The 144,179-nt window shown below is 36.5% G+C and overlaps 6 protein-coding genes and 1 non-coding gene across 12 annotated transcripts; 5 read left to right on the top strand and 2 right to left on the bottom strand.

Moving 5' to 3' along the window:
* Window positions 1-4,528: 4,528 nt before the first annotated feature.
* Window positions 4,529-4,635, bottom strand: LOC127088757 (small nucleolar RNA R71). The gene has a single exon (XR_007790576.1). It is a non-coding gene; the product is annotated as a small nucleolar RNA R71 (small nucleolar RNA).
* A 27,060-nt stretch (window positions 4,636-31,695) lies between these two features.
* LOC127079535 (O-fucosyltransferase 38) lies at window positions 31,696-38,478 on the top strand. Its single transcript, XM_051019923.1, has 11 exons — window positions 31,696-32,095; window positions 32,556-32,655; window positions 32,861-32,928; window positions 34,099-34,187; window positions 34,285-34,462; window positions 35,351-35,479; window positions 36,222-36,358; window positions 36,470-36,683; window positions 36,824-37,008; window positions 37,505-37,600; window positions 37,903-38,478. Exons 1-11 carry the CDS (start codon window positions 31,775-31,777, stop codon window positions 38,039-38,041), a joined length of 1,656 nt encoding a protein of 551 aa, XP_050875880.1. The 5' UTR covers window positions 31,696-31,774; the 3' UTR covers window positions 38,042-38,478.
* A 10,765-nt stretch (window positions 38,479-49,243) lies between these two features.
* On the top strand, window positions 49,244-72,846 carry LOC127079527 (probable inactive ATP-dependent zinc metalloprotease FTSHI 4, chloroplastic). Of its 4 annotated transcripts, none has more exons than XM_051019914.1 (17): window positions 49,244-49,636; window positions 49,732-49,987; window positions 50,560-50,938; window positions 51,993-52,251; window positions 52,918-53,049; window positions 55,499-55,573; window positions 55,638-55,763; window positions 55,867-55,976; window positions 56,054-56,132; window positions 56,227-56,364; window positions 56,458-56,569; window positions 57,586-57,749; window positions 57,866-57,971; window positions 58,316-58,392; window positions 71,803-71,946; window positions 72,050-72,218; window positions 72,333-72,846. In XM_051019914.1, exons 1-16 carry the CDS (start codon window positions 49,409-49,411, stop codon window positions 72,191-72,193), a joined length of 2,529 nt encoding a protein of 842 aa, XP_050875871.1. In that variant the 5' UTR covers window positions 49,244-49,408; the 3' UTR covers window positions 72,194-72,218; window positions 72,333-72,846. The 4 variants fall into 4 exon arrangements, with proteins under 4 accessions (XP_050875871.1, XP_050875869.1, XP_050875870.1 ...); XM_051019912.1 differs by lacking the exon at window positions 71,803-71,946 and adding an exon at window positions 58,723-58,866; XM_051019913.1 differs by lacking the exons at window positions 71,803-71,946; window positions 72,050-72,218 and adding exons at window positions 58,723-58,866; window positions 58,970-59,138 and having other exon boundaries at window positions 49,245-49,636.
* Window positions 61,660-88,347, top strand: LOC127079532 (cell wall / vacuolar inhibitor of fructosidase 2). Its single transcript, XM_051019920.1, has 2 exons — window positions 61,660-62,373; window positions 88,333-88,347. The coding sequence occupies exon 1, from the start codon at window positions 61,831-61,833 to the stop codon at window positions 62,371-62,373; it is 543 nt and encodes a 180-aa protein (XP_050875877.1). The 5' UTR covers window positions 61,660-61,830; the 3' UTR covers window positions 88,333-88,347.
* On the bottom strand, window positions 62,575-65,095 carry LOC127079529 (lysine histidine transporter-like 5). Its single transcript, XM_051019916.1, has 7 exons — window positions 64,771-65,095; window positions 64,269-64,661; window positions 63,780-64,176; window positions 63,590-63,695; window positions 63,394-63,485; window positions 63,233-63,301; window positions 62,575-63,132 (listed from the first exon to the last, which is right to left on the bottom strand). Exons 1-7 carry the CDS (start codon window positions 64,980-64,982, stop codon window positions 63,034-63,036), a joined length of 1,368 nt encoding a protein of 455 aa, XP_050875873.1. The 5' UTR covers window positions 64,983-65,095; the 3' UTR covers window positions 62,575-63,033.
* Window positions 68,990-71,253, top strand: LOC127079528 (lysine histidine transporter-like 5). The gene is made up of 7 exons (XM_051019915.1): window positions 68,990-69,238; window positions 69,348-69,740; window positions 69,833-70,229; window positions 70,314-70,419; window positions 70,524-70,615; window positions 70,708-70,776; window positions 70,877-71,253. The coding sequence occupies exons 1-7, from the start codon at window positions 69,027-69,029 to the stop codon at window positions 70,973-70,975; spliced, it is 1,368 nt and encodes a 455-aa protein (XP_050875872.1). The 5' UTR covers window positions 68,990-69,026; the 3' UTR covers window positions 70,976-71,253.
* Window positions 74,212-85,205, top strand: LOC127079530 (cell wall / vacuolar inhibitor of fructosidase 2). Of its 3 annotated transcripts, none has more exons than XM_051019919.1 (2): window positions 74,212-74,868; window positions 85,189-85,205. In XM_051019919.1, exon 1 carries the CDS (start codon window positions 74,326-74,328, stop codon window positions 74,866-74,868), a length of 543 nt encoding a protein of 180 aa, XP_050875876.1. In that variant the 5' UTR covers window positions 74,212-74,325; the 3' UTR covers window positions 85,189-85,205. The 3 variants fall into 3 exon arrangements, with proteins under 3 accessions (XP_050875876.1, XP_050875875.1, XP_050875874.1); XM_051019918.1 differs by lacking the exon at window positions 85,189-85,205 and adding an exon at window positions 76,437-76,822; XM_051019917.1 differs by lacking the exon at window positions 85,189-85,205 and adding an exon at window positions 76,354-76,822.
* Window positions 88,348-144,179: the final 55,832 nt, after the last annotated feature.

Raw genomic sequence — 144,179 nt, 5'->3', positions numbered from 1 at the left:
CGCAATAATCAATAACACATTATCAAAAGTCGAAGAAGAAAAGTCGTTACGAGTGCTAAGAGAAAATAAAGAAGCGTTGGGATGGAAAGTATCATACCTGAAAGGGATTAGTTAAGTATACTACATAATCAAGCTCGAGGAGGAATTCAAATCGGTTGTACAACCTTAACAGACATTAAATTCAACAATGAAATAAATGGTAAGCAAAGAAGTCCTTAAATTGCTTGAAGCGGGTATGATTTATCCTATTTCTAATATTTATTGGGTAAGCCCAGTACACGTGTTTCCAAAAAAGGGAGGCATCAATGTTATATGTGATGAAAAAATGAATTAATAATAACCCGTATTGTTACGGGATGGATAATGTGTATTGATTATCGCAGGTTAAACCTTGCCACCCATAAGGATTATTTTCCCTTTTCATTTATGGATCAAATGCTTGAAATACTAGTAGGATAAGGCTACTATTGTTTTCTGGATGGATACTCGGGGTACAACCAAACTGTCGTAGACCCCCCTGATCTGGAGAAAGTAGAATTTACGTGCCTATTTGGAGTTTTTACGTATCGAAGGATGCCTTGCAAATTATGCAATGCACCGACAACGTTCCAAAGGTACATGCTTTCTATTTTCTCCGACATGATTGAAAAATGAATAGAGGTATTTATGAATTATTTTTCTGTATTCGGTACATTGTTTGATTGTTGTCTTGATCGATTAAATAATGTCCTAAAGATATGTATCGAGACAAACTTAGTGTTGAATTGGGAAGAATGTCATTTTATGGTAACTAGAGGCATTGTTCTCGGTCACAAAATCTCTGCTAAAGAAATAGAAGTCGATCAAGCCAAAATTGAAGTGATAGAAAAACTTCCCCCTATCGAAAATGTTAAAGGAGTTACGATTTTTCTAGGTCATGCAGGTTTTTACGGGATATTTACTAAGGATTTTTCAAAAATTGCAAAACCCCTATGTAACCTGTTAATCAAAGAAAACAAATTCAACGTTGATAAAGATTGCAACACTCTTTTTCTGTCATAAAAATAAATTGATAACTGCTCTGGTCATTGTGTCAAAAAATTGGGAGCTACCTTTTCAAATTATATGTGATGTCAGTGATTATGCTATCGGTGCAGTACTTAGCCAACAAAACGCAAAATGTTTCCATGCAATTTACTATGCAAGCAAAGTCTTAAATGAAAACCAGGTTAACTACCCCACTACTGAAAAAGAATTATTAGCAGTAGTATTTCCTTTGGAGATTTTGTTCCCGTATATAATAGGTTCAAAGGTTATTATTTATACAAATCAAGCATATTTGAAGTGTCTATTTAATAAAAATAACTCAAAACCAAGATTAATATAATGGGTGCTTTTGCTGCAAGAATTTGATTTGGAAATTAAAGATAAGAAAGGGGTATAAAATGTTGTGGTAGATCACCTTTCCAGGTTAGAGATTGTTGAAGTGACCAGAAATAAGCAAAGTATTACATGATGATCCATACTTGTTTAAAAGAAGTCCTTATGGTTTACTTCACAGGTGTGTTGCATGTAAAGAAACAGACATCATTATGTGGCATTGCCATATCTCGCCATATGGAGGACACCATAGTGGCGAGAGAACTGCAACAAAAATACTAAAAATTGGGTTTTGGTGGCCTACTCTATTAATGAATAGAAGTTATGTATCTCTACATGCCCCGAATATAACTGAACTGGTAACACCTCAAAACGAGATGAGATGCCTTTGAACATTATGCTTGAGGTAAAACCTTTTGATTGTTGGGGAATTTATTTCATGGGTCCATTTCCCCAATCAAATTCGTATCTTTATATTCTTGTCTATTTTGATTATATTACCAAATGGGTTGAGGCAATTTCTTGCATTGCTAATGACATTTGAGTTGTTACTGACTTTTTGAAAAAGAATATTTTTGTCAGGTTCTATGTACCCAGGGTAATAATTAGTGATGGAAGGACACATTTTTGCAACAGGTATTTGGAAGGATTGCTTGAAAAATATAATTTTAAATATAAAGTATCAACACCATATCACCCTCAAAGATTTGGCCAAGTCGAAGTATCAAATAGAGAACTGAAATAAATTTTGGTGAAAATAGTGGCAGCATCACGAAAAGATTGGTCCGAAATATTGGATGGCGCTTTGTGGGTATATAGTTTAGCCTTGAAAACACATTTGGACTTATCTATGTATCAACTAGTTTATGGTAAAGCATGTCATATCCCTGTACAATGGAGCATAAAGCTTATTGAACAATAAAATTCATGAATTTTGATGAAAAGCTAGTTGGGAGGAAGAGATTACTGAAATTTGATGAATTGGAGGAAATATGATTATCTGCATATGAGAATGCATTAATTTACAATGAAAGGACCAAAATATATCATGACAAAAATGTTGGTATGGAGAAATTTTCAAGTCGAACAATAAGTCTTATTGTTTAATTCAAGATTGCGACTGTTTCCAAGAAAACTAAAATCCAAGTGGTCAGGATCGTTTGTTGTCACGGAAGTTTGCGAAAGCGGTGCCATTGAAATTCAAGATCCTGGTGATATGAGGAGATTTAAAGTAAATGGACAAATGTTAAAGAATTATTATGGAGGGGAAGTTCCAAATGAAAAAGTTTCCCTAATACTTCTAGACCCTTGAATCCAGTCGTCAAGCTAATGACACAAAATGAGCGCTTCATGGGAGGCAACCCGTATGTTATAACCAGTTTCTTTGTTTTTGCAGAATTTACTATATGTTAGTTGTGAATTTCGATAAGAGGAATTAGCCACTCGTGCACACCTATCAAACAATATTTAGGTTTGTCTTTAATGAATGAGTTTGCAGCTGTTGTTTCTTTCAAATTTACAAAAATTGCACTTGTAGCATTGAACAAATGAAACAAAAGTATCATTCGAGGAAACTTGATCATCAGGAAAGTGACTTACAAATTGAAGGAAAATGATGAAAAGGGAATCAAGAGACCTCTACTCAACCTTCAGATACCTCAAATAGTAAGGTTTGAGCCAAATAAAATCCATTGTTTACTATTCCTTTCATTGAGTGTATCCATGCATTATTATTTTATCAGGTTTGAACTATTTATGATTAAATTTGTATGGTTTGGTTTACACACACTAAGGTAGTTGTTTGCATTTTAAATCTGAGCCTTTGTATGCACCCTGTAGTAATAGGATACGTCCATTGCTAACCACTTTGAGCTTGACCCTTCTTTAGGTGACATAGCCTTATTTATTAGCAATATGACTTGAAAGATTTCATCCTTCCACCCTCTCTTTGAAGTTAGTTAGAAATGTTTCGTTCTTAAGTTGTATGAAAAAGAATAAGTTTGGGTTGCTCTTGGAAGTGAGCAAAGTTTAAGTTTGGGGTTGGAGTAGGAGTACTAGAGAACAAAATGATCAAAATTTCAAAATTTTGAGAAAATAAGGAGTTAAAAATAACACCTTAAAAAAAAGAAATAGAATGCAGAATGAATGTTAAGGACCATAATAATAGGATATCCAGTACCATTAATAAGGAAATAGTGGTATGATAACAAGGAGAACTAGGTACCTAACTCCAAAGGTTTAAACCTATTTTCCTAAATATATCCTACCCGGACATAGTCTAAGATACAACCGAAAAAGCCTTCCAATGTGTTTGTTTTGATTTCTTTGACAAATTCTAGTAGAACATGATCAAATGCAATATGAACAATTTTGCATGTTTATTGAGAGACTACCCTATAAAATGAGTAATTTGTGGTGATATGAGAGGCAGGTTGAGTACTTGTCAAAGATTGAGGATGTTTTCTGAATTTTCCAGATTTAATAGAGAATATTGAAGTTTGTTGAGGAGAGTTTAGCACCTCAGAGAAAATCACAAAGAAGAGTATTGTCTAAAAGAGTTGAGAGAAACAAGAGCTTCTTCTTCTCAACTATTCTAGTACTAATTGTCGAAGCCTGGCGTGATTAAACTCATCACTTGCTGGTTATCCACCACAAGGAAGCTTCACGTTACTCTTATGTTGATATTTCCTTTTCATCTTTTGCTTTAGAATGTTTCCTTTCATAACCAAGTTTGTAAGTTGTACTTAGCTCATCATGAGCTAAACCTGTTATTTGTTGAGCAATGAGAAGTTAATATGAAATTGTTTTTATGTTGAAATAGTATGTTGTTTAATGCCTTGTTTTATCATGTGGTAACATGTTTAAATCTGTTTCTTTGAATGATCAACTTAGAAAAAGATAAAAGCTTGTTGTTGTGAGAGATCCAATAACAAGTGGATTTCATAATATAAATAGTTGCACAAGTAGGATAGAGATATTCACATATTTATTTTGCTTAGAGATTAGAAACTACAACTATAAAGTAATTTCAGTAGACAAACAGACGTATCCTAGGGTTATAAGTGAGACTTAGAGATTTGTTCCCCTGCCCTTGTATGCATGCTTTTAATGTTGTAGAAATGAGGAATGAAATTTCATTCTTCATTGGTTTTCCCTATGCCAAGATTCCAAAATGAGGAATGAAATTACTTCTTTTAGGCAAGGGGAAGATGAATCTTTATTTGATGCTTGGTAAAGATTTAAAGATCTGTTGAGGCAGTGTCTCCATCATGGAATCCCAATATGCATTCAACTTGAGACTTTTTATAATGGATTATCCTTCATTAAGGAATATGCTTGATACTTCAAATGGTGGCACATTTTTGTCAAAATCTAATGAAGAAGATTATAAGTTGATTAAAATTATTACTTCCAACACTTATCAATGTCCGGTTTCAAGAGTTATCCCTACTCCTAGTCAGAAGAAACCAGTTGGAGTGCATGAAGTTACTGAAACTACTCCTCTTGCTTCTCAAAGAGCCCAACTTAATCAAATGATGAAAAATATGATTACTAGTATTGTCATGCCAGCTACTGAACTTGTCAAGGTAGTGACTGACACATCAGTTGTTGCATGTGTTTACTGTGAAGGTGCTCACCTATTTGAGGATTGTTCTGCTAATCCAGTTTCAGTTAACTATGTTGGTAAAAACAAGTATAACAACCCTTACAACAATAATTATAACCTTGGTTGGTACAACCATCCCAATTTTTCATGGAACAACAATCAAAATCAACCCAAACCTCAAGCATCTCAAACTCCACAAGTCCCACATGGTTTTTCCACACCAACTATGTTGTGGCTAATCAGGGGAATAACCAGTTGGAGAACATACTTAAATCCTTCATTCAGGATACCAAAAATAAGTTTCAAGCTCAAGGAGTTAACATCAAGAACCTAGAGAATCAAGTAGGGAAAATTGATATTACCCATATCTCAAGAAATATGGGTGCTCTCCCAAGCTATACTGAAACTCTAACCATAACATTTATAGTCAAGAATATTGAAATATGTAAGGTCATTATGCTTAGAAGTGGAAAATAATATGAAGGATCAACCTCTACAAGACATGAGGTTACAATTGAATAACTGTCAGCTCAGGATAGTTCATAAAAGAAGACAACTGAGTTCAGTGAGGGACTGGGTTCAGAAGAAGAAAATGAAGAAACACTAGTACCAAAAAGAGCTACATTGAAGACCACTGGCACTGCCTCGAATCCTGAAGAGCAACCTGCAGTCATGCCAAAGGTCGGCAAAGTGCCCAGATTCATTCAAGAAACACCACCACCTCCCTTTCCTCAAAGAATAAAAAAAAGCCAAGGAAGAACAAAGGTTTAGCAAGTTCACGGAGATTCTTAAACAACTTCACATCAACATTTCATTGCTTGATGTTATTCAACAAATGCCCAATTACTCCAAGTTCATGAAAGATGTTCTCAAAAAAGAAAGAAAGAGGGTAGGAGAATTTTCAATTGTTGCCTTAACTCAAGAGTGCAACCATCTTGTGCTAGGAACACTTCCTCCCAAGTTGAAGGATCCTGGCAGTTTCACTATTCCATGTAACATTGCAGAAATATTTTGTGGCAGGTCACTATGTGACCTTGGAGCATGTATTAATCTCATGCCATTATCCATATTTAATAAACTAGGAATTGGAGCTTCCAGACCTACAACAATTACACTTTAACTTGTAGATAGGATTATATTTTATCCTCAAGGAAAGATTGAAGATGTGCTAGTCAGGGTGGACAAGTTTGTGTTCCCTGCTTATTTTTTATCATGGATTTCAATGCTAATCAAGAAACTCCCTACTCCCATTATGTTGGGAAGACATTTCCTTGCCACGGGGAGAACTTTGTATGATGTGGAAAAAGGAGAACTCACAATGAGGGTGAATGGACAACAAGTTATCTTCAATGTCCTACATGCTTTACAATATCCATATGAAGAGGTAGTTGATTAATCAATGATCATAAGTTGGGAAAGTTCATCCACAAGAACCTACTAAAAAGCAATAATGTCTTATAGCAAGAATTTGGGAAGTTAGATAAAAACAAAAACCAGCATGATGGCATTATGAGTGGATCGCTGTGTGAACCAAGTGGAAAGGCAGAACCTGTGGATGTCTGGAATTATCTCCAAAAGAGAAGAAGCGCAACTTGCCTTTAGTAGACAATCCTCTTGATTTGGAACTTAAGCAGTTTCCTGCTCACCTGCATTATGCTTACCTAGAGGTAGGATAGAAGTTGCCAGTAGTGGTTGCTACAGATTTGTATGATGAGTAGAAGGGTCAATTATTTACACTTCTAAAGAAACACAAGAAGTAAATTGCTTGGAAAATATCTGACATTAAGGGAATGAGTCCCACAATTTTCATTCACATAATTCTATTGGAGGACAATTCCAAGAACATCATTGAAAGTTAAATCCAATCATGAAGGAAGTGGTGAATAAGGAAATTATCAAATGGTTGGACGCTGGAATCATCTGCCTTATCTCTGATAGTGTGTGAGTCTTATACAATGTGTATCGAGGGAAGGAGGCATGACAGTCATAAATAATGAGAAAGAGGAGCTAATCCCCATAAGAATTGTAACTGGCTGGAGGATTCACATGGATTACAGGAACTTGAACAAGGGAACAAGAAAAAACCATTTCCTCTGCCTTTCATTGACCAAATGTTGGATATGTTGGCTGGTAAGGAATTCTATTGCTTCCTTGATGGGTGTTTTGGGTATAATCAAATAGCTATTGCACTTGAAGACCAAGAGAAGACCATATTCACATGTCCTTATGGTACTTTGGATTTTAAAAGGATGCCTTTTGGATTGTGAAATTCTCCATGGCCATTTTTTCCAAATATTATTGAAAGTTCCTTAGAATCTTTCATGGATGATTTCTCTATTTTTGGAGAATCATTCAAGAAATGCATGGACAATTTAGAGTTGATGCTGACTAGATGTGAAGAAAACAATCTTGTTCTGAATTGGGGAAAATGTCACTTTATGGTGAAAGAAGGGATTGTGATATGCCATAAGATCTCAAAGAAAGGGTTGGAAGTGGATCAAGCTAAAGTGGAAGTGATAGAAAAATTGCCACCACCTATGAATATCAAGGGAATTGGGAGCTTTCTAAGTCGTGTTGGGTTCTACAGAAGGTTTATCAAGAATTTTTCCAAGATAACTAAACCACTATGTTAGTTGTTACAACATTACGTGCCTTATGTCTTCAATCAGGTATGCATGCATGCTTTCAATCTACTCAAGAAAGCATTGATCTCTACACCTATAGTAAAATCTCTTGAATGGACGAAATCCTTTGGACTCATGTGTGATGTTAGTGATTTTTATATTGGAGTTGTGTTGGGTCAAAGACACAACAAAGTGTTCCACACCATCTACTATGCTAGTAGAACTTTGATTGAAGCGCAAATAAACTATACCACCAGTGAGAAAGAACTACTGGCAGTTGTATTTGCTTTTGATAAGTTCAGATCCTATCTGGTAGGAACTAAGATGTTTGTTTATACTAATCATGTTGCAAATAAGTATCTCATTTCCAAAAAGGATGGTAAGCCTATGTTGATAAGATGGGTGTTGTTATCGCAAGAACTTGACTTGGATATTAGAGATAAAAAAGGTTATGGAGAACTTAGTTGTTGAGCATCTCTAAAGCTTGCAATAAGAGGTTCATAATCAAAGCAATGAGTTAATTTAAGAAGGTTTCCCTAATGAGCAACTGCTGCTAATTACTTATAACGTGACACCATGGTACGCTAACATTGTGAACTACCTGGTCAGCAGATACATCCCACCTGAATTTAATTCTCAATAAAGGAAGAGATTTTTCCATATGACCAAGAGTTACTTTTCGGATGAACCATTTTCTCTAAAAATGATGTGTTGACCAACTGCTTAGGAGGTGTGTTGATCAACCAAAGGAACGACATATCTTGTCTGCCTATCATGAAGCTCCTATGGAGGATATTTTGGAGGAACCAAAACTGCTACAAAGGTTCTTCAATCAGGTTATTTCAGGCGCTCTCTTTTTAAAGATGATTGTGATTTAGTTCAGAGTTATGATATATGCCAAAGAATGGAGAGTATCTCCATGCGGCAGGAAATTCCTCTCACCATCCTCCTTGGAATAAAATTATTTGATATATGGGGAATACACTTCATGGGACCATTTCTTCAATATTTTAGAAATTTATACATATTAGTTGCAGCTGATTGTGTCTCTATATGGATAGAGACAATAGTAACTCCCACTAATGATGCCAAGGTTGTGACCAAATTCTTGGTGAAAACATTTTTTCCAAACATGGCACGCCTAGAGTCATCTTTAGTGACACGGGAACCCATTTTTGCAATAAATTGTTTGAAAAGTTGATGGCAAAATATGGAGTCAAACATAAGGTTGTTACAACCTACCATCCACAAAGTAATGGACAAGTTGAGGTGTCAAATAGAGAGATAAAGAGGATATTATAGAAATTAGTAAATCCATATAGGAAGGATTGGTCAAGGAACATAAATAATTCCTTGTGGGCTTACATAACAACTTACGAAACCCTATAGGCATGTCTCCCTAAAGACTTGTCTATAGAAAGCATGCCACTTGCCAATTTAGTTGGAACATAATGAATTTTGGGCCATGAAAAACTTGAAATTCAATTTAATTATTGTTGGTCAAGCCAGAATGCTCTAACTCAATGAGCTTGAGGAACATAGGTTGTTCTCTTATGAAAACGTTGAGTTGTACAAGGAAAAGACAAAGAGGTGGCACACGATGAAATGCCAGAAAAGAGAGTTAGTTTAAGGATAAAAAGTTCTTTTGTTCAACTCTAGACTTAAGATATTTCTAGGAAAACTCAAGTCTAAATGGTCTGGTCCCTTTAAGTTAGTCAAGATTTACCCTCATATGGCAGTAGATTTGTTAAATGAAAGAACATGGGAAGAATTCAAGATAAATGGCCAAAGAGTGAAGTCTTATTTGGGTGAACCTATTCATAACACTAGGGTCACTTTGGATTTAAATGAATCATCTTAATGGTGTTGAAGTCTGGCTACAAGACTATAAAATAGCGCTACTGGGAGGTGTCATACCCTAAAATTTACCCTACCTCTTATACAACTTTCATTTGATCCATGTCTCTGTTACACATACATGCATTCATTGTTCCATCACCGTAATCGCATTAACATTCATAATCAAATGCATATTGCGTGGACTCAGGGCATGTTGTTCACACCTGAAAAGAAACTAGGATTTTCTAGTTAAATCCCCAAAGAAAATACCAAAAAAAGAAGGGAAAAGTCGCTTTTTAGTCTGTGTAACCGGTTACCAGAATCAGGGTAACCGGTTACACCCCCTTTTAAAAGCAGATTCCACAGACGGTACACAGACTCCATTTTTGGCTTGTGTAATCGGTTGGCCAAATTGTGCTAATCAATTACACCTACGCAAACAACAGTAGTAATTTTTATTTTTTTTACATAAAGTGAGTCCTTTTTCACACACTTCAACCTCTTTGCTTCCTTTATAAATAGAGCATCACCCCCCTTATTTTTTCAAGCTTTCAGCCACTAAACCTCTGCCAAAATCCCATTCAAGCTCTCTCTTTTTAACCTAAAACTCAAACTCACTCAACCCCTCTTTTCTTCTTTGAACCATCTAACCACCATAAAAAAATCCACCCTCTTCATATAACAACATCAGTAGAAAACTTGTAACATTCACTTACATAATCATTCACCACCACCATTAAAGCACACAACTTCCTTCTCTTCTATTTTCCTACCACAACAACCATAGCGACCCTCTTCCAAGATTTTTGCTTCATTTTCAAACCCCAAAACCATAACAACCTAGTTTTGACAACACAAATTTGTAATAGTTGCAACTCAAACTCATTGACATTTTGGTTCTGTTTTGTGTTTGAAAATGGGGTTTTATTCATGGGTTATTTTTTTAGAGAGATTTGAGTCAAGTTTGAGACAATTGGGTTTCGTTTGGTTTACACTCTCTTTAGGATTTTTGTTCTTATTCCCTTTCATTTATCATTTTCAATCATACTTTATTATTATTTCCATTTATTGTTTATTGTTTACCTATTATTATGATTATATTTTGGTTGATAAAATCTATTAGATCATGACCATGGTTGTTTAGAGTTGATAAAACCTTCAATGTTTCAAACCTATTAATGAATGACCAATGTGTCATTCATGATACTTTGAGGCATTGATAGGTTGCCACTATTTCAACCATACTTGAGTCATTTGATGCATAGATGAAACCATATTTGTGCATACTAATTTGCTAATCCATTTGCTTATTGTGATTCCATTAACTAATAACTTCTAACATTTATATTGTTGCACTTTATTTCTTTTATATTTATTTTCTCGCAATTTAATTTATTGTTCATTTTATTTTAAGTACTTTATGTTTACGTCCATTATTATCTATTCATATATCATTTATTTGTTCTCTTACTATCTTGTTTAATAAAAAAGGAGTAAAATAAGAAAGAAAACAAAATATAATTATTTGAGTGATATAATCTTCTATTTTGTCAAAATATTGATAGATGGACTTCGGGTTGTATAACTTTCTTTGTTACAAATCTATTGTTAGATGATTATTAATCATCTTCAATACTTTGCATCAATGATAAGTTATCCCTTGATGCGCCATATTTTGAATCTTTTTACCTATAGATAGATAATCCTCAAATGTTCACTCTGTACATATTACTAACCACTAACTATATTTCACTAACTTTGTTTACTAATAACCTTTATTATTGTGATTTTATTATCGTTGACTTGTGGTTTATTTTATGTCATTCATACTCACTAACCATTGTTATTCTGATATTATTATTATGTCTACCTTGTAATTTACTTTTATGTCATTACCTTGTAATTTACATTCAAGTACTCACCATCATCATCATCATCATTGTATTTACTCAACATGCATATTTGTTATTGTTATTTAACTTATTATCATCATACATTAAAAACAACAAAAACATGATAAAATGATAAGACCAAAAACAAATCATTCAACTTAATCAATTTGGACTTAGAGGATCTCATCCTAGGACCTTTTCTTGGAGGCTTTTTCCATTACATTGTGATACTTGGTTCAACTTCGGATTTCATGAAACTTACATTTATGTTGTAAGAATGGCATCATGACACCACCTTAGGGGAGCATGTTTGTAAGACCATTATCCTTTGTTTAGCTTAGGTCATTTTTGCACACACAAGGTTTTCTCTTGGGCTACCTTACAATGAGACCCTATATTTTCTTTTTGGTTACTTTGCATGCATGTTGTATTACCCAAATTTCATAATCAAATAAACAAACTTTTGATTCAACACCAAGTGGAATTTTCATAATCAAATTCAAAAATATAATAAAATTACAATTATTATTGTGCGTCACGAGCCTTAAGTGGTGTAGAATGAGAAAGAATGGAGCATTCCTACCCTTACTCATATTATTTTGGATGTAAGACACTTGTCTTGTTGTCTAGAATAATCACCTCCTCCCATAGACTTTAGTATAATATAATCACAAACATTATTTTCATAAAGCTCTTATTCAAGGTCAAAATAATACAACTCATCAAACTCATTTTTACGCCTTAGGGCATCATCCCGAAAACCCTTTTCTCAAAGATAAAATCCACCAACACACAAATACTTTCTACTTTAAAAAATCCAAAACCCTAATAAAAAATCCTTGGTGAACACCCTAATAAAAAATCCAAAAACCCCTCTCTTTCACACACATCTTTTTTTCTTGAAAATAAAACAATAATGAGATAAATCCCTACATATGTAATTAATCCAAATGGTTCATATGGAGTATCATGGACGTGAGGGATGCTAATACATTCCCCTTGCATAAATGACTTATGAACCCAAATCTCGGTAGCGAGACCGATTTCTTATTCCCTTTTAGCGCTTCCCGTGCACGTATCTTTTTTAGGGTTTTATCGACTATTTCCTCTCACCTTTCCAATAGAGGCACACAAATAAAATTCGGTGACAACTCTTTTGATTTTGCCTCTCTTTGGCATTTCTTTAGTCTCTGTTTCGTTATCGTGAAATCCCGGTAGCGACAGAAGGCAACCCAAACTAACTTTTTATTTCTTTTTAGATTATTTTGTTTTCAAATGATGATTAATGAATTGAGAAAGTTTGGTAACATTACTGTCAAAAGATGACATGCTTGTGTGTGGGAATCTTACATGTGGAATAAAATGTTGGGTACCTCACAAAAGAGTGGAGAAATTGGCATCATACTGGAAAAAAGAAATTTTGCAAATAAAGAGAAATAGAAAAAACCAGGAGAGAGAGTCTGCCACACGTGTAGACAGTGCTTGGAGCCTTATGTGTGACGTCAGCATGGACATGGAAATTAATGATTTGTCTGCTACTATTTATCTCCATTGATCCGCTATAGTACACGAGTCAAAAATGACTTTAAGAATGTAGTAAAACATAAGCGACACTCGAGTCATATCACAAAGACTCTTGAATGTTTTAACCAAACGATTGTAACAATGGGGATGTTTTTCAATTTAGAACTTAAATCGAAGATGATTAAGGTAAAAACAAAATTGATAAATAAGCTAATCTAATATATCGATTTCCGACTTATCATCGATTCTTATAATTTCAATTCCCTAAGTGAATTCGATCCTATTCGATTACACTACTCACTGCAACCGCAATTGGTATTATATTATGTGTGTTCCTAATTTTCGAATTAAGTAAACGGATTTAAGCAGACATGAATTAAGCAAACGCAACTTAATCAAACACAATAACGAAAAGGCTACGCTAACATGATTATTATTAAAGATCATACAAACAATCAAATTTAATCAACTATATCCTGTAAGGAACAATTGAATTAAGGAAACGAAAGTAATCGAATTAAGCAAACGAGTTTATAGGAAGTATTAAAAAGAAATCAAAATTAAACTGAAATTTATAAAAACCTCAGAGTGGATTTTAAATTCGGGCCTAATAGCAACCGAGAAAAAAAATACAAAATCGGCCAAAAAACTAAGTATTTTAGTAAGTCTGAACAGAAAATGAATTATACGAGTCTTATGAACTCTGAATTTTCTTATGAGTTCAACATAAAACTTGTATCTTGTCCTCTCAGATTTCCAATGCATATTAGAACACATCAATCTGATTCTTGTAGATCAAGTTATGATTTGTACAACGAGAAGGTGTAAAAAACAGTTTATTAAGAAAATAAGCATTTATTCAGAAAATAAGCAAAACTCAACTTAACTTCCAAAAACCTATTAAAAGTCATTAAAATAATTTTAAAGTCATATAAAAGTATTGTCACAATGTAAAAGATAGTGTATTAAAATACACTGATCAAATTCTATCATACTTAAACTTTTGCACTCCGAGCAAAATTTCAAATTCAAAATGCATAACAGAAAAACAAGAAGAAAACAATACATGCAATTTCGAAGGTTTTCAGGAAGACAAATGACAAGAAAAATCTTAATTCCAATTTTAAATAATATGGTGTTAGTTAATAACTTTTCGTGACAGTCAAAGCAAATAAGCAGACAACCTACTAAAGAGCACATCATAAGCAACAAGATCCTCGCAGGATAAAATTCTCTCTATTTTCAAGTGTTTAGGTTGTCTGTTTACACTCAAAGAACATCATTAAAATTAGCACTACCATAAGCTTGAAAATACTCTAACATCCACAATTGAAATACATACACACAAAGATCAAAATGACTTTTATTCAGATTGTAACTTGGACAAGGTAAGGGTGAGATAAATCTTAAGGGGTACTAGGCTAAAATTCAAAGGGTCAGAAGAAAATTGAAAGAAACTGTGGGAGCTGAACTCAATAAACCTTCATTCACTTTCAAACAACAACCTTGAAGTTATTTCTCTTCTCTTTTCTCTTTTTTATTCTTTTTTTTCAAAAGGAATATGTATTGTCGTCATTTTTTTCTTTTTCCATTTTTTTCTTTTTCTATTTTCTACTAACTTTTGAATTAAATATTACAACTATAATTATCCAACCCCACACAACTCCAAATAAGACTCTTTCAACCCTATGAATAAGGTGATAACATTGTTTTTCACTTTTAGGCTTGTAATAAGTTATAAACAAAAAATGGGATAAATAGGCTCAATGAGGTTTTCAAACAAGGGATGATATTTTTTAGGGTTTGTTTTTTGGCTAACTGACTAAAAAATAAAACAGAAACAATTTTTCTCTATCATATCAGTATGCACAAGTAACCAGATAGTTTCAAACAGAGTCAAATCAATTCCTATAGACTAATAAACATGAGTGAATTCACATAAGAAAGAAAGAGATGGATTTTTGAATGTTATCCATAAATTATGCACAACTCATAATTTAGAATTTAGTTCTAGAGACTACCACAAATGATGCACAATTCAAAACTCAAAATTTAGTCATACTTCTCATACTAAGACTGCATATCAAATCACTTAGGTCACACCATGAATATTTAGTCAAGAGAAGGGAGAAATTACTTACACTTACAACCCCCAAAACCAACGAAAAAACATGTATAATTTTTTTAGGAAAACAAAACAACAAAATTAAATGAAGAAAACAAAACAAGAAAAGTAAAGGACATCCATCCTCCATACTTAAAACACACATTGCCATCAATGAAAGAAACAAACATAAAATAAGAGAGAGAAGATAGAGGAAAGAACACAAGCGATGAGTCAAGGCGGATATATGACTGAATAAACAGTCTTTCTCAATGAGATCTCTTTTATAATGTATGCTTCCAATATGGGGATCTCATGGAATAGCTTGAGACAGTGCCCATTGAATTTGAAATATTTATCAGTGTCTTCAACTTTTATTCCAGGATCAAAGAACATTCTTCTTCTATAGGTAAAAGTGTTGAATGGACAAGTGAAAATGGTATTCTCTTTGTACTTTGGTGCAATATATATCTCGTTTTTTATAACATCCAAAACAAAGGGCCTTTGGGGCTGCCTCACTACTTTTGCTCCATCTTCAACTAAGATTTTATGCCTACACATGGGCGATCTAATATCAGTAATGTCAGTCACGGTGCATCCAATTCCCTTTTTGCGTTCCTGCAATAACTGTAGAAACTTTTGTTCCTATTCAGATTCAAGCTTAGATAAAATTATTACAAGTAAAATTTCATTAAATTCTAAAAACATAGGGAGTGACTTTAGTTGTAAAGCAGGTGGTTGCTCAATGGATGGCAAAGTTTTGGCAGCAAGAGCTACATTTACATCTTCAACATGAACTTTGTCAGTAGAAATCTCATAAGAAATATTAGAAGAAATATCACCCTATAAAGCAGCTTTAATTTCAGTACAAACCAAACATAAGTGAGTATCAGTAGAAACATCACAAGTATAAATGTCATCGAAATCAGATAAAGAAGGGAAATTAACAAAAAGTGTATCATATGCATCAAGTTCTCTTAAGGTTCTTTGTTCATCCGTATTATAATAATCAAACTCAAAATCAGAATCAAACAAGTTACGGGAGAACACAAAATCAGAATCACTAATAGTCATGCATCACGAGTCAACAATGCAATAATTATGAAAATACCAACAATGTCCCTAATGAGAAAAACAGTTGAAAAAATGAAAGACGATTAAAATAAAATAAACTAAAATTTGGAAATATCACTAAAATTCTAATAAAATCAAAATAAGACTCTAGAATTTTTTTCGTATTTTTTTGAATATATAAAAAATATAAATAAATCAAATAAAATAGAAAAACTAGGAATTTACAATTTTAAGGGTCAAATTCACTTAAAGGACTCTTTTAAGTGAGTATTGTTTGTTGAATTATTTATGAATTTATGGAAACAATTCGTAGTATTTCAAAACAGTAGCTTACAGAGTGTCACCTGGTAGTCTGAAATACTTATCTTTATGCAACCATGAAAATCACCAAACAAAAACAAAGAAAAAAAAAATTAAACTTTAAACCTGGATTCCAAATTTGGCTTAAATAAACAGAGATCACCCTAATTTTACAATGGAACCCTCATATCCTGGCGGAAGATACAAGATGTGTGCTCGCAAGAATGCCACGCATGTGGTAGCCTTTTCTTATGAGGAAGACTCTGATATGGAGGTTATCATCAATGGTGACGCACATCAAAGGTTCTCTGACTATTTTTCTAGAATGAGTGTGCACTCAGAAAGAGGTTTCTTATTTGACCTACAGGATGAGCATTTGGGATTACCAGGAGACTTAGGATATTTGATTAAGACAATAAAGTAGACGGAATTCAGTAAAGAGCCATATACCTATAACATCCAACTCGTGAAGGAATTTTGCGCCAACCTAATTAACATAACCAGCAAGAAAGTAGAAGTAGGGGTGCGTGGAGTGAAGGTGTCTTACTCTGAAGCGAAACTAAATTTGGTGTTTGGGTTAAATATTATTGAAGAAACTATCAGAACCTAATGGAAAAGTATGATGACCAAGATTTTAATGTTTACATGGAATATATGTGTAACCCTGGAACTAAGTGGGTTGAAATTGATGGAAAGAAGACGGTTAGGAGAATGGATCTGCGTTCTGAATGCAAGGTGTGGTATCAGTTTGTCAAACACTCCCTGCACCCTACTACGCATACTGAAATTGTAAGCAAGGCTAGGTTGGTACTACTACACTTCATCACTTCATTCAGTGAATATGGCCAAGATAATTGTCTAAGAAATACAAGCTTGTTCCAAGAAGAAATATGGGATTTTATCTTTTCCATGACTAATCACTACTCTCTACAAGAGGCATGTCATGCCTCAAAAGGCTGCTTGTGAGGTATGCTATTGTAGTGGGGTTTTCGTTACCTTTAGGTTTATTGACTAAACCAAAAGTAAACATACAATTCGAGTCGCCACCGCACTTTTATTTGTCCAAAGGAAAGGCTAAAAAGTGAACAAAAGCCAAGTAAGAAGTTTTATCAAATCAAAAACTTATAAAAATGTCAGAGATCTGGGTAAGGGGGTTGGTTATGAAATGGGAAGGTTTTACGAACCCAAAACATCCTTAGTACTCTAAGGGAACCCTTTTTGCAAATATGTGTTGTAGGTTGATATTTATGAAAATATGTGTAAAAGATTGGAGGGATGAGAATAGAATAAATTATATTTACAAATTTTGTTGTTTGAATGGATGAACCCATTGCCTACGTACCATCACAAAGGTAGGATCAAAACCTCGCAGTTCGGGGTAAAAATCTCAAAGATTGGTGAATTAATTTGATCAAAAACCTTAAGGTCTTTTGTTATCAAAGGGAGAAAACTCAACCTAAACCAACAATCCACCATGTGAGGAAAGCTTCAACATACTAGTGAGGGGTTAACCCTATAATAAGTATGGAAGACTCATAATCCAATCACTAAGGATAAGGTGAGATTCACATCAACCACTAGGATAACTCAAACCTATGACTAATATTTATGAAAAGATTTAACAAGGGTGTCCATTGGAACCACAAAAACAACTTGAAGTGAGTTGTATTTACAAGTTAGATTTATTTACAAAATGAAGTCAAAGTTTAGATTAAGGTTTATTCACAATGAGTATTTATGCAAAGATTTTGAAAAGTCAAAGGCATAAGGCCTAGGTTTCTAATTTGAAACAATGTCAAAGTTTGAAAGAAAAGATTTTGGCTTGGGTTAGAGTGGGGAGAAGAAGAGAAGGGCTAGTCCTAAAGCATACAAAGATAAGAGAGAAGATAAAACCCTTGGAGTTCCTTTTCTTGAAATCATAGAGATGATTCAAGATGCTCCTTTCTTTTGAACTTAGCACACAATCAAGCAATCAAACAAATTAGATTCAAGCTCCTAGGATCTCCATTTGGCTTGCCTCTCTTAACTTGGCTACTCATGACAATGGTCCTCTTTACGATCTCAAGATGGGATCCCTATCACACAAGAGCAAACATCAAAAAGTTCACAACATAATAAGAGGAATGGACAAAGAATGAGTTTTGGAAAGGAAGTCCTTTAAAGTCAACTTTGACATTTAGCACTCTAAAGGCATGAGGCCTAGTTGCTCTTCAACAAATTTAACATTCTAAAGGCATGAAGCCTAGTTGCTCTTGAACTCTTTTAAGCATAGGTAAGTCCTAATTCTAAGTCCTTTCTCCTTTTGCATTTGGTCCACACAAAACAAAGCAAAACCAACACAAGACAACAATATATTTATATACAATAATGAGCTCAAATGAGCAAAAGAAAAATGACATAAACATAAAATATGTGCTCAAGTGAGTAAAATGAAAAACAATATGAATAAATGAGCAAGAAATAAATTGCATTAAAGTAAAGGGCAAGAAATTAAATTGCTCAAATTAAAGTTAGTAATTAGTATGGTTATGTTAGTTTGTCATAAGACGCGCTATGTTAAGCAATTATAAGTGGACTAATGTAGTAGTCACACCTATCTGAGGCCGGTCAATAAAACTATAGGCAAATAAGCACAAGTTAGAGATCATGACTAGTAAGCCAAGCTCCACAAACTTGTCATGCCAAAACAAAAGGGGAAGGGCCTTGTATGGAATTTAGGTTTTTTGCTTCACCAAGAAGCAACCTATCTTGGACACAAAACAACTCACTTGATCTTGGATCAAGTTGAGTTTGGTTTGGATCAAAGAAGGTTAAACCTCTCATTTGTCGAGACCAACCATAAGACATTAACTCATTGGCCAAATTATGAAAAGAAAAGGATGAAGATGAAATGGATGGAAAGAGAATTCAAGTATCAAATTCAAATGATCAAGTGTGAATCAAATCATCATCAATCAATGCTAAATAGAAAAGAAATGAAGATTACAAGTCAACAAGTCAACCATAATTTTTTTGGTATTTTTTGAATTAAGAATAAATGCAAAATAAAATAAACAAAATATGGTCAAACCTCAAATTTAATTCAAATCAACTTCAACAAGTCCATTTAAATTCTCATAGGTCTAAGTCAAACAAATTTTGACAAATTTTCTCAACAATTTTTGAAATCAGAAACTATTTAAAAACAATGAAAAACAATGAAAAATAACACAATATGAATTAAAATCTCAAATAAATCTCAGATCAAATAAGAAATTGATGAGACTATTTTTCATTGACTTATCATGATCCATAGGTGTTAGGGAAATATTTTTGGATTTTTCAAATATCAGAAAGTAATTAAAAATGAATTAAAATTAATCAAATAATTCACAAAAAATATTAAATGAAGTCACAAAAATAATTAAAAATCAGAATATGAAACTAGATTTTTCAAGAAATTTTTTGGCATTGGTCTCATATTTTTGTGACTTCAAATAAAATATTTATGATTTTTTTAAAATAAAAGGAATTAACTGAAATTAAAAGAAAATAAGAAAAATAGAAAAATCCAGCGCCATCAGATCAATTCATTAATTGGCGTGGCATAGATCACATGGCTCAGAGGTGCGGATGCATTGTACACTTAAGTCAAGCGTGCAGCACATGGCATTAAAACAAGTAATCACATTGGATGGCCAAGATTATAACGTTTAGGCACGATCCAATGGCTGGGACTCAAACATGTGGGGATGGTGGTGGAAACCACCATCTTCTCCGGTGATCCAATAGTTTCCGGCCACCACACGCAGGAAAATAAATTGCCATGAAAATGAAATGTAAGGACATCAAATAAATTGGCATGACCGGTAGCTTCAGTGCAACACAACACACACATGCTCTAGATTAGTAGCTAGGTTGAGTTGTGCCAATTTTTTAAAATAGTCCTCTGAGTTGAATTTTGAGTTAATTATGAGTTAAGACTGACAGTAAGGGTGGTTATTGGTTGATATAGCTTCTATGTCGTTATTTGTTGCATCACCTAAGGACAAGGAATGATTCAGGTTTGGGGTGTGATAACCCACAATTTGTAAGTTATTATGCAGCTTAATCTCTTGTTTAATACTAGTAGAGTTATCATTTTATTTATGTTTTAATGCATTTTAGATATTTCTATAGTATTTAGCTTATAGCACAATAGGTGTTCTCTTTGGTGGGTTTGATGTGTTTGTTGCTTATTTTTAAGTAATGTTCTAATGAGCTAAGGCAAGGCAGTTAAGGACACGACCTGGGAGTTTAAGCTAGAACAATAGAACGAATTCAGCTAAGGAATAAAATGAAGAACCGGTTGAATCCCTAGGGCATACATGGATAAGGAGTTGCATAGAGAGGAATATTTGTTTGTGTGCTGGTAAAGGTCCCTTAAGCTGAGTGGATAAGACTCAAGATGCTAGAACATAAAATATGGTACAAAAATACATCCTTAGTGGAACACGCCATGCAGAAAGAACCATACTAGATGCGCCCCCTGCTACAGCAAACTGTTACGCTACACTTTATCCCCCACTATTATCTCTGTACCTGATTTCTTGTAGACAAAGTTGAAGGTAGTAAAGGAATATTTTGATTTGATACTTGGACTTGATGTGATCCTACAAAGGCCCGTGATCTAAGATATGAGAAAAAGAAACCCTAGATAAATGGTTATAAATAGAGAATATTGAAGTTTTCTGAGGAGAGTTCGTCACCTAAGAAAAATGGAGAGAAACAAGAGCTTATTCTTCTCATCAATTCTAGTGCTAATTGCCGAAGCCTTGCATGACTGAAGTCATCACTTGCTGGTTATCCACCAAAAGGAAGCTTCACGTTACTCTTAGGTTGCTATTTCTTTTTCATCCTTTATTTAAGAATGTTTCCTTTCAGAATCAACTTTGTAAGTTCAACTCATCTCATCCTGAGCTAAACCTTTTGTTTTTAGAGCAATGAAAAGTTATTACGAAGCTTTTTTATGTTTAAATGGTGTGTTATTTAATGCCTTATTTTATTATATGGAAACATGTTTAAATTTGTTTCTTTGAATGGTCAACTTAGAAAAAGATAAAAGCTTGTTGTTGTGAGAGATCCAACAACAAGTGGATTTCATAATAAAAGTAGTTGCACGAGTAGGATAAATTTATTGACTCATTTAGTTTTCTTAGAGATAAGAAACTACAACTATAAAGGAATTCAGGAAACAAATAGACGTACCTTAGAGTTATAAGTGAGACTTAGAGATTTGTTCCCTTGCCATTGTATGCATGCTTTTGATGTTATAGAAATACACTCTGAGATCACTCACTGACCTTTTCTAGTATGAACCTTCACATCATCTACATATAATTACTTCATTCATATTAATGGATGACAGCTCAACATACACTCTCTTGATATATTCAAATACTTTCTCTACAACATTAAGTTACTAATTTAAGAACATTGAACTGGTGACGATCTACCATTCTTTTTACTCTTACTCATGCTTAATTTCTTAAGATAATTGCTTATAAAATCAACCTAAGTTACTTCCACTCCCTGTGGGTATGATATTCTTACTTTCTATCAATTGCTACTTATAACGAACATGTATACTTGCATGTAACATGTGTCGCAACGGGAAAAATCACAGAGTTGCCGTCATTCTTTATTCGTTCCTAAGGAACATGGTAACTAGTGATATAACCCTAAAGGAAAGGATAAGACGGTCATTGCAACCGAAAATGGCTTCGAGAGTTAGTTAAGTGAGGGGAAGGTGTTAGGCAACCCCTCACTTCCTTTGTACTCAACGGGAACCTCCTCTAGTTCTAAGGGTTAATTGTTCACCTAAAGGGATGTTTGCATATATTATGTCTACTTGCTTTTTATTTATTCACAAAGTTCAAATGGGAAAAATTAGTTCCAAATTAGGGGACTCGCCTTGGTTTCGCAACCTTGTGCCTACGTATTTCTCATCGAGTGATGAGAAAAATCAGAGTCTACGTAGTTTGGTTTTAAAAAAAGTTGTGTGTTGGTTGTTTTTAGATTGTGAAAAGTTCTCGACGCTCAGAGGCGGAGAAAAGTTGATTTGAAAAAAGGTCTCAATGCACAAGGATGGAGAAAATAATAATTGATGTATTTGAATTGAGTTTTTAAGTTTTGAGTTTGAATTATTGATCGATAAGGCGTGACGTCACGCAAATAATTATTCCAGGATAAGGTTTTGTAAAAGACATTTTTAGTTTAATTTAGAAAATATTTTGATATATACATACATAATTATTTTTGTTATTTTTAATACTTAAAGCAACATTTGGATTTTTTTTTATTAAATGGAGAAATAAGTTTAGATTAGAGAAAGATACATTTTTGTCATTTTAAATGTTTGACCTAAACATAAAAGAAATATTTTTAGATTTTTGAACTTTGAATCAATTGGTGATTTATATATATATATATATATATATATATATATATATATATATATATATATGATGAATTATTTACAAAAAAAAATTCTACGTTTTTATATTTTTAAAATAAAAACAAGAAAATATCTTTAGCATTTTTAACATATTTGATTTTTTTTGTATTTTTATTGATTAATAAGCAAGAATTAAACAACCTAACAACTAAAACAATTTAATCAAAATTGATTATAATCCTAATAAAACTTAATAAATTAATTTTTGTGTTTTGTTGGTTTTTTTAATTAACTAATTAATTTAATAGACTAAATAGCATATCTTTCTATTTATTTTAATACCTAAAACAAATAAACTAAAACAATTAAAATCCAAATCGAAAATTACATAACTAAAGTCAAGGGTGCAAAGTAGTTATAGGGGTGTTAATAAGAGAGGAGGCCCAAGACCCAAATGATATATCTGAAACCCTAATTGTACTTTTAAAAAAATAAAATGTAAAAGAAAAGGAAATTTAAAAGAAAAACACAAAAGTAACAATGATAGGCGGCCCATACATTCAGAATTTTTCAAAATAATGCTCTCCACTTATCACACACTGACATGAGGCATGTTATTATTTAGAAATTAAAATAAATAAATAATCATATAACAAAATCAGAAAAAGAAGAAAAGCCAAACCTCATATCCATTTTCCCTCTCTCAACTGACTTCCACTGTTTCTTGCTTCTTCTACTTGAATACCCGTCACCGTAAATTCAAGCAAAACAACATGAAACAACCAAATATAACCACTACAAATTGATTCAAAAATAAGTGGAAAAAGGAAAACTAGCATAAACAACTACGAAATAAGTATTTGTTGAAATATTAATCTTGATTTGGGTATAATTTTATTATTTGATTTTTGGGCTTTGTTATTTGAGCTTGGTTTATTTTGGATAATGTTTCTAGAAAAGTGTTGTATTTGGAGTGTCTAGATATTTCTTAAGATTGTAATATTTTCTAGAATACTCTTTGAGTGTAGGTACTATAGTACCCGTCCCCATACCCGCAGTTGGAAAAAACCCCGTACCCGAGCCCATACCCGATTGGGTACCAATATTGACACCCGTGCCCGTATCCTATGGGTATGTAAGTGCCCGTACCCGTACCCGTTACCCGTATTTCTAATAAAAATAAATATGTCAAGTATAAAATATAATATTATTTTAAGTTTTTAACAACATTAAAAAGTTTTTAAAAAAATATACTGTTGAATTATGAAATAAATGATAACTTATATTAAATATGTAGTACTTTAAAATTGATGTATTTTTAAAAATTGACACACATTTATTTTTATATAATAATATAAATTAAAATATATAAATATATATTGTGCGGGTATGTGGCGGGTTGGGTACTAAGGTGTCCATTCCCGCACTCATCCCCGCTTATTTAAGTGGGTAATTACCTAAGCCCATACCTGTACCCATGTATGCGGGTTTTTACCCTACCCGTTATGGGTATTTTTATGGGTACCCATTGGGGATGAGTCAAATTGTCATCCCTATCCTTAGAGCACTATAAATAGAGATAATCCTACACTCTTGTATCAAGCAAAAATACAAAGTTCTCTCTTCCATAAATAATTCTCATACCTACCAAGTTTCTATTCAAGCCTCTAATATTCCCACACACTTTTCCTAAACACAAAAAAGGTTTATTTCCAACAAAGTGGCATCAGAGCTTCAAGGTCCTAAAAAAATGGTGAATGGAGGTTTCCCTTTTCAAATGCCGATGCTTACAAAGAACAACTATGACAATTGGAGTATCAAGATGAAGGCGTTACTAGGAGCTCAAGATGTGTAGGATATCATTGAGAAAGACTTCAATGAGCAAGATGAAGCCTCGTTAAGCCAAGGTGTAAAGGAAACATTGAGGGAGTCAAGAAAGAGAGACAAGAAAGCTTTCTTCCTCATTTATCAATCGGTGGATGAAGATACATTTGAGAAGATCTCCAACGTAACGACGGCCAAAGAAGCATGGGACAAAATTCAAACTTGCAACAAAGGAGTGGAACAGGTGAAAAAGATTCGTCTTCAAACTCTTAGAGGTGATTTTGAATGTTTATTTATGGAAGAGTCCGAGTCAATTTCTGATTATTTTTCTCGAGTATTGGCCGTAGTCAATCAACTTAAAAGAAATGGCGAAGATGTAGATGAGGTGAAAGTCGTGGAGAAAATACTTCGCACTTTAAATCCAAGTTTTGACTTCATTGTTACCAACATTGAAGAAAACAAGGATTTAAAGACCATGATTATTGAGCAACTCATGGGTTCCTTACAAGCATACGAAGAAAAACAAAAGAGAAAAATTAAACAAAAGGAGGCTATGGAGTATCTACTACAACTCAACATAAAGGAAGCAAATTATGCGAATTACAAGAATCAAAGAGGACGAGGTCGTGGCCAAGATTGTGGGCGTGGATGAGGACGTGGAGGAGAAGGAAGAGGCAATTACAACAACTACTCTAACAATGGAGAAAGAAGTTGGAATCCAGAAGCAACAAGAGGTTGTGGAAGAGGAAATTCATGGTCAAAGTGTGACAAATCACAAATCAAGTGCTTCAACTACAACAAGATCGGTCATTATGCATCTAGTTGTGGAGAAAGTTAACTTTGTAGAAGAAAAAGGCGGAGAAGAAGAAACTTTTTTGCTCGCGTGCCAAAACCAAGTTGAAGAGAAAATAAACAAATGGTACCTCGACACCGGCGTAAGCAATCACATGTACAGCGATCGAAGCATGTTCGTAGAGATTAATGAAGCGACAACTGGCAATGTCTCATTTGGAGATGACTCAAAGATACCGGTCAAAGGCAAAGGTAAAATTCTTATACGCTTAAAGAATGGGAGTCATCAATTCATATCCAATGTTTATTATGTTCCTAACATGAAGAATAATATTTTGAGCTTGGGACAATTATTAGAGAAAGGCTATGACATCCACTTGAAAGAACATAGTCTATTCTTAAGATATTGTAGACATAACTTGATTGCTAAGGTGCCTATGTCAAAGAATAGGATGTTCCTCTTGAACATTCAAAATGATGTTGCAAAGTGTCTCAAGCCTTGCTATATCGACTCTTTGTGATTATGGCATCTACGATTCGAACATCTCAACTTCGACAGTCTAAAATGTTTGTCAAAGAAGGAGATGGTGAGAGGCTTGCCTAGTATAAACCACCCATACCAACTATGTGAAGGATGTCTAGTTGGGAAGAAATTCCGGAAAAGCTTTCCAAAGGAATCAACTTCAAGAGCGACAAAACCACTATAACTCATACACACCGATGTTTGTGGACCAATCAATCCAAACTCTTTTGGTAAGAGTAAATACTTTCTCCTATTTATTGATGATTATTCTAGAAAAACATGGGTTTATTTCTTAAAGGAGAAGTCATAAGTGTTTGAAAACTTTAAGAAGTTCAAAGCCCTTGTGGAGAAAGAAAGTGGTCTTTCCATTAAGGCCATGAGATCTGACTGAGGAGGAGAGTTCATTTCAAATTAGTTCCACAAATATTGTGAGGATCATGGAATCTGCCGCCCACTAACAGTGCCAAGATCACCACAACAAAATGGAGTAGCAGAGAGAAAGAATGGGACCATAATTAACATGGTACGAAGCATGCTTAAGAGCAAGAAGATGCCGAGAGAGTTTTGGGCCGAAGCAGTGGCATGTGCAGCTTATCTGACAAACTGTTCCCCAATAAGAAGCGTGCATGAGAAGACACCACAAGAAACATGAAGTGGAAGGAAGCTTGGGATCTCTCACCTAAAAGTGTTTGGAAGCATTTCCTATACTCGTGTTCTTGATGAAAGGAGAACAAAACTCGATGATAAAAGTGAGAAGTATGTATTCGTCGGTTATGACTCAAGCTCCAAAGGGTACAAGCTTTATAATCCAAATAGTGGAAAAATCGTCATAAGTCGTGACATGGAGTTCGAAGAAGAAGATTGTTGGGATTGGAGTGTTCAAGAAGACAGTTACAATTTTCTTCCTTACTTTAAAAAAGACGAAATGGAACAACCAATAATAGAGGAAAATATTACACCATTGGCCTCACCGACACCAGGGTTGGATGAAACAAGCTCAAGTGAGAGGACACCACAAATAAGGAGTATTAAAGAGCTTTATGAGGTAACCGAAAACATAAACGACATTAACCTCTTTTGTCTTTTGGGTGATTGCGAGCCTCTAAGCTATCAAAAAGCAGTTGAAAACGTAAAGTGGAGAGACGCCATGGAAGAAGAAATCAAGTCAATTATGAAGAATGATATATGGGAACTTATTACACTTCCACGAGGACATAATGAAATCAGAATAAGATGGGTGTACAAGGTAAAGTTGAAGTTTATGATGTCTAGAGATCAAGCTACCGACATTTTCACCAAGTCACTCAAGTTGGAAATTTTCGTGAAGCTAAGGAATATGCTTGGAGTCACAAATCAAGTTTAAGGGGGGATGTTGAAATACTAAACTTGATTTAGGCCTAATCTTATTATTTGATTTTTGGGCTTTGTTATTTGGGCTTAGTTTATTTTGGATAATATTTCTAGAAAAGTCTTGTATTTGGAGTGTCTAGATATTTCTTAAGATTGTAATATTTTCTAGAATACTCTTTGAGTGTATAGAGTTGAGAACTCTCTATAATTAGTGTGTCTAGAGTTCTCCTTAGAGTACTATAAATAGAGATGTAATCATACACTCTCGTATCAAGCAAAAATATAAAGTTCTCTCTTCCATAAATAATTCTCCTACCTACCAAGTTTCTATTCAAGCCTCTAATATTCCCACACACTTTTCCTAAACATAAAAAAGGGTTTATTTCCAACAGTATTCGTGTGGAGATGCAGTGGATCCGCGAACAACGGAGGAGTGACGTTCATGAAGTTGCGTCCCTGTGCAGTTTCACGATGTCAGTTGTTATTGTTCAATTGGTGGAGCATGTGGTGGAGTGGCGATTACGCGCAGTGACGATTAAATCTGATTGCAACCGTGTGTCCAAGGAAAGATATGAAGGTGGGCATTTTTCGGTTGAGAGATTGCTTCCATTTTCCTTCTTCTTTTGCTTTGATTTGTGACTTTTTGTTTATGACTATTTTGCTTGTTGTTTTGAAACTGATTGTTGATGCTTTGTGATGCTTGGTTATGTGGTGGTTTATATGTAGAAGAAAATGATCATTTCATGAAGATCAAGTTTTATTTTTGTCAATATAACTTGCTTCGTTCTTTTTCTCTTTTCTATGGCTTTGTTGTTAATGGATCAAGGTTATGGTCTTGCTGTTAAAGTGAGGGAATATGAGGATGGAATTTCGTGATGTTTGAATTAAAGGTTAGTGATGAGTATGATGAGGAAGAAAAAGGTTTGATAAGTTGTGAATGTGAATGGCTATGGTTTATGGTGTGAGGGAAAGAGTTTGAGTCAAACACACGTGAGCTAGAGAAAGACTTTTTGGATTGATTTTTCTGAACTCATTTTCTTGTCAGTGTAATTGTGTTGACTCAAGGGTAAAATAAGGGTTTGCCCTAAATTTTGTGTAGCTTTTTTTCTTAAAAAATTTGTGAAAATTGTGTAATGATTAGTTGAGAGTGAGTATTAGAGGTGTTGTATGTATAATCATTTAAAAAATATATATAATTGGGTCTCTATTTATATTAAGAAATTAGGTTAATAAAAGAGGCAACCGAATTAATTGGGATTAAAAGAAATCAAATTGTGTATTATTTGCACATTAAATATTGTGCAAAAATGTGATCGAGTTCGTTTCTTTATCAAGATAAAATTAAATTTATATAATAAAAAAATATTTTTGGGTTTTAGATATTAAGTAACAATCAAATAAAATCATATTAACTAAAAACTAAATTAAAGTAGAATTAAATAGAATTAACCTAATTAAGTCTAAATAAAAATGCATTTATAACAAGATAATATTTTTATACTTTTTTTTGGACATTTTTTGAATAAAAAGTGAAAAAACTGAAAATTAATTATTTTTAAAAAATACATATTAAATGAAATGAAAATTATTTATAAGAAAATTAAAAAAGCATTTTTTTTAATTTTTTGCAAATAAGAATAGAAATAAAAGTAAAAACAAATAAAAGAGAAAAAAAAGAGGGAAAGTTGGGACTTGAACCCAAGACCTCACACTTATACTTCCTTACACTCATTTCACTATCAATTGGGCTATCTCATTTATTCAATATAAATTGCAACTACATCCCCTATAATAGTAAAGAGGTGAACAAAATTTAGGATACTACAATTGTCCCTATTTAATTATATTTAATCGGAGAAGATAATGATGGTTGATCTTCATCTTCTCGCAATGGAAGATAATTAAATATAGATTTTTTTACCCCTAGGGGACGCGACCTATATCAAGCCCTGGAGACTTGGTGTCAAGTCTTTCTAGATGACTCGATTGAAGTCCCACCTGAAAGGCTAAACACTCCGCTTGAGGGACTCAGCGTCGCGCCATCCGGGGTACCCGATATAACTTTTTAGGAACTTAGGTTCTTCAAAAATTGACTAAGAGCGCCTCATCTAAAAGACTTAGTGCCCCATCGACCAAGTTTCATATTAGTAAGTCTGTAAAGACATGGATTTCTAAAGGTTAACTAGAACCTCATAAAGGAAAACGTCAGTCCTTGAGATACTCCCATTAGCCATATGTAAAAAAAACGCTTCGCACCCTGTCGAAGAGCTCATGCATGAGGGACTGTGTAGTGTTATAATTTCAAATAATCTGGCATAGGGCGACAACTTGGGACCGTCCTAGGAAAAGACAACGATGTGAGGTTGCCTAAAGGGAGGTGTCGCCTCGCCCTTAAATTTTCCTCACCCCTAAAGAGGAAAAACGTGAGATAAGACGTGTCTTAGATAAAGAGAAAGTCATAGTCGTTACTAATTCACATTTCTCTTGGGAATAAGGATTCAACTGTCCACCTTTTGACTAGGAGGCGATGATATTTCCTAAGAAAACCCTAGGTATCGGTAACCCCTATAAATACAATATCCCTCAAGGTAATATAGGGGACTCTTACGTCATACGCATTTACCATTACTTAGAGAACACTTCGCTCCTAGTAGCCCTAACACCGTCAATCTAATCGCCCGCCTGCAACCCATCAGCGCCGACCACCAACAAAGTCTCCCACCTCACATGAGTTGGTTCCTCAAACATCCTAAAAAACCATCGTATAGGGCTATTCGCAGTCGTGAGTTAGCCCTCACCCTAAACTTGTAATATACCTACTATAGCCTATGAGTCTCCATGTCCTTGTAGGGGGAACACACACACCTTGTATATTTTAATGAGTACAAAATATTCTCAACAAATGTATATAACATCTGAAACTAATCTTTGCAAGATCTTCACTCGATCTTGACTTTTAGCTTCCATATTCAAAAATTCTACTTTAAGCGTCTGTTATGCAACAACTTCTTCTAAGTCATAATGCTTCCTTGTCTGAACCTTGATATGTATGAAGACAATAAAATCTCCACCATCGTATGTAATAACTTCCACATAGTTCTACCAAATCAATCTTAGAGAAAAGAAACTCATTCTTTTTCCATTGTTATATTGTCAATCTCAGCCACAACCACACAAGAACGACCAACCTGAAATCTTTAAACCTTCACAAAATGTTAAAACCAAACGAACTTCCTCACATATATCTCACACCCTATGTTGAGAACTTGAACCAAACGACAATGATAGAAGCTAGAGTTTGAAGATGAAGTGAAATTTCATATGCAATCTCAAAACAAAAACTCAAAATGAGGGATTTAGAAAAAATGATTTATATATGTGTTGGAGATAATGCACAAAAATGAGAAAAAATATCCATTTGATTTGATTAAGAGGAAATCGTATGGTTAGAGTCGAGTGAGTGAATGATTTGAGTCAACACTTAAAAACTCAGAAAATTGCACATGTGATTCTAATAATATTATTTCATGATTTGAGCCATATAAATCCATGATTTGAGTCAGTCTTTTCTATGATTCAAATGAGAAGTAAAAAGGCAAAATCATATTTTTCAGATTCAATTTTTGATTTGGGTCAGACATTTTTATGGTTAGATTAAAAAATACAAAATCAATTTCTGATTTTCACACTAAATTTTTTATTCGAGTCAACCAATTCTCTTATTCGAATCACACTTCAAAAAGTTCAAATTTTAAGAAAAATGAAGTGTTTATTTAATCGAGACTTGATATTATTTGAATCATGCTTTCATGTGTTTCTTGATCCAAACCTCTGACTAATTAACTAGATCTGTATTGGGTCGACTTTAACCAAATAGTTTTATTTATCCATGCGTAAAAACAATTTATCACATAACTCTAGAATGTTCAAATATGTGAGGAGACTCAAATACCACAAACAAACTAAAAAACTAAATTCACAAGCAACAAAATATAAATCAGGGTAAATCTTAGTAGGCATAACAACTTCAAGTCAGTCTCCTTTCCAATGAATCGAAATTGCAAATCCACAACAACAAAGCATTTCTTCATAATTTCACCAATCATTTATACTCCCTTAGTTTTTTTTTATTATAAGTCATTCTGAAAAGAAAATTTGTACCATAATATAAATCATTCTACATTATCAATAAATAATTAATGTTATTTTTCATTATACCCTTAAAAATTTATTATTATCTCTTCTTTCAATTATATAATCTCCATGTCATTAATGAAATACAATTTTATAAAAATATTTATAATTTCTCATTTTATATAGCAATCATTATCTTTCTTAATAAATATGAAAAGTAACGAAGACGGTAGTTCTCAAAGCACCACATTCTTTTCTTATTTAGATAGGGTTTACATTTTTTGAAATAATTTTTCTTTTTGCTTAATTTACCCACATTCAATATTCAACATGTTTCTATTTCGTGTATATACACACGATAGGAATACTATTAAAAAAAGGTTTCGATGTAAATTCCTCACTAGAGATAAATCATGGGAAGAAGATTAGTGACGCATAATAATATGGTTAAAAGATGTGCTCATTTAGTGCATAGCAAACGTATGCATAAACGGGTTTATCATCAGTATCGCAGTGTGAATAACAAAGAATCGAAGCATAATAGAGTAGAGATGGTAAACAGAGGCATGATGGCTAGATTCCATACCAGAAAACTATCTCTCAGGATCATCACTTTCTACACCATTTTCACATTCGCGTTCTCCGTCTCCATCTTCTTCATCTATGTAAGGACCTTCATAGCCGATGAAGATCAATCGCATGATCCATTTTCTCATCAATCTCGATCTCACAAGGTACGCACACCGCCGCAATTCATCCTTTATTCTTCTTCCAGTTGTTCTTGTCGAATCGAATATTAGGGATCCGGAACGAATTCACGTGTTTCTTTATCGATCTTTTGATGCGATTCATTATACGGTTAGAGATCCAAATCTGATGCTTATTTTGTGTAGTTAGACGTGATTATTGAAATTCTATTAACTGATTTAATTTCTCTGTGTAATGTAATGAGCGAGGGAATTTCTGCGCACATAAGCGTTTAACAGTTTTGATTATTGAAAAAGTATCACAGGCGAAAAATGGATGTGATAGTTTGTGGAGAGTGGAGACTCCGTTGTTTGAACTGTATCAGTAACAAAAATAACTTGTTGGTTTTAGCTATATTAGTTAGCTTAGCACTCTACAAATCTATGTTTCACATGGCGTTTTGGTTTTTCCTTTGTTTACTCTCAATAACCGCAGCATTTGCTACAGGTGCCGGATTCGCCTCGGTACAAGTACAACGAACAGCTCTGGGATTCTCCTTATAGTCATGGCTTTCACCCCTGCGTCAAGCCAACTGCTAAGTATAAAGGTTCCTAGTTCCTTCATACAATAACTTCTTGTTGAATTTTCTTATATCACCTACTTTTACTCCTTGTATTCAATGTTTTTGTGTTTCAGCCATTAAAACAACGTCTGTAAATATTTGTTTGTCAATCATAGCATAGTTTTGTTATCATTTTCTAGTGATCTTTGTCCCTCGCCCTACTCTTCTTAATGAATTTTTATTACATCAGGTGTCCAACAATTTGATCGCTACATGTCTGTTAGAAGTAATGGTGGACTAAATCAAATGCGAACTGGTGTAAGTAGTTTCTTTCTCCCTATGAAGCTCCGACACACCATTCACATAGTGTGTCGGACACGTGTCGGATACCGACACGCGTACGACACGTATCAGACACGTTTTTGAAGTGTCCAACGAAAAAATAAATTTAATTGTTGCGGACACGGATACGACACCTTATTTCAAATAAAGGACACGGCCCAATTCAAAAAATTACAGAATTTTTTGTTAAAAAAAGAAGTCCTACTCAAAAATTTTCAAAATAAATAAGTTTTTAGCTTTCATATTCCACTTCTTTATTATAAAAACAATACAATTAGGATTCCTTCTTTTTTTATATTTCACTGCTTTTGTCTCCACAAAACTCTTTTATCTTCTCTGGTTATTTTTATCTTTGCACACCATTGTTTCGGTTTTCATAAGGTATCTATGAATATCAATTATCATGTTTGAAATTTGTTTGAAAGTGTTGAATTTTTTATTTATTATTTTATCTTAAATAAACATAAATTTTACTTCCCATTTTAAACTCTTTACAAATTTTGCTCATAGATAACATTATTATATTACTATATAAAATACATATAGCTTTGTCCGTGTCCTATGATTTTTACATTAGCGGGGTCCTCGTGTCCGTGTCGTGTTCGTGTCCGAGTCCGGGCTTCATAGCTTTCTCCCTTTCTCGCAATGTCTTATTAGCTCTAACTCTTATTCAAAATTTAATTTCATGCTCTTGTGTCTGTAATTGTATGCACAGCACAGTCATATACTCTGATTCAATTACATGATAATATATATTGTTAAGTGTTACTATTTCAACTTTCTTGCATCCAAATAGGTCTTTGGTTTATTCGTTGGGCATCAAATTATAGGAATTCAATATTCATTTTCTTGCCATTTCCCCCATTGTCTTGCTTCTGGCAGCTATGAACATGATAACCTTTTCTCTCCATCTATGCAAAACTTCAGTAGTTTACTGCATATGTTAACCATAATACATTGTATATGCTGAAATGCGGATTGAGTATTGTTTCATCCCTACAGATTTTGGTTTGCATTGATGTCATCTTCCTTAGGATTGTGAGTGAGAGAGCGACTATGTGTGAAGCTAACTTCTGTTCTACTTAAACTTTTTATATATATATTTTTTTCCTTTTGTACCTGAGTGATCAATCCTTTTTGCTATAGATAGCAGACATGGTAGCTGTGGCACATATAATGAATGCAACTTTAGTCATCCCTCAATTGGATAAACGTTCATTCTGGCAAGACTCGAGGTATTTCTAGCCATACTCTAATTCATCATCACTTGCCTCCTTAGATGCATATCTTTTCCTTTTCCAATGTTATCTTCTTTATTGGGCATGTGTACAGTGTATTCTCAGACATATTCGATGAGTTTCATTTCATTGAATCCCTGAAAGGAGATATCAGGATTGTTCAGGAACTTCCCAAGAATTTGGAAGCAGCCCCCCGGGCTAGGAAACACTTCACTTCCTGGGCTGGAGTTGGTTACTATGAAGAGATGACAAAGTTATGGAATGAGTATCAGGTACTCAAGTTTTTCCTCTATGATGAGCAACTTTTGTTGGTTCTTATTTTCTGCAGAAGGCTTAATTTTAAAACTGGCTAATCATTAAACATACTTTTGCTTGCTTTATCTTAAATAGCTCCCTGTGAAATTAATACTTCAATTTTCTTGAATATTTCTATTTGTGAAAGTAGCAGTATGACTGCTCACGAGAGACACCTTTCTGCTCCAATCCACCCCTTTAATTAGCCAATACAAAGACTTAGAGAACAGGAAATGGGTAATAGGCTGGCAGGCAGCTCAATGTAAAACGTAAATATATTTTCACATGAGTACGAATATGGGCATTGCAGGTTTATTACAATAGTTCATGCAGTTGGACCTTAGTTGAGATAGTTTTACTCCATCAAGAAAATTTAGCGATGTATTTTGCAAAATTTGTCAAATAATATGGGGAAGTTTAATCATATTAGAAGGGTATAAAATGCTCATCCTTTCCTGTGATAATGTTGTCATTGCCACAATGGCAATAAAAGGTAGATGAATAGCTGTATAGTGTATACCAGCATTGTCGCTTGCTAGTATTTAAATTGCTTTGTTTTCTAATGCAATGCAATGTCAATCATGTTTCTAAAGATACCCATTTTAGCTACTGAGGACCACGTTAGATTTTTTCGCTGACATTTGTGTTGCTACTACGACCCCACTTAGTGGGATAAGACTTGGTGGTGGTTGTTTTTGTTGTATTTGTGTTGCTACTACATGCTTTTGGGCACGTGCAAACTTAATATCCATTCTCAGTGGAGGGGCTTTTTAAGTTGTTGCTCAGCAAGTGATTTTCATATTTGTCTTTCTGCTCCATATTTAGTAGTCCAAATGTCTTAAGCGAATAATGATTTGGTTTTTCAGGTGATACATGTTGCGAAATCAGATTCTCGACTTGCAAACAATGATCTTCCTCTAGACATCCAGAGGTTGAGATGCCGTGCGATGTATCATGCTCTTCGATTTTCTCCTCCTATTGAGAATCTCGGAAAGGTTAGACGTTTTTTTCGGATGCTATCTATAGGCTCCTTTATACGCCATATTTATTATCTGTGCATCATATTGGGATTTAGTATTGGATAAAATGCTGGGATGGAGATTAAAGAGGAAATGGCCAATTCAATTCTTGTGTATTTTTTCTTTATTGAATTATTTTGAAGCATTTTAAAGATGCAATTTAGGGAGAATAAAAAAGGTAACATGTAAATATACATATTGAAATGAACTGCTTTCCATTTTGTGCCTAAATAATAACCGGAAAACCTCAAGAAAAATGGCCGTTCTTTTAAAGAGAATGAATCAGATTCAGACTATTGTTGTTAGCATCTTTCAAAATGAAGTTTTTATGGTTCTTATGGGAAACACTGCACAAATAAGAAAGTATTGATTTAAGAGAACTTTCTTTAGAACACCTGGGATGCATGACAAATTAAATATCCATAATCTAAGATTTTGTGGGGGCAACCATATGCTAGTCTCATTTGGATCTCTTTCATTATAATTATACAGTATAAGAGTTATTAATTAACAAATTTGAATTATTTAAATACTTTGAATGCTGCAATGTTAGATTCAAACCATGCCAGTTATAGTCCAATATTTTAGTAAATCATGCTAGAAAATGATGCATGTGATCCCAAGATCACAATGTCCTTCACTTTTGATGCATTTAAGATGTCTACATGGGGCTTCCTGGTAAAATAGGTTCTGAGCATACATGACGGTTAAAAAACAGAGGTTGGTGGATCGGCTGAGATCACGCGGGGAAAGATATATTGCTCTCCATCTGAGATATGAGAAAGATATGTTGTCTTTTACTGGTTGTGCTTATGGTCTGACAGATGCAGAATCTGAAGAGCTGAGAATTTTAAGGTTAGATTAGTTATTGTATGCATGCTTAATCATTCTATCATGCATTTGAAGTATGTATGCTTAGTCATTCTGCTGATTTTTTAAAAGAAAAATTTGTTTCAAATATTTTAGGGAGACTACTAATTATTGGAAAGTAAAAAAGATAAACTCAACAGAGCAGAGAATTGGAGGATTTTGTCCACTGACTCCAAAGGAGGTTGGCATTTTCCTTCAAGCTCTTGGGTTTCCCCCATCAACACCAATATACATTGCTGCAGGGGAGATCTATGGTGGCAATACTCATCTATCAGAGCTCTCTTCCCGCTTCCCTAATCTAATCTTTAAGGTGCGCAAACTATTCTGTTGTCTAACTGTGTCAGCAAGTAGTTCAATAGCTCTTTGTTAAAAAAAAAGTAGTTCAGTAGCTCATACTATTTGGGTGAGGTGCAGTGTTCGCCTGATTAAGTGATTGATAAATGTTTACAGGAATCCCTTGCAACTCCTGAAGAGCTGAAAGCTTTCAACAATCATGCATCTCAAAATGCTGCAGTTGATTACATAATCTCTGTAGAGAGTGATGTATTTGTTCCATCATATTCAGGAAATATGGCACGAGCTGTTGAGGGGCACCGCAGGTTCTTAGGTCACCGCAAGACAATTGACCCAGACAGGTACTAAATACAAGAAATTGTGATTGTAGATTTTCTTTGGGAAGTTGATACATTCAAATTTTGAACAACCTCTAGGGATATAGGTTTGTTTTTCTTTCTTTTGACCCCGTGGCTCCCGAAATGATCATTCAAGTTTTTCTCAAGCTTGCCTGAGGATCGCATTCCGCTTTTCTCAAGCTTTAATTGTCTACTTCAGTTGCATTACAATTTGATGGTATTCTCCATCTCTTCCCTTTCCAACCGTATTGATTGCGCATAGTATCTAAATCCTTATTTGTTTGGTTCCACTGGTCTGTCTCTCTCAGACATGATGAATTCTATATGCTATGGAAGTTGAAATAGTCTACTGTCTCATTCTGTATTTCATTTGCTTGTGTCGAGAAATACTTCTTGAGTTTCTTATAGTTCAGAAACTGGACCACCAAGAGGAAATGCCTTTTTCCATTTTTGATTAGTCAATTTATCTCTTTTATTTTCTTATTCTTTTTATTTCCAGGAAAGGGCTTGTTGGAATCTTTGATAAGCTGGAAACTGGAAGGCTAGTAGAAGGAATGGCACTGTCACAAATGGTGCAGCGGATGCACAAGAACAGGTGAGTTTCTTGCATAATGTTACATAATGTTTTAGAATTGACCATAAAAATGCACAGTTTTGTGCTCAATAGATTCCCTGTTCTTTTAGTCCCTCATTTGTGACCATATTATGTAATGACTTGATGGTTGGAAGTTAGAATCGATACATTTTTCTGTAATATAGCAGTTTTTTATTTTTGCCTTTGAGTCTGTATTTTTTTCCTTTAGTTTCATCTGTCATTTCCCTTTCACCTCTTGTTGACTTCAGTTTGCAAATTATTCAAGTCAAAATAACTTTCTTATTTTTCTTAATCATGTGTAGGCAAGGAGCTCCAAGGAAAAGACAAGGTCCATTGCCGGGAGTTAAAGGCCGGGCACGTTTCAGGACTGAAGAGTCCTTTTATGAAAATCCATACCCAGAGTGTATATGTGGTTCGAGAAGCAAACTAGAAAGAACGTGAAGAGAAACCAAACTGCAGTTCCAGTTCCAGTTCCAGTTCCAATCTAAAACCTTTGTAGGGTCTTGTTTACCTGTCAAGTTGTTTTAGATAGACTAATTGTAACTAGTCATTTCCGACACACATGGTTCCTCAGGCCTGTCTGTGCTTTGAAGCAATGTGGTCGCAGGGTTTTTGGAAATCCATACGATCAAATCCAATGTTGACAGCCTAACTCCTTAGCTGTACTCGAGCCATTCACGTCAAGTAGCATCGAGCCATTGACCTTTATATCTTAATTCATAGAGAGAATAGACCCCACTCCCTTACAAAAAAGAACTCTAGTCTCCAGGTGAAGCCATTGGAAAGGCAAGCTGTAAGTTACACATTGTAAAGTTTAATAACTTCAGATGTTTGGTTATGTTTGACAAGCTAATCTCAGTTTGAATTTTAATGGTGAATTTTACTGCTGTCTGCTTGGTAGATTATCTTATTCTTATCCTATTAGTTTATAACTTTTTTCCTCCACATGATAAGAGCGCCTAAAAGAATGTTCAATTCACCGGGAGGAAGATTTTGAAGGACGATTGATTCTGTATTGTTTAGATCAAAAGATTTCTTTTACACCAAATATGATTGAATTGGACGTTTGAATTCTTAATCATTTTTCCTTGTTCTTTCGAATAAAGTAGGCATAGTTATTATCCATAGTGTCAGCTAGAATTTCAGACGGCTTGTTTTGGTGGAAAAAGATTGAGAGTTATTTTTGGTAAAAGCAGGAGAATTTTTTTTTACTCAACTAACCCATTTTTTTAAAAACATTCCCAAAATAATTCACTTTTTTTCAGATTAATTTCCAAACTACCCCATTTTAAAGAGGTGGCGCCATAAGTCGTCTGCTCTCTAAGTTAAAGAGGTGACGCAAATTGGATTGACTAGTGCACCTGGTGTTGCCAATCCAATTGGCGTCCATGTGTAAAAAATGAGAGGGAGCGCCAATTGGTCTGGCTCCTCTGTGTATATCGTAATTTTTTTTGAAAAACAATGTATCTTTTAGATAAAAATTGAAATCGGACTAATTGATATTAATATTAATATGTGTTTACATACGAATATCAGAAAGACTAATGTCGTTGACCGGGATGACCTAACCGATCTCCGGTATCACATCCCCTAGCTACCCAAACGCGTGGTCTTAACCCACGTTGATGCGAGTTCGTTGGTTAGACGGAAACATATCTAAAGACAAAAATTAGAAGTATTGAGAGACTCGATGCCTTACAGATGTTATGGAAGTGATGTTTGGACCAAATGATATTAGTTTGATTGTTGTAATCAGTTAGAAATATTGCTTTTAAATATTATTTGATTGTTGTAATCAGTTATAAATTGTCAAATTTGTAGTCTTTGTACATGTATGAACTTTGAATGTGATTGTATGAAAGAATATTTGATATTTGAATGCATTGACAGTTTGAAATGAATTGTATGGATATGAAAGATATTGAAATGAATGAATATGATAACATGAATCAACATGAAATAAACTAAGTGATAAACTTGATGAATACTTAATCATGAATCAATGGACATGACCATAACTTGGATGAACAATGTCAAACATGAAACAAAAACTCTAGCAAGACCCAAGATGTATAATGAACTAGGTCATAATCAAAGATTCATGGACCAAACAACAATGACAATGCAAATGGCATGAATGACATTGGCCAAATGAAATAGGTTAGGCATGGACTAAGCATGAGGATATGATCAGATGCAATGCTAGGAAATGGAAATGGGCTTGAAACAATGAACATAAACAGGTGGAAGTTGTGATGCCATAGAAATGGGCTTGAACCAATGAACATAGACAATCAAACGATGAACATGTAAGGCCAAGAAGTGAATGTTAAACAGATCAAAGAAACCTCTATAATATACCATGAACAAGTGGGTCTTGAATGGATCTTGACCAGGCAAGTGAAGCATACACAATGGATGATGCAACAACCATATGACTACCAAACACCACAACAATCATTTCAACATTTCCTCTACGCACCATTCACACCAATGTCTCCCTTCAATCGTCTTGGTCGTCCTCCAATAACTCAAACACATCCCAGCTACTCTGGCATGGGTCACAAACTCAGCTATGGCGGTAGCGCTTCATTGTAGGTGGTGGTGATGTTTTTGGACCCTCAAATCCTCAAACACCTGGAGTGAATCATCAACGTGGGTTAGGATCACGCGTCCGGGTAGCTAGGGGATGTGGTACCGAATGTCGGTTAGGTCATCCCGGTCAACGACATTAGTCTTTATGGTATTCGTATGTAAACGCATATTAATATTAATATCAATTGGTTCGATTTCGACTTTTATCTAAAAGATACATTGTTTTTAAAAAAAATTACGCAATACACAAAGGCGTCAGACCAATTGGAGACTCCTCTCCTTTTTTACATATGGACGCCAATTGGATTGACAACACCAAGTGCACTAGCCAATCCAATTGGCGCCACCTCTTTAACTTAGAGAGTAGACGTCAATTCATTTGGCGCCACCTCTTCAAAGGGGGGTAGTTTGAGAATTAATCTGAAAAGTGGATTATTTTGTGATTTTTTTTTTGAAAAAGTGGGTTAGTTGAGTAAAAGTTTCGGAGAAAAGGAAAGAAATGAAAATGATTCTCAGCTCGAAGAAGAGGATTTTTCTTTTTCTTTTTCATATTGCAAATTTTTTCAAGAAAGGAAACTTAAAAATGATATTGTGCGGAAATTTGGAAGGATTTAAATAAATTCTTTAAATTTAATATATTGTTGTTCATAGTAAGACTATAGTTGTTCCCGGGAAGAGGTGAGTATTTAAACAGAAGTAAGGGTTAAAATCTATTTTTACCTTATTAACTTCATCAAGAAATTTTTGATTTGGATCGAAGGAAGCTGAATTTTTTTGATTATATTTATTTGCACAAAAGTAGCTTTGTACTTATATATTTGCAAATAATACATAGTAGGTGATGCAATATTTGTCAAGAGCAACCCAAAGCATGTCTCATAGCCACTTTGTTTCCAATGTTCGCCTATTTAAAATAACGAACACCCGTCATCTAAAATGATCATCATTTGATTGGGTTACTCGCCCACCTAAGAAAGTGTCGTCATCTAGAATGACCATCCTTTTATTGGATTACTCGCCCACCTAAGAAAATGTGGGGTGATGTGTTTACACTCAATAATGACATGAAAGGTAGTCGAAGATGAAAGACATGTTCTCCAGAAGAATAAGGGAATAATCATTAATTCCCCACGCTCCTAAGATCTAGATACAATAGATTCTTATAAATACTTTAACTCTAAAGTTGAGAAGGACATTCAATTCTATATGAAAACACCATAGACAAACTCACCATCTTCAATGTGTGTATGGACAGAGCCAACCTATTTTAGGGGGTTCAATTGAACTTCCTGAATTTTTAAAACTGCACTTAAATGCACCTAAATGTCTATATAAATAGAATTTTGAACCCCTTGAAATATTTTTATTTGCACTATTAAATCATTTGATCTTGAATTTATTTATTTTTGCATCCTCTATACTAGGGTTTTGGCTCTGCCACTACCTGCGTGAACTTGCTATAACACTACAACAACCCAAAAAACCTCTGACAACCCTACAATACAAGGGATTGTCACATATTGTACTTTAACAAGTACAACTGGCTTCCACCATGACACCTAATAAAACTGACATGGGCCACACTCATCATCATTCAACACTCGTCTTTGCCACTTTTTCCAAGAGGATGGAAAAACAAGGTTCCAAGATTATTATCAACACCATTGTCAGAGGTTTCTCCGATAGAGGAGAGTTCAGTTCTTCCTGCGTGAAGTATGTTAGATGGGTTTTGACAACTAGTATCATACCTATCGACCTTAAGGTAAACCTAAAGAAGGAGGCTCAATCAAAGACCACCTTCTCCAATAAGGACACCATCAATATTTCCCCTCATAACAACGACCCCATGTCCATCATGGTATAATATGACAACTGTGACATGAAGCAAGTAGTGATTGACCATAAAAGCTCAACATATGTCTTGTTATAAAACGTCTTTCACGAGCTCCAACGGGACTCATATGACATCCGAGCATTTAAAGGTTATCTGATTGGTCTATCAGATGAATAGGTACATGTGAAAGGTCACATAACGCTCAAAATAATGTTTGGCTAAAAAATAAACGTAAAGTAAGATAGAATAAAGTATCTCGAAGTAAATGCCTTATTCCCATATGTCGCTACGCGAAAAATACAGAGTCGCCATCGGTTTTTATTTATTCCAAAGGAATGGGAAAATATCGAGAAAACCCCAAAGTATGGTCATCGCAACCACGAACAGGTTCGGAAGCCGGTTATGCGAGGGGAAGGTATTAGCACCCCTCACATCCATGGTATTCCATGGGAACCATCTAGGATGTTTGCGCTTATGTGTGTATTGTTTATCGAATGTTTACTTGCCAAAGGTATGCGGAGATGGAGGTAGATTTTAAATTAGTGTGCTCGCCAAGGATTGGGTCCTTGTGCCTACGTATGCCCACTTGTTGAAGTGAGAAATCAGAGCGTTCGTAGTTCGTGGTTTTGAAATTGTTTGTGTTTGTTTTGTTGATTTTATTACCTTGAAGAAGGGTTTTCGATGGTGTCGCCCTAAGGCTCAAACAAAAGGTTTGAATGCGTTGAATTGTTTTTAATTTTTGAGAAAAGTGTTATTGATTTCGAATCGCACTAAAGACTATGGATAAAGGTGAATACCTCAAACGGTCAAGCCGAACGTCTTGTGTTCGAAGCATTCAGGATGAGTGTAGGAAAGCTCCAGTCTCATCCCTTCTTTATCGCTTAAGGCTCGTGACGTACGATCCTAATCGTCATTTATTGTATTTTTGAGTTTGACTTAGAAAAGACCGCTTGACGTTGGATCAAGGGTTTGTTTATTGAATTTGATTTGAAAAATGGACCACTTGACGTTGGATCAAGGGTTTGATTATTGGTTGCGAAATGGTGAACGTTCCTAATGCCTAAGGAGTATCGAATCAAGCAATAAAAGAAAGCGAGTAAAAGCATACATCGGAATGGGGAGGGGGTACATGTAAAGTACAAGGGAGTGCGGAAATAAAAGGTCTCATTGTCAGGTAGCCCAAGAGAAAGCCATGTGTGTGCAATTGTGTACTAAACTAGAAAGCATGCAAAAGATTACAATTGATATTACAAATTCTTCTTGATTCTTGCACGCTTCTTCCATGTTAGGTCACATTTGTCCAAGGTCTCTTTTGCAAAGGGTCCTAATGAGTCTCTAAGTCCATTGTCCAAAGTTCTCTCCATGCTTGGGAAATTGTTATCCTTTTTCATTTTTTAAAGTCTTGACCATTTTTAGATTCATTTTAGAATGAAGTGAATATGATGAAATATGGATGTACAATGTGATAAAAGCAAAATAAAAAAATAAGAGTGCATAAAGTAAATGACCGAAATTAAAAATTAGGAGCGGAAATTAAAAGCGGAAAATTAAAGGAGTTAGAAGCGGAATACGAAAATTAAAGGTTAGAAGCAAAAATTAAAGAATTAGAAGTTAGGTGTTAAATGTTAGATGTTACATTAAAGTAGAAATGATAAAAGAATATTTAACAAAATTTAAATTCTAAACGATTATCAACAATTAATTCCAAAACAGTTATCAAAATTAAATTCTAAAACAAATAACAAATCAATTCCAAAATTGAATCATCAAAGCAATTAAAAAAAAAACAAATTCTAAAACAATTACCAAGTCAATTCTAGAAATCAATTCTAATTAAATTCTAAACAAAATTAACTCCTAAATTCAATTCTAAACACAATTAATCCTAATTATTTTTAATAACCAATTAACATTTTCTAAGATTGATCCTAATTAACAACTAATCCTAAATAATCTAAACCAACTAGCTATAAAACAAGGTATATGAGTTTTAAAGGTGCAGAATGGGCCTCGGGAACATTTGGCCCAAACCACAGGGAGGGTGCAAGCTGGAAAAACGGGGTGTGTTTGTGCAAACAGCACGCCTGAGATGATAGGGCCTTCTTTAAGGCCCATCCGAGATGCACAAAGCTGTGAGGACGCTACTTCGTCTTTGCCAAAAAACATGAACAAAATGCAACAAAATGAAATACCTCGATGCCTCGCTCAAGCCAACGCGTAGAGACGACAGCGGTATGTTGACTCCGATAACGGGAACTCTCGATCGTCGGCGCCGGAGAACCTCTTCCGTGACAACCGTAAGACATCACGTTGTCTAGATCCGTTAACCTCGAATCCACGTCCAACATTCGATACGGCGACTTCCGCTAAGACGTTCTGATCTCCTCCTCTGATCGTGGCATTACAATTCTGATTCGTCTTCTCTTCTTGACTTCAATCCGTGTTTCTTCTGCTTGAAACAGTGTTGTGGCGGCGTCGATTCCAGACACGCTAGATTCCGTCACCGGCGGCAGCGATCCATTCCAACAACTATCTATATCCGCGCTCCTCAACCAACTTTGAAATTCCGGTAATGAATGTTGCAAGCTTGAATCGCCTTTCTCCTCCTTCTTCTTATAATACAATCCTCTGCGGCGAGGTATTGTTTGCTATCGAAAATGGCGGATGAACCGCCAGGTGGTTGAGGAGGATTGAAGCGGTGGTTAACCGTTTTGCGAGTTTGTTACGGTGAAGGTTTCGGTTGTGTAAGATTGGAAGAGAGGTGAATTAAAGTGGTGAAGGTTGGTGATGAATTGAGGTTGAAGGTGGAGGAAGGTTCTGTGAATGGAGGTTGAAGAATCCGGAAAAAACTTTGAGAGAGGTGAAGCTTGCTTTTATAGAGTGATGAGTGTGATATTAGAAGCAATTCGGAAGAAAATTCTGTTATGAATTTGTTATTATTCTGTGAAATTATACAGGTGTGGAATTGGCTTTTGCTGGCTCGCGTTTAGCTTGTTGTTGTACTGGCTTATGGAAGTCTTGGCTATGCATCGTGTGGTTTAGCGTTTTGCTTTGCGGTTTACCGGCTTGGAAGCTTTAGCTGCGTTTCAATGTGAATTTGCAAGTTGTTTTGGATGGGCGTGTTGCCGGCTTTTATGCAGAATTTTTGGTTTGATTGTAGTGCAGAATTTTTGTTGAATTGTAGTGCAGAATTTTGTTTTTATTATGCACTGTTTTGGTAGCCGCGTGAGGCTTTGTGGCTTATGGCTTGTGATGGTTTTGGAGTTGCTGTACAGTGTTTGGAGCTGGCTTTGCAGCAGCCTTATTTCTTTTTGGTAGCAGGCTTGTGAGTTTCACGTTTGTGGCTCCTTGGCGGTTGATGCATGGCCGTAGCATTTGGAAGTTGTGATAATTGCAGCATTTTCATGTAAATGTGAACAAGAGATGTAATATGTATTTAATTGGATTGTGAAATTAGAGTTTGGATAACTGATTTAAATGGTTATAATAAATGGATTAATTTGGGTTATGAACAAAAATGGATCATGGACTAAATGGATAATGATTTTATGGATACTGTAAAATGGATGTAAAAAAATGGATTTAACGAATGGATATGGATGAATTATTTATGGGATGTTAGTGAGATCAGAAATGAAATTCTAATAACTAAAATAAAATGTCAAAATTAATTTATAATTAAAATGATGCTCTAAAATTAATCGGTTAGAGAAAAAGATGAAATGGTTATGAAATCAAATTAATTCTCGAAAGTCGATTTGAATTTCAAGGATCAAGTCTTGAATTAAAATTCAATTTGAACCTTTAAAACCCATTCAAAACTTCATGAATTAGTTCGAAATTGATGGAATGATTACGAATCACATGATTAAAATTCAGAGGTTGATTTTGGTCAACTGGTTGACCAAAAAGTCAACACAGGCAAAAATGCATATTTTCTCATGGACAAACGAATATGGATCAGAACATCCAGAACCAATGACTTAGGCCAATGCCATGAATCAATTCAGGTGAATGTCGATCAAACAATAGGTCACACACAAGATCCTTGAATAGCATGAATCAGGATTCAATCCCTATGACGTGTAATGCCACAAACTTCAGTCCAACTCCGATTTTATCAACCACAATCCTTGAATCCATGATGTCTGTTAGCCGATGTGGATCATGAATGAATGAATGCACATGAACGAGTATGAATGAGGTTAGATGAATATCAAGTTATGGTCAGACGAAAAAACGAAAAGGAGGGCAAATTTTGGGGTATGACACCATACAGCGACATCCTGGGGCGGTCTGCCTTTAACTTGTTAGGGGCGGTATTGTCGATCCTCCATTTGAGCATGAAATATCCGCTATCTAGAGGATGAATGAGTGTGGTTTACGGATATTAGGACGTCGCACATGAATGTTACCAAAACAGCCTGGAAATAAGGAAAGAGCAGGTCGCCATAATCGTTGCCTCTTATCCAGACGCACAAGAAATAGACGTTGAAAGTTGGGATCCTAGATTGGGGGAAGAGGGGAAAATGCTCATTCCCATAGAAGACCTAAAGGAAGTATGGATTGGCCCCTTGAACTATCAAGTCACCAAACTAGGCACCTATCTATTTGATTTTGAGGAGGAGGTGGAGTTGGTCGTCCTATTTACGAGGAACATATACTTATTTTCTTATGAGCCCTATGACATGCCAAAGATACACACAAGATAGGTTTGTCATCCCTCACCATTGATTCTACGGTGAAACCCGTGTCGTAGAGGACACATAAGCTAAGCAAGAAGAAGATGGCAACCAACTGCCGATGAGGTTCAAAAGTTGAGAAGCATCGACTTTATAATTAAGTTTAAGTACTTGTCATTGTTGGATAACGTCGTCTTGCTATGAAAGTACTCAAGAAAATGACGCATGTGTGTTGGCTTCACTAGCCTCAATGTTGCATGCCCTAATGACTCATATCTTTTGCCTAACATAGATACTTTGATTGATGGATCTCCTGGCTACAAGACGTTGAGTTTTATGGACGTCTGTTCTAGCTACAATTAAATCACTGCATTTTGTTTAAGGTTATTTGAAACCGGGATGACATATACCACATAAATCACCAGAGTGAACAACTCATTCAATAAAGGAAGCTGAGACTTGGAAATAACATTTTATGGATATGATGCAATAATTCACCAAGTTGAGTGAGACTGAATGAGAATCAAATAAATCAAATGTCAAAGGTGGAACCACCCATAAATATAGATTTAGACGGTGACACACGTTTTGATTCATTTTAGTTTTTCTCCAACAATGTATTTAGGTGGTTAGACATGTTTTGTGTCTAATGTTGAATTGATATTAACGATGCCAAATATATACATTTCCATAGATTTTAATGTATGTTTTAGTTTTCAAAATTTTCAACATTGTTGTGTGTTATAACAAATCATGTTTCTAAAACTAGTTAAATATGCGTGAACAGTAACAGGTGAATCCAGAAATGTACATCCGGATCCACCCCATATTATTAAAAAGAGATAGTAGGGTTATTCGAAAGTGCATTTATGAACTTACCATAATTTCACTAAACAAAGGAGGGTGTGTAACACCTCATTTTTCTAATTTATTTATTTAATTGAAATTGTGTGTATTTAAATCATTTAAACCAAATTCTATATGCATTGGATGGTGTTGGAATGGTTGGTAGTAGTATTTGATGTGTTTGAGTTGATAGTGCATAATTCTAGTTATTTAAATAAATAATAGAATTAATAATATTAGAATAATAAGAATTATCATTATTATTAAATAATTAGAAGGTAATTATTTAGTTAATTTGTTGGAATAATAAAGAAGAGTAGGAAATAGTCGAGAGACAAAGAGAATATTATTATTATTATTAAAATAATATTAGAGTTAAGAAAGGTATGTTGGTAAATAAGAGGATACATGAGGCGAATGTTAGAAGTTGTTAATTGAGAGATTAAGTTATAATATATTAGTTAGTAGAGTTTTGGGAGAAAAAGAATATACATGCAAACAAAATTGTGGTGGAAGAAGAAGGGCTAAGGCATAGAAAGATCATCTATTGAAGGAACTTTAAGGAGTTTTGTTGGAAAATCTAAGGTAAGGGGGAATTACTCCTAGTATTGGTGTAAATTGCATATGATTAAATAGAGGGAAATCCTTAATCCCGTTAGGTTTTTCTTCACCTTTCCCTTTTTGATGAATGATTGATGAACATGAATGGTATTCTGAAATTGCATGAATGATATGATTTTCAAAGATGAAAACCACCATTTTCAATTTAGATTCTTAGAGATCACCCGTCTTGTCGATCTAAATAAAAATTAGAGAATCTGTATCGAGACAATCAAAGAGTTGTTGAGCTCTATTATCGTTCATCATCGATTGATAGCGATGGAAAGATATAGTTCAACGACTTTAAACTGAAGTCTGATGGAGATTTAACTGTTATGTGGAGTACATTTCAATGTTATGAAACAAAAGATTCGATCGAGCTGGATACGAAGATTGCGAGATTGATCGAAAATACTCTAAAGATGTTGAAACGTCCTACTTGATGATGAAATGTATTGTTCAATTTACTTTAATGATTATCTATGTAATCTTTTATCTTTTATGTATGTCATACTTATTAATGCTAATTTATTTCTGTTTCTGCATCTGTTTCTAGTTCAATAGTTTTCGAAATATATTCTTGTAAGTTAGACAGAGATGCATTTCTATATCAATTTTGGTCACAAATTAGGGTTTGAATCACTTACAAATGAATTATGTGTTAATTGGAGTGCGTTCGAAAGTATATTTTTGAATTTTATAAGTAGCTTTTATTTTTCATTAGGATGGAATATCATGTTAATGTCTGCATTTGCAAAAATCTAAAAGAAATAAAATAAGACGGAATGGAGCAGACATATTAAAAAATGCAGACCTAAAATCTTGATTTACTTTTAAAAAAATAGAATAAAATAGAAATATCTCACAAGTTTGATCCTTGTTGTCACATTTGCACAATATACGTTTGATCCGTGTTGTCACACTTGCATAATATAACTTTTTAAAATATGTGAACAAATTATGCACAATTATTATTTATTTATTATAATTTGAATCTCTATCTCAAGTAAAAACACATTTTTATTAAAAAACCCAGCGCATACAAAAATTTGAAATAATAAAGAAATGGAAAGATAAAAATCATTCTAATGAAATAAAAGAAGAGAAGATAAAAATAATATCTGCGATAAACCCCAACAAGAACCCCAGAACGCTGAAAGCAGATAATCAGAGTGAGAGTGGCATTTGGATATGATGCTAATCCCAATTTGAAACTCTTTCACCCTCTTCTGTTTTACATTCTTTCTAAACATGAACCCTCAAATTGCAAATAGTATCTATTCGCTTCAATTCCCACAACCCTTCTTCTTCACCCAATTCCCTCATTCTTCTCTTCCTCAACGCATTTTCAGTACCAAATTCCCACGCAACATTCCTCGCAACTGCAATATCAGAATCACCGCTTCCAATTCCCTTTCTGTTTCAGAAACATCCTCCTCCTCCAACGAAGAAGACGCCGAGTCTGCTCAGCTATTCGAGGTTCGCTTTTTTCGATTTCTATTGTTTTACTTTCAATTGAAAGAAATGTATGAAATTCTTGAATGCTGAAAGTTCATGTCAAAAATTGTGTGCAGAAATTGAAGGAATCGGAAAGGAAACGGGTGAATGAGTTGGAAGAATTTGAGAGAAAGGCTAATGTTCAGTTAGACAGGCAGCTTGTTTTGGCTTCTTCATGGAACAGAGCGTTGTTGAGTTTTCGTGGAAAATTGAAGGGAACGGAATGGGATCCTGAAGATTCACACAAGATTGATTTTAGTGATTTTTTGAAACTGCTTGACTCAAATAATGTTCAGTTTATAGAGTACTCTGATTATGGACAGAATTTATCAGGTGGTGGATTTTTCTTTGCTAGGATCTTAAATCTTACGTTATTCGTGTTTGAAAGTTGCTACATTAGATTTCATGGTTAAGAATTTAGGCACTGTTTGGATTGATTTATTTGAGTTTATCTACGCACAGTAAGCTCTTGTGAGACTGTTCGGAAATTGGAAGAGCTTTTGAAAAGAGATTATAATATGTCCTTAAGTTGTTTTCGTCTTATTTTCACAAGTTTTCCATGATAGTTTATGAAAACAACTTATAGTGTATAAGAAAACAGTTTGAATTTATTTTATCTTTTGGTATATTGATAGCTTATATATAACTAGTTTTATGATAAACTTTTATGCTATAAGCGATTAATTAAGTTGTTAATCGAAACAAACTTCTCAAAGATGTGCGATTAAGCTTTTTAGTTATTTCATATTATGTTATCCTGCTTAGAAATACTTGTAATGAACGATGTATGTATTTCTGTTTCGCACTGTGATTGTACCTTTGTTGCTTTTATGTAAGATACATTGCTTGTTCGGTCTGGTTGAAATTTGATTTGCTGAGTGTTGTTGCCTTTTTTATTTGTGCAGTTATTTTACCACATTATAAAAATGGGAAAACATCGGGCACTGAAGGGAATCCTAAGGATATTGTCTTCCGGCGTCATGCGGTTGACCGAATGCCAATTGATTGTTGGAATGATGTTTGGGGAAAGCTGCATCAACAAGTTGTAAATGTTGACGTCATTAATGTAGATGCTTTACCCGCTGAAGTATATGCAACAATGGCAACTGCAGTCATATGGTCTATGCGTCTTGCACTGGCTGTTGGATTTTATGTTTGGATTGATAATAAGATGAGACCAATATATTCAAAGTTGATACCTTGTGATCTGGGAACTCCTCCTACCCCACTAACTAAGGTGCCGGCCTTAAGAAGACATGCACTTGGTTCTATAGGCAAGAGTCGGTTAGTGCTAATTTTCCTCGATATATCCTATCCCACTTCCCCTTGGTTGACTGAAATTTCATTTTGTGTAGTGTTAGTTTTAGTTGGTTGATATATGTCATTCGGCTTTTAATTAAGATTTAGTAGAAAATTTATCTCTTTCTTTGGTCTTAATGGCTGGTGCTGGTTCTTTGTTAGAAATTTAGAATCACTCTGCAGGCAAGGAAAATATGGCATATCTTCAAATTTCTCTTTCTTCCACTTGAAACTGACCAGTGATAATCGCTCATGTACCTTCAAAAGCTCTCTTTGGAACTTCTCCTTTCCCGGTCAATAGGCTGTTACGAATTTTTAATCCATAAACCCGATGTTTGTTCAACCTTCGGAACCTAGTTATGATATTTGTTTAAGATTCATTGTTTAATCTTGAAACAATCATATCTAATTTTTTATTCATTTAGAAATGATTTAATACAGAACATAGCTAATAGAAAAAAAACATAATACAAAACTTATACATTCTGTACAGAAAAAGAACCCATAGAACTTTAGGATTGAGAGAGATTACAGTTGTATATCAAGTCTACATTATCATTTGTCGTACATCATATCATTTCAAGAAAATAAGGAAAATATATAAAGAATAAGAAACAATCAATAATTTTTAAAAATATGAAATTTAGTAGAACCTTTCATCAGTCTCCTCAGTCTTACCCTTACGGGTAGCTAAAGAGATGCAGCATACAATTGAATTGCTGTTAGAAATACTCTCTCAAACTCTGTGTTTGTTTCATGTTGTTTGAACTCAGATTGGTCTTCACCTTTATGATATTTTGTGTTATTTCAAAGGGCATTTTTTTTTCTTCCAAAATCAAGGAATCTCAATTTAAACATCTTTGCAAACGTTGTATTTTATAAAAAAATCTGGTTTAGTGGTAAGTGGTCCATTACAACTGCTTATGTGTTGAAAGTAGTTGGAAAAATTTAGTTGCAATTTCTCTAAATGAGAAGAAAATACAAACATTTTAAAACAAATCTCTTTAGCTGGAATCTAATTATAATGCTTTCCCCTCAGGGCTAAATTTATATCTGCAGAAGAAAGAACTGGTGTTACATTTGATGATTTTGCTGGCCAGGAATATATAAAGAGGGAACTACAAGAGATTGTCCGAGTTTTAAAGAATGACGAGGAGTTTCAAGACCAAGGAATTTATTGCCCAAAAGGTGTACTTCTTCATGGACCTCCTGGAACTGGTAAAACTTTACTGGCTAAAGCTATCGCAGGTGAAGCAGGGTTGCCTTTTTTTGCTGCTAGTGGCACGGATTTTGTTGAGGTGCTTCCTCTTTTACAAAGATATGCATATACATTGAATGGAAGTTAGCAAGAAGTTGAACATCGAAACAAAGTATTTGTTCTAAATCTAAATCCAAAATCATTAATTTTTTTGAAGAACAGGATTGTAGATAAATTATAGAGCAACCGCCCGTTTCTTTATTCAAGTACCATCATTTTGGTTCTTTAGTAGTGAATCAATCAAAATTGCTCCTTCAAAATAGACTAATTTGATGGCTGGGATTGACATGAAGGGACCATTTGATGTCCTTATTATTATTGAATCAAATTAATGACATGTACCTTTGAATAACAAAAAATGTATGCTTATTCTAAAATTTAACCAGGTTAACTGGACACTTGAGCATATCTTTTATAATTTTTTTTCCGAGACTTAAGCATATTAATCATTATCAAATGTTACAGTATCAAATAGGTAATCCTTCTTGCAATCATTGTATGGAATTACTTGCAATGTCCTATTTAATTATATAAAGATAGTGTGCTTCACAATGTTCTTGTCTGAATGAATGAATTGTATGGTAACATATACCCGAGAAGCGTGAAATATTGCATGCACAAGTGTCTTCAATTTTATAATTTATACTCAATTAATTTGGAACACCAATTATAGGCAGATTGCCTCATTCAGTTTTCCTGTTCCCAGATGTTTGTAGGGGTTGCTGCATCCCGTGTTAAAGATCTTTTTGCAAATGCAAGATCATTTGCACCTTCTATAATCTTTATTGATGAGATTGATGCTATTGGTAGCAGGCGTGGAGGACCTGATATTGGTGGGGTAAGATACAAACAACCTTTCCCTTGTTTTTGAACTCTAAAGTCTAAGTGTAAAATTTATAGAAAAAATAAGGGAACTACTTTGCACTAATATATAATCAACTTTTGAAAGGATTTTAGTTTTTGGAATAGAAGAAGAAATTTATTAAGGAAAAGAGAACGATAAGAAGGAACAAAAGATACAAATGTAATAAAGCTACCCAATTCCTCAACATATTTGTGTGGGCAGCCCTTTAAAAAGATCATGTGCTTCAAAGAATCAAATCCAAATATTTATTACTAGGATGTGTTTACTATTAGAATTAGAATTAGCCAGTAGTATCAATTAGTATTTATTGAATTTATTCTATATGCTATTATAAATAGAGGTGAGTGTAGTCTGATTTAGGCACAAAATCACAATTTAACTGGAAGCAAATCACATAATTGTAATGGGCAGCCCTTTAAAAGGTGTGTCATTTATTTATGGGAGCAAGAGATGGGCCGTGAAGAAGAAGACTAGAAACTGGATTTGAGCGGTAAGAAGGATTGGTTGATCACGATGTTATCAAATGTCTGCCATGGTGTATATACATGGCATTTTTTCGGCTTACTGCAATGGTAAATATCGGCCGATATTGTGAGTTTTTCTGCCATAATCCGCTATAACAGCGCCGCAAAGCGGCCGGTACGGTGGTATTTTGGCTCCCTGCCATCTGCCATCGCCAACACTGGTTGATCAACCGTGTTAACGCATGAATTTAAGTGTTGTGTCATGGTCTCCAATAATATATGAGCAACAAAAGTGTCGCAATAGGTGTGAGAGATTTTGAAAGGAACTGCCTGGAAACATAATATCAACATTGTGATGCACATCAGTAGCTGGGAAGAAAGAGTGTTTAAGAAATCTAACAGTGGCAATATATCTTTTGATGTCTAGATAATAGTACGGGTACAGTTAGGAGTATTCTATGAAAAGAAGCCTTGGCATTATGTGATGGACTTCTCATTTATTTTTATAAAAACATAAACAACACAAGTGTGTCTGAAGACACAAAGGAAGAGAATAAAGGTCCTGTTTTTGGGAGCAAGAGATTGAGGCACTTAAACTTTAGAGAAGAAATGATAGCGTGTAACATATTACTCCATCTGTCTCATACTAAGTGTTTCATTTGGAAAACTCCCTCCTTTCACAATTATAAGCAAAAATAACTACTTTTACACTGATTAAGAAAGTTAGTTAAGTGTAATTAATTTTCTTGATTTCATGTACAATCAAAGTAAAATTTACTATAATATCCTTAGTTATATTTGATGAATCAACTACCAACATTAAATGCTTTTGAATTAAATTAAGGGTATAATAGTAATACAAGCATTAATGGTTCTAAAAGTTAATGACTTTTGTTTATAATAGTGACCAAGATTTGATGACACTTTTGTTTATCTCATATTATGTCATTTTAGAATACCAATGAAGCTTTAATCATCTTCTTCCACTAATATAGTCTTGTTTATTATATTAACTCACCTAGCTACTTCACTTACTACCATTAATAATGACACTTTAGTCGATGAAACTCAGTTTATCATAAAAACTAGTGCACTCGTTGATTTTCTTAAAAATTGTGCATAATCTTAAAAGACACTTAATATGATATGGAGGGAGTATATGCTATAAAATGAGAATGGTATGGTGCCGCCTCAAAAACATATTAGTGCATAAAAGTGAAGGAACGATGTATGAGCTATTTCACCGGGATCAGTTTTTCCCTATGGTTATGCCACAAGGCTTGAACTCATGATGATTGGTGTAAAATGCTCTTGGAATAGAGCACCGAAACCACGATTGAAACACATTGGTGTGAAGGATAGCTAACTACTGGTTGAGTCAATCCTTACCATTAAATAGTTATGCTTCATGCAGTATTAATTACAAGCAGAAAAATATCCTGAATTAGAGCAAATAAGTTCTAATTACATGTGTCAATAACAGCTAAAACTACTCATCATATGTGTGCTTAATATACTATTTAATTCTTACAAAAACCACAACTTTTGGGATCATTTATGTGATAAAGAAAAAAGAGACTAAAACTACATTTTCTCGTGTTCATCTTTACATTATTTTGTTATAGGTTAGAAAGAAATGAATTATGAATGTGTTAATATTTTAGGAGAAACCAAAAATTTCTGATTAGATAGCAACTTTACTATCTTAACTTGTGATTAGATAGTAACTGGAATTTCATCTGATGTAATTTAAAGACCTGCTCTTGGCCCTTTGTAGCTAGCTATCTTGGTAACGTATGTCATGTCCGGTTGTTGGTCAGAATATAATCATATTTCCCGCAAAATCTGTACTTCATTTAGCCTAAGTTAAGATATGAGTATCACTTCTTACTTTTCTCGCTTATTGGTGTTCACTTTTTTCCATCCAATTGTACTCTCATTGTCCATAAATTGTATAGGGAGGTGCTGAAAGAGAACAAGGATTACTTCAGATACTGACTGAGATGGACGGATTCAAAGTTTCCACAGCACAGGTGAGCTTTAATTGAACTCCAAGATCATAAAGTTATTATTTGATATACTGAATTTGAATTTCAGGTGCTCGTGATAGGTGCTACAAATAGATTGGATATTATTGATCCTGCTCTTTTGAGGAAGGGTCGTTTCGACAAGATCATTAGAGTTGGTTTGCCTTTAAGAGACGGAAGACTTGCCATTTTGAAGGTATTTTACCTCCAAAACCTTGATTTACTGGGTTCAGTCTATAGTATTTCAATATTTTAAATTTCTCTTTTCCTATTCTTTTTTGGTGCAAACTGCAAACTAGGTGCATGCTAGGAACAAGTCTTTTCGCTCAGAAGAAGAAAAAGATAGTCTGCTTAACGAAATTGCAGAGTTAACAGAAGATTTTACTGGGGCAGAGCTGCAAAATATACTGTAAATAATCTTCGATTGAAATTTCTGCATCAATCCATCATCAGAATATAGACTGACACATCCCAAATAAATGACAGGAATGAAGCTGGAATTTTAACGGCCAGGAAGGATCTGGATTATATTGGGCGTGATGAGTTGCTTGAGGCATTAAAAAGGGTTTGTGATTTTTCAGCTTCTTTCTGACTTGGCAATTTCTTATGGCGTGTTTAATGCATTTTTGCACCATCTAATGAAACTTATGGATTTGCAGCAAAAAGGAACGTTTGAAACAGGGCAAGAGGACACTACAGAAATTCCTGAAGAACTGAGACTGAGATTAGCATATAGAGAAGCAGCTGTTGCTGTTCTGGCATGTTATTTTCCTGAGCCACTCCGCCCTTTTGTTGAGGTAACATTATTTCTTTCATTTTTTGTTGAGCAGCTTTCATTATGCGTGGAAATGGTTGTTTCATCTCTGTCAATGTGTGTTCATTGTTTGCAGACTGATATAACTTCTATTCGCAGCCAGCCAAATATGTGTTATAATGAAGTTTCTGGAAAGGTTTTTTCTAGGAAATCAGATTACATAAACTCTATAGTGCGTTCTTGTGCTCGTAAGTTGTTTGCTTTTTAGGTCATTTTGATAATTCTTCTCTGCCTTATGTCTTCATTTATTATTTTTTCATCTTTTAGATAGTGTTTCCGAAAACATAAAATGTTTTGTTAACTGTAAAATATATGAGAAACCAATAATATATGAATTGCATTATGTTTTCATTGTTATACAACTTTTTGGCATGTCCCTTTGCTTTTTTGTTACAAGAATCTTTGAAGTTCTCCAATATCATCCTACTTATAACAACAACAACAATCAAACCTTATCCCACTAAGTGGGGTTGATTACATGGATTAAATTTCACCATAATGCCCTATCCAATTCGTTAATCTCGAGATCTTTCTTAATACTTTCTCTTATAGTTTTTCTAGGTCTTCCTCTCCCTCTAGTTGTTTGACTCCTTTCCATCTGATCTACTCTCCTTACAACAAAATTCACATTTAGTCTTCTCTCTACATATCCAAATGACCTAAGTCTATTTTCAATCATCTTTTTTATTATAGGTGCTACCCTAACACACTCTAATATTGTCATTTTTAATCATATCCCGTCTAGTCTTATCACACATCCAACAAAACATCCCCAATCCCATCTCTTCTATACTTACTTTATTTTCATGTTGATTTTTAACCGTCCAATATTCTATCCTGTACAACATCCTAGGTCTTACCGCTGTCCGATAAAATTATTCCTTCAGCTTGAGCAGTACTTTTGTGTCACATAAAACCCCTAAGATCCTCCTCCATTTCAACACCCTACTTATATCCCCAAAAATTTGAACCCCTTGGTTATTTTGATGAACACTTGTTGAGGAATTTGGATCCTAGCAATAGTGTTCAACATGTGAACTTCCAATGTTAGAGGAATTATTTTTGCTATGAAAACCAACAAAGACAACGTTCTTCAATGTAAGCTCAAATAAAATTTATACAAAGAGCTTTTTTGTAGCTAGCACCAAAGGTATTAACTGGATTTGGGGGTTTGGTTATTAAGCTTATTTAAATTTGTTTGTAGCAAGAGTAGTTGAGGAGGAGATGTTCGGGATAGACAACTTGTGTTGGATGTCTGCAAATGCAACATCAGAAGCTTCAAGGCTTGCAGAGTTTTTGATTCTGCAGACTGGTATGACTGCATTTGGGAAAGCATATTACAGGAACAAAGGCGATCTTGTGTCTAATGTATGTGTGCAGGATTTGAGTCTAACAGCTTCTGTTTCAACACACACTGCTTCCCTTGACAAAAGTATTTTATGCATATAAACAAGCCACAACTGATGTTCAAGTTTTTTGTACAGCTTGCAACGAAGCTTGAGGCACTCCGAGATGAGTATATGCGTTATAGTACAGAGAAGTGTTTATCAGTGCTAAGAGAATACCATTCAGCGGTTGAGACAATCACAGGTCTGGTTCTAGTGTGATTTACATGTATTGAGAAAATCTCAACTCTCATATTGGTTAGACATAGTTTGAAAAAAGTTCATATAAAGTAACACATCTCACCTTCAAGTTGATTTTGTAAGGAGTTAAGCCAAACTCTAATTCTAATATGGTATCAGAGCCTATCGTTTATATTCACACACCAAACCCAATAGACCTCTGATACGATGTAGAAAAACAGGAAGTTATTTCGTTTAGTTCATGATAGTTAAGGCTTGTTTTTAGGAAATAACTGTAAAAAAATAGAATACATTAACTATTATCAATATTTTCATAGCAACTTTTCTACATGCGTATTTGTTATGCAGAGATTTTGCTTGAAAAGGGGAAGATCAAAGCTGAGGAGATTTGGGACATTTATAAGAGTGCTCCTCGTGTAGCTCAGGTAGATCTCAAGCTAAAGTGGAGTAGGCTGTTCTGTTTTGTTAGTGAGCCTTTGACATTGTTAGACATATGTTATTTTGACATTTTCTAATGACATGTTTAACGTAGTATTTCATGCATGATTTAAAGATATTCAAGCATTTAAAGATAGTTAGTTACTTGAGAGAAGTTTATGAACAGAAAAACATTTGTTGGATTCTTTTAAGGGTTATTACAAACTCAGAATTTCAGTATCGCAAGCTGTAGTGTTTTTTGTTGAAATTTTTTATCATCACCCTTTGTTGAACAAATGGTTATTTGTTCACGATCTTTTTTTTTGGGGCCCTTTTAGCCTTCTGTGAGTCCACTTGATGAATATGGAGCACTGATTTATGCTGGACGATGGGGAATCCATGGGATCAGTCTTCCTGGGAGGGTTACATTTGCACCGGGCAATGCTGGATTTTCGACCTTTGGTGCACCACGCCCTACAGAGGTTTTTTTTAGTTGCCAAAACTTGTTTCTTGCATTAATTTATTATTTGTCTTGCAATTGGTCTGGATTACTTTATTTATTATCTAAACTTCTTTTCACTGTAGACGCAAATTGTTAATGATGAAACATGGAAGCTAGTAGATGATGTCTGGGATAAAAAAGTTCAAGATATTAGAGATGAAGCTTTAAGGGAGATTGAAGAAGAGAAAGAAAAGCCGCAACTTTTGATGGCAAGTCATTTCCTCTGAGGGGACTTGTGTATTGGACCTGCAGGTTTGTGAGCATTTTATTGTATTCCAACTAGCTGGTTTTGTTTGTGCCTGTGGTAAGTTATGAAATGAGGTGATAACTGGAACATGCATTTTTTAACTTGATTGCCATGGACAGGAACTATCTACCGGGAAACATATACAAATCATTCGTCAGTTATGTGAAAGAAGTAGTGGAAATGTCTCCTTTATGCGGAGTATGTGGATCAACTAGCAACTCTTGTTTTTTCCCTTTGGTTTGATATTGTAAATTTCTATCCTGCTCTTTTAGTTGGTAAGCCGCTCTATCAGGATGATTTGATAATTTGGAGTGTATATCATCAAATCAAAGTTTGATCCTCTCTAGAACAGTTTAGCTGAAGGCGATAGATACCATATTTTTTGAAAGAGGCCTTTTTCACCACAGATGGCGCACCGGGATTTCTAGTCTGATCTGTTGAGTAAGTGAAGTGCATTACTTGTTAGTTACTTCCCATATTGTAATTCATTATAGGGTTACCATGTTAAGGCAATTGTAAATTTACTCAATTGACTTCAAAAAGTATCTATGTTGTTGTTACTATGTCTAATGATAAATTAAAGTGTAAAGATTAAAGAACGCTATACTGCTTACTTTACATGCTTTTTCATCACCAGCCCTGCACGAGTAATTAGTCTCATTAAACCTCATCTGATGAAGATAATTTAAAAATGACAGTATTGTATGTCAAAAGTTTTTTTGATGACAATCATTTCTTGCCGTTTTGCCAATGAAAGAGCTGAACTCATGACCTCTTTGACACTTAAATTCCTATGGTGTTCCTCCTCCTCATCTTATCCCGAGTTATTAATTCTGAAAAGCAATATGAATAATTTACCTACATTAATCCTATAATCAATATATTTTTAAAAAATGATATGAAAGAAAAAACAACTTGAAAATTGACAGAAAAACAATGAATAGAGAAGAAGGCGAATAGAAGAAGAATAGAGATAAGTGAAGGAGGAGAGGAGTTGGGGCAAAAGATGCAGCATGCAAAAGAATATGAGAAGCAGCGAACGAAAGAATGCAATGGAGAAGAGAAGAGAAAACACGAATGACTATAATAAATTATTTTATTTTAATTTTTTTTAAGGGTTTAGAGGTCTTTTTGCAAAAAAAAACCTAAAAGCAGAATATCAATCTGAGATGAGAAGCGCTCCACTTCCGCAATTTGCTATTCCAACTTTCCCGTCTGCAATTCCAAACTAGGATGCGCGCTGCACCGGGCGCGCTGCACCGGGAGCATCTGCTATTAATAAATGTGATCTTCAAAAGTGATATTGCTATTCCAACTTTCCCGGCTGCAATTCCAAACTAGGATGCGCGCTGCACCGGGAGCATCTGCTATTAATAAATGTGATCTTCAAAAGTGACATACAACAGTACTTAAAATTTAATCTATTCAGTATATTTCATATAATAATTCCTTATATTGATGGAGTTATTTGAGTAGAGGATTTTTAATAGTTTTGTCTACATTATTGATTCTTGCCCATGCCTTGTAATTGTGTCATTGTCATTAGGTCTCTTTTCCTCTGCAACTAAGCACTAAACCTAAGGCTGATTTTTCATTGGTAGTATTACACCTGCTCGTCTTTTTTTTGTGCATTGGATTATCATGTCTTAAACTGGGAATACCTTTATTGAATCATAGGAATTTATTGGTTCATTGTTTTTAAGCAAACTATCAGCTCATCATTGAGTTAAATAAATTTAAAGTTTATATGTATTTTTGGTCTTTTTATTTTAAATAAAAACAAATTTTTAATCCTCCATTTTAAAATTCAGTTTGTTGGCAATGCATAATCAGTTTTGAAATTTTAAACCAAAACTGACTTGGGGCAATGCATAATCCTGTGACTAATTCAAGGGTGGTTTTATTTTAAACTTGATACAGAAATTGTTGTATCTTGTAACCTAGAATTCAAGCTACGATATTGAGTTCTGAATTATCATGACTAGTTCTTTTAACCTAGAACCATAAGGTGAAAACAACAAGTATAACATTCCTAATATAGGAGATGTCGAGTAAACCATTTTCACTGTCCAAGTACAAAAAGTAGAGCAAACATAAAAGTTGTGTAACTTTTAACTTTTAACTTTTAACGCCTACACGATCTATAATGGGAGGTTAATGCTTCTCCTGTTGCCTAGTATGCACTGTCCAAGCAAGTATTGCTGTCTTTTCCCTTTGCCAAAGTAGTGACGTTTCAGAACATGTTCGATATTCTTGTTGGTTTATGACCCGTGACCCTTGTTGCCTGCCTCTAAGATATGTTTTATACTAGTAGACAACCATAGCCTTGTTACTAGATCACTTGCTACCTTCCAAATAAAGCCCTGAATCACTCCTTGAGTAATAAATCCAACAAGAAAAAACAAGTCATTTTTGATATTTCAAGCTAGTCCCCAAGAAAATCATCATATCATATATTAATACAAGATCATGTCCTTTACTTCTAGGACTAGAGATTCCTTCATCAACAGAGTTTGTCACGTGAGGCTTTATCAAAACACGCTACTTTTCCTACATAGTTAACCGTAAAATGAACTAAAGTTTTCAAAATATAAAGAAAAAACAAATCATGATCCACTTTTTGACTTTATTGCCTTAATTTCTATATACTAACTTCCCCCTAAAAAAATCCTAAATTTTCTTTCTCTTTTCTCCATAATGGCTTCAAAGATCAACTTGTCACAATTTCTCCTCCTCCTCTTCTTCCTAGCACAGTATGCATTTGTGAATGGAGACACCAGTTTAATCAAAAGCACTTGCAAGAACACCAAGTACTACAAACTGTGTTTCTCTTGTCTCAAATCCAACCCCACGAGTCCAAACGCAGACACAAAGGGCTTAGCTTTGATCATGGTTGGGATTGGAATGACAAATGCCACTTCCACTTCTTCATACTTGTCTTCCAAATCTCTTCCACCTACCAACAACACTAGTTTACAAAGGGTCCTCAAAGAGTGTGCAGATAAGTACTCTTATGCTGGTGATTCCCTCCAAGCTTCAGTGCAAGATTTGGCGGATGAAGAATATGATTATGCTTACATACACATCACTGCTGCCAAAGATTATCCAAATGCTTGTCATAATGCATTCAAAAGAGTTCCTGATTTGGTTTACCCTCCTGAGATTGCTAGTAGAGAAAAAGGTTTGAAGCATATATGTGATGTGGCTATGGGGATCATTGATAATCTTATTAATATCTAGGTACATGCACTTTATACTACTTCTATTTTGCATTTCTCTAATATATATTTATTTTTATCTTCTCATTGTAATTAATTCTAAATTATAAATGGGGATATACCCATGTTTTATTAATATAACCCTACTTGGAATATTTAATATTTTCTTATATCTCAATATTTTGCTTCAAAATATATATTCTACTAGTCACATCTCAATAATATTTGTCATAATACTATCACTAGTATGGTAAAACAACGGATATATTTTGTCTTTAAAAAAAAAACATGAATGAGTTTATTCATTGAGTGGTTAATTAAATAAAAACATAATAAAATATCTAATTGATAAAAGACAACTTGAAAGCTTACATTGCTTCAAAAAGTAATTATTTCCATTACAACTTGAAAGCAAATACACCATTAATATATTACTCCTACCCAACCTTACTGCCCATAACTAGCTTACCCTAACCTTTACTTACCATAGTTAGCATTACATTTGCTAACATGGAATCTTACATTAAGTATTTACAAAACCTCATCAATAACTAGGCAACTAAAACATCTGCCAAACATAATAGAAACTACAAAACAAAAAACTTGTAAGTTCTATGAAATGATGTTCTAGTGATTAAAAAGAACACTTAGAACATCAATTAATTAACAAACTTCTAAATAATCATGAATAAAACTTGTAGGTCTTTATCGAAACAACAATCGTTCTTATTCCTCCAACTGGTGCAACAATTGCAATTATACACCCAAGTGTTATGCAACACTGTAACAACAACAACAACAAAAGAAAAGTATATAAGATTATTTGCTATGAATAATTCAATACTAAACTCATGTTTGAATAAGTTCTAAGTTAAATTTACCATTGATGCAATCCAATGAAAGCTCCCTACTCTTGGTTTCTTGGCTTTAATCCATAAGACACAAGGTATCTGTATCAAGAAGTTTTACAAATTTAGTAAAAACAGAAGAAAAAAATTGAAGATATTTCAAAACATGGTTAATAATAAGTACTAATTCTTACAATATATGATGTTGCTGCAAATGCTAGTCCTCCGAAAAACCCTAATAGCCCTCCGAAAAATGGGAAGCTTACAGCAACCAATCCTACCAAAGCTATATAGAAAAATGAAAGTTTTATATTAAATAAAAAATATATGCAAGTTATAATTCATAAATGTTTAACCTAATAATGTTTGTTGTTGATTTAATGATATTACCGACGTATATGCTTCGAGCAACGATGCGAAGACTCCTCGAGGGAGTGAGTTTAAACTTTTGCACCAAGCAAGACTCCATTGTATCAAAAACAGGCATTGCGAAAACCTTCAACATCAAGAAAACAATTATTAGTATCATCGCGCGATTAAAAATATGCTCATTCGAGCTAAATTCATTCTTGTAAGTCACCTGATAACTTCCAATAACATGAAAGAAAACCATGAGATTAGCGATAGCAATAACCCATGCAGGATGTTCGAGTGAGACGAGTACATCGTCTTCAACGAGATCTCCGAATGCCCAAAAACCAGATACCGCGACAGTAAGATAGCAAACAATGACCACTGTGTATGCAACAACAACACCTCTCCACATTGGTACTTTGGAAGGTGTTTCTTCTGTAGACGGTAATGTAGCTTGAATCTCAAGAACCACACTATGTCCTGCAAAGGCAAAGGCTATTGTTCCAAGCGCATTAAAAATATCGAAAGTTATCCCAGCAGTAGTGTGCGATCGAACACCATAGTGAGTTGGATGATGCTCAAGTCCCTTCGCAAGGGAAGATCCAAATACCACCATGGAATAACTACAAAACGAACATCATTTAGATTCATTCAAAACTAGATACAAAATAGCCCTAATAATGATGTTTCTTAACCTCTTAACATCTTAACATACCAAATAGACATGAATGCGGCGAGCAAAGAGATTCCTTTCAAAGTATTGAAGTTAGGAATTTGTGAAAGGAGTAACTGTAAACAAACAAAGAAGATAATATAATATGTTTGTCTAATATCTTCAAACATGGATGGATCTAATATTTCACAGAACTTCTTCAGAGATTTTCCACCAGTCACACAATACACAATGGTTGAAGCAACTTGAACAATCAATTGTTGTATCATTATAACCCAATATCCAAATCTTCCTTTGGATCCAAATACATGTTCTCCTAAAGCAAAGTATCGATCAAATCTCCTCCCCGGAACCAATTCATGCATTTGCACTAGTTGCCACAGTGAATAAAATGTCACAAGCCATGACACTATAATAACTGTAATCCCTGGACCCCTATACAAATATACAAATCAAAACCTTTGATTACTATATATATATTCTCAAACTAGGCTAGGGCATTATTATTGAAGAAAATGAATTTATGAAATAAAGATATAAATACCATCCAAGCTGAGATAAAGCAAATGGTAACCCTAGAACTCCAGCACCAACCATAGCAGTCACATTATGGAAAGTTGAATACCACCATTTTGCTTTTCTAGAAGCACTAATTGGCAACCAGTTTTCAATATTTTCATGATTACCATCATGGTTAGCTCTAGCCTCACCACCCTGACTTTCAACATCATTCTGAACTCGACTCATAATTACCATAATCAGATTAATTAACTCCAAGAACTAAACAGTTAAGTTATCATTTTCAATGGATGTGTGTATATATATATATATATAGAAAGGGTTCTTCAAGTGTGTGAGTTTTTGTAATAAGAAGTTGAACTAGTCAAGAGAGATTAGAGTGGAGAGTTCATAGGGATATTGAATTGATTCAGTACACACTCTAAAGTCTGATTTTTTTTTTTTTTTGCCACCAAGTAATAAATTTGTTAAATTATTATTATAAATTAAAAATAATTGGTTTGCTATTTTATAGCTGTGTAGTTAATTTGGGATGTTATTTTTTAGCTGTGTGGGTTAACTTTTTTAAAAGAAATTAATTTTTTTTATTATTATTATTTAGTAAAAATATTTGATTGGTTATTCTTATGTGGTTGGCTATTCTTTAGAAATATTTTTTTAATTTTTAGCGATTTGTTAATTAATTATTCTTATTTATAAAAAAAATACGTGGCTAGCTATTCTTTAGCGATTTGGAAATGTGAGAGTTATTTTTTTAATCAGAAGCACCACATGGCCACTTATAGAAATTAGCCTACCTTTCCAACCTGATAGCCGACTAGGGAGGATAATAGGCTTAGAAGGAAGAAAATGGTTTGGATGAAGGAACCAAATGAGCAATGAAAGGATTATGGAGGAATAATAATCATAATGGATATGAAAAGGTGTGTGTATTTTGTTTTATAGAGGAAAAAACATTGTTACACTTTTTTTTATAAATAAGATGTATTATATTATTGAGTATAAAGGGTACTCTAACCCCACGTATAAAACCACGCCCTACAGAGGTTTTTTACTTTGAAGACAAGAACTCCTAGATTTTTAGACTTTGAAGACAAGAACTCCTTTAACATCTTCTTTAAAGTTGCATCCTTTAATATTACTTATAAAAAATATGGATCAAAATCGAAAATCAAACCTAAGGATTGATAAATCTTGTGTTTGGGGTCTGATGCAACACAAGAACAAGAAGAAGACGAAAATTGAATGATGAAAGTTGCACAAAATAAATTACAAAATATGTGTTTACACTAAACTTTAAGTTTGATTCATCCCACCAATTTAGGTAAATTGGACATAAATGGTTAATCCGGCGAATCTCTTTCATGATACTTTTGAAATCTTAATATGAATCGCATATTTACATTAAACATATTAATTAACGATATTTTATAGAATAAAATTCATTTACTAATTTTTGTGTACTAGAAAAATAAAAGAATACCTTATATATAAATTTTGGCTCTAAAATATGGAATTTTGATGTTCATATAGAGTCTAACAAAAATTTATAACAATTGATGGGAGGAGCAATGTTTCAAATGATGTTCAAGATAATGAGTCACAAACGGTTATATACTAACATTCAAATATATAACAAATGGATGTCATGGTTTGGTGGAAGCACCTCTGGCTTTTGTGCCTATTGACCAAGAGATCTTTGGTTCTAAACTTCTAATATAGACAAATGCAATCTTTAACTATTTATTTTATTATTTTAATAAATAAATTCAAAAAATATTCAAAATCAAAAGTGCTGAACCCATGACATTCTATGACAAATGTAATTTTGACCATTTACTTTGTTATTTTAATAAGTAAATTAAAAAAAATGTTCAAAATCTGTTGAACTCATGACATTCTAAAACAAACGCAATATTTGACCATTTATTTTGTTATTTTAATAAATAAATTCAAAAATTCAAAAAAAATTGTTCAAAACCTTGAATCCGTGACATTCTAATATTGATCAAAAATCATAATTAACAATTTTTGATTGAAAATATTTATAAAATGAAATTATTCATTTTTACTAATAAATTAGATAGTTTAAAAAATTTTCCAACAGGAATTGTTTTCATTGTTAGTATCACTTTCCTGTAAATAATAATTTTTTAATTTTAATTTTAAAAAAAATTATAGACTAATATTTCCTTGCCTAGATGTCCTAACAGAACCGCTCTAACAAAACAAAGAAAAATCTATTAAAAGAATAGTCCAAAAATGTTTCACAAAATGAAATTAAAAAAAACAAAAAAAAAACATGAAACCAACTCTCCCAAACAAAAACACTAACAACGATAATATTGGTACCATCAGAAAGCTCACTGTCATACATTTACCAAATTTATACATAATCACTCGCAGAGCACAATCACATAAACAGCAATAAAATTGAGCAATCATAAGAACTAAAAGAACAATAAAATTGAGCAATCATATGAACTTCCACTGCATGAAGATCTTACTGTCAAACAAAATAGTAGACATAACTTGATCAATCAACTGCTTTCTTTTATACTCCATTGCAAATGGTGGAGGTGGAACTGTGGACGTCTCTACTTCTTCCTTCTAACGAATAATTATATTTGGAATATGCGCTATCTTGTTCCAGTCCTTCCCTGTTTCCTTCTTGCATCGCTCCTTTAATGTTGGGCAATCATAAATATCCAGAACCTCTAGAGAAGTGAGGTGTCTAATACCCTCCGGCAGGCATCTCAATTCTTTACAATAATTAATTGTCAAGGTTCGAAGGGATTGCAGACCTTCCCTAATTTTTTCTGGTGAAGACTCGATCTCTTTGCAGGATGAGACTTGAAGAGAGTCCAAAGCAAGGTTAAAGGGTTCATTTGGTAACTCCTTCAAGTTAGAAAATGAATTTATTTTTAGACTTTGAAGACAAGTAAGTTTTCTGAACATCCCCTCTGGAAAGGATGTTATTCCTGTACCTCGACCAAGGAATATAATACATCTTTGAAGACAAGAACTCCTAGATTTTACTTCAATAATCAACCATAGTCATGATTAGAAGTTTTTCATTCAACATCACTTCATTAACACCCTCTTTATTTATCCTTGTTGAGCCGTATAATGAGTTGTATGTCTTCAAGAAATGATCAAATGGGTAATGTTCTACCATGGGTGCCCTGTCAAACCATGAATGTACCTGTTGTCAAATAAAAATAGAGAAATGGGAGTGGAACAATAAGTGAAATATGTCTTCGTCACTTACAGAACGGAATGTGCATCAATTTTCTTCTAAGTTTAGGATTATTGATTTCTAGATCAATTGGACCCTGGTTGGCCATGTGTCTAGCAAAAGGCTTCATGTGAAAATTTTGATCTTTGAAGGTGCCTTAAAATATGTCTTCGATATGTACAGAACGGAATGTGCACCAATTTTCTTCTAAGTTTTGGCAACTAAAAAAACATCTGTAGGACGTGGTTTTATACTTGGGGTTAAAGTATCCTTTATACTCAATAATATAATATAATACATCTTATTTATAAAAAAAAAGTGTGACAATGTTTTTTTTTCTATAAAACAAAATACACACACCTTTTCATATCCATTATGATTATTATTCCTCCATAATCCTTTCATTGCTCATTTGGTTCCTTCATCCAAACCATTTTCTTCCTTCTAAGCCTATTATCCTCCCTAGTGGGCTATCAGGTTGGAAAGGTAGGCTAATTTCTATAAGTGGCTATGTGGTGCTTCTGATTAAAAAAATAACTCTCACATTTCCAAATCGCTAAAGAGCATATTTTTTTTATAAATAAGAATAATTAATTAACAAATCGCTAAAAATTAAAAAAATATTTTTAAAGAATAGCCAGCCATGTAAGAATAACCAATCAAATATTTTTACTAAATAATAATAATAAAAAAAATTAATTTCTTTCAAAAAAGTTAACCCACACAGCTAAAAAATAACATGTCAAATTAACTACACAGCTATAAAATAGCAAACCAATTATTTTTAATTTATAATAATAATTTAACAAATTTAATACTTGGTGGCAAAAAAAATAAAAATCAGACTTTAGAGTGTGTACTGAATCAATTCAATATCCCTATGAACTCTCCACTCTAATCTCTCTTGACTAGTTCAACTTTTTATTACAAAAATTCACACACTTGAAGAACCCTTTCTATATATATATATATATATATATATATACACATCCATTGAAAATGATAACTTAACTGTTTAGTTCTTGGAGTTAATTAATCTGATTATGGTAATTATGAGTCGAGTTCAGAATGATGTTGAAAGTCAGGGTGGTGAGGCTAGAGCTAACCATGATGGTAATCATGAAAATATTGAAAACTGGTTGCCAATTAGTGCTTCTAGAAAAGCAAAATGGTGGTATTCAACTTTCCATAATGTGACGGCTATGGTTGGTGCTGGAGTTCTAGGGTTACCATTTGCTTTATCTCAGCTTGGATGGTATTTATATCTTTATTTCATAAATTCATTTTCTTCAATAATAATGCCCTAGCCTAGTTTGAGAATATATATATAGTAATGAAAGGTTTTGATTTGTATATTTGTATAGGGGTCCAGGGATTACAGTTATTATAGTGTCATGGCTTGTGACATTTTATTCACTGTGGCAACTAGTGCAAATGCATGAATTGGTTCCGGGGAGGAGATTTGATCGATACTTTGCTTTAGGAGAACATGTATTTGGATCCAAAGGAAGATTTGGATATTGGGTTATAATGATACAACAATTGATTGTTCAAGTTGCTTCAACCATTGTGTATTGTGTGACCGGTGGAAAATCTCTGAAGAAGTTCTGTGAAATATTAGATCCATCCATGTTTGAAGATATTAGACAAACATATTATATTATCTTCTTTGTTTGTTTACAGTTACTCCTTTCACAAATTCCTAACTTCAATACTTTGAAAGGAATCTCTTTGCTCGCCGCATTCATGTCTATCTGGTATGTTAAGATGTTAAGAGGTTAAGAAACATCATTATTAGGGCTATTTTGTATCTAGTTTTGAATGAATCTAAATGATGTTCGTTTTGTAGTTATTCCATGGTGGCATTTGGATCTTCCCTTGCGAAGGGACTTGAGCATCATCCAACTCACTATGGTGTTCGATCGCACACTACTGCTGGGATAACTTTCGATATTTTTAATGCGCTTGGAACAATAGCCTTTGCCTTTGCAGGACATAGTGTGGTTCTTGAGATTCAAGCTACATTACCGTCTACAGAAGAAACACCTTCCAAAGTACCAATGTGGAGAGGTGTTGTTGTTGCATACACAGTGGTCATTGTTTGCTATCTTACTGTCGCGGTATCTGGTTTTTGGGCATTCGGAGATCTCGTTGAAGACGATGTACTCGTCTCACTCGAACATCCTGCATGGGTTATTGCTATCGCTAATCTCATGGTTTTCTTTCATGTTATTGGAAGTTATCAGGTGACTTACAAGAATGAATTTAGCTCGAATGAGCATATTTTTAATCGCGCGATGATACTAATAATTGTTTTCTTGATGTTGAAGGTTTTCGCAATGCCTGTTTTTGATACAATGGAGTCTTGCTTGGTGCAAAAGTTTAAACTCACTCCCTCGAGGAGTCTTCGCATCGTTGCTCGAAGCATATACGTCGGTAATATCATTAAATTAACAACAAACATTATTAGGTTAAACATTTATGAATTATAACTTGCATATATTTTTTATTTAATATAAAACTTTCATTTTTCTATATAGCTTTGGTAGGATTGGTTGCTGTAAGCTTCCCATTTTTCGGAGGGCTATTAGGGTTTTTCGGAGGACTAGCATTTGCAGCAACATCATATATTGTAAGAATTAGTACTTATTATTAACCATGTTTTGAAATATCTTCAATTTTTTTCTTCTGTTTTTACTAAATTTGTAAAACTTCTTGATACAGATACCTTGTGTCTTATGGATTAAAGCCAAGAAACCAAGAGTAGGGAGCTTTCATTGGATTGCATCAATGGTAAATTTAACTTAGAACTTATTCAAACATGAGTTTAGTATTGAATTATTCATAGCAAATAATCTTATATACTTTTCTTTTGTTGTTGTTGTTGTTACAGTGTTGCATAACACTTGGGTGTATAATTGCAATTGTTGCACCAGTTGGAGGAATAAGAACGATTGTTGTTTCGATAAAGACCTACAAGTTTTATTCATGATTATTTAGAAGTTTGTTAATTAATTGATGTTCTAAGTGTTCTTTTTAATCACTAGAACATCATTTCATAGAACTTACAAGTTTTTTGTTTTGTAGTTTCTATTATGTTTGGCAGATGTTTTAGTTGCCTAGTTATTGATGAGGTTTTGTAAATACTTAATGTAAGATTCCATGTTAGCAAATGTAATGCTAACTATGGTAAGTAAAGGTTAGGGTAAGCTAGTTATGGGCAGTAAGGTTGGGTAGGAGTAATATATTAACCGTGTATTTGCTTTCAAGTTGTAATGGAAATAATTACTTTTGAAAGCAATGTAAGCTTTCAAGTTGTCTTTTATCAATTAGATATTTTATTATGTTTTTATTTAATTAACCACTCAATGAATAAACTCATTCATGTTTTTTTTTAAAGACAAAGTATTTAATTAAAAGGAGTACTAGGGGAAGATCAAAGCTGAGGAGATTTGGGACATTTATAAGAGTGCTCCTCGTGTAGCTCAGGTAGATCTCAAGCTAAAGTGGAGTAGGCTGTTCTGTTTTGTTAGTGAGCCTTTGACATTGTTAGACATATGTTATTTTGACATTTTCTAATGACATGTTTAACTTAGTATTTCATGCATGATTTAAAGATATTCAAGCATTTAAAGATAGTTAGTTACTTGAGAGAAGTTTATGAACAGAAAAACATTTGTTGGATTCTTTTAAGGGTTATTACAAACTCAGAATTTCAGTATCGCAAGCTGTAGTGTTTTTTGTTGAAATTTTTTATCATCACCCTTTGTTGAACAAATGGTTATTTGTTCACGATCTTTTTTTTGGGGGCCCTTTTAGCCTTCTGTGAGTCCACTTGATGAATATGGAGCACTGATTTATGCTGGACGATGGGGAATCCATGGGATCAGTCTTCCTGGGAGGGTTACATTCGCACCGGGCAATGCTGGATTTTCGACCTTTGGTGCACCACGCCCTACAGAGGTTTTTTTTAGTTGCCAAAACTTGTTTCTTGCATTAATTTATTATTTGTCTTGCAATTGGTCTGGATTACTTTATTTATTATCTAAACTTCTTTTCACTGTAGACGCAAATTGTTAATGATGAAACATGGAAGCTAGTAGATGATGTCTGGGATAAAAAAGTTCAAGATATTAGAGATGAAGCTTTAAGGGAGATTGAAGAAGAGAAAGAAAAGCCGCAACTTTTGATGGCAAGTCATTTCCTCTGAGGGGACTTGTGTATTGGACCTGCAGGTTTGTGAGCATTTTATTGTATTCCAACTAGCTGGTTTTGTTTGTGCCTGTGGTAAGTTATGAAATGAGGTGATAACTGGAACATGCATTTTTTAACTTGATTGCCATGGACAGGAACTATCTACCGGGAAACATATACAAATCATTTGTCAGTTATGTGAAAGAAGTAGTGGAAATGTCTCCTTTATGCGGAGTATGTGGATCAACTAGCAACTCTTGTTTTTTCCCTTTGGTTTGATATTGTAAATTTCTATCCTGCTCTTTTAGTTGGTAAGCCGCTCTATCAGGATGATTTGATAATTTGGAGTGTATATCATCAAATCAAAGTTTGATCCTCTCTAGAACAATTTAGCTGAAGGCGATAGATACCATATTTTTTGAAAGAGGCCTTTTTCACCACAGATGGCGCACCGGGATTTCTAGTCTGATCTGTTGAGTAAGTGAAGTGCATTACTTGTTAGTTACTTCCCATATTGTAATTCATTATAGGGTTACCATGTTAAGGCAATTGTAAATTTACTCAATTGACTTCAAAAAGTATCTATGTTGTTGTTACTATGTCTAATGATAAATTAAAGTGTAAAGATTAAAGAACGCTATACTGCTTACTTTACATGCTTTTTCATCACCAGCCCTGCACGAGTAATTAGTCTCATTAAACCTCATCTGATGAAGATAATTTAAAAATGACAGTATTGTATGTCAAAAGTTTTTTTGATGACAATCATTTCTTGCCGTTTTGCCAATGAAAGAGCTGAACTCATGACCTCTTTGACACTTAAATTCCTATGGTGTTCCTCCTCCTCATCTTATCCCGAGTTATTAATTCTGAAAAGCAATATGAATAATTTACCTACATTAATCCTATAATCAATATATTTTTAAAAAATGATATGAAAGAAAAAACAACTTGAAAATTGACAGAAAAACAATGAATAGAGAAGAAGGCGAATAGAAGAAGAATAGAGATAAGTTTGCAGCAGTTGAGAAGGAGGAGAGGAGTTGGGGCAAAAGATGCAGCATGCAAAAAAATATGAGAAGCAGCGAACGAAAGAATGCAATGGAGAAGAGAAGAGAAAACACGAATGACTATAATAAATTATTTTATTTTAATTTTTTTTAAGGGTTTAGAGGTCTTTTTGCAAAAAAAATCCTAAAAGCAGAATATCAATCCGAGATGAGAAGCGCTCCACTTCCGCAATTTGCTATTCCAACTTTCCCGGCTGCAATTCCAAACTAGGATGCGCGCTGCACCGGGAGCATATGCTATTATCATGACTAGTTCAAGGGTGGTTTTATTTTAAACTTGATACAGAAATTGTTGTATCTTGTAACCTAGAATTCAAGCTACGATATTGAGTTCTGAATTATCATGACTAGTTCTTTTAACCTAGAACCATAAGGTGAAAACAACAAGTATAACATTCCTAATATAGGAGATGTCGAGTAAACCATTTTCACTGTCCAAGTACAAAAAGTAGAGCAAACATAAAAGTTGTGTAACTTTTAAATTTTAACGCCTACATGATCTATAATGGGAGGTTAATGCTTCTCCTGTTGCCTAGTATGCACTGTCCAAGCAAGTATTGCTGTCTTTTCCCTTTGCCAAAGTAGTGACGTTTCAGAACATGTTCGATATTCTTGTTGGTTTATGACCCGTGACCCTTGTTGCCTGCCTCTAAGATATGTTTTATACTAGTAGACAACCATAGCCTTGTTACTAGATCACTTGCTACCTTCCAAATAAAGCCCTGAATCACTCCTTGAGTAATAAATCCAACAACAAAAAACAAGTCATTTTTGATATTTCAAGCTAGTCCCCAAGAAAATCATCATATCATATATTAATACAAGATCATGTCCTTTACTTCTAGGACTAGAGATTCCTTCATCAACAGAGTTTGTCACGTGAGGCTTTATCAAAACACGCTACTTTTCCTACATAGTTAACCGTAAAATGAACTAAAGTTTTCAAAATAATAAAGTAAATAATAGTAAATATAAAGAAAAAACAAATCATGATCCACTTTTTGACTTTATTGCCTTAATTTCTATATACTAACTTCCCCCTAAAAAAATCCTAAGTTTTCTTTCTCTTTTCTCCATAATGACTTCAAAGATCAACTTGTCACAATTTCTCCTCCTCCTCTTCTTCCTAGCACAGTATGCATTTGTGAATGGAGACACCAGTTTAATCAAAAGCACTTGCAAGAACACCAAGTACTACAAACTATGTTTCTCTTGTCTCAAATCCAACCCCACGAGTCCAAACGCAGACACAAAGGGCTTAGCTTTGATCATGGTTGGGATTGGAATGACAAATGCCACTTCCACTTCTTCATACTTGTCTTCCAAATCTCTTCCACCTACCAACAACACTAGTTTACAAAGGGTCCTCAAAGAGTGTGCAGATAAGTACTCTTATGCTGGTGATTCCCTCCAAGCTTCAGTGCAAGATTTGGCGGATGAAGAATATGATTATGCTTACATACACATCACTGCTGCCAAAGATTATCCAAATGCTTGTCATAATGCATTCAAAAGAGTTCCTGATTTGGTTTACCCTCCTGAGATTGCTAGTAGAGAAAAAGGTTTGAAGCATATATGTGATGTGGCTATGGGGATCATTGATAATCTTATTAATATCTAGGTACATGCACTTTATACTACTTCTATTTTCCATTTCTCTAATATATATTTATTTTTATCTTCTCATTGTAATTAATTCTAAATTATAAATGGGGATATACCCATGTTTTATTAATATAACCCTAATTGGAATATTTAATATTTTGTTATATCTCAATATTTTGCTTGAAAATATATATTCTACTAGTCACATCTCAATAATATTTGTCATAATACTATCACTAGTATGGTAAGAGAACGGATATATTTTGCTCACATTTTAGTGCGGGCCGAATAAAAGATTAGGTTTCCTTTCTTTAATCCGCTTCAATTTTTTTTAGACTTTTGCAGAAGTTGAGTATTAAAATAATTTATGTGTTTTTAGACTTAAAAAGCACAGCGTGCAGGTCAGTTCCGTCCCGTCTGCACTTTTGTGCGAGACATACTAAATTTTTAGACTCAACCCTCAATTATCGTCTATCTTATTTTTTTACGCACTTTTATGGTTATAGCCTAAATGTAGCTGGCATTTGCCCGTTTGCCAACCCTAATCACCGGGGTAGTATGATCCTTTACAGAATAGTACGTAGATGTTTTACGTCCCATATGGAGCTTATTGATACTCCTTTTTGAAAAGGCGTTTACTAGATAGAATCATGGTGTTTGGTGGCCGGTGGGAGTTGTGGGGTATGACGTATTGATTGTTCTCCTTTACTCAAACCAACTTTGGTCCAAAGTCTTTCAGATTCAATAATCAGTAATCACTAGCTAGACCGTCATGATTTACTTATGGTGGTTAAGCAAAATTCTATGTCTATTGGTTAGAAGGACTTTGGTCATAATGAAAAGCTGAAAACGCTCCAAGGTGCGACTTTTTGCCTCAACTGCCCTTTTATTGAAATTAATTTTCCACTATGCTCCCGTCTAAAAAAAAATCTCACTCTACCTCTTTTTTTTATTGGACTCGTCCAATGGTTGGACGAGGGCATGAAGACCCATTGCGCCTTGTGTGGGCTCGGCCAATCAATGGCCGAGGGTATGAAGAGGTTTTTTTTTTTTAATATTTTAAATACTTTATTAAATAGTTTTCTAATTATTATTAAATAGTTTTTTAATTAATTCTATATATTTAATTAATATAATTGATTTTTTTTTTAAATAATAATAATTTTTTTTATAAAAATATTTAAAATAAAATGTAAATAATAATAGTTTTTCATGATAATAATTTTTTTTGATATTATTATTTTTAAAATATTAATAATAAAAATGATTAATTTTTAGAATATTAATAATAGAAATAATTTTTGTCTTATATATTAATAATAAAATTGATATGTTTCCCTCCAAAATTTCAATAATTTTTTGGGAATGATATATTTCCCGCCAAAAAGTTTTTGTGTTTGTATTGTCTCGGCCAATGATTGGCCGAGTATTCAAGTATTAATTTTTTATAAATAGCATAACTTGTAGAAATGTAACTCATATCACAAAATCCTTTCTTTAGGTCAGAATGTCTGTTTGTGGTCTTGTATTTTATGGACACGGTGAAAAAATGAGTGTTTGCCTTGATCCGCAATGGAATTTCAGAACACTGATTTCAGCCATCCACACTGGCTTCCGACAGTTTGGCGGGCGTCATATGAAGGTGAGGAAAGTAGAGTATCGTTGTCCATACATAATGTTGACTGATGCAAGCCCCGATGGTACGTACATGTATTACCTGGATCGTATAGAAAATGATGAAGATGTCCAGTGTATGTTTTCGGCACATAGTGGTGAAGTTAATAGAGGAGTTGAAGGTCCACTTGTGTTGGTTGTTGTTGTTGATTAGTTTTTTAATTACCAGTTGTGTTGGTTGTTGTTGTTGTTTAGTTAATGTGGTCGTACTTTATAACCATAACCCTTTGATTAACAAATGTATTTCATAATTATTTGTTCCCAAAAGACATTAGAAATACACAATGGTTTATATATATTACGTGCATAGTAGTTAATAAATAAAAAAAACAACATAATCATCTGAACGGATATTTAAAACAACAACATAATCATCTGGAAGGTCGTCGGGATGGTCCTGCAACATTAAGATATTTCCTACGCATGTGTCCTATTTCACGACAAATTCCACACACCTTCTCTTTTCCTTCTCAACGTCATCCATCTCGATTCTAATCCTGGTGCTGTTTGGGCGCCCTTTCTTCCTCCTTCTCATAGAGTCGTTGTGGCAAAGAGTAAATCCTTCATATTGTGGCCAATACTCCTCATGGGGAAGTCCTAGGAAACTCTCCTGATAGACCTTGAAGACGTTAAGAATTTTGAAGACGTCTGGAATGTGAATGGAATAGTCCTGGTGTATGCTCGAACATGCTGCGATTACATGGGAGCAAGGTAAGTGAAATGCCTGAAATTTCCCACAGTCACAGTGTTGTTTCCTCAGATCAACGCTGAACGTTCCGGTTGGTCGACCGTCGTTATGATTAATCTTCTCTTGGACCATGAAATAAAATCTCTCTCGATCGAACTGCATAACGTTGTGCGTGTTAGCTTTGATGACTTCCTCAGCCATCCCCTTGTTGCAGTTACCAGTGAAAACCTGCCCAGAGGCTAACATTTTTGTCCACTGATGGCCTCTTCTACCAAATAGTGATCCTAAACGATAGTACGTAGATTTCACCAATGCAGTGATTGGAAGGTTTCGGGTTTCTTTTAGCACCGAGTTCATTGCTTCTGCTAGGTTAGTTGTCATGTGACCCCAGTGTTGCCCTCCGTCAAATGCCCTTGCCCACTTCTCGCGAGGGATGTTGTCTATCCATGATAAAGCGTCGTTGTTTGTTCTTCGGATTTCCCCCCGATAGTAGTTAAATGTTGCCTCTGTTAACGCATAACCCATGTTAACAACTATTTTCCGCAGATCCTTGTCTTTAATCTCGCGCATAAAGTTTTGCGCGATTTGTCTAATGCAATAGACGTGTGATGAAGGAGGAAACTGCCATCCATTTTTCGGGTTGTTGTATGCACTCTTTATCGATTCATGCATGTCTGATATTAGGCATAGATTTGCTTGGGGGGTAACGTGCATTCTCAAATTCTTAAGACAGAAACTCCAGGCTTCCTTTGTCTCACTTTCAACCAATGCGAACGCTATCGGAAATATGTTCCCGTTCTCATCCTGTGCCACAACCATCAACAGAGTCCCTATGTACTTGCCATACAACCAAGTTCCATCAACCTGCACAATTGGTTTACAATACGCGAAACCACGTATACATGGTCTAAACGCCCAAAACAGACGATGAAATATCCTTTGGTCACCTAAGTATGAACCATCATTTGAAATCACAGGTAAGGATTGTAATTCTATAATGGTACCTGGTAGATATGTTTTCATTACCAGTATCCACTACGAAAGATCGTTGTAAGATGTCTCCCAATTTCCATACAGCGACTCAATTGCCTTACACTTTGCAATCCATGCCTTTTTGTATGATATGATATACCTGTATTTCTCAATAACATGAGCGATGATAACCTTCACCTTAAGAGAAGCGTCTCGATTTACAAGCTCCATTATGCTCTTGCTAATCATTTCTGAACTTAGTTTTGTATGGTCTTGTGACATGGAAGTGGTTGTGCACGTATGAGGCCCACTAGACTTACCAACTCTCCACCTTGAGTTGCCCTTGCGCAAAGAGACCCTGCATTTGAAATTTCATGTTGAATTTCTACATTTGATGACAAAACGTACATTGTCAGATTTAACCACAGAAAAATCTAAACTACGTTTTATATGCCATTGTTGCAACGCCAGAACACACTCTTCCTTATCTTCATACTCGAGGCCCTCCTCTATTTCGTCAGAATTGTGAGTTGGTATGAAACTACCGAAAACGGAGATTGGTTCAGCATCATCCAAACTTATGTTTTGCATGTGCGCAGGTGGGTTGTACAAACTAATTGGTTGCGCTCTTAGTGCAACGGTCGGTGTGTCGAATATGTCCTCATTGCCATCGTCATCACTAACACCAAATAGATCTTCAAATCGAACCTCCTCAAGATCATCCTCACTATTCTCGCCTACCTCTTCATTTGGTATGAAAGGTTCATTATTTTGAGTCGGCTCTTCGTCAATGGCTTGACTCATTCCATAGTCGTGTGACTGTATAGATTGCGTTGGATAACCGTGATTTTCGTTGTGAGTCGGTTGTTCTTCAACATCTTCATTGTGACTCAGTTGTTCTTCAAGATTATCGACTAGACGATCAAATATCTCAATGCTGGGTAATTGAGATAATGTTACATGACATTGAAACATCGACCTAACATCTTCGTTGGTCTCAATCGGTGTTATTATGTAAAAGACGGTATTATCATCTCCATTAAATAATGGTTGACGATAAATGATGTCTTCAACATAACCTTGCAACTTTTTTTCAATACGGTCTTTTAAATGATGAAAGTCGGAGTTGATGTGGATTTTGAACATAGTTAAATTCGTATTGGAAAATGAGAATCCCTCACTTGGATCTGTGAAAAGTGACCCTTCGGAATGGATAGAAACAATTAAATTTCTTTGAGCCATGGAAGTGTAATATTTGATTTAGTTTAGGAGATATGAATGTATATTTGGTTTGGTGAGAATAAATGAGGATGTTAGTGGTATTTATAGGAGATATGAACGTGTATTTGGTTTGGTGTGAATATATTAATGTATACAAATCACATGCTGATTTTCATTTAATAGGAAGAGAGAGAAGACGGGAAACGCATGAACCATGGCCTGTACTAGCTCGTCCATTGATTGGACGGGGCAAAACCCTAAAAGAGTGAACTCGTCACTCTATTGGACGAGCCAATACGGCAAACGCAGCACCTCGCCATTCCATTGGACGAGCTCACAAAGACCAAGGCATAGCTCGTCCATCAAAGTGACGAGCCATAGGACATGCTTTTGCGCAGTGAATTTTCCCTTCAGCGTGGGAATCTCACTTTGCAGGATTCCTTACAATTTTTTTTGCATGCATGCCATGCAATGTCAAATCCCCAATTAATTTTTTTACCAATTTATTTATTATATTTTACCACTATAAATAATCCATACCTCTACACTTCCTTCTCATCATCTACCTACAATTTCTATTTCACACATTCTTACTCTCTTCAAATATTTACTCTCTTCAATTTCTACACTTCCTTCCAAGATGTCTTTGTTATGGATGGGCGGATCACACCGTGGGACGGCGGCAAACATTGCCGAATACGTAAGTCTCTTTCAAATTTACCATTTTTTATTACCGTTTTTTATTTCCGTTTTTTATCAGATTAAATGTTCATTACCGTTTTTTATTTTAATTTCAGCAAGATGGTAGGTTTCGGGTCCATTCGCATACATATATTCAACCAAGTGCGGTTATAATACCGTATTTGGAGCTAGCAGGTTTTGCAAATGTGGCCAAGATTGCAAGTCTAAAAGTAGACTCTAAACTCATTGTGGCATTGTTAGAGAGATGGAGATTGGAGACACATACATTTCATTTACCAACAGGTGAATGTACTATCCCACTAGAGGATGTGAGTATGTTATTCGGTCTCCGAATCCATGGTAAAGCTGTTAATGGCCCAACAAACGTAACCAACGATGTTTACATGGAAAATTTGGGCATCGAACCAACAACCTCGGATAAAAATGGGGCTTCTGTCAAAATTGTTTGGTTAGAAGCAGTATTAACGCAACTCAAAAATAACCCTAACCCGTCCGAGGCAGAAAATATTTTACATGCAAAAAATTATATTTTACTTTTAATTGCTACTTTTTTAATGCCAGATAAGAGTCACAATTTGTTGCATTCTTCTTGGTTACCTTTAGTAGGAGACCTTGAATTCAACACTCCAATTCCTCAACCCAACTGTATGTATTACATTTTTCAAGGTCTCCTACTAAAGGTAACCAAGAAGAATGCAACAAATTGTGACTCTTATCTGGCATTAAAAAAGTAGCAATTAAAAGTAAAATATAAATTTTTGCATGTAAAATATTTTCTGCCTCGGACAGGTTAGGGTTATTTTTGAGTTGCGTTAATACTGCTTCTAACCAAACAATTTTGACAGAAGCCCCATTTTTATCCGAGGCTGTTGGTTCGATGCCCAAATTTTCTATGTAAACATCGTTGGTTACGTTTGTTGGGCCATTAACAGCTTTACCATGGATTCGGAGACCGAATAACATACTCACATCCTCTAGTGTGATAGTACATTCACCTGTTGGTAAATGAAATATATGTGTCTCCGGTCTCCATCTCTCTAACAATGCCACAATGAGTTTAGAGTATACTTTTAGACTTGCAATCTTGGCCACATTTGCAAAACCTGTTAGCTCCAAATACGGTATTATAACCGCACTTGGTTGAATATATGTATGCGAATGGACCCGAAACCTACCATCTTGCTGAAATTAAAATAAAAACGGTTATGAGTATTTGATCTGATAAAAAACGGAAATAAAAAACGGTAATAAAAAACGGTAAATTTGAAAGAGACTTACGTATTCGGCAATGTTTGCCGCCGTCCCACGGTGTGATTTGCCCATCCATAACAAAGACATCTTGGAAGAAAGTGTAGAAATTGAAGAGAGTAAATGTTTGAAGAGAGTAAGAATGTGTGAAATAGAAATTGTAGGTAGATGATGAGAAGGAAGTGTAGAGGTATGGATTATTTATAGTGGTAAAATATAATAAATAAATTGGTAAACAATTTAATTGGGGATTTGACATTGCATGGCATGCATGCAATTTTTTTTTTGTAAGGAATCCTGCAAAGTGAGATTCCCACGCTGAAGGGAAAATTCACTGCGCAAAAGCCTGTCCTATGGCACGTCACTTTGATGGACGAGCTATGCCTTGGTCTTTGTGAGCTTGTCCAATGGAATGACGAGGTGCTGCGTTTGCCTTATTGGCTCGTCCAATGGAGTGACGAGTTCACTCTTTTAGGGTTTTGCCTTGTCTAATCAATGGACGAGCTAGTACAGGCCATGGTTCACACGTTTCCCTTCTTCTCTCTCTTCCTATTAAATGAAAATCAGCATGTGATTTGTATACATTAATATATTCACACCAAACCAAATACACATTCATATCTCCTATAAATACCACTAACATCCTCATTTATTCTCACCAAACCAAATATACATTCATATCTCCTAAACTAAATCAAATATTACACATCCATGGCTCAAAGAAATTTAATTGTTTCTATCCATTCCGAAGGGTCACTTTTCACAGATCCAAGTGAGGGATTCTCATTTTCCAATACGAATTTAACTATGTTCAAAATCCACATCAACTCCGACTTTCATCATTTAAAAGACTGTATTGTAAAAAAGTTGCAACGTTATGTTGAAGACATCATTTATCGTCAACCATTATTTAATGGAGATGATAATACCGTCTTTTACATAATGACACCGATTGAGACCGACGAAGATGTTAGGTCGATGTTTCAATGTCATGTAACATTATCTCAATTACCCAGTATTGAGATATATGTTCGTCTAATCGATAATCTTGAAGAACAACCGAGTCACAATGAAGATGTTGAAGAACAACCGACTTACAACAAAAATCACGGTTATCCAACGCAATCTATATAGTCACACGACTATGGAATGAGTCAAGCCATTGACGAAGAGCCGACTCAAAATAATGAACCTTTCATACCAAATGAAGAGGTAGGCGAGAATAGTGAGGATGATCTTGAGGAGGTTCAATTTGAAGATCTATTTGGTGTTAGGGATGACGATGGCAATGAGGACATATTCGACACACCGACCGTTGCACTAAGAGCCCAACCAATTAGTTTGTACAACCCATCTGTGCACATACAAAACATAAGTTTGTATGATGCTGAACCAATCTCCGTTTTCAGCAGTTTCATACCAACTCACAATTCTGACGAAATAGAGGAGGGCATTGAGTATGAAGATAAGGAAGAGTGTGTTTTGGCGTTGAAACAATGGCATATAAAATGTAGTTTAGATTTTTCTGTGGTTAAATCTGACAATGTACGTTTTGTCATCTAATGTAGAAATTCAACATGCAATTTCAAATGCAGGGTCTCTTTGCGTAAGGGCAACTCAAGGTGGAGAGTTGGTAAGTCTAGTGGGCCTCATACGTGCACAACCACTTCCATGTCACAAGACCATACAAAACTAAGTTCAGAAATGATTAGCAAGAGCATAATGGAGCTTGTAAATCAGGACGTTTCTCTTAAGGTGAAGGTTATCATCGCTCATGTTATTAAGAAATACAGGTATATCATATCATACAAAAAGGCATGGATTGCAAAGTGTAAGGCAATTGAGTCGCTGTATGGAAATTGGGAGACATCTTACAACGATCTTCCGTAGTGGATACTGGTAATGAAAACATATCTACCAGGTACCATTATAGAATTACAATCCTTACCTGTGATTTCAAATGATGGTTCATACTTGGGTGACCAAAGGATATTTCATCGTCTGTTTTGGGCGTTTAGACCATGTATACGTTGTTTCGCGTATTGTAAACCAATTGTGCAGGTTGATGGAACTTGGTTGTATGGCAAGTACAGAGGGACTCTGTTGATGGCTGTGACACAGGATGAGAACGGGAACATATTTCCGATAGCGTTCGCATTGGTTGAAAGTGAGACAAAGGAAGCCTGGAGTTTCTTTCTTAAGAATTTGAGAATGCACGTTACCCCCCAAGCAAATCTATGCCTAATATCAGACAGGCATGAATCGATAAAGAGTGCATACAATAACCCAGAAAATGGATGGCAGTTTCCTCCTTCATCACACGTTTATTGCATTAGACATATCGCACAAAACTTCATGCGCGAGATTAAAGAAAAGGATCTGCGGAAAATAGTTGTTAACATGAGTTATGCATTAACAGAGGCAACATTTAACTACTATCGGGGGGAAATCCGAAGAATAAACAACAATGCTTTATCATGGATAGACAACATCCCTCGCGAGAAGTGGGCAAGGGCATTTGACGGAGGGCAACACTGGGGTCACATGACAACTAACCTAGCAGAAGCAATGAACTCGGTGCTAAAAGAAACCCGAAACCTTCCAATCACAACATTGGTGAAATCTACGTACTATCGTTTAGGATCACTATTTGGTAGAAGAGGCCATCAATGGACAAAAATGTTAGCCTCTGGGCAGGTTTTCACTGGTAACTGCAACAAGGGGATGGCTGAGGAAGTCATCAAAGCTAACACGCACAACGTTATGCAGTTCGATCGAGAGAGATTTTATTTCATGGTCCAAGAGAAGATTAATCATAACGATGGTCGACCAACCGGAACGTTCAGCGTTGATCTGAGGAAACAACACTGTGACTGTGGGAAATTTCAGGCATTTCACTTACCTTGCTCCCATGTAATCGCAGCATGTTCGAGCATACACCAGGAATATTCCATTCACATTCCAGACGTCTTCAAAATTCTTAACGTCTTCAAGGTCTATCAGGAGAGTTTCCTAGGACTTCCCCTTGAGGAGAATTGGCCACAATATGAAGGATTTACTCTTTGCCACGACGACTCTATGAGAAGGAGGAAGAAAGGGCGTCCAAACAGCACCAGGATTAGAATCGAGATGGACGACGTTGAGAAGGGAAAGAGAAGTTGTGGAATTTGCCGTGAAATAGGACACATGCGTAGGAAATGTCCTAATGTTGCAGGACCATTCCGACGACCTTCCAGATGATTATGTTGTTGTTTTAAATATCCATTCAGATGATTATGTTTTTTTTATTAACTACTATGCACGTAATATATATAAACCATTGTGTATTTCTAATGTCTTTTGGGAACAAACAATTATGAAATACATTTGTTAATCAAAGGGTTATGGTTACAAAGTACGACCACATTAACTAAACAACAACAACAACCAACATAACTGGTAATTAAAAAACTAATCAACAACAACAACCAACACAAGTGGACCTTCAACTCCTCTATTAACTTCACCACTATGTGCTGAAAACATACACTGAACATCTTCATCATTTTCTATACGATCTAGGTAATACATGTACGTAACATCGGGGTCTGCATCAGTCAACGTTATTGTAAGACCCCAATTTTGGCCCTAAGATCCCTCATGGCATATATATCATACCATATCATGGCCTCAAGGATCATTGCATACCTTTGCTTCCCTCCTAGTGGGTAGGTTGCCTTGTGAGTGTGGTCCTTGATCACCAAGCATGTCTTGCATTTGTATATCATTGCCTTTCATATGTTTGCTAACCAAAAATACAAAAATATTGTCATCTAACCATGTTATTTGCAGCTGAAGCAATCATCAGCCAATTAGGTCAAAATCAGTCAAAGTCAGTCATTGCAGTGGATGGTGGCCATTCTTGCAGAATTTGGGCACCATGGTCAATCATCAAGAGTTCTTATATGTTGTGACATCATTTGGAATCAATATCTCAAGGAATTAGGGTTTGGAATTCATCAGAAGGTGCTTCAGTCATCCAAAACCCTAACAAAGTCAACTGAAGTCAACCTTGGTCAACTGTGCATTTAATCAGTGATTTGATGGTGGGAATTGGTCTGAGAGGTCTCATTCATGTCCATATAGGCCTCATATATCATGTCAAATATCATCATGGAAGAATTTGAAGTCAAACAAGAAATTTCCAAAAATAGAAACTTGACCTGTAATTGGAATTTGCCAAAAATGGAAACTTCTTGATCCTAAACTTACATCATGATGCAAGCTGCAAATGAATTTTTGCCCAACATGAAAGTTGAATATCTTGTTCTCCCATTTCCAAAAAGTCCAAGAACACTCAATTCCCATGTATGGTTGGCAAGTTATGATCAATTCATTCTCCAAAATTTTTGAACTTCAAAAGGCCATATCTCTCAAACCATTTGGCCAAATTGGGTGGGGTTTTTTTCTACAAGTCATATTTGATCCCCTCTTTTCAAAAATGTCATCATCATTCATCAAAACATCACCAATCAAAATGGCCTTTTTGCACTATCATGATTTAATTTCAAGTGTGGTGTAAAAATGAACTTTTGAATTAACCCTTTTCAACCCATTTTGCCAATTGAGATAGTTCAGAAAATGCATTTGGGATCTGTACAAAGCCCATTTCGCAGCCAGCTCATGCACATGCACCATTTGAGTGAGAAACCACCAATTAGCAAAAACTTGTCATTAAAACAAAATTCTGTTTTACCACTTTGATTAATGAAGTTTAGCTCCACTAATCACCACATATATACCTCATATTCTCTCTGAACACAACCCTAAAAAACAGCGGCTTCTTACAAACAGAAACTCATTCTCTCAAAAAACTCTCAATTTATTCATTTTGAATTTCTGCTCAAAACACCAAAGAAGCACGAATTTGCTTGCTTGTTCCATCCTTAACCAACACATTGGAAGCATTTTCATGCCCTGAATCTCAACTGTGAAGCCATTCCACGACTGTTCCATTGAAGAACACATCCATGGCAAATTTCGAGCTGAGCAATTTCAAGCTTTCTTGAGCTGAACTTCCTTCATCATTCATCATTTGGAGCATGAGTGTGCATCTGTTCTAGCTGATTGAAGCCAAAAAACCACGATTCATCTCAGTTCTTCAAATCTGGTATGTATTTCGAATCTCTCTTCTATCAAAATGATGCTATGCTTTGTGTAGAGTTTACCTTGCTGGTCATTATGAGCTTTGAACCATTGAAAATGGTTGAGTATTTACAAAGTTATGCTGTCTCAAAGTTTGGTATGTGAATATGTTTTTGTTTGATGCTTGCTGTGTAGTTCGATTCCATGAAAATGATGGTTGGATTCTTGATGTGTGTTGTTAGTTGGTTCTATTGATGTGCTTAATTCGTGATTCTGGGAAATTTGTTCTTCCATGGATGAATGATGAACACTGTTGCCCAGAAACCCTAATTTCAAACCCAGAATTCCATTTGAATCTTGTTGATCGTGTTTGGCTTTTTGGAATTTGTTTTGCTGCATGGTCACACTGTTACATTGCCATGCTACCTATCACTTGCTGCCACGCCTCTAAACGCAACGCCGCGTTTCATTAACTTGTTCAAGTAATTACAAGTTTGCCACTCCCGGGCCCCTTGTCCTATTAAGTCATGTTGGTTTTCTTTATTTATTTCATTTGATTGCTTTATCTTACAAAAATCATAAGTTCACCATGCTTGATCCAATTTCCATGGGATTTTTTTGCATTTGATTCATCATGATCTCTACTAAATTGTCATATTTTTTTCCAGAATTTTTGGATGAGTGGATTTTTTATTATGTTAGGGTTTGTGATATGTGTTCCTTTTTTGTACCTTTTACCAAAACCTTTGTGAAATGATGATGCATTATCCAATGGCTTCCAAATTTTTTGTACACAAACTAGACACATTCATGGTGATTTTGGTATAGAGTTTGTGAATTTATCTTATCTGGTTTGTGAGTTATGAATTTTTGAATTAGGGTGTGACAATTTGTGTCACACCATTGATGTGCAACTTGATGATTTTTGATACCATGCTTCTTGACCTCCAATTGATGTGAATTTTTGCATGAACCTACTCCTGGATGTATAGTTTACATGTGATTTTTCTTGGAATTATTTGTGGCATTTTCCAATTGTTTGAGATTTTTGTCCCCTGTTTGGTCTTATGTTGACTTGTGTGATACATGTTGCCATTTCATTTGTGAAATTCTCATACTTTATTGGATGAACATGAAATTTTACATGTGATTAGTGGACATCTTAAGCTTTGCCATGGTGTTGATCCCATTCATTTCTCATATGTTATCACTGATTTATGATTTTTTCAAGTTGATACATGTTTGGTTGACTTCTTTGAGCATGCTTAAACTTGCCTTGCCTTTCTGATTTTCATTAACCATCTTCCCATGATCCAAATGAGCTGAAATTTGATATTCATGTCATGTTATGGATTATGATTGATCATGAATTATTTGATAATTTTTTGAATTGTTTATGATTGGTTTTGAATTGAGTCTTGCTGTTGACTTCTATGAGCTTTCATATGCCATGCTTTGACCTAATTTGCTTGTGAAATGATGATGATGAATGATATGAATGTGGGACCAATTGAGTTTGCTTCTTGATTGTTTCAACTTGACTTTGATTGGATATCACTTTCTGTTTTGACTTTCTCATTCTCTTTTGACCCTAGGCTTGTCCTAGTGGTCTTATTGCTTATGTTTGAGTTCATGTTTTCAGGTTGAGAAGCAATTACCTCAAAGAAACTTATACAAGTTGAATGAGTTTGTTTGATTATCATGAGCTAACCTCTTTGTTTTGTAGGTTGCTTGGCTCATAAGCCTTGTGCCTTGTGCTTTGCACATTTGCCTGTTTGTTTTGACTGTTGATTCCTACCTCCTTTTGCTTTAACTTTTGAGTTGTGTACTGATCCTGTTTGACTATTTCAGGTACCATTAGTTGCTTAGTTCTTTGAACTTGCTTTGCTTTGCTATATAGCAATTTGCATTGAGGTATAATCCCTTTTCTTCATGTAGTCTGGAAGACCTGGCCTGTTACTTGGCCAGGCAACTGTCTGAAGTCCTCCTTAAGAGGCAATGCTTGTGTGTGTTTACATTTGTCCCAAGCAGGAAAAGTCCTTCAAATAAGGCAATTGGTAGATCAAAGAGATAAGCAACCTATCTCCTACTATTCTGTGAGTCTTCTCCTTGCTCCCATTACATGGTTGTAGCATTGAGATCCAAACCCAAGATCTATTGAGTCAATAATCTGTGGAGAGAGTTCCTACTTTCTGAACTCCCACACCTTCTGATATTCAAATGCTCTCCCTGACCAGGGATAAGAGCAATGAGGCACACCCCTCATATCCTCTCATCTGCTTCACCTTAGCCCCTCAATGGCAAGGTTAAGAGCACCATTAACCCTATTCCAGTTGGCTTCAATGCCTAACCCTTTGTATGAGCCTAATTGTGTGTTATAGTGTGTGCTGAATGACTTCATTGATTGATCACTTACTTCATATACACATGTTTGCTTGCATGCTTTATGCATTTATCATCATTTATTGCTCATTAATGCATAACCATCTCATTTGTATTTGTGACATTATCTTTGTTGTTTACCCATTGAGGACAATTGTAAGACCATTCATTGGCCTTTGCTCCTATGATATGGAAGGATAGAGTGTAAGACCTCATTGGTCACTCATATCTTCTGTTGTTTTGTTTGTTTGCATGTGAGGATGCAATTATAAGTCCCTGTAAGTTGGCATTTGCTTTCCTATGATCATATGTTGCTTTGCTTGTTTGTATGTGAGGATACAATTGTAAGTCCCTGCAAGTTGGCATTTGTATTCCTAGGACCATACTGTGGAGGTTAGAGTAAGCCCAGATAGATTGGCATCTGACATCCATGTTTTGCTTTTGTTTGTTTATGTGAGGATGCAATTGTAAGTCCCTGCAAGTTGGCATTTGCTTTCCTATGATCATATGTTGGATATTGGTATAAGTCCAGACAGATTGGCATCCGGTATCCAAGTTTCATTTTGTTAGGAGATTAGTATAAATCCATTGAGTGGCCTCTGATATCCATTTCTGTTTTAGGAGATTGGTGTAAATCCATCTATTGGTATCCAGTATCCGCTTTTTGTTTGTGAGATTGGAGTAAGACCATTGAGTGGCATCCGGTATCATTTGTTTGATTATTTTGTTATTACTCATTGCCTATTCCAAAGGACACACTTGAATCATCTCCCATATGATCTCAAGAGGTGAACCTTCTAAGAAGTTTTACAATCCATCCTCATCCATTCATTCCCATTTTGTCCTAAACCTTTTCACACATCACTTTCAAACTTGAGATAGCTATTGTGCAAACGTCTTCATGCTTTTCAAACTAAAAACCTGGACCCCAAGTCCTTGACTTTTTTCAAACTCCATTTCATGATACTTCTTTTGAATTAATCTTAATCATACTTTGACCCCACTTTCATAATCACAATCAATTAACTTCACCCATTCACTTGTTTTGGCTTTGTCCATTGTTAATCTTTTCATGCATTAGCCATAGGTTTCAATTATCATTGTGGTTGATGTAAACCTCACCTTATCCTTAGTGAGTCGACTATAAGACTTCCGTACTGAAAACAGGGCTAACCCCTCTAGTACGTCGAAGCTATCCTCGCATGGTGGATGTTGGTCTTGGTCGAGTTTTCTCCCATTGATAATGAAAAGCCTCAGTGCTATTGTTTAAAATTGAATCCACCAACTTTTGGAAATCTTTTAGCCGAACTACGGCGTTTTGATCCTTACCTTTGATGGAAGGTACGTAGGCAACGGGTTCATCCGTTCAAACCCAATAAAAATTGTATATTCTTTTCTCATCATCCCAATCATGTTTGCACAATACTTATGTCATAACAAATAACAATTTTATACAACAAGTGTGAAAAGGGCTCCCTAGGAGTACCTAGGACGTAGTGGGTGCCTAACACCTTCCCATTGCGTAATTTACCCCTTACCCAGACACTCTGATCTTTTTATTAGTTTTCTACGTGTAAAACTTCTTAGGCTTTTGTTCGCTTTTTAGCCAGTCCTTTGGATAAATAAAAGTGCGGTGGCGACTCGAAATCTTTGTATACCTTGCTTATGATTTAATCAATAGATCATATAGCGACGAATACACCGCTACAGAAAAGTGGCGACTCTGCTGGGGAAAAATCGATCCTTGGTGGTATTGCCTACTTTTCACCCTTGTTGTGCTATATTATTATTTGTTATTTGACATATTTTTGTACAATTTGGGATAACTGTATTGATTCTAATGTTTGAATTGCTTGATATACAATTGCTGTTTGCTTTGGTGATCTGTGAGATAAGTTCTATACCCGAACTCGAGTGCACTCTAGGATAGGAGAATGGCATAGTCTTGTTGACTGGTGTGGAGTATTCCTTAGCCAGTTGACTTGCGAGCCCATTCACTTGGTGGAGGTCATGTTGGATTAATAATGTCACACAAGTTATTTGTGGTTAGGCATTATTCTTTCAATCATGTGTCGCAGAAGCCAAGGACCTTAGTTTACCAAACCCATCTTGGCCTATTTTTAGGACCGTAGTGCGGAGGTCGTTCAGATGTAAGTTCTGATACGATTGTCACGCGATACTACACTCATAAGAGTTTCTCTTGAGAATATTCTTGGAATACGAGTATTCGTTCCTCCGATAATATTCGAAAGATGGAACGATGATTATGGGAACCCCTGATAGAACATGTCTGGCAGGTTTAAACCCTAGTACACTCCCTTTGGATGGTTCTTAACCGAGACTCCATGCTCGTGACTCTCAACAAACCCGTGATTCGTGGTTGAGTCGTTCAGACACCGTTAATATCAATGGAACCCGGATCAGGTGTAAAACCTAAAATCCACCAAAGCGGCTGGTTGATATTAAGGATGTTCGAACCGGTTCATGTACCGTTAATATCAATGGAACTTGGGTGTCGATAAGGTGAAAACCTAAATCCACCAAAATGGATGATTGATATTAGGGATACAATGAGTTTTCCCACGACCTTTGTTTGGTGTGCCTTGCTTGATCCTTGAGTGTGATTGTTGCATTCATACATTCATGCATTCATCTGCATCCATATCATCAAAAAAAGAAAATTTTCAAGGAACTCAAAGGAGTTTATTGGCAAAAATTTTCAAACATGAAAAAACCGGGAAATTTTTTTTCACCTGATATATCTGATGAGATATTCTCATATATGATCAAAATGCTTAAATAATTTCAAAGTTTGCAAATAAAACCCTCGGGTTTCCTTTGATATAAAAACAAGCATATGCACAAACACTTCATGCATCATTTGCATAAGCGGGTGTTTTGTTCCGGTCTCCGGTCCTGTGGTCTGACCCTGCGACCTTCATTTATTTTGAAGACGCACTTTGACGGTATTATACCAGAGCCATCTCTGCCAGATTGAAGGATTATGTTGAGCAAGAGAATTGTGAACTCGAGGAGGATTTTGCCAGACTTAGTACTGTTGATGGATTTATTCCTGGTTAACCAATCCCGGGCTGGCATTGGCTTTTGTTCTGGGGCACTTAAGGAGCAAGGTTTGTTCGCAAGTGGAGGATTCATCCATGATGATCAACCTGAAGAGGAAGCTGCTGCTATCTTGGAAGAAGATGCAGAGGACCTGAACAATTTCATCATTCCTGGTGGTGTCTGCCACAATTGGGTCGCTGTGGATGTTCCTACGGTCATTCATAAATCAGCGTGATTTGTTCACTTTGTTTAAAACCCTTCTCCCATGCCAAAAGGAGAAGTGATGACATTGTTGGCAGCATTTAATACAATGATGTTTTCATTCAATTAATGCATTGTTAAACATTTATTTTTCCTTTGTTTTCACTTTTTGCTTTTGCATGAAATCAGTGATCACAAAAAACATGAAAAACAAAAAACAATCTTTTCATCTGCATAAATGATTTGCTTGTTTAAATATCAAAAGCTTTTCATTATCCAGAATCATTATGCAGGGATTTCTAAACCCATTGAACATAATGATCCAACGCCATCTCCCAATCTTGAATTCCTTGTATCCGAGGCAGAGGAAGATGATGTTGAAGGGGATTCCTGATGAAATTACCCGTCTTCTTGAGCACATGAAGAGGAGCTCATTCAGCTGTATCATGAGAATCGGCATAACAGTTAAACTGGGGCATTGCAAATGCAATCAAAAAAAAAAAAGAAAAAAAAAAGAAAAAAAGAGAAGAGGGTGAAAAATAAGAAAAATCAAAAATCAGGAAAATTTTTTCAAATCTTTTTCCAAAAGAAAAAAGAAAAAAATTATACCCTCAAGTCCCTAGTTGACTGATGCTGAATGGATTCAAAGTCGTTATGACCAATTGAATTTGATTGAAAAGAAGCGGTTAACTGCCATGTGCCATGGTCAGCTATATCAGCAGAGAATGAAGAAAGCATTCGATAAGAAGGTCAAGCCTCGTGTGTTCCGAGAAGGTGACCTTGTGCTCAAGAAAGTTTTGTCTTTCGCGCCCGATTCCAGGGGCAAGTGGACTCCAAACTACGAGGGTCCATATGTTGTTAAGAGAGCCTTTTCAGGCGGAGCTTTGATGCTTACAACAATGGATGGGGAGGATTTCACTCGTCCTGTGAATTCAGATGCAGTCAAGAGATACTTTGCCTAAAAAAAAAAGTATATGCAAATGAAAAAACAGAATAGCTCGCTAAGTTGAAAACCCGAAAGGGCGGCTTAGGCAAAAATGAGCGTCTCGGTGGAGAACCCGCAAGGGAAATCCAGGCAAAAATTAGAGACTTGAAAAAAATAGAATATTTGCATCCCGCTAGATTGAGTACCCCACCCTGGGGCAATCTAGGCAAAAATTAGGGATTTGGCAAGTAACTGCATCCTGACAAGACTTTCTGTTCACCAGTCGTCGTTTCGTCAGAAGATTCTCGACTCGTCGTCAACCGAAGCTTCGGATACATCGAGATTCAAATTGGTAGAGAAAGGATCATTATGTTCAATGTAGCCCTCTTCCAATATATATCACTGATTTCAAATTTGTACAGATCTATGGAGTCTTGCCATTTGCAGACTACCATTCCATCAAATCAATTTGAGCTTTTTATCCAATTATTTGCACTCTTATTTGTTTCAATTCAACAAATGTTTTGCATGTTTTAAATTGATAAAATATCATTGTTTTAAACAAATCAAATTTTTTCAAAATTGTTGTTTTAAACAAAGTGAACATTCACAAGATTGAAAGGATACTCAAAGAATATCTCAGTGCTTTCCCAAGGGTGGCATTATCTCCAACAGGTAAGACATTTGTTCATATTCCTGGTTTGGTGGTATCTTCTTTCTTCAGATCTTTGTTGAGGTTGTTCCTCAAACAAAGTTGTTGTTGGGGTTGTTCCCCGGTATAGTCGCAAGCAGAGTGTTGTGGAAGACTTCGTTTTCTCCAGCAGCAGTTCTCCCCAGCATGGGTGTTTCCTTGTGAGTTTCGGCGGTTGACTGGTTTGTCATCTTGGTGCCCCGTCACTTTCTCCAGTGGGTCGCCTGCCCCAGACTTTATTTGTCTCCTCAGCACAGTTATGAGTAGAGCTGTTATTGATATCCCCATCGGAGTCGCGAGCAGAGTTGTTGTCACTCTTCCCAGTGCAGTTGCCAGCGGAATTGTCTGTTTCCTCAGCACGATCGCTTTCTTTTTTAAAGACTCGGTAAGTCAGCGGTTTGATACCCGGTACTTTACCTTTTCCCCGGCGAAGTCGTCTGCGGAATTGTTGCTATCTCTCCATCAGAGTTTTTTCTCTTCAGCAGAGCAGGAATTATTTTCCTACTCAGTGGTTGATTTGGGTTGACATCCCAGTATATTACAACCATCTTTTCCTCAGCGTAGTCTGCAGAGCGTTTGTTGTGGCAGCTTTGCCTGTTGAATACTCCTTCAATCCCCTATATGGTCAGATGATGGCTCTAGCATCCAGAGAATGGATTGATTTCCCGACTGTTTGTGATCCCCAGTAGAGTGGCTTATATTGCAGAATCTACTTGTTATGATCAGTTTGCTGTGTATTCTCCCCAAGTAGAGTGGTTTGTTGCAGAATCTACTTGTTTGATCTGTCCTCCCTCAGTGGGTTGTTCCCCAAGAGAGTAGCCGACAGTTCTCCCCAGTAGAGCTGCTTATGCAGTTAGATTCTATTTGGATGATATCATTCTCCCTCAATGGGTTGTTCCCCAGCGGAGTTATGTGGATTTGCTTCTACAGCAGTTCGTGCTTGTATAACGCATTTTTTTTTGTTTCTCAGTTGACACTGGGATCCCCTGCAGATACTTTGGGACTTCTCTTGTTCCCCTACAGATTTGTCTTGGTGGCTGTTTTGCCTGTTGTGACTTTCTGTACCCTGATTGGGTTGTTTCCTGATATCTCTGATCCTCTGCTTCTTCAGCAGTACCCGCAGATCTTTGCTTGACAGCATATAGATCTCCGCAGATTGGCTCTCCAGCTGGTTTTTCCCCTGGAAGTATAATACCGGGCGTTTGATTCCTGGACCTGTTGTGTTAGAATTGTCTGTTTTGTCAGCATTCATCAAACATAAATCACGCATATTCATGCATATTCATAAAACATTCAGATATTCATGTTGCATTTCTTGCCATATATCCTTTGTTTGTTGTTCCCTGCAATGGGTGATACAGATCTTCTCTATAGATCTCCCCAAGCAGATGTCGGGTGTTATAAATCTCTCCATATAGAGTCAGCCCCATAAGCAGAAAATGTCTGTTGCCTTTCCTTCCGCAGTTCCCCACTGAGATATATCCTCGTGGATGACGGTTTCTTCTGTTTCCTCCCAACACATATATTGGGATGGATTTTCCTATTTGAGTTACATCCTCATTAGGACATGTCTTGATTCAGTCCGTCTTTTCGGATTATTCCCGAATTGGCTATTTGTCACAAGTCTTGTGCCTCCCAGTGGGTTGTTCTCCAGCGGAATGTTTTGGGCCTCTACCCTCATACCGGTAGTTATAAGTCCTATTTCCCCTGGCTTTCTTGACAGAATTTGTGGTTATACACCTTTTATTCTCCAGCCAGAGTGTTGATTTTCTACCTCATACCGGTAGTTGTAAATCCTATTTTCCTGCTCTTCAGCAGTTTGTGGTTTGTTATAAACCCTATTTTGGTTTCCCGTGAGGATTTGTGATTTGTTCTATCCCCACGCAGAGTTGTTGGTCTTCTACCCCGTATTCGGTAGATGTAAACCCTAATTTTGTGGTTATCCCCACCAGCTTTTGGCCTTCTGCCTACAAACCAGCAGTTGTAAGTCCTACCTTTTGGCCCTCTGCCTACAAACCAGCAGTCGTAAGTCCTATCTTTGCGGTTTTCCTACCTACGAACCGGTAGTCATAAACCCTGTTTTCTCCACTTGCAGAGTTAACTTTGTTGTTCATCCCAACCGATGACAATTCCCCCCTTGTGGTTATCTTCATCTAGTTCTTGATGTTGATTTTCCTTTGCTTGGATAAGTTGCTCAGATAAGCACTTATATCCCTAGCAAGTCTTTTGTGGATAATTGCCGTATGCTAGCAATTTTATCCCCAGCGGGTCCTTTCACCTTTTGTCAGTGATTATGTTCCCCGGATCATTGATTTTCATCAATGCATCCCAGCGAGTCTTCTTTCATTTACCCCATTTTGTTGGTAATGTTTGTTGCTCCCTTTGAATGGTCATCATTATATACCTAGTTTGGTATCCCGATGCCTTTCTTTTCGGTTGATTTATCCTTTATTAACCCAGTAACCGGTTGTGGATAATCTTCCTTTCGAGTATATTATTCACGGTCTGCCGGTAATGAACAATATATCTCATGCACTCTTCAGTCGAAGCCTTTTGTGTTTTCTTTGTTGAGTAAGATTCGTTATTTCCCTTTGCGGAGTCGAATATTTCTTGGTTGTCGGATAATTGCCGGATGCTTGCAATTTATCCCTTTGAGTTGTCTTTCGTTTACCCGGATGCTTGGTATCGATTGTCTCTCTTTTTGGTTAGTCACCTATTATATACTTCGGTATCTCTGGTGTCTTTTCCTTTCGAGTATATTATTCACGGTCTGCCGGTAATGAATAATATGTCTCATGCGCTCTTTAGTTGGAATCCTTTGTTGATTTTCCCCAGTTGAGCAAGATTTGTATTCTTTGTAGAATCGAATATCCATCCTTTAACCAGTTTGTGTTCTGGATGATGTGTGTTTTGGCATATATACCAACTCACGTTTTCGGTAGATCACCTATTATATACTTCGGTATCTCTGGTGTTTCTTACCATGCGAGTTTATTATCTACGTTCTGACGGTAGTAGATAATAAATCTCATGCGAGTATTCTTATCCACGGTCTGCCGGTAATGGATATTGTATCTCATGCACTCTTTGGGTTTGTGTCCCCAGTTGAGTAAGATTCGTATTCCTTGTGGAATCGAACATCCATCCTATAAACAAGTCTGCTGTTCTAGCTTTCTTCAGGATGATGAGTGTTTTGGAACACAAACCAATTCACGTCTTCGGATTTTATCCTATAAACAACCTACAACCCGGTTCAGGATAATCTCCCTTTGTGAGTATTATATCCATGTTCTGACGGTAATGGATATTATATCTCGTTCGCTCTTTGGTTGGAATCCTTTGTTGATCTTCCCCAGTCGAGTAAGATTTGTATTCCTTGTGGAATCGAATGTCCATCCTATAAACAAGTCTGCTGTTCTAGCTTTCTTCAGGATGATGAGTGTCTTGGAACACAAACCAATTCACGTTTTCGGATCTTATCCTATAAACAACCTACAACCCGGTTCAGGATAATTTTCCATGCGAGTACATTATCTACGTTTTGACGGCTATAGATAATATATCTCATGCACTCTTTTGTCGAACACTTTGTTTGTTTCCCCAACTGAGTAAGATTTGCTTTCTTTATAGAATCAAATATCCATCCTATAAACAAGTTTGCTTTCGCTCTCTTCAGGATGATGAGTGTTTTGGAACACACACCAATTCACGTCTTTGGTCGGTCACCTGTTACATACCTACAACCCGGTATCCTTGGTTTCCTTCCTTTCTGCTCCCTATTATGACCTCGGTCCCTTGTGGAGTCAGATTTTCCTGAGTTTGTTACCCTTATGCCAGTAACACCTCATTCTTTGGTAATTCCTCAGTGGAGTTTCCTTTTGCTTCTCCCCAGGAGTCAGCTTGTGTCTCTCCAATGGATTTATTCTCCTTTGGAACTTTCTTTTCCCCGGTGTGAGTCCTCCAGTCTGATTTCTGTATTCCCTAATCAGAGTCGTGTATTGTTCACGCTGTGTCAGTTTTGTTTATCCCCAACAAGAGTTTTGTTAGAGTCTCTGTTCCTGGTGAGTGTATTACTCCGATGGATCGTCTTTTCTTCTGTGTGAATCAAATTCCCCACAGAATTTGTGTCTTTTGCATGCATACATTTGCATCATGAGGTCTCTTAGGGACCAAAATTTGTCTCATTACTGTTATTTAAGCCCATTCTACCGCGTCGAGATGAAGATTTCTAAACTTCACTTCTCCGGTTAGAATGACCTTAAATAGGGGCATTTGTAAGACCCCAATTTTGGCCCTAAGATCCCTCATGGCCCATATCATACCATATCATGGCCTCAAGGATCATTGCATACCTTTGCTTCCCTCCTAGTGGGTAGGTTGCCTTGTGAGTGTGGTCCTTGATCACCAAGCATGTCTTGCATTTGTATATCATTGCCTTTCATATGTTTGCTAACCAAAAGTACAAAAATATTGTCATCTAACCATGTTATTTGCAGCTGAAGCAATCATCAGCCAATTAGGTCAAAATCAGTCAAAGTCAGTCATTGCAGTGGATGGTGGCCATTCTTGCAGAATTTGGGCACCATGGTCAATCATCAAGAGTTCTTATATGTTGTGACATCATTTGGAATCAAGATCTCAAGGAATTAGGGTTTGGAATTCATCAGAAGGTGCTTCAGTCATCCAAAACCCTAGCAAAGTCAACTGAAGTCAACCTTGGTCAACTGTGCATTTAATCAGTGATTTGATGGTGGGAATTGGTCTGAGAGGTCTCATTCATGTCCATATAGGCCTCATATATCATGTCAAATATCATCATGGAAGAATTTGAAGTCAAACAAGAAATTTCCAAAAATAGAAACTTGACCTGTAATTGGAATTTGCCAAAAATGGAAACTTCTTGATCCTAAACTTACATCATGATGCAAGCTGCAAATGAATTTTTGCCCAACATGAAAGTTGAATATCTTGTTCTCCCATTTCCAAAAAGTCCAAGAACACTCAATTCCCATGTATGGTTGGCAAGTTATGATCAATTCATTCTCCAAAATTTTTGAACTTCAAAAGGCCATATCTCTCAAACCATTTGGCCAAATTGGGTGGGGTTTTTTTCTACAAGTCATATTTGATCCCCTCTTTCCAAAAATGTCATCATCATTCATCAAAACATCACCAATCAAAATGGCCTTTTTGCACTATCATGATTTAATTTCAAGTGTGGTGTAAAAATGAACTTTTGAATTAACCCTTTTCAACCCATTTTGCCAATTGAGATAGTTCAGAAAATGCATTTGGGATCTGTACAAAGCCCATTTCGCAGCCAGCTCATGCACATGCACCATTTGAGTGAGAAACCACCAATTAGCAAAAACTTGTCATTAAAACAAAATTCTGTTTTACCACTTTGATTAATGAAGTTTAGCTCCACTAATCACCACATATATACCTCATATTCTCTCTGAACACAACCCTAAAAAACAGCAGCTTCTTACAAACAGAAACTCATTCTCTCAAAAAACTCTCAATTTATTCATTTTGAATTTCTGCTCAAAACACCAAAGAAGCACGAATTTGCTTGCTTGTTCCATCCTTAACCAACACATTGGAAGCATTTTCATGCCCTGAATCTCAACTGTGAAGCCATTCCACGACTGTTCCATTGAAGAACACATCCATGGCAAATTTCGAGCTGAGCAATTTCAAGCTTTCTTGAGCTGAACTTCCTTCATCATTCATCATTTGGAGCATGAGTGTGCATCTGTTCTAGCTGATTGAAGCCAAAAAACCACGATTCATCTCAGTTCTTCAAATCTGGTATGTATTTCGAATCTCTCTTCTATCAAAATGATGCTATGCTTTGTGTAGAGTTTACCTTGCTGGTCATTATGAGCTTTGAACCATTGAAAATGGTTGAGTATTTACAAAGTTATGCTGTCTCAAAGTTTGGTATGTGAATATATTTTTGTTTGATGCTTGCTGTGTAGTTCGATTCCATGAAAATGATGGTTGGATTCTTGATGTGTGTTGTTAGTTGGTTCTATTGATGTGCTTAATTCGTGATTTTGGGAAATTTGTTCTTCCATGGATGAATGATGAACACTGTTGCCCAGAAACCCTAATTTCAAACCCAGAATTCCATTTGAATCTTGTTGATCGTGTTTGGCTTTTTGGAATTTGTTTTGCTGCATGGTCACACTGTTACATTGCCATGCTACCTATCACTTGCTGCCACGCCTCTAAACGCAACGCCGCGTTTCATTAACTTGTTCAAGTAATTACAAGTTTGCCACTCCCGGGCCCCTTGTCCTATTAAGTCATGTTGGTTTTCTTTATTTATTTCATTTGATTGCTTTATCTTACAAAAATCATAAGTTCACCATGCTTGATCCAATTTCCATGGGATTTTTTGCATTTGATTCATCATGATCTCTACTCAATTGTCATATTTTTTCCAGAATTTTTGGATGAGTGGATTTTTTATTATGTTAGGGTTTGTGATATGTGTTCCTTTTTTGTACCTTTTACCAAAACCTTTGTGAAATGATGATGCATTATCCAATGGCTTCCAAATTGTTTGTACACAAACTAGACACATTCATGGTGATTTTGGTATAGAGTTTGTGAATTTATCTTATCTGGTTTGTGAGTTATGAATTTTTGAATTAGGGTGTGACAATTTGTGTCACACCATTGATGTGCAACTTGATGATTTTTGATACCATGCTTCTTGACCTCCAATTGATGTGAATTTTTGCATGAACCTACTCCTGGATGTCTAGTTTACATGTGATTTTTCTTGGAATTATTTGTGGCATTTTCCAATTGTTTGAGATTTTTGTCCCCTGTTTGGTCTTATGTTGACTTGTGTGATACATGTTGCCATTTCATTTGTGAAATTCTCATACTTTATTGGATGAACATGAAATTTTACATGTGATTAGTGGACATCTTAAGCTTTGCCATGGTGTTGATCCCATTCATTTCTCATATGTTATCACTGATTTATGATTTTTTCAAGTTGATACATGTTTGGTTGACTTCTTTGAGCATGCTTAAACTTGCCTTGCCTTTCTGATTTTCATTGACCATCTTCCCATGATCCAAATGAGCTGAAATTTGATATTCATGTCATGTTATGGATTATGATTGATCATGAATTATTTGATAATTTTTTGAATTGTTTATGATTGGTTTTGAATTGAGTCTTGCTGTTGACTTCTATGAGCTTTCATATGCCATGCTTTGACCTAATTTGCTTGTGAAATGATGATGATGAATGATATGAATGTGGGACCAATTGAGTTTGCTTCTTGATTGTTTCAACTTGACTTTGATTGGATATCACTTGCTGTTTTGACTTTCTCATTCTCTTTTGACCCTAGGCTTGTCCTAGTGGTCTTATTGCTTATGTTTGAGTTCATGTTTTCAGGTTGAGAAGCAATTACCTCAAAGAAACTTATACAAGTTGAATGACTTTGTTTGATTATCATGAGCTAACCTCTTTGTTTTGTAGGTTGCTTGGCTCATAAGCCTTGTGCCTTGTGCTTTGCACATTTGCCTGTTTGTTTTGACTGTTGATTCCTACCTCCTTTTGCTTTAACTTTTGAGTTGTGTACTGATCCTGTTTGACTATTTCAGGTACCATTAGTTGCTTAGTTCTTTGAACTTGCTTTGCTTTGCTATATAGCAATTTGCATTGAGGTATAATCCCTTTTCTTCATGTAGTCTGGAAGACCTGGCCTGTTACTTGGCCAGGCAACTGTCTGAAGTCCTCCTTAAGAGGCAATGCTTGTGTGTGTTTACATTTGTCCCAAGCAGGAAAAGTCCTTCAAATAAGGCAATTGGTAGATCAAAGAGATAAGCAACCTATCTCCTACTATTCTGTGAGTCTTCTCCTTGCTCCCATTACATGGTTGTAGCATTGAGATCCAAACCCAAGATCTATTGAGTCAATAATCTGTGGAGAGAGTTCCTACTTTCTGAACTCCCACACCTTCTGATATTCAAATGCTCTCCCTGACCAGGGATAAGAGCAATGAGGCACACCCCTCATATCCTCTCATCTGCTTCACCTTAGCCCCTCAATGGCAAGGTTAAGAGCACCATTAACCCTATTCCAGTTGGCTTCAATGCCTAACCCTTTGTATGAGCCTAATTGTGTGGTTATAGTGTGTGCTGAATGACTTCATTGATTGATCACTTACTTCATATACACATGTTTGCTTGCATGCTTTATGCATTTATCATCATTTATTGCTCATTAATGCATAACCATCTCATTTGTATTTGTGACATTATCTTTGTTGTTTACCCATTGAGGACAATTGTAAGACCATTCATTGGCCTTTGCTCCTATGATATGGAAGGATAGAGTGTAAGACCTCATTGGTCACTCATATCTTCTGTTGTTTTGTTTGTTTGTATGTGAGGATGCAATTATAAGTCCCTGTAAGTTGGCATTTGCTTTCCTATGATCATATGTTACTTTGCTTGTTTGTATGTGAGGATACAATTGTAAGTCCCTGCAAGTTGGCATTTGTATTCCTAGGACCATACTGTGGAGGTTAGAGTAAGCCCAGATAGATTGGCATCTGACATCCATGTTTTGCTTTTGTTTGTTTATGTGAGGATGCAATTGTAAGTCCCTGCAAGTTGGCATTTGCTTTCCTATGATCATATGTTGGATATTGGTATAAGTCCAGACAGATTGGCATCCGGTATCCAAGTTTCATTTTGTTAGGAGATTAGTATAAGTCCATTGAGTGGCCTCTGATATCCATTTCTGTTTTAGGAGATTGGTGTAAATCCATCTATTGGTATCCGGTATCCGCTTTTTGTTTGTGAGATTGGAGTAAGACCATTGAGTGGCATCCGGTATCATTTGTTTGATTATTTTGTTATTACTCATTGCCTATTCCAAAGGACACACTTGAATCATCTCCCATATGATCTCAAGAGGTGAACCTTCTAAGAAGTTTTACAATCCATCCTCATCCATTCATTCCCATTTTGTCCTAAACCTTTTCACACATCACTTTCAAACTTGAGATAGCTATTGTGCAAACGTCTTCATGCTTTTCAAACTAAAAACCTGGACCCCAAGTCCTTGACTTTTTTCAAACTCCATTTCATGATACTTCTTTTGAATTAATCTTAATCATACTTTGACCCCACTTTCATAATCACAATCAATTAACTTCACCCATTCACTTGTTTTGGCTTTGTCCATTGTTAATCTTTTCATGCATTAGCCATAGGTTTCAATTATCATTGTGGTTGATGTAAACCTCACCTTATCCTTAGTGAGTCGACTATAAGACTTCCGTACTGAAAACAGGGCTAACCCCTCTAGTACGTCGAAGCTATCCTCGCATGGTGGATGTTGGTCTTGGTCGAGTTTTCTCCCATTGATAATGAAAAGCCTCAGTGCTATTGTTTAAAATTGAATCCACCAACTTTTGGAAATCTTTTAGCCGAACTACGGCGTTTTGATCCTTACCTTTGATGGAAGGTACGTAGGCAACGGGTTCATCCGTTCAAACCCAATAAAAATTGTATATTCTTTTCTCATCATCCCAATCATGTTTGCACAATACTTATGTCATAACAAATAACAATTTTATACAACAAGTGTGAAAAGGGCTCCCTAGGAGTACCTAGGACGTAGTGGGTGCCTAACACCTTCCCATTGCGTAATTTACCCCTTACCCAGACTCTCTGATCTTTTTATTAGTTTTCTACGTGTAAAACTTCTTAGGCTTTTGTTCGCTTTTTAGCCAGTCCTTTGGATAAATAAAAGTGCGGTGGCGACTCGAAATCTTTGTATACCTTGCTTATGATTTAATCAATAGATCATATAGCGACGAATACACCGCTACAGTTATGTATGGACAACAATACTCTACTTTCCTCACCTTCATACGACGACCACCCAACTGTCGGAAGCCAGTGTGGATGAATGAAATCAGTGTTCTGAAATTCCATTGCGGATCAAGGTAAACACTCATTTTTTCACCGTGTCCATAAAATACAAGACCACAAACAGACATTCTGACCTAAAGAAAGGATTTTGTGATCTGAGTTACATTTCTACAAGTTCTGCTATTTATGGAAAATTAATACTTGAATACTCGGCCAATCATTTGCCGAGACTGTACAAACACAAAAACTTTTTGGCGGGAAATATATCATTCCCAAAAAATTATTGAAATTTTGGAGGGAAACATATCAATTTTATTATTAATATATAAGACAAAAATTATTTCTATTATTAATATTCTAAAAATTAATCATTTTTATTATTAATATTTTAAAAATAATAATATCAAAAAAAAAATATTATCATGAAAAACTATTATTATTTACATTTTATTTTAAATATTTTTATAAAAAAATTATTATTATTGTTAAAAAAATCAATTATATTAATTAAATATAAAATTAATTAAAAAACTATTTAATAATAATTAGAAAACTTTTTAATAAAGTATTTAAAATATTAAAAAATAAAAAAAAAGCCTCTTCATACCCTCGGCCATTGATTGGCCGAGCCCACACAAGGCGCAATGGGCCTTCATGCCCTCGTCCAACCATTGGACGAGCCCAATAAGAAAAGGGGGCAGATTGAGATTTTTTTTCAGACTAGGGCATAGTGGAAAATTAATTTCAGAAAAGGGGCAGTTGAGGCAAAAAGTCCTTCTCCTTTACTCTTTACTGAGATAGATCTGATCATTACTCTGTGGTGCTATTAATTACCCCCCTTCATACGATTTTAAATCAAATGAAAATTCCTGATTTATCAATACAAAAATGATAAAAACGTCTATTTGGACATTTTAAATATACATTTATGAAATATTAGCAAAAAGATAAAAAAAAATCAATCAAAACAGCACAAGAGATCAAGCTAAGAACTTTTCCTAATAAAATAAGGCTCACTAAATCAGAAATACAGACACACTTAACGAGAAAAGGTGCATCCTCGCTAAGCTAGAAAACACATGCACGCTTATTGAACAATAAAAATTCAAAGACTTCAAGTTTAAGTTAATACAAGGTAAAGAAAGAGTTTTGTGACTAAGCGAACTTAGAAGGTACTCTTAGCGAGCATATGGGCAAGGTTTGGTCTAGGGTAGGTGACATGACTTAATCAAGAAGAAAGTTGACATGCTAAGTGAGTCTGGACGGTGTGCTTAGTGAATCTACCTTTCCCAAACCTACAAATAGGATGTATGACTTTTAATTCAAGTTATTCAATTATAGAGGATTTGATCACATAAGTGGAATTCAAGGTGGTTCTTTAGTCAAGCTAGTTTCACCACAAATCAAAGCAGGAGAGATAATGAGAGGAAGATCGATGGCAAAGATGTTGTCCGAGAAATCGTCAATAAATGCTTTTCAACCTCCTTTTTCTAGGGCTTCATTGTAAAGCTATGATGAGTAAGCATAACTAATTTTCTCTTTTGTTGAGGTTAGATGTAATTGTCCGGTTACTTATGATTTGATCCCAACCATGTCATTTTATGTAATTCTTCTTAAGTTTTAATATTAATGGATTATCCATTCTTAATGCTTGTTTTGGATTAGTTAGCTAAAACATATTTTCATGGTATGACTTGATATTCGAAAAGTATTGGACATTACTAGATCCAAGTCTATCATATATTGGATGCTAAAATTCTAAACATAGATTTAGGTTTGATATCCACACGAATAATAATATTTGATAAAAGTGGACATTGATATCTGCATTCATTGTTGAAACTTAATGCTAACCTATTGGTTAATAGGTCAAGAGACTGTCTATTAGGTAATACGATTGATCTCATGTCATTGACTAAGACATGAGCTGCAATGAGAGCAAAAGGTGGTAATATTAATAACTAGTCAGAATTTCATAATACTAGTCAATGATGTTACATAAGAACAGGTCAATAAAGTCTAACCCTAACAAAATTTCTCACTATTAAAACACCAAAAGTTTATATTTGTGTTATTTTACTTTTCAAATATTTACCAAACAATAAATCTTTTAATAAACTAAACTTAAAGCATGGACGGAGGCACATATAGTACAATGGAGGCAGCTGCCCCAACTTACTTTTAAAAATTAATTATACTAATATTTTTTCATATTATTTAAGTAATAATATTTTAATAAATATTTCTTTTAGTATAATTTAAAATATTTCTCCTATTAAATTAATATATATATATTTTTTAAAATATAGGTAAAAATATTTTGTGTTTATTGATATATTTATTTTTTTATATTATAAATCAACAACTTTTAAAAAAATAATGATGTATTTATTTTAAAAATTAATTTTTGTTTTTGTGTACAAAAATTATGAGCAATAAATTTTTTAATAGAGATTAAAGATGGTGCCTTGAAATTATAAAATAGTTTTACATTATTCTTCAATAAAAACTCATTAATATGTTATGTCATAAATGTAATTTTAAAATATAAGTGTGATTTGACGAAATATAAGTTGTTGATTGATTGAAAGTGTACAATTATTTTAAATTGTCCATGTATATTCTTTTTTCCCGTTTCAACAATAACTTTGTGAAAAATCAAATATCTAACAATATAAAATATAAAAAATTAAATAAAAATTTGATCACATCATAAAAATATATATTTTTAATAACATTAACAATAAATTAATCATACAATAATTTAATTAACATTTATTTACCCCCACTTGTTAATATTTTTGGCTCCGTCCCTGACTTAAAGTAATATAAACTATTGAACGATGTTTGAAACACAACTCTTCCCTGTGAAAATGATAAAAATGCATTTGCTATATGCATTGCAACCATTGTCTCACTCAAAAGAATAATATATAAATGGATATTAAGCAAATGGACATGCCTAACTCCAATTCTTTTTAACTACTTGTCAAAGAGCTCAATGGTCTATTTAATAAGGATGTGGATTTGAATCTCTTCTTTGGATTTAAGGTGAGATCCTCTAGTTTGGTGATTTTTTATATGCAATACGCGGATAACAACCTTATTTTTGGAGAGATTAAGGTTGAAAACCTTTGGCTTATAAAAACCATCCTCCAAGCTTTTAATTTTGCTTCAAGCCTCAATGATATTTTTTTTTAAAGTAGCATGAATTAGGATAATGTAGACCCAAAATTTATGAATTTGGAAGAAAACTTCCTCCATTGCAAACAAAAGTCTCTCCTCTTAAAATACCTAGACCTATCGAGAGGTATAAATCCTTGTTATGAAGCTATTTTAGATCAATTGATTAGTATTATTTCCATGAGACTTCTTTATTGAAGTCATAGATTTGTTAGTTTATAGGGGGTGAAGAGTGAATCTTCTTAATTCGGTCCTTACTTCGATCCCTATTTTCCATTTGTCCTTCATTAAAATGCAAGCAAAGGTTTGAAAGAGGGTTGTGAGTCTCTTAAGGAAGTTCATTTAGGGAGGAGTGAAATATGAGTCCAAAATATCTTAGGTTAGATATTCTGATGTCCATAAGCCAAATTATTGAGGAAAGTTGGGTTTTTATCATCTTCGTTTAATGAATTTGGTCTTGTTTGGAAAGTGGTGGTGGATGCTAATCTTATATGTTAAGGTTCTTTGACAAGATATTCTTTTAGTGAGATATGATACGCTGGTTGTCTCCTCCCTTAGTTAGAGGGAATGTCATCTGATTTTAGATCAAATTTTACCTAATGAAAAGGTATTTCTCTCTCTAGCCCCAATCTTATTGATTTAATCTATTGATTTAAGGAGTGTGTGATTAGAAAGGTAAGGAATAATCTACTTTTTTATTTATAGGATAATCCTTGAACGCAATCAACCTCTTTGAGAACCCATTTTCCTAAACTTTTTTAGATATTTATTCAACATAATTAAAATGTTGGATTATATGATCTGATGTTTGTAAGCCAAAAAAATAAGGCGAGTTGGGTGTTTATGATCTTCGTTTGCTAAATTTGGCCATGTTTGAAAAATAGCAGGGGAGGTTAATGTTATAAGCTAAGGGTCTTTGGAAAGACATTCTTTCAGCAAGATATGGTGCTCTGGTTGTCTCATCCATTTATGAGGGAAGGTAATCTAGTTATAGATTTACTTCTAATTGATGGAAAGGTATTTTCCCCATCGGCTATGATCCTATTGATTTAATCGACTTGTTTAAGGAGAGTGTGACCATAAATGTATGGAACAATCTACACTCTTCTTTCTAGGATGATCCTTGGACTCAATCAAACCCTTTGAGAGCATGTTTTCCTAAACATTTTTAGATATTTATTCAACATAATCATAATTTTGGGTTAAATGGTTTGATGTTTGTTAGCAAAAAAAGAGGTGGGTTGGGTGTCTATGATCTACGTTTGATAAATTTCGCCATGTTCGTGAAATGGCGGTGTGAGTTGATCTTATATGCTAGGGGTCTTTGGAATGGTACTATTATAACGAGATATAGTGATTTGTTTGTCTCATCCCATTGTGAGGGAATTTCATTTAGTTTTAGATTGATTTCTACCTGGTATAAATGTGTTTCCCTCCTTGGCTTTTATCCTATTGATTTAGTCTGATGGTTTAAGGAATGTGTGACCATAAAGGTAGGGAACGATCTACATACAGTTGGGTTGAATATGATAGTAGAATGATTTAGATTATGGAAAGGGGGGAGGGGGGTTGATTAGACCTTCCCCTAATAAAAATTATTTTCAAAATGATTTTAAATATCAGATTTTTCAAAACGTGTGGGAACGAAAGGTTTTCAAAAAGACGTGTTACAGACGTTTGCACGGTTTACTAAACAGACATAAAATATAATGAAAATCAGACTAATGAATTTACAAACACACAATATGTTGTACATGAGACTCCAAATACAAGAGGAGAGTGAATTGTGTTGGATTGAAAAATCCATTTTCAAAACAAAATGTTTTACAAAAACGAAGTTTAAAAACCTTTTGTAACACGAACAGAGTAAAAGCAACGGAAATAATAAAATGGAATTGTAGTGGAAATAAATGTTTAGAAGTTAAATAGTTAATGGGTAACAAAATAGAGTTTCTCTTTGAGGGTTTCCACTATCTTGAGAGCCTTTAACAAGATATGCCCACAAACCTCCTTTTGCAAGGATTGAATTAATGGGTAAAAGATTGGAGTTTTAAGTACAAAATACCTCCTAAACCAATAGATAATTGTTAGCACATGCTAAAATCACGAACCAAGACAAAGATTTTGACTTATGGCTAAGACTGTGAATCTATTGAGAGTTTTAACTACGAAGACCTCCCCAACCGATCAGAGGTTTTACTTGGTTTACCTAAAAAACCAAAAGAGATTTTAATGGTTTATCTCACAACCAAAAACACGTTCTTAAAAGGAAAATATTGCATAAGAGATAATACACTCTTGAACAATTTTCAAATTTGGCATGCACTAGAAATAATGATCTTTATAAAGCACAGAGTCATGTCAAAGCACTAAGGAATAATTAAAGTGAAAAAAGAGTGATTTGTAGAAAAAGAGTGGTGAGTGAAAACAGAGGCTTTTCACGAGGTTTAAGTGTGTGTGTGTGTGTGTGTGTGTGTGTGTGTGTGTGTGTGTGTGTGTGTGATTTTCCTTGGTAAAATCGAGAGTTTATCTTATACCTTTTTAAACACTTATCACTTAACACAAATTGGTGTACTTTCACACTCCCTCTCTTTCACAACTCCGCAACTTCTGATTCCTTGCCACATTATATTTTACTTTAACATTTATCTGGAATCTTAAATCTTTTTTTAATGAGGATTGGGATATCTCTTCATAACAATCTTAATCCTTAAACAAACAACATGATTAAAGATCTTTATTGACTTCACTTAACGGCACTTGACATTGTCTTCATAGATAGACACATATAACAGATAATGTGTTGCATCATAAATTAATACACTTTTTTTTTGTATAACAAATAATCACAATTAGTCCTAAAAACTTAACGCCAACTACTTAAGTAACATATATTTGAATCTTGATTTTCTCCTTGGTGAATGTAAATCACAAACTACCAATTCCATAAGAACTTCACTCGATCCAGAGTCAAGCAACTTCTTAGGACCAAAGCACACCAATATTTTGTTTGTAAAGCTTTGTCTAATTTAGCTTGAAGGGTTCTAACCTCTCTTTGCCAAATGTGACAAGTTTCACATCCATACCATCTAAACCAAAATCCCTTATCATCTTCAGTTTTGCCTTTAGTAGCCTCTATCATAGATTTCTTAAGAGTTTCTAATTCCTTTTTGGAATCAGAAATCTTCTTTTCTAAATAACATAAATTTTTCTTATTTGAGGCTAAGCATTTAAAAGCTTCCTTGGCCTTATTGTGTAGAGTACTAAAGTCTTTTTGCAAATCAAAATAAGACATTTTATCAACATGATCATACTTAGAATGACTTACATTATTTTTCTTCTTTTGATGAGGCATAAGACAAAGATTGACATTCTCTTCTTCATCACTTGAGTTATCATCGCTTGAGGACTCACTATCGCTCTCCCATGCAATGTATGCTCTTCTAGCTTTGCTAGATTTGTTGTGACGTTTGTCACTTCCTTTGTCTTTCTTCAACAAGGGACAATCTGGCTTCTAGTGACCGTCCTTTCTGAAATTATAACATGGTCCTTTTGACTTAGTTGTCTTACCTTCCTCTAGATTCAGGAATTTTGATTGTCTTCTATAGTTGACAAGATTTTTATTCGAATGTTGAACTTCATTCTTTCTAAGGTATCCGTTATACCTCCTTACTAACAGCCCCATGTCTTCATTCGAATCTTTATCATCATCACTTGATTCACTCTCACACGCATCATTGGTGGATGACTTAGATCTTGAAGCCTTTAAAGAGATAGACTTCCTTTCAATGTCCTTATCTTTCTCCTTATTTTCCTTCTTTTGACTCTTCTCACGTTTCTCGAGGTTCATGAGCTCTTGCTCATGCTCTTGAAGCTTACCAAACAACGTTGTCGTGTCCAATGTTCTTAGATAATTGGCTTCCTTAATCGTGACCTTTGGTTGTCAATCCCTATTAATACATCTTAAGATTTTGTTTGTAGTAACATCATTAAGGGTAGTTCTATCAAGAGCATTTAACTTATTGATTAGATGAGAAGATCGCTTTTGCATTACGGCAATGGTTTCACCATCCTTCATATGAAAAAGGTCAAATTCTTGAGTTAAAATGTTGATTCTATCTAGTTTGACATCATTGGTTCCCTCACGGGTCATTTACAATGAGTCCCACATAACTTTAGCACTTGTACAATGGGAAACCCTATAATACTCATCAACACCTAAGGTGGCAATGGGCATATTTCTGAATTTCTAATCATAGCTATACTTTTTCTCATATTCTTCATTCCATTGTGCTTTAGGTTTAGGTATAACATCACCATCCGCATTGGACATGGTTATTTCTATAGGACCATCTTGGATGACTTTCCATACCTTCTTATCAATAGAGTTCATATAGATACGCATACAATCTTTCCAATAACTGTAGTTTTCACCAGTAAAAATAGGCGTTCTATTGTGCGCCCCTTTAGGATCGTTACTCATTTTCTAAAAAGTTATATGCGAAGCATTAGATGAACCGGTGCTCGTGATACCACTTGTTAGACGACAATACCGATCTAGAATGGGGGTTGAATAGATCAGTATTTAAAATTTAGTGCTTTTTAAAAATGTTTTCAAAGGTCACGAAATCTCCCTAGACCACAATCGTCTAAATGATCCGTTAATGGAAAGATCGTATATGCGTGAAACCAAATGGAATAACTAAGATAGATATAATCAACTATTATTTTAACCAATCGATTAGTTACTCAAATCCTTGATATAGTTACCACTAATGATGAGTTAACACAATAAGAGAACAAGTAAAATATTGATAGACTTGTGTGAGGTTAATTTTATCAAACACTTGGTGTGCACCTTACACCAAGTCTCAATTTCACTCAAATTGAATGTGCATAATTTTACGTAGTTGCAATCAAAGTGATTACACCAATTTATCGAACAACTTCTATGCACAACAATTAAACGAGATTAATTTTACTATTAAATTCACACAAGACCCAATTAATGTAGAATTTAAAGAGCTAAGAGAAAGAGAGAACAACACCAGATTTGTTTAGGCAGTTCCCTTTTCGTCCTCGCTTAGGGTATGTCTTCCCCCAATTCCAAAACTAGAATTGAAATATTTATTATCAAACTGCAAAGTTAATACAAGAGAAAAAATGATCACCACCAACCAATCGCAAGTGTTGTTGCAGATCCTATTTACTTCTCTCTCATTGATTCGAGTTGAACCAAGTCCTTCAAACGTTCCGAACAAACCTCTGGTTGTAGCTACCTTATTGCAAGAACTCCACGTTCTCCAAAACTCTAGCTCGATTGATTTCGATCGGATCTACGTGAAACCTCCGGTTGCAGCTACCTTATTGCAAGAACTCCATGTTCTCCAAAATTCTAGCTCGACTGACTTCAAACGCAAGACGCTTGAATCCTAACCTTCCTTCACAATCCTCCAGTTATCGTTACTTATTTCAACGAACCCACCATTCTTCAAACCTTTCACTCGGCTGAATCTATGAAGTAAAGATTAATGCAAAACCCCTCAATGGTTTATTCAAGAAAAACCCACTCAAAGCCTCTACCCAAACTAAGATTACACAATCGTATTTGAACATTATCACCACATTAATGCACAATGATCAACAAAGATTGTTATGTGTAATTGTTGAGAAATGCAATGAAGAATGAAGATGAAGAGTACTTTAGTGTATATCTTTCATTTTTCTTATTGTTTGTTGAAGAAGAGACTCTAGAATATATGTATGATGCATGGACCAAGTAACATACATAATAGAATAATTTTGCAAAAATACACAACAGAAAATTGAGTACCAATAGCGACCACTCGACCTGTTCAGATCTGAGGCAAAACTACTCAAGTGAAGCAGGCGATGAGTCGACTCAAACAGGGGATGAGTCAACTCAAACAAGGTTTTTCCAGAGTTGAGTCGACCTATGACTCGACCTGTTCAGACCCGTGGCAACATGGTTCAAATGAAACAGGAAATGAGTTGACTCAAACAGGGGATGCGTCGACTCAAACAGGTTTTTCCAGAGTTGAGTCGACCTATGACTCGACCTGTTCAGACCTGAGAGTTATGCTCCAAGTCATGAGCCGACTCGACATGTTCAGACCCGAGAGTTACGCTCCAAGCCATGAGTCGACTCAAAATTCTACCGCTCCAAGTCCCGAGTCAACTCAAAGTTCTTAAACTGTCAAAAATGAGTTTTTGAGATGTATTTTGGTCAATTCAAACCAATCTCTTATGAACCTAAGGCACCAATGATGATCAAATGTATTATTCACATCTATGATATGTTCATATATGCATGGACACATTGAACTTATACTTTGAGCATGTTAGAGAATGAATGCATTCTATGATATGATGACACCGTCCAAAGTACAAATTAGAAGCAACTAAAAAGGTTTGACATCATTAAAACAAGGACTAGGAATCTTTTCCCTCACAAATCCCACGTCTTATTTCGAATAAGAGCATCAAATTCAGATTGCATTATGGATTTACAATTCGAGTCTGATAAGACTAGTTTGGGGTTTTTAGAAATGAGAGAGATGGTGTGGTCAGAGTGAGAGATTGATAAGTTAAATATTGTGCGGGGTTTGACAATGCCTTTCATGCTTCAGGTGGTGATGATTCGTGTAGGTGGAGGTGGATGCGGTTGAATTAGTGGTGGTGATGGAGAGTTTATTGTAATGGGTGTGTTAATCGAAGAGGTATGAGATGATAATTGTTGGTTTATTGATGGTAGTGGTTGGTCAATTGGAATTGTGGGTGTTGGTTGGTTATTTGCAACGGGTGATGAAATTTGATTTTTTCCACTGATGCATAAGGTAGGGGTGAATGTCATCATCTAGGAATTGATAAGAGTGAGGTGAAGGGGAGTGTATATTGGTGATGGGAGATTTAGTTTCATCAAAGATAACATGCCTCGAAATTATTAATTTTCAACTAGACAAATCAAAACACTTGTAACCTCTATGATTTGGCGGATAACCCAAGAAGACACGCGGAGTAGAGCGGAGTTGTAACTTATGAATGGTAGATGACAGGAATAATAGATAACATAGACAACCAAAGACTCTGATATGTGTGTAGGTGGGATCACGATGATACAGGATTTGTGTTGGTGATTGATTATGAAGTGTTTTACGGGGAATAATATTTAATAGGTAAGTTGCCATGTGGAGAGCATGATGCCAAAACGAGGGGGGAATAGAAGAATGTGCTAGCATAGTGTGTATCATATTATTAATGGTTCTTATTTTGCGTTCCACTTTCCCATTTTGTGAGGATGTGTGGGGACAAGATAAACAAAAAACTAGACCAAGATCAGTGCAATATTTTTGAAAAAGCTCATTATTATATTCACCGCCATTGTCACATTGAAATGTTTTGAATTTTTGCAAAAATTGAGTTTGAATGAGTTGTGTAAGCGACTTGAACGATTCAAACACATGAGATTTTCTGCTAATAGGAAAAGTCCACAAGAAGTTTGTAAAATCATCTAAGAATAAGACATAATATTTATGACCAGCAGAACTTAAAATTGGAGACGTCCATAAATCACTATGTAAAATGTCAAAAGGCATCAAAGTTGTAGTTTGAGAATAAAAAAATGGCAATTTGACATGTTTGCGTAAAACACAATAGTCACAAACGACAGAAGAATTAAAAGGTTCACAACATATGAACTTATTTTTGTGAAGGGAATTCAAAAAAGACACGCCAGGATTACCATGATGACTATGCCAAAGACTGGATGTGAGACCGGCAAAACTAGGAGGAGTGGTAACTGGATAAAGATCTCCACGACTGTCACATCTGAGAAGGGTGATCCCCGTCTGGAAATCAGAGACAGTAAAACCAAAATGGTCAAAAGAAACAAAAACATTATTGTTAGTGGTGAGTCGTCTCACAGAAATTAAAATTTTAATAATTTTCGGGGCATGCAGGACATGGTTAAGGTGAAGTGGTTGGTGAGATGTGGTTATTTGTGTGTGCTCGTGTTGTCGCATCCGCGAAAAACAACCGGCGGGAAAAAGAAACAAACAGAGCCGCCACCGTGCGTTATTTATCCCAAAGGAGGGAAAGGAAACGCTCGAAGTAAATCTGGAAAGGAAATGGTCTTACGACCGAAGATTGCAAGGATCGGGAGTTGGTTACGCAAAGGGAAGGTACTAGCACCCCTCACGTCCGTCGTACTCGACGGGATCCACGCTCAGAAAGATAGAATAAGGTTGCTAAATAACTGCTCAAAAGAATGCATGCACACTGGAATAAAACACGGATGGAAGAAGAGGGGAACGGGCTCGCTAGGATATTGCATCATATGCCTACGTATCTCATCTGGAATGAGAATCAGAGCTACCGTAGTTCGTCTAACGCACACCGAAACAAAACACACGCAAAGACGCTGAGACGTCAAAAGAGACACAAATGGAAACAGACTGCCAATGGTTGGTCTTACGTCCGACTCCGAACAAAAGAAACACTAACAAGAAACCGAATGCCAATCGCTGGGCTTACATCAGACTCCCAACACACACACAACACCGGGAAACCGAATGCCAGTCGCTGGACTTACATCAGACTCCAAACACACAACAAATAGGAAACAGAATGCTAATCGCTAGTCTTACATCCAACTCCTAACACACACAAAAAGGAAAAGGGTGCCCGGAGAGATCTCGTACGATCTCCTGCCTACGTACCTCATCTGGTATGAGGATCAGGGCAACGTAGTTCCCCTGAACAGGGGAGAAACTTTCTCCTAAACCAGAGACCGGGAAATAACAACTAAAAAGGAGACTGACTCGAGCCTAAAAGTTGTCATGCAATCCACAATAATCCTAGGTTAAGGTATCTGACAAAACCTAACTCGCACACGCAACAAGTTGAAATAGCAGATAAACAGCAAATAAGCAATCACAAGAGAGCAAGCACACACACTATATGCAAACAAGTGGCTCATACAAGGTTGGGCTTTAGTCAAGGGGTCAAATCAACCTCGACAAACAAGCCAAATGGAAAGGGGTGTTATTTGCTCTTAATCCTAACATTGAGAGTTAGGGTGAAGCAGATGAAATGGGAAGTGAGGGTAAGACCTCACAGCTCTTATCCCTGGCCTGGGAGAGCTTCAAACAATGAAAGTGTGGGAGTCCAGAATGTGGGACTCTATTCCACATGACTGACACAACAAGATTTTGGGTTTTTATCCAAAGTGCATCAACACATGGTGTGAGCAAGATGAAAGACACAACTGAATAGCAGGGGATGGATTGCACATCCCTTTTATCTGCCAATGCCTCTTCACTTAGGAGGTCTTTATATGTACAAGGCACAAAGATAAACAAACACAAACATTGCCTCTTAAGGGGGGCTTCAGACAGGTGCTTGCCAAAATAACATGACAGGTCTTCCAGACTACATGAAGAATAAGGATTATACCTAAGTGGTATGCCAACCACAAGCAAAGCAAAGTTCAAATGAACTTAAAGCAACTTAGGTACCTGTGTAAACAACTAAACAAATCAGTACAGTATTCAGACAAACAGATAACAGTCAACAACAAACAGACAATCCCAAGGTACAACAAATAAGCCATAATGCAAACTCAAGTGAATTATCATCAAATCCTACAAAACAACCAAATGTTAGCAATCAATAGCAAATATCAACATTCAAATGATGAAGCAACATCAACCATGGAGATTAGGTGCTTGGTCTTGAAATTCAAAGCTCAAATGTAAGTACAAACCACTAAGTCAAAGCCTAGGGTCAAAGGTGAAGAAAAAATCCAAAACAGGAGCTAATATTCAACACAATGCAATTTCAAACACATATTAACATGTCCTAAAAAGGACCAAGTCAAAATCCTCAAGCAAGGCCATGTAATGTGCAAGAGAAGTCAAAGACAATTTCAAAGCTCACATTTGGGCATTGAGAATGAAAATTCCAAATCAAAACAGAAATGATTCAAATAATTCTGGAAAAATTCATGAGCATTCAACACATCCAATACAATCATCATACAAAAAATCAGAAACAGCAGAAGTCATTTGATATAGAAATTAAATTGCACAAGTTGATCAACCAAATGTGTGACACAAATTGTCACACCATGCAAACATGTGTATAAAACGGAAATGGAACATGAGAAAAATACCAAACCAAGCCTAAAACATCCATAAATATGTCAAGAATCATCATGCAAAATTTCATGTCTATTGGATTAAAATCAAGCATTTCACAATGGAAAGAATAGAGCAAGGTCACAAATGTACACATGATCACAAAGTCTAGCACAATCCAAAATCCAGCCATGCACAACTTCAGAAATTAACGTCATAAAATACTAGACATTCTAAGGATCAAGTGGCAAAAAACCAGGGATTATTTGGAGCATTTTTCAATTTATTGTGAATTTTTGAAGTTGGAAGAAAAAATAAAAATCAAAATGATCATAGCGTGGCAAATAAGGAGGGAAATGGATAATTGATGGATTAATTTGAAAAAGGTGATGCGCCAGGAATCGAAGCCAGTCCAGATTCAAATGAAGCGCGCGCCAACACAAAACGATGCCGTTTTGGGCAAAAACCCTAGCGAACCAGAGTGGACGCTAAGACGGACGCAAAGCCGTCGCTAACCTGGAAAACATCGTCTTCCTCGTGAAGACGATGATGAACAATATGATCTTCATACAAAAATTTCTAGAATTTCCAGAATTTTCCAGAATCATGAAATGAATACATCAAATGAAACCTTATGCAACGTACATCAATAATCCAATGTCAATTCATGCTAAATCATCACAACAAATGCAAATCGAGCAAAATAACATTGATGCATCAAACTTTCAATCACACATATCTCAGTCAATAATGCATCATTTCATGTGAAATTTAGCTCAGAATCATCAGCAAAGAGAGATCTACAAGAACATGCTAATGAATTGCAAAATTATGAGGTTCGAAAACTTGACCTCTTGAAGAGCAGATTCTTGAAATGCACGATTCTAGGCCTTGAATGATCCAAATCCAATCCAGAACACTTGTAATGATGCTTGATGAAGAAAAGGAAGCTTGAAACCGCGTAGATCCAGCTTAACAATCCATTTCCATTTTCACCTTCATGAACTTTCTATGCATAATTCTTGCACGAATTCCACAATCCAAAGCTTGATCTACACTATATCAGTACCAGAGAACAAGAATATGAAATAAAATTGCAATGTTATTTGAAGAAAATTTGAATTATGCTTGAGAGAAAATTTTGGAGGGAGAGAGAATTTGGATCTAGAAATGGTGAAAAATGACTAAGCTCTCTGAAATTCTGTTAGGTTTAAGTATTTATATGCTCTCTTAATCACATTGCTAATCCACACTTAATTTGGTTAATTGAAATTAGGCAAAATAAGGTGTTTTGACAAAATTTCAAAAATGCATGGTGCATGTAGTAAACCCACGTGAACAGTGTCATGTGCTTGATCAAAGTCACTCAAAATCATTTTTTAAACACATTGGCAATGGTAGAAAGTTCTCATGATGCACCATTTTTAAATTTGCCATTTTCCCTCCAAAATAAGCATGAATATGCATATGATCATGTGATGAATTTTCATGCAATGTGATGAATGATTTGGAAAGTTCATGTCATGAGAAGAATTTTTCAAAAAGAACCACTCAATTTGGAGTTATGAGTCAAAAGATATGCCCTTTTGAAGTTTCAAGCACACTTGGCAATGATTTGATCATATCTCCTCAACCATTCATCATAAATTCATGATCTTGGACTTTTTGGAAATAGGAGAGAGAGATCTTCAACTTTAATGTTGGACAAAATTTCATTTGAAGCTTTTTCGATGATGCAAGATCAAGTTGAATTTGAACCAAAAACTTTCCATTTTTGGAAACTTTTAATTACAGGTCACTTTCCATTTTTGGAAACTTTTGATCTGACCTCAAATTCTTCAAGATATGCATTTGACATGATGAATAAGCCTCTTTTGAACATGAATGAGATGTTGAAACTCATTTCTCCACCTCCTAGCCCTCAGTTGACTTTCTGTTGACTTTCTGGTTGACAGATGACTTAGAAATGCCCTGATCAGCCTGAGCCTTAACCACTTGAGGAATTGGCTCCAAAATGAACCCATAGCTCTTGCAAACTCCACATAATAATCATATGATCCTCATCCAAGCAAATAAACCCCATCTCCTTGAAAATCCCTGACTGGTAGAATGCAACTAATTAGGGTTGATCAGAGGTCAAAACCCTAATCCCAAAGAATCTGAGCATAAACAATGAGCCTTTGAGGAGGACATAACCATGATGATGATGACATATCCTTGCCAATAAGATAATGCTCAACCTTCTTGAAGAACCAAGAAACCCTAATCAAAGCACAAACCTTCAGATGGTTGATGATCAATCCATGAGACCCTCAGGCTTGAATCTCTTCACCTCTCTATCTTCTGAAAAAGACTTTGGAGGATGACTTGTTTATTTCACATGATATGCAAAGATGTAATGCCTAATGTCCTACAAAATGAAATGCAATATGCTAAGCTAGTCCCAAGAGAGGAGGGCAAATTTTGAGGTGTTACACGTGTAAGACCCCAATTTTGTACCTAAGATCCCTCATGACATCATAACATTGCACTTGCATTGCCTCAAGGATCACTAGCATCTTGGTTCCCTTTGCCTTTGGGTAGGACCTTCTGTGAGTGGTTTGAGATTACCAAGCATGCTTGAATTGTATATCATTGCTTTTCTTATTTTGTTTACTAACCAAAAGCACAAAAATTTGTCACTAAAATCTTTGGTTTGTAGCTTGAGCAATCACAAGGTTCAAAGCTTCTAAGGAGGTCATCTGTGCAATGACATGGCCAAGAGGAGATGATAGAAAGCATGGTAATGGTTCCCAAAGCTCTCAATCCATAAAATATGTCTCCCTAGCATCTCAATTCATCATTTTGATCAAAGCAAGTCAAAGGGTTTGAGGTTTGTGCCCCAAGGAAACCGTAATTCATCTGTGCATCACAATGCCTTGCTCTCGAAGCAACCTCAGCCCATGGTCAATACAATCAAGGGAAGTTCTTTAATTCATAATTTTATGCATATTTTAACTTATTTGAGTGTCCTCAATCATCAATTCATCAAGATATGGGTTGTGGACTTGAGAAGTTGATCAGTCAATTCATCTGACTATTTTGAAATACACTGAGACCTAACTTTTGATGTGTTGGTCAAATGGAGATGATTCCAAAACAAACAATGTTCTTAAGGACAATATGAACAACTTTCATGTTCATAAAAAATTTATTTGAGGCTTGGAAGGTCATCATCCATTTCAATACATTATAGGTCATTTTGACTGAAACCCTAATTTTGGGTCAACTTCCCAAGGACATAACTCATTCATTTTTTATGATTTTGAGGTGGGATCAAATGAATTGGAAAGCTTAAGATGTCTAATTCAAATGTTATGTTGAGCAAAATTTCAAAATCGCAAAGGAAATACATGTGATAATGCAATACATTATAGGTCCTTTTTGACCAAATGCATTAAAAGGCAAAAAAGTCCAACTTCAAGTGCCCATAACTCTTTCATCAAAAATCCAAATGATGCAAAATTTAAGTCCATTTTGATTTACTTGAAAAATCTCTACAACTTTGATGTTGGAGGTTTTTTCATTTGAGACTTGCATCATCGAAACAGAAAGGCTTGAACATTGGCCAAATTTAGAAACCTTGCCTTCACATGTCAAGCACCTTGCACTTTAAACTCAAATTTCATAAATTTCCACACTTCAAATGGATTTTTTCCCAACATAACAATTGTTCCTTACATCAAGACCTTTCCAACCATTACTCACATGATCATATTTGGATTTGGCAAATGGTATTTTCGAAGAGTTGAACATTTAGGCATAATTATGGAATTCACATGAAATCTTGATACACAAGCAAATGCCATTCAAATTGCACGTCCAATTCAACTTGGTTTGTGTTCAGGATTCATTTGCATCAGCTTTTGGGCTTTGCACATGCCTGTACAGGCCCATGCATGAAGGATCCAAATTCCATGCACATGAGAATTCACCTTGCTTGCAGTTTGTTTTGCTATAAATAGAAGTGCTCAGCTTCATTCAAACTCAACCTAAAGACGCCTGAAACCCTGCTGAAGTGATCCCCCAACCTCACCAAAGAAGCTATTTCCATTTTTCTTCAAATTTTTCAGATCCAAAATTCAACTACATCTGGTTGAATCTTTGGATCTAAAGCTTCTAGACCTCCACCATTTAGTTCATTGATCTTCAGATGGTTGATGATCAATCCATGAGATGGTTGATGGTTGATGATCAATCCATGAGACCCTCAGGCTTGAATCTCTTCACCTCTCTATCTTCTGAAAAAGACTTTGGAGGATGACTTGTTTATTTCACATGATATGCAAAGATGTAATGCCTAATGTCCTACAAAATGAAATGCAATATGCTAAGCTAGTCCCAGAAGAGGAGGGCAAATTTTGAGGTGTTACAGTTGCCCCTATTCAATCCACTGTGAACCTGTCGATATGAACAACCTCGGCTTTCAGATGATCAGGGTGAAGAGTGATTGAATACCAAGAACAGACGAACAATTTGCACTCCGCTGGGGATAATATTTAACAATGCTTGTCAGAATCGGCAAGGAAACAATCTCAAAAGAAGAATCCGTCTGGTACGGTGAAAGTCGGCCTGAATACCGAAATAGAATGTTGACCTAGATACCAAAATAAACGGTAACACAGGAATACCCATAGCCTGAATGCCGCATTCGCTGGGGATTATTATTATCATTTTTTTTACTTTTTCTTGAACCCCGAAACTTTCTGATTGATGATTTTTTTTTTTGCTTTTCTTGGACCCCGGACAAATATTTTCTTTCGTGCAGATGATCCCGGATCACCGCAGTTGAACCCCGACACCTTCATAGTAGTCTTGTTTGCCAAATAATGAACCCCGCTCTCCAATTAAACCCCAGTCGCCTGATGATAGGTCGAGATCGCCGTTGTGAACCCCGCTCTCCAGAAAACACCCCGTGTCTCCCTTTCTCCATTTGGACCCCGCTCTCCATTTTCTTGCGATAATTCCACTGGCAACGCCGGAAATAACACTACAACACCACTCTGATGGCGACATATCAGAGGGTACACCTTCACCACAGGAAGGTAACATGTGCATCTCTTCCTCAGAAGATACCCATAATAACCTCTATTGGCCTCAGCCAAAGTCTAAGGTGACACATGATCAGAAGACAATCCTGAGGATCTCATCCCGGATATAATCTTCAACTCCAATCTCCATTTGAACCCCGTTCTCCAGAAAATGCCGCAACACTTCCTTTTCTCCATTCTTCGATATTCGCGCTGATCGCGTAACGTTCTTTGATCTTCATTTCCATCTCCGCCCGACGGAAAAGTTTCCACCAATATCGCACTACTGGGGAACATTGTTGCTCCAACGTCATGATGCCAAACTCCTCAGAGTAACACCTTCTAATTTCTATCTCGCACGACAGAAATCTCTTCCAGTATCGCACTACTGGGGGAAATACCGTTGTCCCAACGCCACGATGCTAAACTCCTCGGAGTAACATCCTCACCATCCGTCGAAACCGATTCTCAAACGGTAACCACGACTTGTGGCTAGCTGATGCTTGCAATGCTGAGGCTGATCTTCCAACCAGCGAAACCACCTCTCAAACGGTAACCACGGCTTGAGACTAGCTTATGCTTGCAATGATGATGCATGATTTTTTTTCAACGTAATGCTCCATAACTATGGAAATGCTACGCAATTAGGCATGCAATATGCTATGCTTATCTAAATGATGGATGCATAAAAAATATCCCCTCAAGGGACTCTTCTGGGGAGCTCGAGGCACTCTGCTGAGGAACTCGCTAACACTCCAATCTCCATCCTGCTGGGGAATAACACTGCTGCTGGGGAAAGGACCACCCTCACCGGGGAAGACCTCCGCTGAACCCAATCCGCTTGGGGACTTCGCTGGGGAAGAAACCACCAACACACTCTGCGGGGAAAACAACAATCTTCGACTTGTTGGGGATACAAACAATTCCGACACTGCTTGGGGAAATAGCTACTAACAGACACCTCCGCTGGGGAAATAGCAACCTTCAGGCCTGGCTGCTGAGGAAACACCGATCTAAAACCTGCTGGGGAAATAACCATCCCGACCCTGCTAGGGAAGACACAGACCATGAATCTGCTGGGGAGGTAACAATCCCAACCCTGTTTGGGGAAACAAGGAAAGTCTGGCACAGAACACCCGTCGACTCGTCGAATCCTGGTATTCAACATCTAAATCCAGTATCAGCTTTCCACTTTTGAGAGCTCCCAGACTCGTCTGGACTTTTTTGGTTCATCACCTTGTATTCTCGACTTCTCCGTACTCCACGGAGATCAAACTCCTTGGATTCATACAAACTTTCCAGTCTCCAGACTTTGAAGAGTCTTCTTGATTAATACTCCAGGATCATCGAACGTCTCTCACTGTCTTTTCACCATTCTTCAATTCCTCTTGTCCCTGACTGGACTCCACGGGAGATCTCTTGTCAAAAAGCTTCACATCACAACCTGCAAGTGAGTGAAAAATATCTAACAACACCTGCAAAAAAGATCGTTAGATAAAAACGTGCCCCAGGCGTGCCAACATTTCAACACTTGGGTCACTCAACCTTCCGAATAAGATTTCAAGCTTTCAATCTTATAAACATGCATTGGAAGGGATCCATATGTCTTAAAATGCAAAGATTCTTTATCAAAAATAACTGGATGTTTTTGCAATCAAAGCGGTAATGAAAAACAAAAACAAAATTATTTGACTGAATATGCATTTTATTGATTGAAAAAGGTGTGGCTCGAAGCTGAGCAATACACAGGAAGCAATTACTGAAAAGAGGTAATTGCACACAAAAGGAAAAATCTATCCTAATGGCAATGTGAAAATCATGATCTCATCGAGTTCCAACTCGGTTACACCCCATATGTCCTCAAGACTCTCCGTGCTTTCTGCCTCCTGAACAAGACGCTTCCGACCGATCCCTGCCGGGGATTATCCATGGTGTCTTAACCAAAGTAAACGAGTTGTTCGTTTCAATCCTTCTTTTGCCTGGACCCCCCTTTCGGGTTTTCAGTCCACCGGGATACCCTTTTTTGCCCAAGCCGCCTTTTCAGGTTTTCGACTTGCCGGGTGTACAATTTTTCTTTTATCCCTAATTTTTGCCCAAACCTTTTTTTTTGGTCCGCCGGGATGCCCATTTTTGCCTGGACTATTTTATTCTTTTCGTCCAGCGGATCTCTTATACGAAGTATTTTTTAACTGAGTTCGCATTCACAGGGGACGGAAAATCCTCGCCATCCATGGTCGTCAGTAACAAGGCTCCACCAAAGAAAACCTTCTTGACCACGAATGGACCTTCATAATTGGGTGTCCACTTGCCCCTACAATCGTTTTGAGGAGGAAGGATCCTTTTCAACACCATATCGCCTACATGGTATACCCGAGGTCGTACCTTTCTGTCAAAAGCACGCTTCATCCGCTGCTGGTACAACTGCCCATGACAGATGGCCGCCAGCCTCTTTTCCTCAATCAGGCTCAACTCTTCGTACCGAGTCCTTATCCATTCAGCCTCTTGTAACTTTACGTCCATCAGGACCCGTAACGACGGAATCTGAACCTCGACCGGTAGCACCGCTTCCATCCCATATACAAGTGAGAAAGGCGTTGCCCTAGTAAATGTGCGCACTGAAGTTCGATACCCATGCAATGCAAATGGCAACATCTCGTGTCAATCCTTATAGGTTACGACCATCTTCTGCACAATCTTCCTAATGTTCTTATTGGCTGCCTCAACCGCCCCATTCATCTTCGAACGATAAGGAGAAGAATTGTGATGCTCAATCTTGAATTCCCGGCACAGTTCTTCCATCATCTTATTATTCAAATTAGAACCATTATTAGTAATGATTCTCTCGGGAACCCCATATCTGCAAATGATGTCTCTCTTCAGAAATCTGGCCACGACCTGCTTCGTCACATTTGCATAAGAGGCTGCTTCCACCCACTTGGTGAAGTAATCAATAGCCACTAATATGAACCGGTGCCCATTCGAAGCCGTAGGCTCAATCTTTCCAATCATATCGATGCCCCACATAGCAAACGACCACGGGGACGACATCAAGCTCAACGGATTTGGAGGCACGTGCACCTTATCAGCATAAATCTGGCATTTATGACACTTCCGCACGAAATTGAAACATTGGGCCTCCATTGTCATCCAATAATACCCGACTCTTAACAGCTTCTTCACCATTGCATTTCCACTGGAATGGGTACCAAACGACCCCTCGTGAACCTCTTTCATCAATCGGCTTGCTTCTTTATCATCAACACATCTGAGCAAAACCCAATCAAAATTCCGTTTGTACAAAACCCCATCCTTGTTCAGATAGAACACCATGGCCAACCTCCTCAAGGTCTTTCGGTCCTTTTTAGATGCTCCCTCAGGATACTCTTGGGTTTCCAGATAACGCTTGATATCGTAATACCACGGTGTCGCATCCGCGAAAAACAACCGGCGGGCTAAAAGAAAACAACACAGAGCCGCCACCGTGCGTTATTTATCCCAAAAGAGGGAAAGGAAACGCTCGAAGTAAACCTGGGAAAAGCATGGTCTTGCGACCAAAGAGAATGGGATCGGGAGTCGGTTATGCGTAGGGAAGGTATTAGCACCCCTACGCATCCGTCGTACTCGACGGGATCCACGCTCTAAAAGATAGGAAAAGGTTGCTAAAACAAACATCACACACACACACACACTGAAGACAACACAGGTGGGAAAAGGGGGAAGAGGGCTCGCTAGGATATCGCATCCTATGCCTACGTATCTCGTCTGGAATGAGAATCAGAGCTACCGTAGTTCGGCTCACGCACGCCAAAACAAAACACACGCATAAAAAGGTAAACATGGAACCCGAACGCCAATCGCTGGACTTACATCAGCTTCCGAACCAAACAAACCCACACTGGAAACCAGATGCCACTTGATGGACTTATACCGGACTCCAAGCATACAACAAGAGGATACGAAATGCCAATCGCTGGGCTTACATCCATCTCCTAACACACACAAGAAGAAACAAACAACAAGTTACTAAGGAGTCGGGAACTCGAGCCTAGCAACTGTCAAGCAAACACACACAAAAAGAAAAGGGTGAACACGCAGACTAACAGGGAGTCGGGAACTCGAGCCTGATAGCTGGCAAACAAAACACACGCAAAAAAGAAAAGGGTGCCCGGAGAGATCTCGCACGACCTCCTGCCTATGTACCTCATCTGGTATGAGGATCAGGGCAACGTAGTTCCCCTTAACAGGGGAGAAAGACTAGCCTAACCAGATACAGAGGGAGACACAACTAGGGAGATTATGACTCGAGCCTAGATGTTATCATGCATATCATCCCTAAGTTAAGGTTGACTATCTATCTTGCTCAGGCAGCAAGCTAATCCTAAACAGGCAAAGCAAAGCATGCAAGCAATCACAAATATCACACACTATATCTAGACAAAGGTGGCTCAAACAAGGGTTAGGCTGCAAAAGCAAGCCAACTGTATCAGGTGATGTTAGCTCTTAACCCTAACATTGAGAGTTAGGGTGAAGCCAGATGAAATGGGAGTGAGGGGTGTGCCTCACAGCTCTTATCCCTGGCCAGGGAGAGCTTCTGACAATGAAGTGTGGGTCCAGAAAGTGGGAACCGTTCTACACTTATGACACTGACTCAACTGTACAACTGTACATAGATCTTGGGTTAGGATCCACAAGGCATCAACATGTAATGTGAGCCAAGGGACGACTCAACAGATTAGCAGGAGGTGGACTACACACCTCTTGTGTCTGCCAATTGCCTTAACAAAGGTCTTTTCCTGCTTGGGGACAAAAATAAACAAGCACAAGCATTGCCTCTTAAGGAGGACTTCAGACAGGTGCCTGGCCAAGTAACAGGCCAGGTCTTCCAGACTACATGGAGTTAGTGATTCTACCTCAATTGGTTTACACAACCAAGCAGCAGCACAAGCAAGTTCACAATGAACTATAGCAACTAAGGTACCTGAAATCAATCTAACATAATCAGTACTCAGCACAAACAGTCAAACAGACAAGTTAAAAGTCAACAGCACAAACAGATAGCAAGCATCAATGCACAAAGGTGCAAGCCACAAGACCTAAGCATAATTCTCAATGCCTACAAAACAAACTCAATTTAGTCATAAACAAGCAATAAACCAATCCCAATTGAGTGCACATCATCAAGTATAAGCAATTGTGCTTTTTGACCTGAAACAAAGCTCAAATATGAGAACACAAACCACTAGTACAAGACTAGGGTCAAAATAGGATCAATAAGTCAAAACAGAACATGAAACTTATCCAAAATCAAGATCAATCAAATAAGAATCAAATCCAGTTGGTCTCATGTTCATATCATCAACCATTATCATTTCATGAAAGAAATAGTGCAAAACATGTCATTTAGAACCTCAAAGGACCAAACAGAAAGATCCAATCCAAACTCAATCCAAAACAATTCAATAAATCCCCAAACAATTCACAGCTAAACAGAACTCATTACATGTCAATCACACCAAATTTCAAGCCAATTGGACAATGGGAAGCAAGTCAATTAAATTCATCAAGTCAAGTCATGCTCATACAAGTCCAAACAAGGCATTAAATCATGCATCCACTTCCAGCAATCATAAAACAGCAACCAAGCATGATAAATGAACCAAACCAAAACCATGACAAGCTTCAATGTCTCTATAATCACTCCACAAAATTTCAAGTCCATCCAATGCATATCCAGAATTTCACAAAACATTTAAGATTATGACTCACAAAAGGTCCACATTTGGTCAAACAGGGGAGAAATTATCAAACAAATAGGAAATGCACTAAACAATTCCAGGAAAATTCACAAGCATTCTCAACATTCATAAGCATCCTCATGCAAAAATCCAGATCATTTCATGTTCAATAGGCATGGAAAATAAAATCATGAAGTCAATCAAGAAATGGTGTGACACAAATTGTCACACCTAGATTCAACAGCTCATATCTCTCAATCCAGGAATGATAAAATAGCAAACTCAAAGCCAAAATATCCATTGAGGTATCTAGAATTAGCATGCAAAATTTCAAGCATTTCCAATTTAGCATCATCATTTCACAAGCAAAACATCAAGCAAGGTGCATGGAAGTACACATCTAAACAAACCCTAAGCCATTCCAAAAATCACATGTGCACAATTTTATTAAAAATAACCAAAAAATAGTAGAGATCATGAGGATCATGGCACAAAAAATTTCATTCAATTTGGACAATTATTTCATGAGATATGGATTTTAGAAGTAATGGAAAAAATAAAAAAAATGAAATGAAGCATGTGAAATATGTAAGCATGTGGTTGAAATAAAGGCTAAAGCAAAAAAATGAGATAACATTCGCCAAGGATCGAAGAAGGTCCCTGTTTGAAATGCGCGCGCTTCACTCAACCGCCCAGGACACGTGGCTCACTCGCACACGCCATAACAACATACACATGCAGAAACAACGCAATGAAGATCAAAAGGAGATTTCTGGAAAATTTTCACGCGCATTCATACAGTTCATCACCAAGTTCATCACTCAAGAACAAATCTCCACCAAATTCAACAAACCATACATCAATGGAAAGGTCTCACAACGTACATCAACAATCCATAATAATTTTGATCTAATTCTTGCTAATTAAAGAGAATCGAATCAAAACATAAACATGCATGAAACTTCCAATTCACATAACTTGTTCGTTTCTCAACCAAAATCAGTGAAACAAATTGCAGAATTACCTACTAAACAAGATCTATCCAAATCATCAATCAATTTCATGAATCATTGAATTCGAAAACTGACCTTAATTTGATGCCAGTTGTGAATCGCACGTTTTAAGCCTTGAAATGAGAAAACAGATGTGCTTTGATGCTTGTAGAAGTGAATGAAACAAGGCCTTGGCTCAATAGTGCTTGATTTGCTCAGAAATTCGATTTGCCATGGATGCACCTTCTTGTAACAGTCCTTGATTTTGCTTGAATGTGAAGAATCCTTGCTTGCAAAAGCTTCTACAATGATTGTAGGTGATGAATCAAAGAAGATCTTGGCTAGGTTCTTGGAGAATTTGCAGAAAAATGAAGATGAAAAGTTGAGAGAATTGTGCAATTTTGGATCTAGATCTGAGATGAATGAATGTTAATCTGATTTTCTGTTATGATTAACCATTTATATGATGCACTAATCCATTTTGTTAATCAAGTTTAGCCAAATGTGAGTGATTACTGAAAATGCTCTTTTATGCTAAATGGTAATTAGCCAATCCACCCTCACTTATGCAAACCCAATGTAACAGTGCCAATTTCTGGTTTGAGCAAGTTTCAAATGGTATTTATGAGCTATTGCAAGTGGAATGGAGTGAAAACAAGGCTTATTTCTTAAAATGCACTTTTTCCCTCCAAATTCAAAATTGGTTCACTTGAAAAATGGACTTTTTGTGTAATGAGTTTTCATGACAGGTGATGCTTGTTTTGGATAGAGGACATCAAAAGAATTTTGCTAAAAAAAACCTCACTCCATTTGGCCTTGTGAATCAAAAGTTATGCAACTTTGAAATTCAACTTTTTTGGACAATGATCAATCCATAACTTGCCAACCACAAATGAGAAATCCATGTTCTTGGACTTTTTGGAAAGGTGAGAGCAATATCTACAACTTTCATGTTGAACAAAATTTCATTTGAAGCATTTTTTGACATGTAATTTTGAGGAGAAAAACTTTCCATTTTTGGCAATTTTCCATTACAAGTCACTTTCTATTTTCGGAAAGTTTCCATCTGACTTTATTTTCTTCATTCTTGATGTTTGAAATGTCAAATGAAACTTGTTTAGACATGAATGAAGTGTCTCTAACCCTCTCCCACCTCCAAATCCATGAATTCAGACACAGTTGACCACAGTTGACTTTTCTGACTGATAGATGAATTGGCTGTGCATTGATCAACTTGAGCCTCAAACTCCTGATGAAATGGCTCAATGATGAAACCCTAGCTTCCATAAGCTCAATATAATCATATGATGATCCCCATATCCATTGAAAACCTCATCTCCTTGCTAAGCCCTGATTGGCACAATGCAGATGATTAGGGTTGACCAGAGGTCAAAACCCTAATCTCAAGGTATCTGATCAAGCATGAAGAATCTCTTGGTGATGATAAAACCATGATGATGATGATGTACCATTTCAACCAATATGATGCTCAACCTTCTTGAGGAATCAAGAAACCCTAATTTGAATCACACATCCTCAGATGATTAATGATTAGTCCATGAAACCTTAGCTTGCATCTTAACCTCTTTATCCTCTGATCAAGACTTAGGAGGATGACTTGCTAAATGTAGCCACATGATATGAAAATATGCAATGCCTAATGACCTAAAAATGAAATGCAATATGCTAATCTAGTCCCAAGAGAGGAGGGCAAATTTTGAGGTGTTACAGCTGCCCCTATTCAATCCACTGTGAACCTGTCGATATGAACAGCCTCGGCTTTCAGATGATCAGGATGAAGAGTGATTGAATACCAAGAACAGACGAACAATTTGCACTCTGATGGGAAATAATTAACCATGCCTGTCAGAATTGGCAAAGAACAATCTTAAAGAAAAATCCGTCTGGTACGGAGAAAGTCGGCCTGATCACCGAAACAGAATTGTCGACCTGTATACCAAAATAAATGGTAACGCAGGGATAACCATGGCCTGAACACCACATATCCGCTGGGGATTGTGATCTCTTTTTATGCTTTTCTTGAACCCCCAAACTTTTATGATTCCTCTTTTTTCATTTTCTTGAACCCCAAAATTTTCTTTCGCGCAAATGATCCCGGATCACTGCATTTGAACCCCGACATCTTGTTTGCCAAAATAATGAACCCCATTCGCTCCATTTTGAACCCCAGTCGCCTGACGATAACTTGTGATCGCCATTGTGAACCCCGTTCTCCAGAAAATGCCGCAACATTTCCCTTTCTCCATTTGAACCCCGCTCTCCAGAAAATGTCTCAACATCTCCCTTTCTCCGTTTGAACCCCGCTCTCCAATTTCTTGTGATAATTCCGCTGGCAACGTCGGAAATAACACCAAACACCACTCTGAGGGCGACATATCAGAGGGTACACCTTCACAAAAGGAAAAGGTAACATGTGCATCTCTTCCTCAGAAGACACCCATAACGACCTCCATTGGCCTCAGCGAAAGTCTAAGGTGACACATGAACAGAAAATAATCCTGAGGACCTCATCCCGGATTTAATCTCCAACTCCAATCTCCATTTGGACCCCATTCTCCAGAAAATGTCTCAATATTTCCCTTTCTCTGTTTGAACCCCGATTGTCGTGCTGATCGCGTAACGTCCTTTGATTTTATTTCCATCTCCGTCCGACAGAAAAATTTCCTCCAGTATCGCACTACTGGGGAACACTGCTGATCTGACGTCATGATGCTAAACTCCTCAGAGTAACACCTTCAACCAGACACTGACTAATGACTGGGAAAAAACTCGACGTTTACTGGACATCAAACAATGATGTTTACTGACACCAAAGAAAACTCGACCAGACATTACTGATGACTGGGAGGAAACTCGACGTTTACTGGACATCGAACAATGATGTTTACTTGACACCAAAGAAAACTCGACCAGGCATTAACCAATGACTAGGAGGAAACTCGACGTTTACTGGACATCGAACAATGATGTTTACTTGACACCAAAGAAAACTCGACCAGACATTACTGATGACTGGGAGGAAACTCGACGTTTACTGGACATCGAACAATGATGTTTACTTGACACCAAAGAAAACTCGACCAGGCATTAACCAATGACTAGGAGGAAACTCGACGTTTACTGGACATCGAACAATGATGTTTACTTGACACCAAAGAAAACTCGACCAGACATATACTGATGACTGGGAGGGAACTCGACGTTTACTGGACATCGAACAATGATGTTTACTTGACACCAAAGAAAACTCGACCAGACATTAACCAATGACTGGGAGGAAACTCGACGTTTACTGAACATCGAACAATGATGTTTACTTGACACCAAAGAAAGCTCGACCAGACATTAACCAATGACCGGGAAATACTGCTGCTCCAAAATCACGATGCTGAACTCCTCAGAGTATCATCTTCACTGACCGACAAAACCCATTCTCGAATGGTAACCACGGCTCGAGTCGCGCTGATCACGATCTTCACTTCCATCTCTGTCCGACGGAAAAGCTTCCTCCAGCATCGCACTACTGGGGAACATTGCTGACCTGACGTCATGATGCTAAACTCCTCAGAGTAACATCTTCCAACTTCTGTCTCGCACGGCAGAAATCTCCTCCAGTATCGCACTACTGGGGAATATTGTTGAGAGAATTGTGCAATTTTGGATCTAGATCTGAGATGAATGAATGTTAATCTGATTTTCTGTTATGATTAACCATTTATATGATGCACTAATCCATTTTGTTAATCAAGTTTAGCCAAATGTGAGTGATTACTGAAAATGCTCTTTTATGCTAAATGGTAATTAGTCAATCCACCCTCACTTATGCAAACCCAATGTAACAATGCCAATTTCTGGTTTGAGCAAGTTTCAAATGGTATTTGTGAGCTATTGCAAGTGGAATGGAGTGAAAACAAGGCTTATTTCTTAAAATGCACTTTTTCCCTCCAAATTCAAAATTGGTTCACTTGAAAAATGGACTTTTTGTGTGATGAGTTTTCATGACAGGTGATGCTTGTTTTGGATAGAGGACATCAAAAGAATTTTGCTCAAAAAAACCTCACTCCATTTGGCCTTGTGAATCAAAAGTTATGCAACTTTGAAATTCAACTTTTTTGGACAATGATCAATCTATAACTTGCCAACCACAAATTAGAAATCCATGTTCTTGGACTTTTTGGAAAGGTGAGAGCAAGATCTACAACTTTCATGTTGAACAAAATTTCATTTGAAGCATTTTTGGACATGTAATTTTGAGGTGAAAAACTTTCAATTTTTGGCAATTTTCAATTACAAGTCACTTTCTATTTTTGGAAAGTTTCCATCTGACTTTATTTTATTCATTCTTGATGTTTGAAATGTCAAATGAAACTTGTTTAGACATGAATGAAGTGTCTCTAACCCTCTCCCACCTCCAAATCCATGAATTCAGGCACATTTGACCACAGTTGACTTTTCTGACTGATAGATGAATTGGCTGTGCATTGATCAACTTGAGCCTCAAACTCCTGATGAAATGGCTCAATGATGAAACCCTAGCTTCCATAAGCTCAATATAATCATATGATGATCCCCATATCCATTGAAAACCTCATCTCCTTGCTAAGCCCTGATTGGCACAATGCAGATGATTAGGGTTGACCAGAGGTCAAAACCCTAATCTCAAGGTATCTGATCAAGCATGAAGAATCTCTTGGTGATGATAAAACCATGATGATGATGATGTACCATTTCAACCAAGATGATGCTCAACCTTCTTGAGGAATCAAGAAACCCTAATTTGAATCACACATCCTCAGATGATTAATGATCAGTCCATGAAACCTTAGCTTGCATCTTAACCTCTTTATCCTCTGATCAAGACTTAGGAGGATGACTTGCTAAATGTAGCCACATGATATGAAAATATGCAATGCCTAATGACCTAAAAATGAAATGCAATATGCTAAGCTAGTCCCAAGAGAGGAGGGCAAATTTTGCGGTGTTACACACGACTTCTCATCATCAAGCGCTGTGTCAACAGCAAACACATAAGCCGGTCTATCCAGACGTCCCACCTCAATACTAGGGAACTGATTCCACCACCGCACCTTAATCAAGGCAGCCAGAGTAGCCAAAGCATCTGCCAAAGGGTTCTCTTCTCTAGGCACATGATGCAATTTCACCTTGGTGAAAAACGTCAACAATCTCCTCGTATAATCTCGGTATGGAACTAAATGAGATTGATGCGTATACCATTTTCTGTTAACCTGATTCACAACCAAAGCTGAATCTCCATATATAACAAGGTTCTTGATCCGCAAATCAATCGCCTCTTCAATCCCCAGGATACAAGCTTCATATTCAGCCACGTTGTTGGTGCACTCAAATGTTAGCCGGGCAGCAAAAGGAATATGGGATCCTTTTGGCGTAACCAAAACAACACCAACTCCACTACCATTCACGTTAACGACCCCATCAAACATCAGAATCCATTCGGATTCAGGGTCAGGCCCCTCCTCCGGGATTGGTTCCTCACAATCTTTCGATTTGAGAAACATGATGTCCTCATCAGGGAATTCAAACTTCATTGGTTGATAATCCTCAATGGGTTGCTGGGCGAGGTAATCAGACAATACACTCCCCTTAATTGCTTTCTGAGAGGTATACTGGATATCGTACTCAGTCAAAATCATTTGCCACCTCGCAACCCATCCGGTCAATGCTGGCTTCTCAAATATGTACTTGATTGGATCCATCTTGGAAATCAACAAAGTGGTATGAACTAGCATATACTGCCTCAGTCGGCGAGCAACCCATACCAAAGCACAACAAGTTTTCTCGAGCAGTAAATATCTTGTTTCACAGTCGGTAAACTTTTTGCTAAGGTAGTAAATCGCATGCTTTTTTCGACCAGACTCGTCATGCTGCCCCAGTACACACCCGATAGACCCCTCGAGGACCGTCAAGTATAGGATTAACGGTCGTCCCTCCACAAGAGGCATCAGAATCGGAGGCTCCTGCAAATATTCTTTTATCTTTTCAAATGCCGCTTGGCAATCATTATTCCACCTGACCGTTTGATCTTTTCTCAATAACTTGAATATAGGTTCACACGTGGCTGTTAGGTGAGATATGAACCGTGAAATGTAGTTCAATCTACCTAAGAAACCACGAACCTCTTTCTCTGTTCTCGGTTCAGGCATTTCTCGTATTGCTTTTACTTTAGCAGGATCAACCTCGATTCCTCTTTCACTCACAATAAACCCCAGCAACTTACCGGACCGCACTCCGAAAGTGCACTTGTTCGGATTCAACCTCAGTCTGAACTGTCTCAACCGGTCAAACAACTTGGCCAGATCTACCAAGTGCCCCTCTTCTGTCTGGGACTTTGCTATCATGTCATCAACATAGCATTGGATTTCATGATGAATCATATCATGAAACAAAGTCATCATAGCTCTCTGATAAGTAGCACCGACGTTCTTGAGACCAAATGGCATCACCTTATAGCAGAAAGTTCCCCACGGTGTGATGAACGTTGTTTTCTCCATATCATCTGGCGACATTTTGATTTGATTATAGCCAGAAAAGCCATCCATGAAGGAAAACACCGAGAACTGAGCCGTATTATCTACCAACACATTGATGTGAGGTAGTGGGAAATCGTCCTTCGGGCTAGCTCTGTTCAAATCCCAGTAGTCCACACACATTCTCACCTTTCCATCCTTCTTTGGCACTAGCACAATGTTTGCGACCCAAGGCGGATAATTAGTGATGGCGAGGAACCCAACATCCAACTGCTTCTGCACTTCCTCTTTAATCTTCATGGCCATCTCAGGTCGGGTTCTACGCAACTTCTGCTTCACTGAAGGACAATCTGCTCTCAATGGTAACTTGTGCACAACGATATCGGTATCCAACCCTGGCATATCTTGATAAGACCAGGCGAAGATATCGACATACTCTTTCAACAAGGCTACCATTCTGCTCTTAACATTTGCCTCCAAAGCGGCCCCGACCTTCACTTCTTTCTTGACCTCGTCGGTACCCAGATTCACAATCTCAACCTGCTCTTCGTGCGGCTGAATCACCTTCTCCTCTTGTTTCAACAACCTGTCTAATTCCCCCGACAGTTCACAATCTTCTTCGCCTTCTTCTTCGGCATGATAGATCAGATTGTTGAAGTCATATGAGGGTGTAACAAGATTGTTATCAATGAGATCCGGAGAAAGATCGCATCTGCATGAATGTTGATTCATGCATTGCTTTAGAACCGGAGCAAAGCAAATTAAAAGGAAAATGAAAACAAACATTGCCATTTTTTATTTTTGTTTTTATTAAACTGCAAAAATAAGTGAAAAACAGGGAACACCGCTTTTAATGAAAAACATCCTTTTATTTATGATGCAAATATTGCAAAATGAAACATGAGGTGGCCCTTACAATGAACCATTATGCTTCGGGCAAAACGTATGGCTTTCATGCAGACAAAATTGAAAAACAGAAATATTACTCTTCACGTAGAGTGACAGTGATGATCTTTTCGGCCTTCCAGTTCTGGATCTCCATCCCTGGTACGCACGGTTTTATCCATTGATCGAGCTCACAGTCACTGTCGACCTCTTCACCCACCATACAGATGTGATCTGGATCCAACATTCCAGCACTGGTGAACGTGAATGTTTGACGACGTTTTCCGCCTTGTCCACACGAACCTCGGCCCGACTGATAACCTACTCCAAATCTGTCCTTCTGGGCGGCGATGTCCATCATCTTCCCCCAACTAGGAGCTTCTCCATTCTTTACCACCTCAGCAGCCTGCTTGTACGAAGAAATGGACGGCTTCTCCTCTTTAGCAAAAATAGCATTCTCCACCTTGACGGTTTCGAATGCTTGACTTGGCGTTTCCCATATCTCACCGTCCATTTCAACATATTTGAACGATGATAGGTGGCTGACGAAGATGTCTTCCTCTCCGCAAACTGTGACGACCTGCCCGTCCCAGATGTACTTCAGTTTCTGGTGTAAAGTCGAAGTTACTGCCCCAGCGGCATGGATCCACGGCCTACCCAACAAGCAACTGTATGCCGGCTGAATATCCATGACATAGAATACCGACTTGAACACCTCGGGCCCGATCTTCACAGGGAGCTCCACTTCCCCAAACACAGCCCGCTTTGAGCCATCAAAAGCTCTAACTATCAAGTCCGTGGGTGTCAAGATCAACCCTTCACAGTCCAGCTTTGCCAAGGCCTTCTTAGGCAACACATTGAGTGATGAGCCGGTATCCACCAACACGTGCGAGAGCACGTCTCCTTTACACTCCATGGAAATGTGTAATGCCCTATTATGATTCCGCCCATCCACAGTCAAGTCCAGATCGGTAAAACCCAGCCCATGGCTGGCATTGACGTTTGACACCACCGTCTCCAACTGATTGATTATTATCTCCTCGGGAACATAGGCTCTCTTCAGTATCTTCAGCAAAGCCTCTCTATGCCCCTCGGAGCTCAGCAATAAGGACAAAATTTAGATCTTGGATGGCGTCTGCTGCAGATTGTCAACAAGCTTGTACTCTGACTTCTTGATGATCCTTAGAAATTCTTTAGCTTCATCATCAAGTTCTCTTTCCGACCCACCAGGCGCCGGTGTCACCACAGGAGTACCCTCATTTACCACCTGCTTCCCTCTCGCCCTGGCTAAAGCCTCGGCCTTTTCTTTCTTTTCTTTTTCCCCATCTCCACTCCTTAAAGCGTCAGGTGCAAACAACCTTCCACTGCGAGTGAAACCACTGGGTCCGGCATTATCCACCTTTGAAACGGTGGTTTCATCCGCAGTCTGATCATCCAACTTTTCCCCATTACAATAGACCTCTCCACCATAATGCCATGGCACCGCATCATCATTGTCATAAGGAATAGGTCCAGGTACCGTGATAGTAACTGGAGCCGCATCTGCCAGTGTTGACAAATCGATCGGGTCGAAGTAAATGGTTATGGTGGAGACATCTTCCTTCACCAAATCAATCCTCTCGAATCTGAGGCTTCCCTCATCCATCAGCCTCTGGACAACCTCCCTCAATAATACACACCCATCGGGAACAACGGTGCACGTAGCACAACAGTCATCACAGCCCGGGAAGACCCCATTCTTTAACAATTGTCTCTTGACCTCAGCCAATGGAGTCTTCAACTGGTCCACATTTATCAGTCCAATGGTTCTACCATCTTCAGAAATTGCATTCACCCCCATTTGACCATGCGCAGGCATGGGATTAGCATTAACGTTTGGAGATGGAGCAAAATTGATTGCCTTAGAATCCACTAAGTCCTGGACAACATGCTTAAAAGCTTTACAATTTTCCACATTGTGTCCAGGTGCACCAGAGTGGAATTCGCACTTGGCGTTCTCATCAAAACTGGCCGGCCTCTGATCAGGTCTCAACGGTGCCAACGTCCTCAGCTAGACCAACCCCAAATCCTTCAACTTCTTCAACAAGAATGAGTAGGTCACAGGTGGTCTATCAAATTGACGATCATTCATTCTTCCTCTTACTTGATACCCGACCCTCTGCGGTCTCTGTTGAAATGGTTGTCGTTGCTGTTGCGGTTGTTGTTGTTGTTGCTGTTGTGCGGGTGAATTATCAGCAGGAATTGTTACCGCAGCAGTGTGCTGGTAGTGACGATCCCTACTCCGTCCCCTCTGGGCATACACGACACTGGTGTCACCCTCCTTCTTACGTTGGCCATTACCAAAGGGCTTCTTCGATCCAGACGACGAAGCGTTACCCTGTATCTTTCCCAGCTTTAACCAACTTTCTATTCTTTCTCTGGCCACCACTATATCAGCAAAGTTGGTAACCGGGCATCCAACCATTCTTTCTGCAAATGTCCCCTGAAGGGTACCCATAAACAGATATGACATTTCTCTATCTACCAACGGAGGTTGGACTCGGGCAGCCAACTCCCTCCATCTCTGCGCGTATTCTTTAAATCCTTCATTCGGCTTCTGAGACATACCCTGCAGTTGGGTACGGCTAGGAGCCATGTCAGCGTTAAATTGGTATTGTTTAAAGAACGCATCACCAAGATCCTGCCAGCTCTTGAAATCAGATGACCTCAGCTTAGTGTACCATTCCAAAGACCCACCGGACAGACTGTCCTGGAAGAAGTACATCCACAACTTCTGGTCCATTGTATAAGCAGAAATCTTTCGGACAAAAGTCTGGAGATGAGTTTCCGGGCAAGAACTCCCATTGTATTTATCAAACGCATGCGCTTTAAACTTTTGCGGGATCACAATCCCCTCAACAAGCCCCATGTTCGACGTGTTAACAACCCCCGGAGTAGCATAGCTTTCAAGAGCCCTGATTTTCTCCGCTAACACCTGAATCTCTTTGTTTGGTGGTTGGACACCGTATTTCCCGAACTGTTCATTCAACATGGAGAACTGATCCGCTTCTTTGTCTTCCTCTCTATCCTCCTCAGCCCCGAAGAAAGGAGGAAACAAACTATCCTTCAGATTGTTACCCATCGGACCTGGTCCATCACCTGCGACAACACCAAAACCACCCCCATTATTAATCACCACACCATCAATTGTTTTCTTTCCGAGATACCACTGTTAGCAGCTGAAGCCCGCTCGAGCTTCTCCACTTTATCACCAAGTGCTTTCTTCCCCATGGCAAACCCTTGCATGACATTGATCAGTTCAGTCATTTTCTCCTTCAGCTCGAGAATATCTGCGTTGCATAGAACCATCAGCCTGGATGTGTTGCGTCTAGTAAGACATCGGTGCAGACGTGCTGCGTGCAAAGGAATGATTCTACGTGCGCGAGCAATGATTCCTAAAACAATCAAGCACGTTAGAAACCGACACCTGCAAAATAGAAGACAAGTTATTATGATTCATGCATGAATGCACTGTCTATCCATATGAGGAACACTCTGTCTTTCGATCCTGGTTTCATCGAGACAGATAATAATTTGACAGCCACATTCTGACATCAATCATCTGATTTTGCCAATCCGAGCAGAGATATATGATTTAGCAAAGATATCACCCAACCATGTGTGTGCGATGTGAGTGCATACAGAAAAGCAAATAAAGCTTTGAAGACCAATCACTGAATGAAAACAACCACTGTATATCAAAAGTGCACTACATGTGCGAAATTCATACATCAAGTCTGATACAAATCAAATTACAATTCTTCAGAAACAGAAAGGAAATACAAGCAAGTGAATTCCGTCAACAGGCCTGACGGTAATCCAACACAAATAAGAAAGGTCTACACCAAAGGAGGTTCTCCAGAGGGCTCTGCATCATCGACCATCTTGGTAAACTTCACGACAAACCTAAGCTCAGTGTTCTCCTGCTGCAGTCTTCCTATCTCCTTCTGGTGAATCTTCATCTGTCTGAAGTAATGGTCCCTCTCAGCAAGATAGTGATCTCTCTCAGCCATAATCTTCGCTTTCTCCGCTTCCCATTATGTGGTAAGGACTTTGGCCCTAGCTTCCCTCTGATTCTTCACAAGAATTTTCCTTCTCTTCTCATCCTCAATGACCTTCAAAGATCTAGCCAACTTCTCCTTGGTGATGTCATGCTCCCTCGTGGATGACTCTAAAGCTTGGTTGACCTTGCCATAATAAGCGGTGTCTATCTCAAAACACTTTACCACAAGAGCATGTCTCTTATCCTGGTCTTCTATTTTCCCTTTGATTTCCTGATTAGCCATTTGGATTCTAGCAACACTCATCTCCAACTCAGTCTTCTCTGCCCACAACTGATCTCTCTCCCTCTTCATCTCTAGGAACTCTTCCATACTGACAGCAGAACGGGATTCCTCAATCAGCGGATACCAAAGATCACCCACAGGAAATGGTAGACGAGTGAGCTCAACTCTCCTTCTGAGCCAATCATCAAACAGAGGAAAAGACCTACTATTAGCTCTACCAAAAGGAATCTTGCCTTTCCTCTGAATATTACGCCACGCCTCAGACACTATCTCCAATGCTGACCGGTTACTCTCAACAGGGAAATAACAAGAGTCCTGAATCTCATACTCGAGAGGAGGAACTTCCATAGCAAATCCCCTTTGTCTCTTAAGAAGTGTCGGGTTATAACTGATACACCCTTGAACTCCTATAAGAGGCACATTAGGAAAACTCCCACAACTGCAAATGAAATCTCGTCCAGCCTCATCAATGTGAGTCCAAGCTATGTCCTTGGCTCGCAAACCCATCAACTTGGTTGCCCAGTTGACCGTAGGATCAAGAGAAACAAAAGCACCTCTGGAAGGCAGATATCCCATGAACCACTTGTGCAACAGTTGAGCACAACATCTAATCAATCCCCCACGCCGCTTCTCATTCCGATTATGGACCGAGTAATACACATCCCCAACCAAGGTAGGAATAGGATTCTTCTGAGCAAACACCCGGATGGCATTAATATCCACAAAATTCTTCTGATTAGGAAACAGGATGATCCCATAGATGCTCACAGCAATCAAAGCACAAACGGCCCTCCAATTACCCACAACAGCATGCTCCTTGGCTTTAGCCTCCAAGAAACTCAGATGGAAACCGGGCAACTTTCCCTTCTCCTTCAAACCTCCTTTAGTCACCTCCTGGCTCAAATAAAGAGCACGAGAGATCTCACCCACATCTGGTTCTTCCTTAGTGGCATAGAAAGGAACCTGGTTTCTGATCTGAATACCCAGGATGCCGGCATAGTCCTCCATCAAAGGCCCCAACAAGTAATCCGGGAAAACGAAACACCTCAAACCAGGATCATAAAACTGGAGAAAAGTATGGATGGCGTCCTTATCCTCATCTGTGAGCCTGAAAACCATCTTCAGAATACCAGCATAAACCTCACGGAACATCCCCACATGGTCAGGAGTGATTAATGCTATCATACCCTTTAACACGCTGATCTTGGGATCGAAGAAACTGTATACAACATCAGCTTTTAAATCAGTCCTCATATCTGGAACAGGGATGTCTCTCAACCAGGATCTCAATCAGGACTGTACCCTGCATATGGATAAACATGAATTAGATGCGGATAAATGCAAAATGTGAATGACGCTGATGCATGAATGCGATGTACTGTGCCATCCTCCAGATCATCTGATCATCAACTGCACTGGATTCCGGTCTCTAAACTGATCACAACCATCTGAGGGACTGAATAACCATACATCCAACTTAGGGTTCCGAAATAAATGGAACTGAAAGATACATCACAATCATCACAGAGAAATCACTGAACTGATAACCACAACATCATCTGAATCAACCCAGGGAATCCTGAAATAAACGGATCCCCACTGATAAATACCGCGGACAGAACTCCGGCGTCTCAAACATAAATATCCACGATCCAACTGAACCAGAGTCACCATCAAATAGTCACCATCAGAACGTGCCTCTGTAGGAATCAAACCTCCCCTCACAGGTGAATTCTAACAAGGTCATCCTAAGGCGGATAATGGTCTCGACAATCGGGCAAAGATACTCAACGGGTTTGCCCTTTCGGGTGTGCCGTTGCAGCTCTCTTAAGATCCGGGAAAGAACGGTCACTGAAGTCAACAACTCCAAAGAGATAAAACTCAACCATAGTGGAAACTCCACAAGGAAGAGCCCTCTCAGAAGAACCTCGTCCGGCTTGTGGTATGTCACGTCGCAACAATCATGTCAACCCAACATGTGAGGAACGTGAGACCATGCTAATCCTAGGTGTATACTCGGGCCTGGGTATTGGGCCCCATTCAGAACACCCACCCCAAATCAGAGGAACCAACCTGTACAGAATCCAACATAATGATAATATGATGCATGCAAACACATATGCAAATAATCACAGTATAATAATCATAAATGCAATAAATAGAGCAACAAAAGCAACCAAAACTATCCTAGAGAGCGCTAGGATTGACTCGCTTAGGGAAGATGGACCAGCAAGAGGTTAACTTCTATGTTTTCCCCAGCAGAGTCGCCAGCTGTCGCATCCGCGAAAAACAACCGGCGGGAAAAAGAAACAAACAGAGCCGCCACCGTACGTTATTTATCCCAAAGGAGGGAAAGGAAACGCTCGAAGTAAACCTGGAAAGGAAATGGTCTTACGACCGGATATTGCAAGGATCGGGAGTCGGTTACGCAAGGGGAAGGTACTAGCACCCCTCACGTCCGTCGTACTCGACGGGATCCACGCTCAGAAAGATAGAATAAGGTTGCTAAATAACTGCTCAAAAGAATGCACGCACACTGGAATAAAACACGGATGGAAGAAGAGGGGAACGGGCTCGCTAGGATATCGCATCCTATGCCTACGTATCTCATCTGGAATGAGAATCAGAGCTACCGTAGTTCGGCTAACGCACACCGAAACAAAACACACGCAAAGACGCTGAGACGTCAAAAGAGACACAAATGGAAACAGACTGCCAATGGCTGGTCTTACGTCCGACTCCGAACAAAAGAAACACTAACAAGAAACCGAATGTCAATCGCTGGGCTTACATCAGACTCCCAACACACACACAACACCGGGAAACCAAATGCCAATCGCTGGACTTACATCAGACTCCAAACATACAATAAATAGGAAACGGAATGCTAATCGCTAGTCTTACATCCAACTCCTAACACACACAAAAAGGAAAAGGGTGCCCGGAGAGATCTCGCACGATCTCCTGCCTACGTACCTCATCTGGTATGAGGATCAGGGCAACGTAGTACCCCTGAACAGGGGAGAAACTTTCTCCTAAACCAGAGACCGGGAAATAACAACTAAAAGGGAGACTGACTCGAGCCTAAAAGTTGCCATGCAATCCACAATAATCCTAGGTTAAGGTATCTGACAAAACCTAACTCACACATGCAGCAAGTTGAAACAGCAGATAAACAGCAAATAAGCAATCACAAGAGAGCAAGCACACACACTATATGCAAACAAGTGGCTCATACAAGGCTGGGCTTTAGTCAAGGAGTCAAATCAACCTCGACAAACAAGCCAACTTGAAAGGGGTGTTATTTGCTCTTAACCCTAACATTGAGAGTTAGGGTGAAGCAGATGAAATGGGAAGTGAGGGTAAGACCTCACAGCTCTTATCCCTGGCCTGGGAGAGCTTCAGACAATGAAAGTGTGGGAGTCCAGAATGCGGGACTCTATTCCACATGACTGACACAACAAGGTTTTGGGTTTTTATCCAAAGTGCATCAACACATGGTGTGAGCAAGATGAAAGACACAACTGAATAGCAGGGGACGGATTGCACATCCCTTTTATCTGCCAATGCCTCTTCACTTAGGAGGTCTTTATATGTACAAGGCACAAAGATAAACAAACACAAACATTGCCTCTTAAGGAG

This window comes from Lathyrus oleraceus, chromosome 5, assembly GCF_024323335.1.
Source record: "Lathyrus oleraceus cultivar Zhongwan6 chromosome 5, CAAS_Psat_ZW6_1.0, whole genome shotgun sequence".
NCBI lineage: Eukaryota > Viridiplantae > Streptophyta > Magnoliopsida > Fabales > Fabaceae > Lathyrus > Lathyrus oleraceus.
This window is presented reverse-complemented; position numbering and strand designations above follow the sequence as displayed.

Bases quoted from the DNA above. Each gene is read 5' to 3' on its own strand.
- LOC127079532 (XM_051019920.1), top strand. From the start codon at position 61,831: ATGGCTTCAAAGATCAACTTGTCACAATTTCTCCTCCTCCTCTTCTTC.
- LOC127079527 (XM_051019914.1), top strand. From the start codon at position 49,409: ATGAACCCTCAAATTGCAAATAGTATCTATTCGCTTCAATTCCCACAA. The intron at 49,637-49,731 runs GTTCGCTTTTTT...AATTGTGTGCAG, and splicing joins AGTCTGCTCAGCTATTCGAG to AAATTGAAGGAATCGGAAAG. The intron at 56,133-56,226 runs GTTTGTGATTTT...ATGGATTTGCAG, and splicing joins TGCTTGAGGCATTAAAAAGG to CAAAAAGGAACGTTTGAAAC.
- LOC127079530 (XM_051019919.1), top strand. From the start codon at position 74,326: ATGACTTCAAAGATCAACTTGTCACAATTTCTCCTCCTCCTCTTCTTC.
- LOC127079529 (XM_051019916.1), bottom strand. From the start codon at position 64,982: ATGGTAATTATGAGTCGAGTTCAGAATGATGTTGAAAGTCAGGGTGGT. The intron at 64,662-64,770 runs GTATTTATATCT...ATATTTGTATAG, and splicing joins GCTTTATCTCAGCTTGGATG to GGGTCCAGGGATTACAGTTA. The intron at 63,696-63,779 runs GTGACTTACAAG...TTGATGTTGAAG, and splicing joins ATGTTATTGGAAGTTATCAG to GTTTTCGCAATGCCTGTTTT.
- LOC127079535 (XM_051019923.1), top strand. From the start codon at position 31,775: ATGGGAAGAAGATTAGTGACGCATAATAATATGGTTAAAAGATGTGCT. The intron at 36,684-36,823 runs GTGCGCAAACTA...AAATGTTTACAG, and splicing joins TCCCTAATCTAATCTTTAAG to GAATCCCTTGCAACTCCTGA. The intron at 37,009-37,504 runs GTACTAAATACA...TTTTATTTCCAG, and splicing joins AAGACAATTGACCCAGACAG to GAAAGGGCTTGTTGGAATCT.
- LOC127079528 (XM_051019915.1), top strand. From the start codon at position 69,027: ATGGTAATTATGAGTCGAGTTCAGAATGATGTTGAAAGTCAGGGTGGT. The intron at 70,230-70,313 runs GTGACTTACAAG...TTGATGTTGAAG, and splicing joins ATGTTATTGGAAGTTATCAG to GTTTTCGCAATGCCTGTTTT. The intron at 70,420-70,523 runs GTAATATCATTA...TTTTCTATATAG, and splicing joins TGCTCGAAGCATATACGTCG to CTTTGGTAGGATTGGTTGCT.